Here is a 144,179-nt window from a genome sequence, read left to right as displayed (position 1 = left end):
ACCAAAGGCACCCAATGCTTTTAATTGTAAGGACTGCTAGGAACCACTTACCCTTGGACCCCTGTTGTGAGTGGCTAGGTGGCATAGTTGGAGCCTCCTGTCCTCAGGCCCATGCTGTGGGTAGATGAGGGCCATGTTTAATAGGCAGAGTGGTATCAAATGTCAAAAACCTGCCTCTCTACCACACAGCTGAAACTGTTACAGTCAGACCTCAAACATGTTCTCCCTTGCAATATAACAGCCAGATCCTATCTAGTGTAATGGAGTCACCCATATCCATGCAGGGGAAAAGACAAAGTCTGTGGATTACTTGTGCCTGGACTGGAACTGCTTCTGCTCTGACTTTCGAGATTAGGGAAGTCGGCAGAGTATTTTTCCCCCATTTCTTAATTTGTTCCTTCTCCAAGGCCAGGAGAATGGCTCAGGAAGTGAAGAAGGACCTATCTCATCCCCAGGGAAATCAGCTGTTAATGAAGCAGGCTGGGACAGAGAGAGGAGGGATCAGATAGATAGGAGAGAGTTCTTTCAAAAGGAGGCACTTTTAGATCCACAAGTTAAATTAGACAAAATCACTTATCTTGTGCTGAGAGCACTGTTTCATCTCTGATTCCGGAGGCATATGTAGGTTGTGTGCTGGCTGGGTCCCCACTGGGATCGCCCCAGGGGGTCAGGGCTGCATCCCGGCACTTGCCTTTTTTTGCTGAGGTAGCCACATCCTAAACTCCACCACCAGCCCTGCTGTCGTCACACCAGGGGGTCGGGGTGCAGCACTTCAGTTGCCTTCTTTTGCTGAAGCAGCCACATCCTAAATGCCGTGGCCAGCCCCGCTGCAGTCACACCATAGGGTCAGAGGTGTGCCACTTCACTTGCCTTCTTTTGCTGAAGTAGCCACGTCCCTGAAAACTACCATCAGCCCTGCTGCCAAAGAATCGGGGCTGAGGTGCTACCACAGACTCGGCAACTCTCTGTTGCTTCTGCACTGTATCTCCCTATCCCATCACTCAGTCTAGTTTCTTAACTTTGCCTTTGATGCTCAGGGTTCCTAGCTTGTCATATATATAATTGATTTGGTTGTTTTTTGGGTCTTTGTTGTAAGAGGAACCACCGGAAGTGTCTGACTATTCTGCCATCCTGGCCCCACCTTCTCTTCCTCTCTTTCATTGACCCTCTAACTTTTTCAAATATGATGTCCTTTTCCAGTGACTGATCCTTCCTGACATTTCCAAAGTTTGTGAGACTAGTCTCACCATCCTTGCTTCTAAGGAGCACTCTGGTGGTACTTCTTCCAAGACAGGTTTGTTCGTTCTTTTGGCACTCCAGGGTATATTCAATATTTTTGCCAACACCACAATTCAAAAGAGTTAATTTTTCTTTGGTCTTTCTTATTCATGGTCCAGCTGGGTGCATAACTTGATATCCATCTAAAAAAAAATGAAGCAAGATTCATATCTCACATCATGTACAAAAACTAACTCAAAATGGGTCGAAGACCCAAATAAAATCTAAAATGATAAAGATTGTGGAAGAAAAAGTAGGGACAATGCTAGGAGTCCTAATACATGGCATAAACAGAATACAAACCATAACTAACAATGCACAAACACCAGAAGAGAAATTAGATAACTGGGAGCTCCTAAAAATCAAACACTTATGCTCATCAAAAGACCACCAAAAGAGTAAAAGACAACCTACAGACTGAAAAAAAATTCTGACTATTATGTATCCGATAAGGGTTTAATCTCTAAAATCTACAAGATACTGCAACATGTCAACAACAAAAAGACAACTCAGCTAAAAAGCAGGCAAAGGATTTGAAAAGACTACCAAAGAGGACATTCAGGTGGCTAATAGATGCAAGAGGAAATGCTCCCGATCACCAGCCATTAGAATATGCAAATCAAAACTACAGTGAGATACCATCTCACCCCAACAACACCAGCACTAATCCAAAAACACAAAATAATAAATGCTGGAGAGGTTGTGGAGACACTGGAACACTTGCACACTACTGGTGGAAATGTAAAATAGTACAACCACTTTGGAAATCAATCTGATGCTTCCTTAAAATCTAGAAATAGAAGTACCATATGACCCAGGAATTCTACTCCTTGGAATGCATCCTAGAGAAATAAAAGCCATCACATTAATAGACATATGCACACTCATGTTCATTATAGCACTGTTCACAATAGAAAAAATATGGAAACAGCCTAGGTGCCCATCAACAGATGAATGGATAAACAAATTATGGTACATACACACAATGGAATACTATGCAATGATAAAGAACAATGATGAATCCACAAAACATCTCACAACATGGATGAATCTGGATGTCATTATACTGAGGGAAATTAGTCAGTTGCAAAAGGATGAATATAGTATGAGACCACTATTATAAGAATTCAAGAAAAGGTTTAAATACAGAAGAAAACATCCTTTGATGGTTGTAAGAGTGGGGAGGAAGGGAGAGGGATATTCACTAATTAGATAGTAGACAAGAACTATTTTAGGTCAAGGGAAAGACAACACACAGTACAAGGGAGGTCAGCACAACTGGACTAAACCAAAAGCTAAGAAATTTCCTGAACACAACAAAACACTTCAAGGGCCAGAGTAGCTGGGGCTGGGGTTTGGAAACCATGGTTTCTGGGGACATGTAAGTCTATTGGTATAACAAAGTTTAATAAGAAAATGTTCTGCATCCCACTTTGGTGAGTGGCGTCTAGGGTCTTAAAAGCTTGTGAGGAGCCATCTAAGACGCACCAATTGGTCCCAATGCACTTGAAGCAAACGAGAATGAAGAAAGCCAAAAACACAAAGAAAATATTAGCACAAGAGACAAAAGGGCCACATAAACAAGAGACACAATGGGCCTCAGACCAGAAGTACTAGATGGGGCCTGGCTGACACGAATGACCACACTGACAGGGAACAAGACAGAGAGTCCCTGGTGGAGCAGGAGAAAAGTGTGTAGCACAACTCAAATTCATGTAAGAAAACCAGACTTAACAGTCTAACTGAGACTGGAGGAACCCTTGAACCTTGGCCCCCTTGCTCTGTTAACCAAGAACTGAAGTCCATTCTTCAGACAAAGATTAGACTGGACTATAAAGTATAAAAAAATACTCTTGAAAAGTATGCTTCTTAGTTCAAGCAGATACAGGGGGCCAAATGGGTGGCTTCTGTCTGGAGGCTGGATGAGAAGGCAGGAGGGGATAGGAGCTGGGTGGATGGACAGGGGAAACTTGGGGCGGAAAGAGTGAGTGTGCTGTTACATTATAGGGATTGCAACTAGTGTCACATAACAATATATATAAAAGGTTTTGTGTGAGAAATTAACTTAAGCTGTAATCTTTCACCTAAAGCACAATAAAATAAATAAATAAGAGAGAGAAATTTCTTCAGTTGAAGTGAGAGACATGGGGCAGAACAAAAGTCAGAGATTTGAAGCATGAGAAGCCCTAGATCTGTCATTGCTGCTTTGAGGATAGAGGAGGCAACATGAAAAGGAATGCAAAAGGCGTAAAGATCCAGACTGTAGAATGACAATGTTCAAGGAAACAAAACCTTAGTCCTACTGACACATGGAACTGAATTCTGCAAACAACCTTGATCAACCTGAAAGGAGATTCCATCCCAAATCCTCCAGGTAAAATCCTAGAAAAGCAGAAACCTTGACTATACTTCTGATCTACAGAACTTCGTGATAATAATTTGTTTTGTTTTAAGCTGCTAAGTGTGTGGTAATTTGGTTCAGCAGCAATGAAAAACTAATACAGCTAGTAATTCAAATGTAATGATGAAAATGTCAAAATCTCTCCCAGTCTGGTTCAGTCTCCATTATTACCATGATATCTGCTTCCAGTGGAGCAGACTTTGTGATTATGCATACAAAAGTGTGTGGAGACTGACAGCATTAATGAAGCCAATTTTTCACCCCTTCTTCTATTTAAGCTCTTTGCCTTGTGAGTGTGAATTTTTTGTCACTCAGGAGGTGAAGTCAATTTCCCCATCCATTGAGTTCAAGCTGAGCTATGTGATTTATTTGGCCGTTGGAATGAGGCAGAAGTGAGGATGTGGTGAGCCAGTTTCAAGCATAAGGCCCAAAGAAATGTTTACTATTTCTTTGCTTCTTCCTGTGTGTCTTAGTCATCTAGTGCTGCCATAACAGAAGTACCAAAAGCAGTTGGCTTTAACAAAGAGAAATTTATTTCCTCACAGTAAAGTAGGCTAAAGTCCAAATTCAAGGCTTCAGCTCCAGGGGAAGGCTTTCGCTCTCTGTCCTCTCTGGAAGAAGGTCCTTGTTCTCAGTCTTCTCATGGTCAAGGAGCTTCTAAGGTACAGGGACCCTGGGTCCAATGGAAGCACTCTGCTTTTGGTGCTGCTTTCTGGTGCTGCTGCTGGTATGAGGTCCCACACTCTCTGCTTGCTTCCCTTTCCTTTGATCTCTTGAGAGATAAAAGATGGTGCAGGCTACACCCTAGGGAAACTGCCTTTACCTTGGATCAGGGTGGTGACCTCAGTAAGGGTGGTGTTACAATCCTACCTTAATCTTCTCAACATAAATTACAATCACAAAATGGAGGACAACCACACAATACTGGGAATCACGGCCTAACCAAATTGATACACCTATTTTTTTTTAAAAAATAACTTTTATTGTGCTTTAAGTGAAAGTTTACAAATCAAGTCAGTCTGTCACATATAAGCTTATATACACCTTACTATATACTCCCATTTACTCTCCCCCAATGAGTAAGCTCGCTCTCTCCTTCCAGTCTCTCCTGTCGTGACCGTTTAGTCAGTTTTTTTTTTTTTTAACCCTCCTTACCCTCCCATCTCCCCTTCAGACAGGAGATGCCAACACAGTCTCAATTGTCCACCTGATACAAGCAGCTCACTTTTCGTTGGCATCTCTCTCCAACCTATTGTCCAGTCTCTTCCATGTCTGATGAGTTGTCTTCGGGAATGGTTCCTGTCCTGGGCCAGCAGAAGGTTTGGGGACCATGACCACTGGGATTCTTCTAGTCTCAGTCAGGCCATTAAGTCTGGTCTTTTTATGAGAATTTGGGGTCTGCATCCCACTATTCTCTTGCTCCCTCAGGGGTTCTCTGTTGTGCTCCCTGTCGGGGCAGTCATCAGTTGTGGCCGGGCACCATCTAGTTCTTCTGGTCTCAGAATGATGTTAAGTCTCTGGTTCATGTGGCACTTTCTGTCTTTTGTGCTCATAGTTATCATGTGACCTTGGTGTCCTTCATTCTCCTTTGATGCAGGTGGGTTGAGACCAATTGATGCATCTTAGATGGCTGCTTGTTAGCATTTAAGACCCCAGACACCACACTTCAAAGTGGGATGCAGAATGTTTTCATAATAGAATTTATTTTGCCAATTGACTTAGAAGTCCCCTTAAGCCGTAGTCCCCAAACTCCCACCCTTGCTCCGCTGACCTTCAAAGCATTCAGTTTATCCCGGAAACTTCTTTGCTTTTTGTCCAGTCCAGTTGAGCTGACCTTCCCTGTATTGAGTATTGTCCTTCCCTTCACCTAAAGTAGTTTTTATCTCTAACTAATCAGTAAATAACACTCTCCTACCCTCCCTCCCTCCCTCCTCTTGTAATCACAAAAGAATGTGTTCTTCTCAGTTTATGCTATTTCTCAAGATCTTATAATAATGGTCTTATACAATATTTGTCCTTTTGCCTCTGACTAATTTCACTCAGCATAATGCCTTCCAGGTTCCTCCATGTTATGAAATGTTTCACAGATTTGTCACAGTTCTTTATCGATGCGTAGTATTCCATTGTGTAAATATAGCATAATTTATTTAACCATTCATCCATTGATGGACACCTTCATTGCTTCCAGCTTTTTGCTATTGTAAACAGAGCTGCAATAAACATGGGTGTGCATACATCTGTTCGTGTGAAAGCTCTTATTTCTCTAGGGTATATCCCGAGGAGTGAGATTTCTGGGGTGTATGGTAGTTCTATTTCTAACTCTTTAGGAAAACGCCAAATAGATTTCCAAAGTGGTTGTACCATTTTACATTCCCACCAGCAGTGTGTAAGAGTTCCAATCTCTCCGCAGCCTCTCCAACATTTATTATTTTGTGTTTTTTGGGTTAATGCCAGCCTTGTTGGAGTGAGATGAAATCTCATCGTAGATTTAATTTGCATTTCTCTAATGGCTAATGATCGAGAGCATTTTCTCATGTATCTGTTAGCTGCCTGAATATCTTCTTTAGTGAAGTGCATGTTCATATCCTTTGCCCACTTCTTGATTGGGTTGTTTGTCTTTTTGTGGTTGAGTTTTGACAGAATCCTATAGATTTTAGAGATCAGGCGCTGGTCGGAGATGTCATAGCTGAAAATTCTTTCCCAATCTGTAGGTGGTCTTTTTACTCTTTTGGTGAAGTCTTTAGATGAGCATAGGTGTTTGATTTTTAGGAGCTCCCAGTTATCTGGTTTCTCTTTGTCATTTTTAGTAATGTTTTGTATTCTGTTTATGCCTTGCATTAGGGCTCCTAACGTTGTCCCTATTTTTTCTTCCATGATCTTTATCGTTTTAATCTTTATGTTTAGGTCTTTGATCCACTTGGAGTTGGTTTTAGTGCATGGTGTGAGATATGGGTCCTGTTTCATTTTTTTGCAAATGGATATCCAGTTATGCCAGCACCATTTGTTAAAAAGATTATCTTTTCGCCAATTAACTAACAATGAGCCTTTGTCAAATATCAACTGCTCATATATGGATGGATTTATATCTGGGTTCTCAATTCTGTTCCATTGGTCTATGTGCCTGTAGTACCAGTACCAGGCTGTTTTGACTAGTGTGGCTATATAATAGGTTCTAAAATCAGGTAGAGTGAGGCCTCCCACTTTCTTCTTCTTTTTCAGTAATGCTTTACTTATTCGAGGCTTCTTTCCCTTCCATATGAAGTTGGTGATTTGTTTCTCCATCACATTAAAAAATGTCATTGGAATTTGGATCGGAAGTGCATTGTATGTATAGATGGCTTTTGGTAGAATAGACATTTTCACTATGTTAAGTCTTCCTATCCATGAGCAAGGTATGTTTTTCCACTTGAGAATGTCCTTTTTAGTTTCTTGTAGTAGTACTTTGTAGTTTTCTTTATATAGGTCTTTTACGTCTTTGGTAAGATTTATTCCTAAGTATTTTATCTTCTTGGGGGCTACTGTGAATGGTATTGATTTGGTGATTTCCTCTTCGGTGTTCTTTTTGTTGATGTAGAGGAATCCAAGTGATTTTTGTATGTTTATTGTGTAACCTGAGACTCTGCCAAACTCTCCTATTAGTTTCAGTAGTTTTCTGAAGGATTCCTTAGGGTTTTCTGTGTATAAGTTCATGTCATCTGCAAATAGAGTTAATTTTACTTCCTCTTTGCCAATCCGGATGCCCTTTATTTCTTTGTCTAGCCGAATTGCTCTGGCTAAGACCTCTAGCACAATGTTGAATAAGAGTGGTGATAAAGGGCATCCTTGTCTGGTTTCCGTTCTCAAGGGAAGTGCTTTCAGGCTCTCTCCATTTAGAGTGATGTTGGCTGTTGGCTTTGTATAGATGCCCTTTATTATGTTGAGGAATTTTCCTTCAATTCCTATTTTGCTGAGAGTTTTTATCCTAAATGGGTGTTGCACTTTGTCACATGCCTTTTCTGCATCAATTATCATTTGTTTTATTTATATGGTGGATTACATGAATGGTTTTTCTAATATTAAACCAGCCTTGCATACCTGGTACAAATCCCACTTGGTCATGGTGGATTATTTTTTTGCTATGTTGTTGACTTCTATTGGCTAGAATTTTGTTGAGGGTTTTTGCATCTATGTTCATGAGGGATTAGGTCTGTAATTTTCTTTTTTTGTGTTGTCTTTACCTGGTTTTGGTATCAGGGATATGGTGGCTTCATAGAATGAGTTAGGCTGTATTCCGTCATTCTGTATGCTTTGAAATACCTTTAGTAGTGGTGGTGTTAACTCTTCTCTGAAAGTTTGTTAGAACTCTGCAGTGAAGCCATCCGGGCCAGGGCTTTTTTTTGTTGGGAGTTTTTTGATTACCATTTCAATCTCTTATTTTGTTATGGGTCTATTTAGTTGTTCTAATTCTGACTGTGTTAGTTTATGTAGGTAGTGTTTTTCCAGGAATTCATCCATTTCTTCTGGGTTTGCAAATTTGTTAGAGTACAATTTTCATAATAATCTGATATGATTCTTTTAATTTCAGTTGAGTCTCTTGTGATGTGGCCCATCTCGTTTCTTATTCGGGTTATTTGTTTCCTTTCCTGTATTTCTTCAGTCAGTCTGGCCAATGGTTTATCAATTTTGTTAATTTTGTCAAAGAACCAGCTTTTAGCTTTGTTAATTCTTTCAATTGTTTTTCTGTTCTCTAATTCATTTAGTTCAGCTCTAATTTTTATTATTTGTTTTCTTCTGGTGCCTGATGGATTCTTTTGTTGCTCACTTTCTATTTGTTCAAGTTGTAGGGACAGTTCTCTGCTTTTGGCTCTTTCTTCTTTTTGTATGTGTGCATTTATCGATATAAATTGGCCTCTGAGCACTGCTTTTGCTGTGTCCCAGAGGTTTTGATAGGAAGTTTTTTCATTCTCGTTGCATTCTATGAATTTCTTTATTCCCTTCTTAATGTCTTCTATAACCCAGTCGTTTTTCAGGAGGGTATTGTTCAGTTTCCAAGTATTTGATTTCTTTTCCCTGATTTTTCTGTTATTGATTTCCACTTTTGTGGTCTTGTGGTCTGAGAACATGCTTTGTAATATTTTGATGTTTTGGATTCTGCAAAGGTTTGTTTTATGACCTAATATGTGATCTATTCTAGAGAATGTTCCATGTGCACCAGAAAAAAAAGTATACTTTGCAGCAGTTGGGTGGAGAGTTCTGTATAAGTCAATGAGGTCAAGTTGGTTGATTGTAGTAATTAGGTCTTCCGTGTCTCTATTGAGCTTCTTACTGGATGTCCTGTCCTTCTCCGAAAGTGGTGTGTTGAAGTCTCCTACTATAATTGTGGAGGTGTCTATCTCACTTTTCAGTTCTGTTAAAATTTGTTTTATGTATCTTGCAGCCTTGTCATTGGGTGCATAAATATTTAATACGGTTATATCTTCCTGATCAATTGTCCCTTTTATCATTATGTAGTGTCCTTCTTTATCCTTTGTGGTGGATTTAAGTCTAAAGTCTATTTTGTCAGAAATTAATATTGCTACTCCTGCTCTTTTTTGCTTATTGTTTGCTTGATGTTTTTTTTTTTCCATCCTTTTTTTTTAGTTTGTTTGTGTCTCTAAGTCTAAAGTGTGTCTCTTGTAGGAAGCATATAGACAGATCGTGTTTCTTTATCCTGTCTGAGACTCTCTGTCTCTTTATTGGTGCATTTAGTCCATTTACTTTCACTGTAATTATAGATAAGTATGTGTTTAGTGCTGTCGTTTTGATGCCTTTTTATGTGTGTTGTTGACAATTTCATTTTTCCATTTACTTTCTTGTGCTGAGACATTTTTCTTTGTAAATTGTGTTCCTCATTTTCATAGTATTTGACTTTATGTTTGCTGAGTCATTATGTTTTTCTTGGCTTTTATTTTGAGTTATGGAGTTGTTATACCTCTTTGTGGTTACCTTAATATTTACCCCTATTTTTCTAAGTAAAAACCTAGCTTGTATTGTCCTATATCACCTTGTATCCCTCTCCATATGGCAGTTCTATGCCACCTGTATTTAGTCCCTCTTTTTGATTATTGTGATCTTTTACATATTGACTTCAATGATTCCCTGTTTTGAGTGTTTTTTTTTTTTTAATTAATCTTAATTTGTTTTTGTGATTTCCCTATTTGAGTTGATATCCGGATGTTCTGTTCTGTGACCTTGTGTTGTGCTGGTATCTGATATTATTGGTTTTCTGACCAATTTCCTTTAGTATTTTTTGTAGCTTTGGTTTGGTTTTTGCAAATTCTCTAAGCTTGTGTTTATCTGCAGATGTCTTAATTTCACCTTCATATTTGAGAGAGAGTTTTGCTGGATATATGATCCTTGGCTGGCAGTTTTTCTCCTTCAGTGCTCTGTATATGTCATCCCATTGCCTTCTTGCCTGCATGGTTTCTGCTGAGTAGTCTGAACTTATTCTTATTGATTCTCCTTTGTAGGGGACCTTTCTTTTATCCCTGGCTGCTTTTAAAATTTTCTTTTTATCTTTGATTTTGGCAAGTTTGATGATAATATGTTTTGGTGATTTTCTTTTTGGATCAATCTTAAATGGGGTTCGATGAGCATCTTGGATAGATATCCTTTTCGTCTTTCATGATGTCAGGGAAGTTTTCTGCCAACAGATCTTCAACTATTCTCTCTGTATTTTCTGTTATCCCTCCCTGTTCTGGGACTCCAATCACACGCAAGTTATTCTTCTTGATAGAGTCCCACATGATTCTTAGGGTTTCTTCATTTTTTTTAATTCTTTTATCTGATTTTTTTCCAGCTATATTGGTGTTAATTCTCTGGTCCTCCAGATCTCCCAGTCTGCATTCTAATTGCTCGAGTCTGCTCCTCTGACTTCCTATTGTGTTGTCTAATTCTGTAATTTTATTGTTAATCTTTTGGATTTCTGAATGCTGTCTCTCTATGGATTCTTGCAACTTATTAATTTTTCCACTATGTTCTTGAATAATCTTTTTGAGTACTTCAACTGCTTTATCAGTGTGTTCCTTGGCTTTTTCTGTAGATTGCCTTATTTCATTTCTGAGTTCATCCCTGATGTCTTGAAGCATTCTGTAAATTAGTTTTTTGTATTCTGTATCTGGCAGTTCCAGGGTTGTATCTTCATTTGGGAAAGATTTTGATTCTTTTGTTTGGGGAGTTGTAGAAGCAATCATGGTCTGCTTCTTTATGTGGTTTGATATTGACTGCTGTTTCCAAGCCATTACTAAGATATTGTAGTGATTTATTCTATATTTGCTCCCTGAGTCTTATCTTGTTTTGTTTTCTTTCAATATACGTAGATGGGCTACTAGATTGAGCTGTCTTGATTGTTGTAGCCCTTGAATCACTTATGCCCTATTACCAGCTGGTTTGGGCTGTTACCAGATATATAAGCCTGAGTCCATTCACTATTCTTGAGTATAGTCTGATTTTGGGTCCACCTAGAGAAGTAGTGTTGATAGTTGTGTGCATCAGACCTTAGGCCCCCAACGCAAGTACCTTTACAGATTGGTAGGTGTCACCCTCCTTAGACCCCTAAGGCAGGAGGCTAGGTGGTCTGGGGGAAGCTTCAGCCCTCAGTTCCCTGTTGTAGGTTAGTGAGGGCCCTGTTGAATACGCAGAGATATCAGACCTGGGAAACTTGTCTTTTCAGGAAATCTGCTAAAATAATTGCAGTCAGATCCCTATCAGAAATGCCTTTGCATTATAATAGCCACCTTGTTCCCTGTAGGGATGAAAGCCTGAGACTGTGGATCACATATGCTTGGCTGGAGCTGGTTCTGTGTTTTTAGTTCAATTAGTGAAGGATTTTTGGTCCCTGGTTTTTTTGTGGTTGCTTCTCTCAGGCCAGAAGAATGGGTTAGAAAAAGACCAAAAAAAAAAAAGGAAAAGAAAAACCGCGGAGCAGTTCTCCCTCTGGCTCAGGAAATTCCAATGTTAATGAAGCCGCCTGGGAAGGGGAGGGGAGAGTTCAGATAAACAGGAGAGAGTAGCACCCCGGAATATAGACAAAGTTACTTATCTTGCTTGGGATGACTGTTTTATCTGAGATTCCCGAGAGGGGCGCGTCGACTGTGTGTGCTGGCTGGGTAGAGATTGCCCCTGAGGGTCAGGCCCACGTCCCATGCTTGTGCTGTCTCAGAAGCCGTGGTTAGTTCCTCTGCTCCCAGTCCAAAGCCCAGCGCCAAGGTTCCCTGACTGGGACGCTGCACTCCCGGCTCCAAAACCAGTCGCTGCCTCCCGGTGACTTCTCCTCCTGTCAGCCGCATCGCTGTGCTGCCTGCGTGCACTGGCTGGGCTTCCCCCGAGGTCAGTTCAGGGGGCTAGGGCTGCACCCCATCTTTGCACCGTCTCAGGGTGCCGTGCTCAGATCCCCTGCACCCAGTCCAAAGTCCGGCGCCAGGGTTTCCTGACTGGGACCTTGGCTCCAAGCTCCAAAAACAGTCGCTGCTTCCCCTTGGTTATTAGTTCTCAGTCTCTGTCACTCAGGTCAACTCTTTAGATCTGTGTTTGATGGTCAGGGTTCATATATTGTCATGTATGTGATGGATTCACTTGCTTTTCTGAGTCTTTGTTGCAAGAGGGATCCGAGGTAGCGTCTACCTAGTCAGCCATCTTGGCCCCCCTCATATTGTTGATTTTTAATGTGTATTTGTTGAATTTAAATAAATTTCTTTTGATCTTTACAATTTAGTGAAATAGTCATAGTAAGTTAGCAATTGTTATTATTTTCAAGTTTATAGAGTATAACATAGATGCAGAAAGGCTATCTGATTTGTCCAATATCATTCTCCCCCATGTGTCTGTCAGTTTGTCATGCTGTGGGAGCTTGTGTGTTGCTGTGATGCTGGAACTTATGCCATCAGTATTCAAATACCAGCAGGGTCACTCATGGCAAACAAGTTTCAGCTGAGCTTCCAGACTGAGACAGACTAGGCAGAAGGACCTGGTGGTCTAGTTCTGCAAAGAATTAGCTAGTTAAAACCTTATGAAGAATAGCAGAACATTGTGTGATATAGTGCTGCAAGATAAGTCCCTCAGGTTGGAAGACACTCAAAATACCACTGGGGAAGACCTGCCTCCTAAAAATAGAGTCAACCTTAATGACGTGAATGGAGTCAAGCTTTTCAGACCTTCATTTGATAATGTGGCATGACTTAAAATGAGAAGAAACAGCTGCAAACATCCATTAATAACTGGAACATTGAGTATATAACGTAGGAACCTAGGAAAATTGGAAATCATCAAAAATGAAATGGAATGCATAACATTGACATCCCAGGCAATAATGAGCTGAAATGGACTGGTATTGGCCATTCTGAATCCAAAAATCATATGGCCTACTATGCCAGGAATGACAAATTTGAAGAGGAATGGCATTTCATTCATTGTCAAAAAGAACATTTCAAGATATATCCTGAAGTACGAGGCTATCAGTGATAGGAAAATATCCATATACCTACAAGGAAGACCAATTAATACAGTTATTATGCAAATGTATGAGGCAAATAATAGGACCAAAGATGAAGAAATTGAAGATTTTTACCAACTTCTGCAGTCTGAAATTGATAGAACATGCAACCAGGATGCATTGCTAATGACTGGTGATTGGAATGCTAAAGTCGGAAACAAAGATGAAGGACTGGTAGTTGGAAGATATGGCCTTGGTGATAGAAACAATGTCCGAGATCACAGGATAGCATTTGTGTAAGACCAATGACTTCATTGCAAATGCCTTTTTTCGACAACATAAACCTTGACTACACACATGAAACTCGCCAGATGAAATACACAGGAATCAAATTGACTACGTCTGTGGAAAGAGTCTATGGAAAAACTTATCATCAGTCAGAACAAAGCCAGGGGCCCACTGTGGAAGAAACCATCAATTGCTCATATGCAGGGTCAGGTTGAAGCTGAAGAAAATTAAAACAAGTCCACAAGAGCCAAAGTACGACCGTTCCTGAATTTAGCGACCATCTTAAGAACATATTTGATGTGTTGAACACTAATGACCAAAGGACCAGATAAGCTGTAGAATGACATCAAGGCCATCATACATGAAGAAAGCAAGAGGTCATTAAAAAGACAAGCAAGAAAGAAAAGACCAAAATGGATGTCAGAATAGTCTCTAAATCTTGCTCTTGAGTGATGAGTAGTGAAAGTAAATGGAAGAAATGCTGAAGTGAAAGAGAAGAACAGAAGATTTCAATGGGTAGCTTGAGAAAACAAATAAAGTATTACAATGACATATGCAAGGAGTTGGAATTAGAAAATCAAAAGGATGAACAACTCGCTCATCATTTCTGAAGCTGAAAGAACTCAAGAAATAATTCAAGCCTTGAGTTGAAATATTGAAGGATTTTACAGGGAAAATATTAAATGAAGCAGGAAGCATCAAACAAAGATGGAAGAAATACACAGAGTCACTATACCAAAAAGAATTGGTTGACGTTCAACCTTTTCAGGGGGTGGCAAATGTTCAGGAAGCGATGATACTAATGGAAGAGGTCCAAGTTCACTGAAGGCATTGACGAAAAACTAAGCTCCAGGAATTGACGGAATACCAACTGAGATGTTTCAGTGAAGGAGTGCAGCACTGGAGGTGCTCACTCTTCTTTGTCAAAAAAAATTGGAAACATGGCCAACCGACTGAAGGAGATCCATATTTATGCTTATTCCAAAGAAAGGTGATCCAACTGAATGTGGAAATTATCAAACAATATTGTTAATATCACACATGAGTAAAACTTTGCTGATGATCATTCAAAAGCTGCTGCAGCAGTACATTGACAGTGAACTGGCAGAAATTCAAGCCAAATTCAGAAGAGGACATAGAATGAGGGATATCATTGCTGATGCAGATGGATCCTGGCTGAAATCAGAGAATACCACAAACATGTTTACCTGTGTTTTATTGACTGTGCAAAGACATTTGACTGTGTGGATGACAAATTATGGATAACATTGGGAAGAATGGGAATCCCAGAACACTTAATTATGTTCATGAGAAACCTGTGGATAGATCAAAAGGCAGTCATTCAAACAGAATAGGGGGTTTAAAGTCAGAAAAGTTGTGTGTCGGGGTTGTATTCTTTCACCATATTTATTCAATCTGTATGCTGAACAAATAATCGAAGACACTGGACTATATGAAGAACAATGGGGCTTCAAGATTGGAGAAAGATTCATTAACGACCTACATTATGCAGATGACACAATCTTGCTTGCTGAAAGTGAAGAGAAATTGGAGAAGTTAGTGATAAAGATCAAAGACTACAGCCTTCAGTATGGTTTACCCTTCAACATAAAGAAAACAAAAATCCTCACAACTGGACCAATGAGCAACATCATGATAAATAGAGAAAAGATTGAAGTTGTCAAGGATTTCATTTTACTTGGATTTATAATCAATGCCCATGAAAACAGCAGTCAAAAAATCAAAGGATACATTGCATTGGGCAAATCTGCTGCAAAAGACCTCTTTAAAGTACTAAAAAGCAAAGATGTCACCTTGAAAAGTAAGATACTCCTGACCCAAGCTGTGGTGGTGTTTTCAATTGCCTCATATGCATGAGAAAGCTCGACAATGAATAAGGAAGACCGAAGATGAATTGATGCCTTTGAATTATGATGTTGACAAAGAATATTGAATATACCATGGACTCCAAAAGAACGAACAAATCTGTCTTGGAAGAAATATAGCCGGGATGCTCCTTAGAAGCAAGGATGGTGAGACTACATCTCACACACTTTGGACATATTATCAAGAGAAGTCAGTCACTGGAGAAGGACATCATGCTTGGTAAAGTAGACAGTCAGCAAAAAAGAGGAAGACCCTCAATGAGATGGATGACACAGTGGCTGCAACAATGGACTCGAACATTACAATGAACATGAGGATGGCATAGACAGGGCAGGTTTTGTTCTTTTGTACATAGGGTTGCTATGAGTCGGAACCCATTCAATGTTACCTAACAAAAACAGCAACATCATTCTGCCTGAAAAAGATTCAAAGATATCTATCCCAGAATTTCAGGGATGGGGGATTATTTGCTGCTTCTGATTTATTATTCGAGCATCCTATCCCAATGCTTCTCAGGAATGCATTAGAAAAAGTCCCACTTAGAGATAGGAATGCTACGGCTGCTAACCAAAATGTCGGCAGTTCGAATCCACCAGGCACTCCTTGGAAAATCTATAGAGCAGTTCTACTCTGTCCTGTAGGGTTGCTATGAGTCGGAATCAACTCAGCAGCAATGGATATGGATGGAAGTCTAACTGGTAATTAGCATAGAGCCCAGAAGAGTGGAAGTGAGGAATCGGAGCCATAGCACAGGGACATTCTCAGACTTAGAAAGAACTCTTTCTTTCCTTTGGGTGAAGCTTGAGAGTCTTTATTGCCATTAAAATGTTAAGACACAGAGGACCCTGAAGTTGCCCTTCCAAGCTGTCTAGGCTTCAGGCCAGAAGAACAAGAGTACATCTGACATTTTATTTATAGTCTAACTAACTCTGTTCACCAGAGCAAAATATCAAGTATAAATTTGAGGTCAATGCCTCCATCTCCCCATAAAGTGTAGCTATTAACCAAAACAGATGTTGGCACTTCTCAGTCAAAGGATTGTCTTTTTCCTAATCAGCATACAGATGCTTTATATTTCAGAATTGTTTAATTCATATATATATGTGTATATCTACCTCTATCCACCTATCTATCATCATCTATTTGTCTAATCTATATAACTGTATAGCCATTCTGACAATATTTTTTCTTTGTCCATGTAAATCAATTACACACAAAAAATTGTTTTTAATATTATTTCAAAGATGTCATACATCTAGTTAACTATTGTAGTATGAAACTTTGAGAGGATGCCCTAGGAAATGTATTCTGGCAAATTTTGGACTATTGAGTATAGAAAAACCTTTCATGATGGTTTTGGACCTTATCTCTTTGAATTTTTTTTTTTTTAAATGCAGGGAACTATTTCTGTTGCTACTGCCATTCACGTACTATTTTCACAAAGTCCCAAGATGTTTTATCTAGGCATGCTTTATAAGAAGACACATAAAATCCTTTACTGATTTTTCACTAGTTAAAAGAAGACCTGAGAAGTCAAGTGGCTTGTTTTCCGTCTCTCCTATTCTTATAAATGAGCTGAGCCATGCTGAATTTTTAATAAGTAAATATTTTAATAAAAAGCAGTATAAGTTTTTTTTTTTTTTTTCTCTAAGCAGGTAAAAAGGAATAGCGAGAAAACAAAGAGCCAAGAACGGGTAGCCGATCTAAAATAAAAATCAGCACTTGATAAAATCACAAGACATACATCAAAAGGTGTGACTACCAGACTAGCACAAATGAGCAGGGTTAGAAACTAGAGTAGAATAGAGAAGCAAAGCTCAGACTCCATTGTAGGTGCATACAAGAATTTTACTCCCACTAAGCAGGCACTGGGTACGGGGTTTAAGCAGACACTGGAAAACTGATATCTCAATTTTGTCCTGAAAACAGTGATGTGCATAAAACTACCTAATATTTATCTTTCAGCTTTTAACTCCCACCCCCTTACAACTTATCTTGTCCCCACGCTCCTCCCTCATACAATAATCAGTTCTGACACCCAAATTATAGCCTAGAGAAATTGCCAGAGTAGTGGTACTTACTATTATCTTAAGCTAAAATTTTAAAGAATGAATAGAGAAGAGCACAGACCAAGACAAAGTCAATTATTACTGTAGTAGTGTAAAGAGAAGGATTAGGAATGGGGAGGCCACAAAGACTAATCTATAATCATAACTTTTGACGTAACTTTGGGGGGGGTGATTTTATTTCTCTGGGTATCAGGTTAATCATTTTTAAAATGAGAATTAAACTTTGTGATCTACTTACTAACTGTATTGTCATGAGAATGCTTTAAACAGAAATATTTTGAAAAGTTACACATTTCTAAACCATTTCTCTTTCTGTTTTTCTGTCATTTAAACAGAAAAAGAGGGTGATATGAAGAAGGTATATAATAGCAACATGTTGAGAATGCAAAGTCTATGGGGTGAAGGTGGGATGTGGTGGGCAGTGGTTTCATAAGAAAATTAAACAATGTTATATAAACAATAATGGTAGGTATAATGAATGACCAACTAGTTCTGTTTGGAAACGCCATGAATGAGGTAAATTTAAAGTAGGAATTAGGATAGTAGGAAGAAATTTTTGGTAAAAATACGAGAAAGAAGCAAGTGAATGTCATGAAAATCATGAAGAAGGCCCACTTAGACGAAGTTTGCTATCTGCAATCTGGAAAGATGAAAAAGAGGGTATTTAGGATGTTGGTGTTAACAGGTAGAGAAAAGAGGAAAAATTTGAAGATTTTTGATGACAGATGAAATGCTTATAATTTTATCCATTATTTTCTATAATGTTGTAAATTGTGGTATAACAGTCCAAAAGAATGAAGTTGCAAAAAAATAAACATAATTCTTGCTCTCATTTTTCACTTGTCTTAATCAAGAATTGGTGACACATGGAATTCTCCTGGGTTGCCCTGTCTGAATTGTGACAGATAACCTGTACATGAGTAATGTCTTTTCCCACAGTTTAATAGTCACGTGGCAAGTATTTGAGACATAGGGATGCCTGCAATTTCTTAGCACAATTACAAAAGAATTTGCTGCATCAGATGTTGACAGCTTTGTATGCTACTATGAAACATAAAAGCGTCTTGGTTTTCAGTCTAATCTTAAGACTTTTGATAGTAGATGGATTTTTAAACTTGAGAGCAATAAAGTGCCAATGAAAAATTATTTTGTATCAGTGAGAACGTAGAAGATTATTGGTTCCCATGTTTCTTGTCTTGGCATTGCTTTAACTTTGAATGTTTAGATTTTCATTATATCCTTATGCAAAAATATAGAAGGTACGTGATGGTTTAGGTGAATATAGACTTTGGAATTTATTTGTGAAATATAAGTTAATTATGTTCCAAGTGAATATTTACTTCCATGATCAGATATAAGTATTGACTACTCATACTTACGTAGAAAAATACCTGTGATTTTATAGAAAAAATTTTTTTTTTTTTTTTTTTTTAATTTTGTGGAAGAAAAACTAGTGGGCTGTTTCGATAAAGATTACAGCCAAGAAAGCCCTACGGAGAAGTTCTGTTCTGTAACACACGGGGTTGCCTTGAGTCAGAATTGACTAGATGACACTAGATTTAGTTTGGCTTGTAGCTATTTTATTGTGTTAGTCTCTTGTTTTTTTGATAGTGCAAAGGTACACTTAAGATGTAAATATCAATCTCTCTTCTTAGTGGCTTAGGGGAAAAAGTCTTTTATGTTTAAATATGTTCAAAATTAGGAAATCTGAACTTTCAGGTAAAAAGTATTCAAAATATTTAGTTTTCTACTATGCTTTTTGATAGTTGATTTATATCCTCTATTAGAGTTAACATCTTACTTATTCTGAACATATACTTGTGCTCCTTCAACAGGATGAAACGAGTTTCTGTGCTAATAAGTTCCGAATGTCCCTTTAGGCCACTTGCCTACTTGCGTAACTTCAGATACTGTCATGATACTGTGGTTTATGTGAATCCAGAGTTCATATTAACATTATTTATTAAATTTACCAATTCAAAAATATGAACCCAAATATTATTTTTCCTCCACAGTCACTATCAGTAATACTACTCTATAGAAAGAATTTACTCAATAATTGTCAGTTCCTCCCCAGAATAGTGTGCTACTAAGTTTTCCAAAGTGGTATGTAGAAAATTTAGAGAAGTGTCATTATCAAATCATAAAGACTGACAATCTGAAACAGTAAGTTTTACATATGAAAAAGTTAAAACACCTAATATACTAAAAAAAAAAAAAAAGGACAGGATGAGAGTCATTTTATTAGGCTTAATCAGTGTAAGTCAGGTTATTACAAGTTTTGATATATTTTTAAATTAAAAATATTTCAGGGCAGACTATATAGCTACTACATGCATAAATGGAAGGGTAAAAAAATGATATAATTTGAAGGACAAATATATTTGTTCTGAAATTTCTTAAAAATTTTAGGAAGGAATATTTGTACTTTTAAAGACATGAAGAATGATAGGTTACTTTTTAGAGAAATGGTTGATATTTTAAAAAGGAGCAATACCAACAGAAAATGGCATCATCAGGGGTACAATGAAAAAATGTAAACCCAAACAGAACTACAGAGATTTGACAGTGCTGTGTTTAGTATATAAAGATAGCAGTGGTAATCCACTGTCCACATTTTTTGTGTATTTGTTTCATTGTGTTGATGCATAAATTGGTACCTTAATAATCAACAGCAAAAAAATAAAAGCCAGGGTTATAAATAACCATGATAATTTGTCATGTATGACAAGATTTTTATTGTTTTATATTTGCAGAATAGATGGGTTTATGTTTATCGATCATATACTACTTTGTTTTTTCCATGTACTAGCTATTGTGGAAATTCAAAGCATCAATTTATAATTGTTATCTTCAAGGTGCTCATCATGCAGTTTGAGAGAAATAAAAATAAATTAAGAGTTTGAAAGCAGGCTATATAAATATATATATATATAATTTGTTGTTTTTAAGTGCCAACTCACAGCACCTCTATATATATCAGAATGAAACACCTGTGGTCCTGTGCCATCCTCACAATTGTTATGCTTGATCCCATTGTTGCAGCCACTATGTCAATCCATCTCCTTAATGGTCTGTCTCTTTTTTGCTGACTCTGTTTTATCAAGCATGATGTCCTTTTTCAGGGACTAGTCCCTCCTGGTAAAAAAAAAAAAATCCTGGTAGCACGCCTAAAATTTGTAAGACACCATCTTGCCATCTACCCTTCTAGGAGCATTCTGGCTGTTCTTTTTCCAAGACATATTTGTTAGTTCTTTTGGCGGTCCATGGTATATTCAATATTCTTCACCGACACCATAATTCAAAGGCATCAATTATTCTTCGGGCTTCCTTATTCATTGTCCATCTTTCGCATGCATATGAAACGGTTGAACACACCATGGCCTCGGGTCAGGCTCACCTAAATCTTCAAGGTGACATCTTTGCTTTTTAACATTTTAATGAGGTCTTTTCCAGCAGATTTGCCCAGAGCAACATGTCATTTATTTTCTTGACTGCTGCTTTTATGGGTGTTGATTGTGGATTCAAGAAAAATGAAATCCTTGACAACTTCAATTTTTTCTCTGTTTATCATGACGTTGCTTATAGGTCTAGTTCTGAGAATTTTTGTTTTCTTTGTGTTGAGGTGTAACCCATACTGAAGGCTGTGGTCTTTAATCTTCATCAGTAAGTGCTTCAAGTCCTCTTCATTTTCAGCAAGCAAGGTTGTGTCATCTGCATAACACAGGTTGTTGATGAGTTTTCCTCCAATCCCAATGCCGTATTCTTCTTCATTTAGGACAGCTTCCCAGATTATTTGCTCGGTATACAGATTGAATAAGTATGGTGATAGGACACAATCCTGACACACACCTTTCCTGACTTTAAATCACACAGTATTCCCTTGTTCTGTTCCAATGACTGCCTCTTGATCTATGTACAGGTTCCTCATAAGCACAGTTAAGTGTTCTGGAATTCCCATTCTTTGCAATGTTTTTCACAATTTGTTATGATCCACACAGTCAGATACCCTTGCATAGTCAAAAAAACACAGGTAAACAACTTTCTGGTATTCTCTGTTTTTAGCCAGAATCCATCTTGCATCAGCAATGATATCCCTGGTTTCACTTCCTCTTCTGAATCCTGCTTGAATTTTTGGTCGTTCCCTGTTGATCTTCAGCAAAATTTTACTTACATGTGATATTAATGATATTGTTCAATAATTTCAGCATTCTGTCAGGTCACTTTTCTTTGGAATAAGCAAGAATATGGATCTCTTCCTGTCAGTTGGCCAGGTAGCTGTCTTCCAAATTTCTTGTTATAGGCAACTGAGCACTTGCAGCACTGTATCCCTTTGTTGAAACATCTCAGTGGCACACTGTCAATCCCTGGAGCCTTGCTTTTCATCAGTGCCTTCAGTGCAGCTTGGACCTTTTCCATCAGTCCCATTGGTTCCTGATCATGAGCTACCTCCTGAAATGTTTGAACATCTATCAGTTCTTTTCGGTATAGTGACTCTGTGTATTCCTTCCATCTTCTTTTGATGCTTCCTGCCTCTTTTTGTATTTTCCCCATAGAATCCTTTAGTATTGCAACTCAAGGCTTGAATATTTTCTTCAGCTCTTTCAGCTTGAGAAATTACGAGCATGTTGTTCTTCCCTTTTGGTTTTCTAACTCCAATTCTTTGCACTTGTCATTATAATATTTTACTTTGCACCCTGGAGCTGGCTTTGAAATCTTTTGTTCAGCTCTTTTACTTCATAATTTCTCCTTTAGCTACTTGACATTTAAGAGCAACTTTCAGAGTATCTTCTGATATCTATTTTGGTCTTTTCTTTCTTTACCATCTTTTTAGTGACCTCTTGCTTTCTTTATGTATGATGTCCTTGGTGTCATTCCAAAGCTCGTCTGGTCTTTTGTCATTAGTGTTCAGTGTGTCAAATCTGTTCTTGAGGTGATCTCTAAATTCAGGTGGGATATAGTCAAGTTCATACTTTGGCTTTTGTGGACTTTTCTAATTTTCTACAGCTTCAACTTGAACTTGCATTTGATGGTCTGTTCCACAGACAGCCCCTGGGCTTTTTTTGACTGATGATATTGAGTTTTTTCATTGTCCCTTTCCGCAGATGTTGATTTGATTCCTGCGTATTCCATCCAGTGATGTCCGGGTGTATAGTCGCCGTTTATGTTGCAGAAAAAAGGTATTTGCAGTGAAGAGGTTGTTGGTCTTGCAAAGTCCTATCATATTATCTCCAGCACAGTTTCTATCACCAAGGTCATATTTTCCAACTACTGATCCTTTTTTGTTTCCAACTTTCACATTATAATAATCAGTAATTACCAATGCATTCTGATTGCATGCTCAATCAATTTCAGGCTACAGAATTTGGTAAAAATCTTCAATTTCTTCATCTTTGGCCTTAGTAGTTGGTGCATAAATTTGAATAATAATTGTATTAACTGGTCTTCCTTGTAGGCCTATAAATATTATCCTATCACTGACAACATTTTACTGCAGGGTAGATCTTGAAATGCTCTTTTTGTTGATGAATGCAACACCATTCTTCAAGTTTTCATTCCTGACATAGTAGACCATATGGTTGTTGGATTTAAAATGGCCTATACTAAAAAAAATATATATATATATATATATTTTTTTTATACTAGTCTATTGCAGCTCACTAATGCCTAGGATGTCAATGTTGATGTGCTCTACTTCATTTTTGATGATTTCCCATTTTCCTAGATTCCTACTTTGTATATTTTGTGTTCCAGTTATTAATGGATATTTGCAGCTGTTTGCTCTCATTTTGAGTTATGCCACATCAGCAAATGAGGGTCCCAAAAGCTTTACTCCATCCATGTTATTAAGGTTAAATTTTATTTGAGGAGGCAGTTCTTCTCCAGTCATCTTTCAAGTGTCTTCCAACCTGAAGGGCTCATTTCCAGCCTATATCAGACAGTGTTCTGATGCTATTCATAAGATTTTCACTGGCTAATTCTTTTCAGAAATAGACTGCCAGGTCCTTCTTCCTAGTCTGTCTCAGTCTGGAAGCTCAGCTGAAACCTGTCTGTCATGGGTGACTCTACTCGTATTTGAATACAGATGATATAGTTTCCAGCATCACAACAACACACAAGTCCCCACAGGACAACAAAGTGACAGACAAATGGGAAAGGAGGAATATAGGGTATAAATGTTATTTGGACTTAGATCATGAATAGGTTTGAATTTCAGCTTCAAGAGGCTAAATTTTATTGTCTATATTCATACGCAATGGAGAACATGGATTCTGAGGTGATACCTTTAGGACCACTTCCAAGAGCAAAAGTTGGAGTGCATTCCCATCTCCTTTGCTGAAACCATTTCTGCACTATTTTAATAATTTATAAACTTCTGCATATAAATCTGAAAGGTAAACAAAAAAGTAGAAAATCAATTTTACGGGTAATAGGGAACTTTTCTGAGTGAGGGAGGTTTTATTTTGAAGAATCTTTAGGCTGCAGGTGGCATAAAATGAACACAAAATAGCTAAATGAGAAAGAAAATTGGTTGATTCATATCATCAGGGAGAACAGCGATAGAGTTGGTTTAGGTGATCTATTGCAGATCTCACATGGCAGGCAATCTGCTGAAAGATCTGAACCTTTTTTGACTTTGCTTATGGCACCACTCGGACAATCATTAACAGAGCATGGAGTACACAAATGAAGCTGCGTACAGGTGGGATTGGAATGAGGTGTACTGCCCCACCATAACTGTCCAAAACCGGAATCACATAGACAAGTGTTCACTGATTAAGTGATAGAATGAAAATTGCATGTTTAATACAGAAACCATTAAGAATGCAAATGAATAAATCCAATAAAAAAGATAGTATTGGAGCAGAGCATTAAGTGATCATATGTGGGATGTTTGGGGACTGATGCCGGGGCAGAGGTGGAGACAATGGTTATTACAATAGCTAAGGAATTGTAGGTAAGGAACTGAAGCAATGTAGTAGGCCTCAGCATAGAAAGACATACGTTGCTTAAAAATATCAAAGTCAGTCTTTCCACTTTTCTTGTAAAATGGCAGCCATCTGAATTCACAATTTGAAAAATGCTTCTTGGTGTTTGCCCTTAGGAAATTTCTCAAGAGATTATTTTCTGATTTGGAGGACCCATTTACTCATCTGCACTAAGCACTCCACCGGTTCTTATTATTAAATGTTGTTTTCTCATGTGCTTTCACTTTTGCCTACTCATTTCTAATTTTCTGTTTACCTCAAATGCTCAATTGTATCTTAACTTACTTCCCTCAGCTCTCATTTCCTTCTGATATCTACTAAAGTTTCACTTCTAAGTGAGTCCTTCCCTTGTTACCCACTTTAAATTTTACCTCCAACTACCACTTCCCATCCCTCTTCTCTACTTTGCTTCTTTTTTTTTATTAACTTTTATTGAGCTTCAAGTGAATGTTTACAAATCAAGTCAGTCTGTCACATATAAATTAATATACATCTTACTCCTTACTCCCACTTGCTCTCCCCCTCATGAGTCAGCCCTTCCAGTCTCTCCTTTCGTGAAAACTTTGCCAGCCTCCAACTCTCTCTATCCTCCCATCCCCCCTCCAGACAGGAGATGCCAACACAGTCTCAAGTGTCCACCTGATACAAGTAGCTCACTCTTCATCAGCATCTCTCTCCCACCCACTGTCCAGTCCCTTTCATGTCTGATGAATGGTCTTCGGGGATGGTTTCTGTCCTGTGCCAACAGAAGGTTTGGGGACCATGACCGCTGGGATTCCTCTAGTCACAGCCAGACCATTAAGTATGGTCTTTTTATGAGAATTTGAGGTCTGCATCCCACTGATCTCCTGCTCCCTCAGAGGTTCTCTATTGTGCTCCCTGTGAGGGCAGTCATCGATTATGGCCGGGCACCAACTAGTTCTTCTGGTCTCAGGATAATGTAGGTCTCTGGTTCATGTGGCCCTTTCTGTCTCTTGGGCTCTTAGTTGTCGTGTGACCTTGGTGTTCTTCATTCTTCTTTGCTCCAGGTGGGTTGAGACCAATTGATGCATCTTAGATGGCCACTTGTTAGCATTTAAGACCCCAGATGCCACATTTCAAAGTGGGATGCAGAATGTTTTCATAATAGAATTATTTTGCCAATTGACTTAGAAGTCCCCTTAAACCATGGTTCCCAAACCCCCGCCCTTGCTCCACTGACCTTTGAAGTATTCAGTTTATCCCCGAAACTTCTTTGCTTTTGGTCCAGTCCAGTTGAGCTGACCTTCCATGTATTGAGGGTTGTCCTTCCCTTCACCTAAAGCATTTCTTATCTGTTAATTAATCAGTAAAAAACCCTCTCCCTCCCTCCCTCCTCCCCCCGTAACCACAAAAGTATGTGTTCTTCTCAGTTTATACTATTTCTCAAGATCTTATAATAGTGGTCTTACACAATATTTGTCCTTTTGCATCTGACTAATTTCACTCAGCATAATGCCTTCCAGGTTCCTCCAAGTTATGAAATGTTTCACAGATTCGTCACTGTTCTTTAACGATGCGTAGTATTCCACTGTGTGAATATACCACAATTTATTTACCCATTCATCCGTTGACGGACATCTTGGTTGCTTCCAGCTTTTTGCTAGTGGAAACAGAGCTGCAATAAACATGGGTGTGCATATATCTGTTTGTGTGAAGGCTCTTGTATCTCTAGGGTATATTCCGAGGAGTGGAATTTCTGGGTTGTATGGTAGTTCTATTTCTAACTGTTTAAGATAACGCCAGATAGATTTCCAAAGTGGTTGTACCATTTTACATTCCCACCAGCAGTGTGTAAGAGTTCCAATCTCTCCGCAGCCTCTCTAACATTTATTATTTTGTGTTTTTTGGATTAATGCCAGCCTTGTTGGAGTGAGATGGAATCTCATCGTAGATTTAATTTGCATTTCTCTAGCGGCTAATGATCGAGAGCATTTTCTCATGTATCTGTTAGCTGCCTGAATATCTTCTTTAGTGAAGTGTGTGTTCGTATCCTTTGCCCACTTCTTGATTGGGTTGTTTGTCTTTTTGTGGTTGAGTTTTGACAGAATCATGTAGATTTTAGAGATCAGGCGCTGGTCGGAGATGTCATAGCTGAAAATTCTTTCCCAGTCTGTAGGTGGTCTTTTTACTCTTTTGGTGAAGTCTTTAGATGAGCATAGGTGTTTGCTTTTTAGGAGCTCCCAGTTATCTGGTTTCTCTTCATCACTTTTAGTAATGTTTTGTATTCTGTTTATGCCTTGTATTAGGGCTCCTAGGGTTGTCCTTATTTTTTCTTCCATGATCTTAATCGTTTTAGTCTTTATGTTTAGGTCTTTGATCCACTTGGAGTTAGTTTTTGTGCATGGTGTGAGGTATGGGTCCTGTTTCATTTTTTTTGCAAATGGATATCCAGTTATGCCAACGCCATTTGTTAAAAAGACTATCTTTTCCCCAATTAACTGTCACTGGGCCTTTGTCAAATATCAGCTGCTCATACATGGATGGATTTATATCTGGGTTCTCAATTCTGTACCATTGGTCTATGTGCCTGTTGTTGTACCAGTACCAGGCTGTTTTGACTACTGTGGCTGTATAATAGCTTCTGAAATCAGGTAGAGTGAGACCTCCCACTTTCTTCTTCTTTTTCAGTAATGCTTTGCTTATCCGAGGCTTCTTTCCCTTCCATATGAAATTGGTGATTTGTTTCTCTATCACCTTAAAAAATGACATTGGAATTTGGATCGGAAGTGCATTGTATGTATAGATGGCTTTTGGTAGAATAGACATTTTTACTATGTTAAGGCTTACTATCCATGAGCAAGGTATGTTTTTCCACTGAAGTATGTCCTTTTGAATTTCTTGTAGTAGAGCTTTGTAGTTTTCTTTGTATAGGTCTTTTACATCCTTGGTAAGATTTATTCCTAAGTATTTTATCTTCTTGGGAGCTACTGTGAATGGTATTGATTTGATGATTTTCTCTTCCATGTTCTTTTTGTTGATGTAGAGGAATCCAAGTGATTTTTGTATGTTTATCTTATAACCTGAGACTCTGCCAAACTCTTCTATTAGTTTCAGTAGTTTTCTGGAGGATTCCTTAGGGTTTTCTGTGTATAAGATCATGTCATCTGCAAATAGAGATAATTTGACTTCCTCCTTGCCAATCTGGATGCCCTTTATTTCTTTGTCTAGCCTAATTGCCCTGGCTAGGACTTCTAGCACAATGTTGAATAAGAGCGGTGATAAATGGCATCCTTGTCTGGTTCCCGTTCTCAAGGGAAATGCTTTCAGGCTCTCTCCATTTAGAGTGATGTTGGCTGTTGGCTTTGGATAAAATCGATGCCCTTTATTATGTTGAGGAACTTTCCTTCAATTCCTATTTTGGTGAGAGTTTTTATCATAAATGGATGTTGGACTTTGTCAAATGCCTTTTCTTCATCAATTGATAAGATCATGTGGTTTTTGTCTTTTGTTTTATTTATGTGGTGGATTACATTAATGGTTTTTCTAATGTTGAACCAGCCTTGCATACCTGGTATAAATCCTACTTGATCGTGGTGAATTATTTTTTGGCTATGTTGTTGAATTTTATTGGCTAGAATTTTGTTGAGGATTTTTGCATCTATGTTCATGAGGGATATAGGTCTATAATTTTCTTTTTTTGTGTTGTCTTTACCTGGTTTTGGTATCAGGGAGATGGTGGCTTCACAGAATGAGTTGGGTAGTATTCCGTCATTTTTTATGCTTTGAAATACCTTTAGTAGTAGTGGTGTTAACTCTTTGAGAGTTTGGTAGAACTCTGCAGTGAAGCCATCCGGGCCAGGGCTTTTTTTTGTTGGGAGATTTTTGATTACCGTTTCTATCTCTTTTTTTGTTATGGGTCTATTTAGTTGTTCTACTTCTTATTGTGTTAGTTTAGGTAGGCAGTGTTTTTCCAAGAATTCATCCATTTCTTCTAGGTTTGCAAATTTGTTAGAGTACAATTTTTCATAATAATCTGATATGATTCTTTTAATTTCAGTTGGGTCTGTTGTGATGTGGCCCTTCGCGTTTCTTATTTGGGTTATTTGTTTCCTTTCCTGTATTTCTTCAGTCAGTCTGGCCAGTGGTTTATCAATTTTGTTAATTTTGTCAAAGAACCAGCTTTTGGCTTTGTTAATTCTTTCCATTGTTTTTCTGTTCTCCAATTTATTTAGTTCAGCTCTAATTTTTATTATTTGTTTTCTTCTGGTGCCTGATGGATTCTTTTGTTGCTCGCTTTCTATTTGTTCAAGTTGTAGGGACAGTCCTCTGATTATGGCTCTTTCTTCTTTTTGTATGTGTGCATTTATCGATATAAATTGGCCTCTGAGCACTGCTTTTGCTGTGTCCCAGAGGTTTTGATAGGAAGTCTTTTCATTCTCGTTGCATTCTATGAGTTTCCTTATTCCCTCCTTGATGTCTTCTATAACCCAGTCTTTTTTCAGGAGGGTATTGTTCAGTTTCCAAGTATTTGATTTCTTTTCCCTAGTTTTTCTGTTGTTAATTTCTAGTTTTATTGCCTTGTGGTTTGAGAACATGCTTTGCAATATTTTGATGTTTTGGATTCTGCAAAGATTTGTTTTATGACCTAATATGTGGTCTATTCTAGAGAATGTTCCATGTGCACAAAAAAAATGTGTACTTTGCAGTAGTTGGGTGGAGAGTTCTGTATAAGTCAATGAGGTCAAGTTGGTTGATTGTTGTAATTAGGTCTTCCGTGTCTCTATTGAGCTTCTTACTGGATGTCCTGTCCTTCTCCGAAAGTGGTGTGTTGAAGTCTCCTACTATAATTGTGGAGGTGTCTATCTCACTTTTCAGTGCTGTTAAAATTTGATTTATGTATCTTGCAGCCCTGTCATTGGGTGAATAAATATTTAATATGGTTATGTCTTCCTGATCAATTGTCCCTTTTATCATTATGTAGTGTCCTTCTTTATCCTTTGTGGTGGATTTAAGTCTAAAGTCTATTTTGTCAGAAATTAATATTGCTACTCCTCTTCTTTTTTGCTTATTGTTTGCTTGATATTTTTTTTCCATCCTTTGAGTTTTAGTTTGTTTGTGTCTCTAAGTCTAAGATGTGTCTCTTGTAGGCAGCATATAGACGGATCGTGTTTCTTTATCCAGTCCGAGACTCTCTGTCTCTTTATTGGTGCATTTAGTCCATTTACATTCAGGGTAATTATAGATAAATAAGTTTTTAGTGCTGTCATTTTGATGCCTTTTTATGTGTGTTGTTGACAATTTCATTTTTCCACATACTTTTTTGTGCTGAGACGTTTTTCTTAGTAAATTGTGAGATCCTCATTTTCTTAGTGTTTGACTTTATGTTTGTTGAGTCGTTACGTTTTTCTTGGCTTTTATCTTGAGTTATGGAGTTGTTATACCTCTTTGTGGTTACCTTATTATTTACCCCTATTTTTCTAAGTAAAAACCTAACTTGTATTGTTCTATATCGCCTTGTATCACTCTCCATATGGCAGTTCTATGCCACCTGTATTTAGTCCCTCTTTTTGATTATTGTGATCTTTTACATATTGACTTCAATGATTCCCTGTTATGAGCAATTTTTTTTTTAATTAATCTTAATTTGTTTTTGTGATTTCCCTATTTGAGTTGTTATCAGGATGTTCTGTTTTGTGAACTTGTGTTGTGCTGGTATCTGATATTATTGGTTTTCTGACCAAAGAATATCCTTTCGTATTTCTTGTAGCTTTGGTTTGGTTTTTGCAAATTCTCTAAGCTTGTGTTTATCTGTAAATATCTTAATTTCGCCTTCATATTTCAGAGAGAATTTTGCTGGATATATGATCCTTCAGTGCTCTGTATATGTCGTCCTATTCCCTTCTTGCCTGCATGGTTTCTGCTGAGTAGTCTCAACTTATTCTTATTGGTTCTCCCTTGAAGAAAACCTTTCTTTTATCCCTGGCTGCTTTTAAATTTTTCTCTTTATCTTTGGTTTTGGCAAGTTTGATGATAATATGTCTTGGTGTTTTTCTTTTTGGATCAGTCTTGAATGGTGTTCGATGAGCATCTTAGATAGATATCTTTTCGTCTTTCATGATGTCAGGGAAGTTTTCTGTCAGGAGTTCTTCAACTATTTTCTCTGTGTTTTCTGTCCCCCCTCCCTGTTCTGGGACTCCAATCACACGCAAGTTATCCTTCTTGATAGAGTCCCACATGATTCTTAGGGTTTCTTCATTTTTTTTAAATTCTTTTATCTGATTTTTTTCAGCTATGTTGGTGTTAATTCCCTGGTCCTCCAGATGTCCCAGTCTGCATTCTAATTGCTCGAGTCTGCTCCTCTGACTTCCTATTGCGTTGTCTAATTCTGTAATTTTATTGTTAATCTTTTGGGTTTCTACATGCTGTCTCTCTATGGATTCTTGCAACTTATTAATTTTTCCACTATGTTCTTGAATAATCTTTTTGAGTTCTTCAACAGTTTTATCAGTGTGTTCCTTGGCTTTTTCTGCAGTTTGCCTTATTTCATTTGTGATGTCTTGAAGCATTCTGTAAATTAGTTTTTTATATTCTGTATCTGATAATTCCAGGATTGTATCTTCATTTGGGAAAGATTTTGATTCTTTTGTTTGGGGGGTTGGAGAAGCTGTCATGGTCTGCTTCTTTATGTGGTTTGATATAGTCTGCTGTCTCCGAGCCATCACTGGGAAACTAGTTTTTCCAGAAAATCCGCTCAAAAAAAATGCAGTCAGATCCCTATCAGAACTGCCTCTGGATTATAACCACCACCTTGTTCCCTGTAAGGATGAAAGTCTGAGATTTGGATTATATATGCTTGGCTGTAGCTGGTTCTGTGTTTTTAGTCCAATTAGGGATGGATTTTTGGTCCCTGGGTTTTTTGTGGTTCCTTCTCTCAGGCCGGAAGAGTGGGTTAGGAAAAGACCGAAAGAGAAAAAAAAAGGGGGGGGTGGAGCAAACCGCTGCGGAGCCGGAGCCGTTCTCCCTCTGGCTCAGGAAATTCCAATGTTAATGAAGCCACCTGGGGAGGGTGGGGGAGGGATCAGAGAGATAGGAGAGTGGCACCTCGTAATATAGCCAGAGTTGCTTGTCTTGCTTGAAATGACTATTTTATCAGAGATTCCCGAGTGGCATGTCACCTATGTGTGCTGGCTTTGTGGAGATTGCCCCCGGCGATCTGGCCCGCTGAAGCCACGGTCAGATCATCTGCTGCCAATCCAACGCCCAGCGTCAAGGTTTCCCTGCTGGGACGCTGCACTCCTGACTCCAAAATCAGTCGCTGCCTCCCGGGGACTTCTCGTCCCACCAGCCGTGTGGCCGTGCCGCCCCCGCAGACTGGCTGGGCCCCCTCCCGGAGTTAGTTCAGGGGAGTGGAGCTGCTCCCCGTGCTTGTGCTGTGACAGCGCCCAGTCAAATGCCTGGCGGCAAGATTCCCCGGCTGGGACGCTGCTCTCCCAGGTCCAAGACCAGTTACTGCCTCCCGGGGACTTCTCCCACCGGCTGCGTCGCCACGCTGCCTGCGCGGACTGGCTGGGCCCCCTCCCGGGGTGAGTTCAAGGGGGTAGGGCTGCGCCCCTTGTTTGCGCCGTCAGCTCCCCTGGGCCCTGAACTAATCCGGGTGCCAAGGTTACCTGACTGGGACGCTGGCTCCAGGCTCCAAAAACAGTCGCTGCTTCCCCATGTTTGTTCGTTTTCCAACTCTAAATCTGTGTTTGTTGTTCAGGGTTCGTAGATTGTTATGTATGTGATCGATTCACTTGTTTTTCCAAGTCTTTGTTGCAAGAGGGATCCGAGGTATTGTCTACCTAGTCCCCATCTTGGCCCCGCCTCCTCTACTTTGCTTTTATTCTTAGAATTGATTACTATCTATCATAGTATATAGTGTAATCATATATTTTATACTCTGCTTTTCCCTCTGGAATGTAAACTAGATGAGTTTTCTATTCCACTCAGTTTTCCATTCTGTTCACTTTTGTATTTCCAGTACTTAGAATACTTCTTACCACATAGTAAGTTTACAATAAATATTTGATGTATAAATGACTTTAAACTGTGATTTTTTTAAAATTCTGGAACATATCTTAAAATTCAGTTTTTTTCTCTTGAAAATCATTTATTTAACTAATATTATTGAGCCCCCACTGTGTACCATGAAACTGTAAAAATTTCTGAGCATACAGAAGTGAACAAAAAAGTATATTTCCTGTCTTCATGAATCTGCTTACAGTAAAATATTTTAAACGGTAGGATAAAATAATACAGACTGTAATGAAAACACAAGGAAAGCTTGTGTAAGGAAAAGACTTTTTAGTTAAAATATGAAAGTTGACAAAGAGCTAGCCAAGCAATGGAAGTAGACAGAGGCCATCATTAACTGAGAGAATAAGTTAGGAAGGACCTTGGCTTGTGGAGGATCTAAGAAGTCAATATACTGACAGCTTGTAGTGAGGAAAAATTTGGAGTACAAGGAAGTTAGAGATATAGACATGGGCCAAAACACAAATTTGGAAGTCATGTTAAAGATACTAATGCCCAACTATAGTTGGTCTTCTACAGTAGTTGTCAACCCTACCAGACCCGGTTTCTCACTTACCTAACACATTATTTCTAATGCCCTCTTATTATTCTGAAAATAAATGAAATAAATTTGTTCATTATGTATCCTCCTATAATCATAATCTCAAAAATAATTCGCTATAATACCAATTCCTACTCATAACAAGCCAATAGGACAGAGTAGAACCACCTCATAGGGTTTCCAAGGAGCAGCTGGTGGATTTGAACTGCCAACCTTTTGGTTAACAGCTGTAGCTCTTAACCACTGCACCACCAGGGCTCCATACTACTAATGCTCTTATTTTACTATAAAAGAAAAATAAAAGGAAAGCAGTGTATAAGATAATAATGTTCATTTAGATCTGTGTATATATTTAAATTTATACATGGTGGGGCATGACTTTGTTAGAAGGCATATTAAAGTAAGCAGAAGCTTGTACCCATGGAGACAGTTGCCATGAATTACCAAACTTACAAAGCAAACATACACAGATTATTCTTGGAGTGACTCAGATATTATAAATGGTATTATTTCTTTGAAAATGGAAAAGAAGTTTTGATTAATTTTCATACAAAACAAAGTAGACTTTTCCCTCTTAATTTACACTTTAGTTGCATTTCTGAAAATTTCAGTATAAATTAGCACTATAGAAAAAATAATGTGTGTTCATTTACAATAAAGAGTCAAATAGTAACAAATAGATTTTTTTTTGCATATATGAATCTTATATGGTTCATTCAGAAGTAGCACAGGACGAGGAAATAGTCTTCAGTCTGTGGAGCTGTTCCATGAATTACAGGAAGTCAGCATTCTTGCCTAATGCTTGAAATCCCAATGGAGCCACAATAATGTTAACTATCATCAAAACCCTCTCAATCATTTTTAAAACATTTCCTAAGAGGTATGGCCATCTGTGGAAAGAAGGACTGATTTGCAGGATCCACTTTTATTTTAAGGAAAAGTGCTCAAAATTCCAGCTCATAATAAGATTGAGTAACTTAAACGTCCATTTGGAAAGTCTGTTAAGATTGAGGCATTAGAAACCCATGCAAAAATAATCATCCTTGGGGGCCCTTCCAGCTCTAGTGTTGCTAGAACAAATGCCAATATGCGCCTGTGAACACCCACGCCATTTATGTACCTAGCATATGTCAAGGAAATTTTTTTTTTCATTTTTAGTTTCTTTTATTAAATATAAAATATAAAAAACACATTATCTGGTGAGCAAGATTTGTACCTCTGGAGACTTAAATCAACTGGACATCTCATAGCAGAAAATTAAATGAAAACAAAAAGGCTTCATTGGCTAAAATTTAATTCTGTGAAGAACTCCTGAGAAATTTTAGTTCTTCTTTTTCTTTCATCACACACTACTCCTTTCCCAATACGGAGGTATAGATTAGGTGATGATTTCAGTGTGAAAAGGGCGAGTGGTATTTAAAGATTGAATTCAGACATCATTTCTCACACCTACTGCCTCTCTGTTGCTTGGAACTGGTGAGAGTCTTGCGATCTGCCTTCTACTGCTAAATATTAAGCCAAAAAATGCAAAAGAATGAGAAAACAGCTTATATACTAAGTGAGCTAATTTATTCCTGGCCTGAGGCAAGAAGTTCTAAAGAAGCACTTTTTTTAAAATTGTACTTTAGATAAAGATTTACAGAACAAATTAGCTTCTTATTAAATAATTAGTACACATTTTTTATGTGACATTGGTTACCAACCCCATGCATGACGTGTCAACATTCATGCAACCTGCCAGCTTTCCTGTCTCCTAGTGCCTTCTAGTCCTTGCCCCTAAAGAAGCACTGTTTTTTATCTGGAATTTGATAAAACAGTGCTACGCTTTCTATTGTTGTTAGTTGTCTTAGAGTCAACTCCAACTCACTGTGACCTTATGTTAAACAGACTGAAACATTGTCTGTTCCTGTACCATCTTCATGACCATTGGTATTTTTGAGTCCATTATTGTGGCTTTTGTGTTAACTCAACTCATTGAGGGTTTCCCTTATTTTTGCTGCCCTTCTACTTTACCAAACATGATGTCCTTTTTTAGTGATTAGTAAATCCAGGTGATTTCTATGCACCCTCTCTCTACCCATCCCCACTCCATAGAAATTTAAAAATTTTGAGTGAGTAGATATAGCTTATAAAATTACAAATATTAACTATATAAATATATTACATAACAAGAGAAGACGTGTGTTTCGATTCTAGAATTAAGTTCTCCTTCTGAATCAAAGTTGCTTTCTAAAGGACTCTTGCTTGCCTTATCACCTATATATGCCTTACTCTGCCATAATAAACTATATTCCTGAGAATTAAATGGAACTATTCTGTCTAAAGGCACTCATCATTGTATATATTGATCTGAGGATTAGGGACCCCCTAAAACTTTCCTTAGTTAGGAAAACTAGGTAACGTCCAATTTCCCTTTCCCACAGTTATATGATAGAAAAACTGGCACAACAGTTTCTGTGTTGGTTATTAAACAGGTGTACCTAAGTAAAACAAAGAAAAGAAATGTTCCATAACAAATGTTATCTAATTTAAGTTAAAAGTAGGGGTTCCAGTATTGTCTAAACGACCTGTGACTGTGATTCAGGATCGCATGATCATGAGCCAATCCCAGCCACCATGTAACAAGGTAATTAAAAACCCCAGAACTAATCCTGTAAGTTTTTAAACTGTATTTATGTACATATCCTAGTTATGGTCCTTTCCCCACTTTGGCAGTTCCAGCTACGACAGTGATGAATTGACCTGCTACCAGTCAAGACCTTATAATGATTTTCTTTGTCCTCTGTAGTATATAATAGATACTGTGATCATGACTCAGTGGATTCCTTTGGCCTCTGTACTGGGTATCTGCTGAGGGTCTCCCTCATTTGAATGATTGTTTTTGCCTTTGTCTTGGCTTAATAAAAGTCTCTTTCAGTTAAATTTGAGTCTGGGGTCTTTTTCCCCTATAACATTAGAAAGGTTGACTTTCTCAAATCATTAAAGTACATGTTTCAAGTAAGTCTGTGTGTTTGCACATCCAGCTCTGGTCTTTGCCAGTCACCTCTCTACTCATTGTCGTTGTTTGGAGTAGGCTATGTTTTTGCCACACCAATATGGCACTGGTAGGCTAAAGCAAAATCAGATTATTTTCTTGACTTTCTTGTATTTTTGTGTAATAACTCTTGCCAGCTGCTCTTTGGAAACTCTTGGGGCAATTCTACTCTGTCCTATAGGGTTGCTATGTGTCAGAATTGACTGGATGGGAACAGATTTAGTTTGGTTTGGTTTGGTTTGGTTTTTGAGGATCCTGACCAGAGCGTAAAAAAATAAGAACCTATCCTACGTACGACACAAAGGATTTAAGCTCAATATAAAAACTGACTCCATGACAAGTTGTGGTTAGGTGTTATTGGATTTATTCCTACTCATAGTGATCCTTTATACAACAGAAGGAAACACTGTCTGGTCCTGCACCATCCTCACAATCCTTGTTGTGTTTGAGTGCATTGTTATAGCCACTGCATCAATCCATTCCATTGAGAGTCTTCCTCTTTTTCACCTTACGAAGAATGATGTCCTTCTCCAGGGAGTAGTGTTGTTGTTGTTAGGTGCCATCAAGTCGGTTCCGATTCATAGTGACCCTATGCACAACAGAACAAAACACCTCCTGGTCCTGCGCCATCCTTACAATCATTGTTATGCTTGAGCTCATTGCTGCAGCCACTGTATCAATCCACCTTGTTGAGGGTCTTCCTCTTTTCCGTTGACCCTGTACTCTGCCAAGCATGATGTCCTTCTCCAGAGACTGATCCCTCCTGACAACATGTCCAAAGTATGCAAGATGCAGTCTCGCCATCCTTGCCTCTAAGGATCATTCTGGCCGCACTTCCTCCAAGACACATTTGTTCGTTCTTTTGGCAGTCCATGGTATATTCAATATTCTTCATCAACACCACAATTCAAAGGCATCAACTCTTCTGTGGTCTTCCTTATTCATTGTCCAGCTTTCACATGCATATGATGCAATTGAAAATATCATGGCTTGGGTCAGGTGCACCTTGGTCTTCAGGGTGATGTCTTTACTCTTCAACGCTTTGAAGAGGTCCTTTGCAGATTTGCCCAATGCAATGCATCTTTTGATTTCTTGATTGCCGGTTCCATGGCTGTTGATTGTGGATCCAAGTAAAATGAAATCCTTGACAACTTCAATCTTTTCTGTGTTTATCATGATGTTGCTCATTGGTCCAGTTGTGAGGATTTTTGTTTTATGTTGAGGTGTAATCCATACTGAAGGCTGTGGTCTTTGATCTTCATTAGTAAGTGCTTCAAGTCCTCTTCACTTTCAGCAAGTAAGGTTGTGTCAACTGCATAATGTAGGTTGTTAATGAGTCTTCCTCCAATCCTGATGCCCCGTTCTTCATATAGTCCAGCTTCTAAGATTATTTGTTCAGCATACAGATTAAATAGGTATGGTGAAAGAATACAACCCTGATGCACACTTTTCCTGACTTTAAACCAATCAGTATCCCCTTGTTCTGTCCAAACAACTGCCTCTTGATCTATGTAAAGATTCCTCATGAGCACAATTAAGTGTTCTGGAATTCCCATTCTTTGCAGTGTTATCCATAGCTTGTTATGATCCATACAGTCGAATGCCTTTGCACAGTCAATAAAACACAGGTAAACATCCTTCTGGTATTCTCTGCTTTCAGCCAAGATCTATCTGATATCAGCAATGATACCCCTCCTTCCACATCCTCTTCTGAATCCGGCTTGAATTTCTAGCAGTTCCCTGTGGATGTACTACTGCAACTGCTTTTGAATGATCTTCAGCAAAATTTTACTTGTGTGTGATATTAATGATATTGTTTGATAATTTCTATATCCTGTTGGTCACCTTTCTTTAGAATAGGCACATACATGGATCCCTTCCAGTTGGTTGGTCAGGCAGCTCTCTTCAAAATTTCTTGGCATAGATGAGTGAACACTTCCAGTGCTGTATCCCTTTGTTGAAACATCTCAATCAGTATTCAATCAATTCCTGGGGATTTCTTTCTTGCCAATACCTTCAGTGCAGTTTGGACTTCTTCCTTCGATACCATCGGTTCTTGATCTTACACTAACTCCTGAAATGGTGGAACTTTGATGAATTATTTTTTGTAGAGTGACTCTGTGTATTCCTTCCATCTTCTTTTGGTGCTTCCTGTGTGGTTCAGTATTTTGTCCATACTTGTCACTGTGATCATTGAGTTGAATCCAACTCATAGCTACCCTATAGGACAGATAAAACTGCCTCATAGAGTTTCCAAGGAGCTGCTGGTAGGTTCAAATTGCCGACCTTTCAGTTAGCAGCCAAATGCTTAACCACTGAGAAACCAGTGTCCCATTTTGCTCAGAGAATCCTTCAATATTACAACTCGGGGCTTGAATTTTTTCTTCAGTTCTTTCACCTTGAGAAATCTCGAGCATGTTCTTCCATTTTGGTTTTCTAACTCCAGGTCTTTGCACATTTCACTATAATAGTTTGTCCTCTTGAGCCGCCCCATGACAGTAAGTTATTAAATATTGGAAAGGGTTTTATGATAACTTAAATGATCATTTCAAAAGAAAAAACATGATGATTAAATAACTTTAAAAATCTCTATTTAGATTTTTTTTTTTAATTTTTTCTTTGAGAACTCTTCTAGCTTTAAAACTGATAAATGGGCAAGCTGTTTTAGAAATCTGGACTCTGAGGATTACTTTTCCAGAGGCCAGATGCAAAAGGCATCTCTGCCTAGCTGTACCTAGGGGCACTTCAGCTTCTAGGTTGAACCACAGTCCATAACTGAACGTAATGAAGGGTATTCAGAAAGTAGATATTTTAATGGGAGAAAAACCATCATAGTGGTGCTCATATTCCAAAAGAAGGTTTGTTTACTTTTTCTCTTTAATTTTTGCACATGTAAAAAGAAGCAAGACCAATAATGTACATAACAGAATAAGAAGTGGTGGTAAAAATATTCCTCTAATTTCCTATCCAACATGTGGCAGTCTGCTTCCTTAAATATTACAGTTTTGGAAACCCTGTGGGGCAGTTCTACTCTGTCCTATTAAGGTTGCTATGTGCCAGAATAGATTTGACAGTACACAAAGGCATACTTAACAAGCTAAAAGAAAATATTACTACTTAGGGAAAAACAAGTGTAGAGACAACTGAGTCAAATCTGTTAGAAGGTTTTTTTTGTTATCCAGCCTTCTAAAAATGCTATTTTATTTTCTAATCATTTAATGGACATTTAGGAAAATACAAAAAATATGTGAAGCTAGAAAACAGCAGTATAGTTCAGTCACCTATGGATAATTTAGTCTTAGAAGATATTTTTTCCCTGCCTTATTTTCTTACGTAATAGAGACCATATCAATCATAAAATGTTATATACTGCTTCAAAAACAATAACATAACTTATAATTTTCTTTTTTAAGTAAATGCATGTAAAAACAATCTTAAAAACCAAACCAAACCAGTTGCCTTTGAGTCGATTCCGACTCATAGCAACCCTATAGGTCAGAGTAGAACTGCCCCATAGAGTTTCCAAGGGGAGAACCTGGTAGACTTGAACTACCAACCTTTTGGTTAGCAGCTATAGCACTTAACCACTACACCACCAGGGTTTCCAAAAACAAGCTTAAGAATAACATAATTCCTTACACACCATTGTATGAAGATATTCTAATTTAAATATTTCCTTGATTTTAGATATATAAGCATTAATTCTCATAATTGAAATTATAATATCAAAAGATGTGGATATATATTTGTGTTAAGTAGCATGATGATCACAATTTTTGACACAATAATCCTGAATAAGTGTGTTCATAAGTGCCCATTCTGCATACATTAAGAGGTTTGTGTATTTTTTTCACATATGATTTATTGTTGAGATGTGTGCATTAATACGTTACATATTAAACCATGCATGCTGGATTAGAGTTAGTTATACTGTTGTATTCAATTTCTTTGTATTCTATTTCAGTTCTAGGTTTTTATGTTTATAAAGGTAGCCCTAGTAGTGAAGTAGTTAAGTGCTTAGCTGTTAACCAAAAGACTGGCGGTTCAAACCCTCCAGTCTCTCTCCTAGTAGAAAGGTGTGGCAGTTTGCTTCTGTAAATATTAGCATTAGATACCTATAGGACAGTTCTACTCTGTCCCCTAGGATCACTATGAGTCTGAATTGACTTGAGTTTTACGCTCATAAATGTTCTTTCCTGTGTTTCATTTTGTAAGGCTTTGGATCAAGAGCTAACACTTTCGTGAAATGAACTTGAATACTTTTCCTTATTTTTATGTGCTTTCAATATGTTATGTAACATTGGCATTACTTGTAACACTTGAAAAATAACTCATCAATTATTTTCAGTCTAGAATCCTTTTTGGGGGAGTGGAGATTATAGGCAAGATTTCAAACTCTATGTATTTATCTTTTTTTTTTAATTTTATTGTGTTTAGGTGAAGGTTTAAAGGCATAAATTAATTTCTTATTCAAAAATTTATAAACAAATTGTATTGTGACATTAGTTGCAATTCCTGCAATCCATCAGCAGTCTCCCCTTTACCTTTACACCCTGGGTTTCCCATGCCCGTTACTCTAGATTTCCTGTCCCTTCCCACTGCTCTTCCTTGCTTTTGGGCAGGTGTTGCCCATTTGGTCTCATATACTTGATTAGACTAAGCAGCATGTTCCTTACGTATGTTATTGTTTTATAAGCCCGTCTAATCAAAGTATTTCATTGGCTGAAAGGTAGACTTCAGGAGTGGCTTCAGTTTTGAGTTGCAGGGTGTCTGGGGGGGGGATAGTTTCAGCAGTTCCTCCAGTCTCTGTCAAGCCAGTAAGTCTGGTCATTTTTAGTGAATTATGAATTTTGTTCTACATTTTTCTCCTCCTCTGTCTGGGACCCTCTATTGTGATCCCCATGAGAGAAGCTGATGATGGTAGATGGGCACCATTTAGTTCTTCTGGGCTCAGGCTGGTGGCGGCCGTGGTTTATATGGTCCATTAGTCCTTTGGACTATTTTCCTTGTGTCTTTGGTTTTCTTCATTCTCCTTTGCTCTGGATGGGATGGGATGAATAGATGTATCTCAGATGGCCACTTGAAAGCTTTTAAGACCCCAAATGCTACTCACCAAAGTAAGATGTAGAACGTTTTCTTTGTGAACTATGCTATGCCAATTGACCTAGATGTCTCCCAAGACCATTATCCCCAGCCCTCAGCCCAGTAACTCTGTCCCTCATGGTGTTTGGATGCGTCTAGGAAGCTTCTATGACTTTGCCTTTGTCAAGTTGTTCTGGCTTCCCCTATACCGTCTGTTGTCTTTCCCTTTACCTAAGTTAACACTTGTCTACTGTCTATTGATTTCCCCTCTCCACCTCCCCCCTCCCTTGTAACCATTAAAGATTTTTTTTTTATTATTGTATGTAAACCTTAAAAAAATCCACTGCCATCGAGTCAATTCCAACTCATGGTGATCCTATAGGACAGAGTAGAACTGCCCCATAGAGTTTCCGAGGAGCACCTGGTGGATTCCAATTGTCAACCTCTTGGTTAGCAGCCATAGCACTTAGCCAATATGCCACCTTACCTTTTTTTTTTTTTAATAGTAGTCTTATACAATATTTGTCCTTTTGTAACTGACTTCTTTCACTCAGCATAATGCTCTCTGGTTTTGTCAATGCTGTGAGATGTTTTGCGGATTCATGATTGTTTTTTATTGTTGCAAAGTATTTCATTGTGTTTGTGTACCATAATTTGTTTAGCCATTCACATGTTGGTGGGCACTTAGATTATTTCCATTTTTTGATATTGTGACTAATGCTGCAATGAACATGGGTGTGCATGTGTCTATTCATGTGAAGGCTCTTATTTCTCTAAGATTCCTAGGTGTGGGATTGGTGGACCATACGGTATTTTTATTTCTAGCTTTTTAAGGATATCTAGTTATTTTTTGTTACTAAATGAGAATGCATTTTTATGTCTCCTATAATTTTTTTTGTTCAAAAAAATTTGTTCAAACTTTCTAAAAGTGTTTTTCTTTTTATATATCTTACACTGTTACTCCGCCACACTCTCTTAGTTGTCATATTGTGGTGTCTTACATGTTGTTGTCATGCTGGAAGCTATGTCAGTGGTATTTCAAATACCAATAAGGTCACCCATGGTGGACAGGTTTCAGTGGAGTTTCCAAACTAAGACAGACTAGGAAGAAGGACCTAGAAGTCTATTTCTACAATAACAACAACAAAAAAAGGCCAGTAAAACCTTATGAATAACAGCAGAGCAATTTCTGATATAGTGTCAAAAGATGAGTCCTGCAGTAGGCTTTGTTGCCTTTCAACCTGCCCTATTCACTATTGACTTACTACTGATTTTGAAAACCAGGAAGTTTGAAATCATGATAGCTATGTAAAACAGCTACCTAGCAACAACAGGACACGGTTGAAGGGTCTTGGAGCTGCATAAGAAGACCTATTGGCAGATAACTGTCAGTGTTTGATCTGTCCGGCAGCTCCTTGGACGAACTGCATTCCCAGGGCATGTCTTCATTTGGCCTGACTCAGAATTTACTCATGAGAAAAGCCCTATCACCAGGGTGTTTGTTGAAGACAATCAGCAAGAAAATGTGAAATACTGTAGTTGCCTCAAGGAGTGATACCAGTTGAGGCAGACCAGAATCTGGCCAAAAAACTTAAAAGAAAAAGCTTAGGAAAGAGATGCCCACAGGAGAATTAGGAGTAGCCTGGAATATTTCTGGGGACCTAAAAGACCATGAACATGAGCAGGGTGTGAAAATGCCTGGAAAAGGCCTGAGAAGGTCATAATCTCTCATCTCTGGCTAAGATCAAGGCTCCTAAGAAAGGGAAAATTAAGGCTTATGTAGAATAGTAAACTGACTGCCTGAGAGTTGAAGGCATGCCACAACATACACACAAAGCCCCTCATCAGAGGATAGAATATATACTGATTCAAGGCATTTAAAAAAAAATGTATCTAATCTTTAACTGACCACTAAGCAGAGACTTCATGTCAGAATGAAACATTGCCCAGTCCTGCACCATTCTCACAATCGTTATACTTTAGCCCATTGTTGTAGCCACTGTGCAATCAATCCATCTTGTTGAGGGTCTTCCTCTTTTTCACTGACCACCTACTTAATCAAACATGATGTCCTTCTCCAGGGACTGATCCCTCCTGATAACATGTCCAAAGTATGGGAGAAGAAGTCTCATCATCCTCACTTCAACATATGCATAATGCTAGTAAAGATGGAGAGGAGAAAGAGACAGAAATAGCATTTGAAAAAAAAAAGCTTAAAAAGTCACATATTTGATGAAAAACCATTAAGCTACACATCCAAGAAACTCAATGAACTCCAAATAAAATAAACTAAAAGAGAACTACATGGAGACATACTATATCCTTTGCTTAAAAAAAAAAAAAAAAAAAAAATGGTGGAATCTAGAAAATAGCAAGAAAAAAGAGACACATGTACAAGGGATTTTAACTGACTTCTCATCAGAAACCATGGAGGTTAGAAGGCAGTGAAATGATATATTCAAAATACAGATAGAAAATGACTATCAACCATGAATCCTATGTCCAGCAAAATTTTCCTTCAAGATTGAATGAGTAATTAAAATATTCCAAGTTAAACAAAAAGCAGAGATAATTTGTAGTTAGCAGAACTGTCCTCCAAGGAACACTAAAGGACCAGCCATTTCTTGGAAACCTTGTGGGGCAGTTCTACTCTGTCTTATAGGGTCACTATGAGTCAGAATCAACTCAATGGCAAAGGTTTTGTTTGGTGTTTTTTTGTTTGTTTGTATAGTGACTCAAATCCATATGAACAAATGCATGGCATCAGCAAAGATAAATACATATGCAAATATAATGGACACTATAAATGTATTTTTGTTTGTAATTCTTTACTTTTCCTGTCAGATATAAAAGATAACTGTATAAAGCAATAGCTATAAAACTGTGTTGATGAGGTTGTAATGTATCAAGATGTAATTTGTATGACAACATTACTACAAAAGAATAAGGAACAGGAGCTATTTTAGAGCAATTTATTTATATTATAGTAATAAAGTAGGTGTTCAGATACACTAGATTTTTAAAAATCAAGATGTTAACTGTAATCCTCAGAGTAACCTGGGGAAGAATATAGGAACAAAAAGACACAGTACATATGAGAAACAAATAGGAAGATAGAAAATGTAAATTCTACTTTATTAGTAATTATATTAAATGTAAATGGACTAAACTTTTTAATCAAAAGTCAGAGAATGATAAAATGGATTAAAAAAAGAGCATGATCCAACTGTGACCTGTCTAGAAGAGATGCACATTTGACTCAAAGACACATATTTGTTAGAAATAAAAGGATGAAAAATATACATTACACAAAAAGTAAAGAAAATAGATGTGTTGGCTATACACATGTGAGAGTAAATAGATTTTAAGAAAAAAAATTGGTGCTAGAAACACGAAAGTACACTTAATGATAATAAAAGGCTCAATCTGTCAAAAGACAAAAATTGTAAATTTATATGCACCAAACAAGAGAGTCCCAAAATACATGAACCAAAACCTGACATAATTGAATGGAGAAACAGATAATTCAACAGTAATAGTTGGAGATTTGAATAACAATATGCCTGTTTTGCTGCTTTCATTGTTATTTTTTTACTTAACTTTTTGTTTCTGTTCTTTGTTCTTTGATAAATAAATCACATTCTGTTAGGTTGTATCTTTTGTAGGAATTTTTTAAAACTGTTTATTCAGTCTTAAATTATTTATGAGAAACTGCATTTCTTCAACCATGTTGTTGTTAGGTGCCATCGAGTTGGTTTTGACTCATAGCTGCCCTAAGTACAACAGAATGAAACACTGCCCAGTCCTACACCATCCTCATAATCATTATTATGTTTGAGCTGATTGTTGCAGCCACTTTGTCAATTCATATTGTTGAGAGTCTTCCTCTTTCTTGATGACCCTCTACTTTACCAAGCATGATATCCTTTTCCAGGGACTGACCCCTCCTGATAACATGTCCAAAGTATGTGAGATGTAGTCTCACCATCTTTGTTTCTGTGGAGCATTCTGCTTGTACTTCTTCCAGGACAGATTTTTTCATTCTTTTGGTAGTCCACAGTATATTTGACATTCTTCATTAACACCACAATTTAAAAGTGTCAATTCTTCTTTGGTCTTCCTTATTCATTATCCAACTTTCGTATGCATATGAGGTCATTGCCTTTGCTTTTCAACACTTTGAAGAGGTCTTTTGCAGCCAATATGCCCAATGCAATGCTTCTTTTGATTTCTTGACTGTTGCTTCCATAGGTGTTGATTGTGGATGCCAGTAAAATGAAATCCTTTACAACTTCAGTCTTTTCTCCGTTCATCGTGATGTTGCTTATTGGTCCAGTTGTGAGGATTTTTGTTTTCCTTATTTTGAGGTGTAATCCATACTGAAGGCTGTGGTGTTTGATCTTTATCAGTAAGTGCTTCAAGTCTTCTTCATTTTCACCAAGCAAGGTTGTGTCATCTGCATTATGCAGGTTGTTAATGAGTCTTCCTCCAATCCTGATGCCCTGTTCTTCTTCATATAGCCTAGTTTCTCAGATTATTTGGTCAGCATACAGATTGAACAGGTATGGTGAAAGAATATAACCCTTACACACGCCTTTCCTGGCTTTAAACCACATAGTATCCCCTTGTTCTGTTCAAATGACTGCCTCTTGATCTATGTATAGGTTCCTCAGGAGCACAATTGAGTGTTCTGGAATTCCCATACTTCTCAATGTTGTTTGTAATTTGTTATGAACCACACAGTTGAATGTCTTAGCACAGTCAATAAAATACAAGTAAACATCTTTCTGGTATTCTCTGCTTTTAGCCAGGATCCATCTGACATCAGCAATGGTATCCCTGTTTCCACATTCTCTTCTGAATCTGGCTTGAATTTCTGGCAGTTCCTGTCGATATACTGCTGCAGCTGCTTTTGAATGATCTTCAGCAAAATTTACTTGTTTGTGATATTAATGATTTTTTTTTTATAACTTTCACATTTGGTTAGATCACCTTTCACTAGGGAATAGGCAAAAATATGGGTCTCTTCCAGTCAGTTGGCCAGGTATCTGTCTTCCAAATTTCTTGGCATAGACCCATGGGCATTTCTAGTTTTGCAACCTTTGTTGAAACATCTCCATTGTTATTCCATCAATTCCTGTAGCCTTGTTTTTCACCAATGCCTTCAGTGCAGCTTGGACTTCTTCTTTCAGTACCATTGGTTCCCGATCATATGGTACCTCCTGAAATGTTTAAACGTTGACAAGTTCTTTTTGGTATAGTGACTCTGTGTATTCCTTCTATCTTCTTTTGGTGCTCCCTGCGTCCTTCAATGTTTCCTCCACAGAATCCTTCAATATTGCAACTCAAGTATTTAATTTTTTCTTCAGTTCTTTCAGCTTGAGAAATGCCAACCATGTTCTTCCCTTTTGGTTTTCTAACCCCAGCTCTTTGTGCATGTCATTATAATACTTTGTCTTCTCAAGCTGCCTTTTGAAGTCTTCTGTTTAGCTCACAAGTCTGTCAGCTTGTCATAATGTGGGGGGGCTTGCATGTTTCTGTGATGCTGGAAGCCATACCACCAGTGTTTAAATATCAGCAGGGTCACCCATGTAGGACAGATTTCAGGTGAGCCTCCAGATTAAGACTAGGAAGAAGGTCCAAATGATCTACTTATGAAAAGAATTAGCCAGTTAAAATGTTATGAGTAGCAACAGAACATTGTCTTTAACTATATGAGTTGTAAATTAAACAATAACTCAGTTTACCATATATTAGAACTACTGCACGTGCTTTTCCTTTATCCCATCTCCTACTTCCCAATTTTTGCTTATTTAAGTTGTAATTATAAGCTCAGTTCTTGACAATTAAATGCTCATGTGTTTGTATTTTGTGTTTATATTGGTCTTTTCATAATTACTTTCAGCCTCTTAATTCAATCTTTTGACATTATTCTCAAAAATAATGATTTTTGGTATTATTAATTTAACTTAAAAAGGAAAGAACTAAACAGCTTCATAGACTGTGTCATCATCTGAAGACCACTTTCATACAGGAATTTGATAATAATTAAAATCAATGTGTCCCTAAAACCACATCCACAGAAGATAAGATGTAGAAAGAATGTAAAGGAGGGACAATTAATTTAAAGATGGAAATATCAACATGACTTAAACAAATATAAACTCCTTTGTCCTTTATGGAGAACCTGGTGGCATAGTAGTTAAGAGTTATGGCTGCTAACAAAAAGTTTGCAGTTCGAATCCACCAGGGACTCCTTGGAAAACCTAGGGGACAGTTCCACTCTGCCTTGCACAGTGGCTATGAGTGGGAATCTACTCGATGGCAATTGGTGTTTGTTTTTGTCCTTTATTGTCCACTTTTGAACACTTAAAATTAAATTGCAATGATAGGTTAATAAATGAGCAAGTTAGAATCTAGTACTATTCAGAAACAAATTAGCATAAAATTCTTTAAAATAATATTTTGAGAGGCTATTGTTTACATGTCCAATTTAGGCCTCAGAATTTTAGCATATTTATTATGTATTGTCATACCAAGGCAATAAATTAAAAGAAAAAAAAAGAAGTAGTTTTTATTTTGGAATTTTATGTAGACATAAGGCACCTTTGTTCAGATTAGCTCACCCACATTAAGAAACATGAACTTTATAAAACCTACTATATGATTATCAAACCTATTTTAATACTGTAGTTATGAATACCAGACAATGTTATTTTTCTAGACTATCTTAGACAATGGTTATTACCTCAGCTAATGTAATTGTTATTCAAGTTGGTTTTCTCTGAGAAGCAATATGGCTTATCATTGTGGAAAGGGAAAACATATTTTGGCAAACAGCATTCTCACCAAATTTCTCTACCCATCAATTATCATATCTGTAAAATGAAGATAATTAAATGTACATTACTTAAGCCAACTTGTTTGGAGGATTAAATAACATAATATGTACAAATGTACATTATAATTTGCATTAGCAATTCTCTCTGAGTTGAGCTTCCTTCCTAAAATGCAACTTTTTTTCTCGTAATTCAAATTAAATTAAACTAAAACTAACTTTTGGTAAAAATTAACATTTGAAGTGGTGGTTATTGATTTCTAATATACATAATTACCACAAGAGGGATTTTTTCAATATGTAGAGTTGCAGAGCTATCCTCATAAATTCTCATGTATTCTTGATAAGATACAGAATCTTCACTTTTAACAACATTTCCAGGTGATGGTTATGTGGTGGTCCCTAGACATCATACTGAGCAACTCTGAATTAGAATGCAGTTTTAATTCCATCTCTTAAAAAAAACTTAAAAAATCCAATGAGTCTCTTGTTAAAGTAAGGCTAGTAAAACATCCACATTGGGTTAAACGATTTTGTTTCTAAACCTTAGTATTTTTCATTTGTATTCTGAGTTAGTCAACAGAAAGGGTCTTTTCTTACAGCTTCTTTTGCAATTAAATGCAAATATGAGCAGCTGCACCTATGGTTTTTTCTAAAACTTAGCAAACAAACTTTAATGTCTGATGCACATAGCATAAAATTGCCCAAATGAACTGTCCATAGCAGTGTGAGACATCTCTGTTTGGGAGGTCTGTTCTGGAGGAAATCACCTACTTGTGTCCCCAGAATCTTTAATCCAGTGACATCTAGTTAAAACCATTTTTAAGAGCAGCTGTGGATGGTGAAGATGCTAACACTCATGCAGGCCAAAGAGTGTTTATGAACACAACAAAAAATATAATCTACTTTAATTTGCCTTGCATATTATAAGGTAATTGTCTATAAGCATCAGATCCTTTTGATTTTCTTTCTGGGAGAATGGGATTGCTTCAAGTCTATCTACTTTAACATTTGCCCAATAAATCACAGCCCATCAGTCAAGTAACGGTAGATATAGAATGGCACCCTTAGCACATCACATGTAGACTAGTTGTATTCATGCTAAATATTAACGGCTATGAATCTTTTCTGACCTTTTGAGTTTCTGAATATATATATAAAATACAGAAAAAACAATACACACCTACGATACACACTTACATGAAACACTTTGCATGCAATTTAAGGATAACTATGTTCATTCACTGAAGCTCATGTTCGTTCACTTGATTTGCCCAGGTTAAATGTCCAAGGAAATGCTTTGTCGACTAAAAACTAAGGACAAATTGGCTGACTTCTGAGAGGATGTCATTTTGAAATGCATAATTTGATATTTTAAAATGTGTATTAGGTCATAGTTCCTACTGAACAGCTTTGATGAGAGACTGCACCTTAGCTGATCGTTCAAGCAATAACTAAACTTTACTGGGCATTTAATATTTTTCAGCAATGTGTTAGTTGCTATGTTTATTTTTATTTTGTTTGAAGTGAACCAGTTAGGTATATTTGTTTGTTCAGTGATAGGATTAAATATTGTGGTAACACCCCTCTCTAGATTCCATCACTGTGCCATTCATTTGCATGCAGGTATGATTTCAAGATGGGCACCCATATGATAACAAGAGAGAAGCATGGGCAGATAGATACTTGCTATTGTCAATTGTAAGAGTTTCATGAAATTGCAGTGTTCTTAGTTTGAGGCATCAAGAGCCAAGAGCTGCTGCTATTTTCCTCAGAACCGTATGTGAGTGTTATGGATTGAATTGTTTCCCCCCCAAAATTTCTGCCAACTTGGCTAGGCCATTATTTCTAGTATTGTATGGGTGTTCACCATTTTGTGAGCTGATGTGATCTTCCTATGTGTTGTAAATCCTACTTTTAAGATGTATTGAGACAGAATTAAAAGCAGTTATGTTAATGAGGCAGGACTCAATTTACAGGAATAGGTTGTATCTTAAATCAATCGCTTTTGAGACATAAAAGAGAGAACTGAGGAGAGAGGAGAGGAAACTCATGCCACCAAGAAAGCAGCAATGAGGGTAGAATGCGTCCTTTGGACCCAAGAATCCTGCTCTGAGAAGCGCTTAGACCAGGGGAAGATTGAAGACAAGGACCTTCCCCCCAGGGTCCGTAGAGAGAGTAATGCTTCCCCTGGATCTGGCACCCTGAATTCGGACTTCTAGCCTCCTAGACTGTAAGAGAATAAATTTCTGTTTGTTAAAACCATCTGCTTGTGTATTTCTGTTATAGAAGCCCTAGATAACTAAGACAGTGAGTATGCCCAAGTTAGTTGCTATAGTAAATGAAGATAAAAATATTTTCAATTATATGTTTGATTTTTTCATTTACTTACTTTCAACTGTGGAAATTTTCAACTGTTTTTCTGTGGAATAACATTCTGCTTTATTTATAAAGTGATCTAGATATTATAAAAATTCAAGCCACAAAAAACAAACTAAAGAACAAAGCATGCAAATTAAATCCTATAATGCATAAATAACCGTCCTTAATATATGATAATATGATTCTGGATATCTATGTATATATCTATCTATCTGTATGTATTTACCTACTTATCTATCTATGAAAGGTAGATGGAATTTCCTATTACATAAGTAGAATCAGATTATATATGGCATTTTAACAAAAGTTTTAAATTTAATGACTTAATGAAAGAGAAAGAACATGAGGGAATCACTAAATATCAGGTAAATACTAATTCATTGTGAGAAATATTACTTTCTAAAAGATCCCTCTGGTCACTAAACCACTTAAAAGTTGGAATCATTTTGATTTTTTAGATATGTTTTACAACTTTATTCCATGTTATGTAATATAAGGATATTAGCTACCCACCTTCCACCCTCTCTATTACCATATTTTATTCCCAGGTGTCATTAGACAAATCATTATTTTACAGTGTCAAAATTTATGCTATTTACAGTCTTATCCGTGACCAAAATTTCTCATTGTTTGTTCTTAGTTCTATTAAATGATCATCACCTAGCTTCTTACCCTATTTTCTCCTTTCCTGAGTTCTTTATTTTGGACCATCTTTGGCATTTTGCAATTTTTCTCAACAAGTCATTTGTTTTGTTTATCAAGTTGGGCTCTTGGTTTTGTACTTATGGATTCTGGCTCATTTAAAATATCTGGCTTTCGAAGTTATGAAACATTCTTGGGTCATTATCTCTTTTTTCAGGAGACGATAGACAATATTTCAATGTATTCTGTCAGAGTGGCTATGAAAAAGCCAGAGCCCATCCAGATTTTGATTCTTTGTGAGCAACTTACCCTTTCATATCAACTACCCTGAGGGTTCTTTCTTTGTCTCTCAAATTCTTTAACTGCACCCTAGACATGAAATGATGTGTTGGTGTTAATCATTTTTTATTACTACCTTTCTTGTCATTGATCTGTAGGTTGAAGTTTTATTCAGGAAAATGTTCTACTTGCTGGGTATGTTGAAAGAAGAGAAGAAATTCATCTGGAAAGCTCTGAGGAATAAGACAATGTGGTAGAGTCTGATTCCATTTTTTAAAATATATTAAGCTTTTTTGTTTTAAAATAATTTTAGACTTACAAAAAAGTTGCAAAAGCAGTACAGAGTTGTGTTTCCCTCACCCTGTTTGCCCTAATGTGTGAACATCTTACACACCCATAGTGCAATGAACGAGAACAGGAATTAACATTTGTACAATATTATTAACTAAATTACAAAACACATTTGAATTTTACCAGTTTTTCACCAACATCTTTCTTATACAGATTTTGTTGTTTAGGATAGTTTTAGAGTTACAGAAAAATTTAGAAAACAGTACAGGAAGCTCCCATATATATCTGTACATAGTTTCCCCTATTATTAACATCTTACATTAGTATGGTATGTTTTCTACAATTAATGAAATCATATTGACATGTTTTTATTAACTAAAGCCCATAGTTTTTTTTATTTTTTATTTTTTTGGATTCTCTTAGTTTTTACCTAATGAGTACCACAATTACTTTTTGTTGTCTTCTTAGGCTCTTCTTGACAGGTAATTTCTCAGATTTTTCTGGTTCTTGATGACCTTGACAGTTTTGGGAGCCCTGGTGGTATAGTGGTTAAGAGCTCAGCTGCTAACCAAAATGTCAGCAGTTCAAATCCACTAGCTGGTCCTTGGAAACCCTATGGGGCAGTTCCACTCTGTACTATAGGGTTGCTATGAGTCGGAATCAACTTGACGGCAACAGGTTTGGTTTTGAGAGTTTTGAGGAGTACTGTTTAGGTGGTTTGTAGGATACCACTCTGTTGAAATTTGTCTGATGTTTTCTCATGATTAGACTGAGTTTTATCAGTTTTGGGGGTGATGACCACAGAGGTCAGGTATCATTTTCATAAAATCATTTTAAGGTACAAAAGATCAACATGATTTATGATTATTAATATTGACCTTCATCAACTAGCTAAGGCAATATTTGTCAGGTTTCTCCACTATAAAGTTACTCTTTTTTATCCTCCTTTCCCTACTGTAGGAGTCCCCTGGATGGAGCAAATGATAAAGTGCATGACCGCTAATTGAAAGTTTGGGTGTTTGAACTCACCCAAAGGCACCTTGGAAGAAAGTTCTGGTGATCTGCTTCCAGAAGTTTTCAGCCATTGGAGACCCTGTGGGGAGCCCAGTTTCACTCTGACACACGTAGGGTTGCCATGAGTTGGGATTCACTTGATGACAACTATTTGTCCTTAGTGTAGATATCTACGTAAATTATTTATAATTATTCTGCATAGAAGATTTGTCTTTTCTTTCCCATTTAGTAATTTCTTCAATTATTCATTTATATAAATAAGGATTTATATATATTTATTTTATACTTTGGGTTATAATCTAATAACTCTTTATTTATCTTGTTCCTCAAATGGTTCCAGCTTTGGCCACTGAGAGCTCTTTCAGTTGGCTCCTGTACTCCTTAGACACACTCTGATCATTGTCCTTTAAAAAAAAAATGATTACTTCCTTACTTTCTGGCACTACAAGATGCTTCAGACTCATCTTGTACAAGTCCTAGATTCAGCAGTTTCTCCAAGGAGTCCTGGTTTCTTTCACTGGAGAGGAAATTAAAAAATATAATCTGGGCAATAGATATGCTTGCTGTTATTGGTGTACTATTTTTTAGGCCCTCTCAGCTGACAGAACAAAGAAACATATGTGTGCACACTAACTTGTGTGTATACACCTATCTCAAAATATTTCTATATATAGCCATCTTTGTCAGTATTAAACTAAACGTGAGTTTTTATTAATGTCTCCAACTCTTATCTTTTAATATATGGATTTTTCTTGCCTCTTCCCCTTTCTTGTCTTTGAATTCCCACTGCGACAGTGAAAAACATGGCTTCCCACCATCGGTTATGTATTTACTTAATTGTTCAATTCCTATGAACATGCATAGCTGTATTAGAATTGGTAAGCTATGCACCTGTGGGGGAAGGGAGAATTATCAACTAGAGTACATTACTTATGTGCAATTCCTTTTGCCTTTGGTATTATAGATTCTACTTACTTCCAAATTACTTAGATCACTAATTTTTTTCTCACCCTCATTTTCATCGTTTCAGGCATATGTACTACAATTAGAATTTCTCGTCACAGTCTGCATTTCTGTCTGTGATCCCTTGACCTCCTAAATCAATTTTTAAAAATCCACAAACATTAAAGTTTACTTTTTTGTGTTCTGTAAAGTTTCATGGGTTTTGACAAAAACATAATACAATGTATACACCACTACCTTACTATAAAGACTAGTTTCATTGCCTAAAAATTTCCCTGGGCTTCAATAATACAGCTATCACAGCCTTCACCTAAACTCCCGACAGTGACCGATCTGTTCATGTCTCTATATCAAACTAAATCAAACCCGTTGCCATGGAGTCAATTCCGGTCTCTATAGTTGTGCTTTTTCTAGAATGTCATATAATTAAAATCATACAATATATAGTCTTTTTGGACTGGCTTATTTCACTTAGCAATATGCTCTTAAGTTTCCTCCATGGTCTTTTATTTTTATCCTTAAATAATGTTCCATTGTACGAATGTATGTACCATCCATATCAACCAGCTTTGTTGTATCCAATTTTTGGCAATTATTAATAAAGCTGCTATAAACATTCGTGTACACACTTTATGTGGACACAAGTTTTCAAATTAGTTGGGTTAATACCTAAGGGTGCCATTGCTGAACTGTATGGTAAGATTATATTTAGCTTTATAGGAAACCGCCAAACTGTCTTCCATATGGCTATACCAGTTAACATTTCCAGCAACAATAAAGTGCTCCTGTTGCTCCACATCCTCACCAGAACTGATACTGTCAGTTTAGCCATTCTAATAGGATCCCTGGTTGCACAATGGTTAAGCATTTGGCTGCTAACCAAGAGAATGGTTTTTCAAACCTACCCAGTGACCCCACAAGAGAAAAGTCCTGGCAATCTGCTCCCTTAAAGATCACAACCTAGGAAAACCCATGCGGCAGTTCTACTCTGCCATACAGAATCACTATGAGTTAGAATGGATTCAACCTCACACAACCGTAGGTTTGTAATAGTATCTCACTGTCACTTTAACCTTATCCAATGTTCAAACTAGATAAAAATCAACAGCCCCACACAGTGCATCACTAAAACTTTAAAGCAATGGTATACCCAAATATCCAATATTATTGAAATTACTGACTGCAACCAATCAGCAACTGGAAAATATTTTGCTATTATAGATTTGGCTAATATGTTTTATTACTGCCCATTCCAACAATCTCTCATCTGCAGTTTACCTTCATCTTCATTTTTATCCACGGGATATCTCAACAACCTTATTATAGTGTAGTTTTTGCAGGCAATATCTTAACCAGATAAAACTTTCTCCAGGTATGACATTCTATTGATGATTCGACACAAGTATGTCATTTCTTTGACAGTATTATTCTCTGAGATTCACTTAACACAGTTATTCAGGACATACAGATAGTCACAAAGGAGCTCACAAAAAGGGGATGGGCCATTGTCCCACACATGGCACAGGGTCTTGCCATCTCAGCTAAATTCCTGGGGATCATTCAGCCAACTGAGTTTCTCCATCCATGACACTCCCAAAAAAACAAGTATTGACCCTTCCATCACCCACAGGGTTAAAACAAGTTCAATATTTTGTAGAAATTTTTGAGTTCTGGAGGCAACATACACATATGCCTCATTTACAAATTTTAATTAAGTCCATTTTTTGCTGCTATTTATCAGTGGCCCATTTTGAATGAGATATCTTACAATAAAACACTACAAAAATCTGTCCAATTTGCAATGCTCCCATTTATGCCCCTCCGCCACCAGAGATTTCTTCATTGTAGATGTTTTAGCAACCTCCTTTCATGTCTCTTGGAGTCTCTGGACAGTCCATGATGTCCAAGTTGCTCATGTGTTTCTGGAACAAAAACTCCTCTCTTTGGTCTTGTGCTACACATCATTGTTACAATAACTGCTGGCTACATAATGGGCCCTTCAGGAGATGGAGGTTGCCAGTGGCATTGAACCTGTAACTTTCATTACCCATTTGTCCATAATGCATTAGCTGAGGGTGGCAGCAACTGCAGGCTCAGCATGGCCACAGAGACCTCCATATTGAAACAGAGTGGTACTAACAGAATAGAGGCAAGTCTGGTCCATCTGGTATACCCCATCTAGAGGAGGAAAGAACTTCCTTTCCTTGTTCCTCAATCCCTTGCCAGATATAATGGTGTAGAAGACTATTGGCACTTTCTCAGGTCCATTAACCACCTGGGGAGCTTCTTGAGATCAACTAAGTGATGAGAACAGGGAGTTCATATACTTTATGGCTGGCAACATATCTGCAGTTTGTGTTTACCTTCACGTTTATCTTTATTCATGGAATATCTCAAACAGCCTTGTCATAGCAGGTTTTGGAACCTACCAGAGAGCTATTGCTGTCCATCCTCTAACCAGGACATCTCTGATCAAGGACAGGACCCAAATGTCAGCTCAATTGGCCAAGCTTCAGGCACTCATTTTAGGAAAAGAAGATGTCATTGCTAACAATTGACTCTATCTGCATATTTATATAGGCTCCTGAGCCTTTGCTAAAGTCTGTTCATTTGGTCCAACCAAAAACAACAGCATTAATTCCTTATCCAATGTCACCTCCACTGGGGTAAATAATCCTGTAAATTCCCTGCCTCACAGACACTCAATATATGAACCAAGGTGTGATAGACTGAATAATGCTCTCTGAAGATGTCCATGAGTGAATTCCCAGAAATTGAAACTGTGAGTATATTTTACATGGCAAAGAGAAATAAGGGTGCACATGAAATTAAGGTTACTAATCACCTGAGGTTGAGATGGGAAGATTATTATGAATTTTCTGAATAGTTTCAAGTGTAATTATAAAGGTCCTTAAAAGTGGAAAAGGGAAGAAGAAAAGGAGAATGGGAGGGAGATATGACTATAGAAGAATGGCCAAAGAGATGCAACATTGCAGGCTTTGAAGATAGAGGAGGGGTCCATGAGCCAAGGAATGTGGACTTCTAGAAGCTGAAAAAGGTAAGGCAACTGATTCCCTCCTATAGCCTCCAGAAGGAAGTGCATTCCTGCTGACACGTTGACTTTGGCCCAGTGTGACCTACGTCACATCTAACCTAGAGAATTATAGGAATTTTTTTTAATGTTTTAAGTCAGTAAGTTTGTGGCAAATTTTTACTGCAGCAATAGGAAACTAATATACAATAGGAAACTGATACACACGACTGCTCTTACTAAAGTGGCAATACAAGAGAGGTTTTATCCCCTTTGGACTTTTATATATTACTGATAGTGACCAAGACAGTCATTTTTCATATCTCAAAATACACAATCTTGGGCACAAAATACAGAAGGGATCAAGTAGAACTTCCACCACCCTTACCAGCCTCAGGCTGCAGGCCTCATAAAGTGCCTTATTGTCTACTTAAACAAGTTCAAATTCAACTATACTAGTACCAGCATGTTTCTTTCAACAATCAAATATCAAGTGTGAATTGTAATAAACATGCTGACTCCATTTTTGAAGTTTGACTGTTGACAGCTTTCAAGCTCAACCTCTCTCCCTTCCTCTTATTGCTTCACGTCACATCTGGTAAGCAAAAAAGGAGGCTTCTGTGCTCCCTCCCTTGACACTGGCAGGGATGTTTAAGCTGTACACACTCCAGGCCACTCATGGGGATTCTCAACTAAGCTTCACACCCTAACCAAAATAAAAACCAAAAACACTCCTCTCTTGGTTCAGCCCATTTCAGTCTGGCTTAAGTATCTGCCATGCTCTCCCCCAGAATGTCCCTTTATGTGAGTAATAAAACTTCTTATACCCTCTTGGTGTGTGTGTGTCTGTGTATCTGTGTGTGTGTGTGTGATCATCATTGTCATATCCCATTCTAATTGTTCAGTGGGGGTTTGATCCTACCCTCAGTGGAGTAACCAAAAAGCACTATGACTTCTAGAGTACAATGCTATGAAATAATTGAGAGAAAGTCATAGAATGAGATACTAAGGACTGATAATTGGGAAAATGGATTTAGCTATTGGTACTAGGACAAAGTCAGGGACAGCTAGAAGAACAAAGCAGAACATGCTATCTGGACATTATGACAACAAAGAATAGACATTCTTCTAAGGAAAAAATGAAGCAATTTAACACAAAGTAAGGTGTATATAAGGAGCCTTGATGTTGCAGTGGTTAGATACTTGGTTGCTAACCAAAAGGTTGGCAATTAGACCCCACCAGCTGCTCCATGGGAGAAAGTTGTGACAATCTGCTTCCTTAAAGATTTATAGCCTTGGAAAACCTGTGGAGCAGTTCTACTCTGTCCTATACAGTCACTATGAGTCAAGATCAACTTTGCAGCAATGGGCTTGGTTTGGTTTTTGGCTAAGCTGTATATCTTGACCAGTGACTAGATCCCATGAGATAGGGAAGCATGCACTATTCAAAAACCTATGAGTTGGGTTGATGATATCAGAGGAGGTTTTCTTAATAGGCATAGCCTCATCTATATCCATTGGAATATAGGATAGGTGTCTCCCTCTGTGTGGAGGGGGCATAAAAGAATAATATGTGGGAACTGGGTATCAAGAAAAAGGAAGAATCTTATAGTTAAATCTCTAAAATAACCAAATTGGAAAAGCACAAACAAAAAAATGATGATGGAGATGACACTATTCTGAAGATTCAGAGAAACAAATTCTAATCTTTGGTCCTGATGTCAATGTCCAGGTACTACAAACTCAATGGTTTCAGTCTGTTGGTCAGGGTCATGTGTCATCAAAACTTGGGAATTTAAAGTGTGTAGTCCAGTGGTGAGATATGCAAGAAAAAGGATAATTAAAATACTCTGGGTGCTGGGTACAGGTCACTACTCGAATTTCCTAAACTACTTTGAATCTAATGTTTGTTTTTTTTACTTTTATAGAAAACTTGAAACAAACTGATGATTTAAAAGAATGCCAGTTGGTTTTAAGTAGTTAAATCATTTTCTACATTTTAAGATATCTAGTAATTTTACTCACCACATATCTGTCAGTTTGTCATACTGTAGTGGCTGGCATGTTGCTGCGATCCTGATTTAAAGTCAGGAAAGGTGTGTATTGAGGTTGTGTTCTCTCACCATACTTATACAATCTGTATGCTGAACAAATAATCCCAGAAGGTGGACTACATGAAGAAGAACAAGGCATCAGAATTGGAGGTAGACTCATAACCTACCATGTGCTCATGACACAACCTTGCTTGCTGAAAGTGAAAAGGACTTGAAGCACTTATTGATAAAGATCAAAGACCACAGCCTTGAGTATGGATTACACCTCCACATAAAGAAAACAAAAATCCTCACAACTGGACCAATAAGTAACACCATGATAAATGGAGAAAATAAGTTGTCAAGGATTTCATTTTACTTGGAGCCACAATCAAGGCCCATGGAAGCAGCAGTCAAGAAATCAAAAGACACATTGCCTTGGGCAAATCTGTGCAAAAGACTTCTTTAAAGTGTTAAAAAGCAAAGATGTCACTGTGAGAACTAAGGTGCACCTGACCCAAGTCATAGTATTTTCAGTCACCCCATATGCAGGTAAAAGATGGACAATGAATAAGGAAGACCAAGAATTGACGCCTTTGAATATGGTGTTAGCGAAGAGTGTTGAATACACCATGCACTGCTAGAATAACCAACAAATCTGTCTTGGAGAAGTACAGCCAGAATGTTCCTTAAAAGGGAGGATGGGAAGACTTTGTTTCATGTACTTTGGATATGTTGTTAGGAGGCACTGGTCCCAGGAGAAGGACATTATCCTTGCTGAAGTAGAGGGTCAGTGAAAAAGAGGAACACCCCCAATGAGATGGACTGACACAATGGCTGCAACAATGGGCTCAAGTATAACAACGATTGTGAGAATGGCACAGGGCTGGACAATATTTCATTCTGTTGTACATTGGGTGACCATGAGCTGGAACCAATTCGATGGCACCTAAGAACAACAATAATTTTATGATGATTTGTACCTTTAAAAAATACTTTCAAATATACAATCTTCAGTGTTCTCTACTCTGCTTAGGTCTTGGAACCTCAAAATAAGACGATAACAATAATGATGATGATGATAAATTTAAGCATTATCTTCTGTGGTTCATTTAATTTGTCACAATTTACAGTTTTATTCTTCATTTCTCATACTCTTGCAAGATTGAGGAAAAAATACAGGGTAAAGGCTAATTAACCCTGAAACTGATAATTCAGAATTTGAATAAGTTCTAAAGTATATTTAGTTAACCTATGTTGTTGTTGTCGTTAGGTGCCTGAGGGTCCCTTCTTACTCTTGGTGACCCCATGTACAACAGAAGGAAACACTGCCCGGTCCTGCACCATCTTCGCAATCTTTGCTATGTTTGAGCCCATCCTTGCAGCCACTGTGTCAATCTATCTTGTTGAGGGTCTTCCTCCTTTTGCTGACACTCTACCAAGCATGATGTCTTTTTCCAGGACTGGTCCCTCCTGATGACCTGTCCAAAGTATGTGAGATGAAGTCTCGTCATCCTTGTTGGCTGTACTTCTTCCAAGACAGACCTGTTTGTTCTGGAAGCCCACAGTATATTTGATATTCTTTGCCAACACCATAATTCAAAGGCAGCAATTCTTCCTCAGTCTTCCTTATTCCTTGTCCAGCTTTCACATGCATATTGGCGATTGAAAATACCATGGCTTGGGTCAGGCATACCTTAGTCCTCAAAGTGACATTTTTGCTTTTTAACACTTTAAAGAAGTCCTTTGCAGCTGATTTGCCCAATGCAATATATCGTTTGGTTTCTTGACTGCTGCTTCCATGGGTGTTGTTTGTGGAACCAAGTAAAATGAAATCCTTGACAACTTCAATATTTTCTCCATTTATCATAATGTTGCTTATTGTTCCAGTGTGGGGATTTTTGTTTTCTTTATGTGGAGGTGTAATCCATACTCAAGGCTGTGGTCTTTGGTCTTCATCAGTAAGTGCTTCAAGTCCTCTTCACTTTTAGCAAACAAAGTTGTGTCATCTGCATATCAGAGTTGTTAATGAGTCTTGTTCCAATCCCGCTGCCGCATTTTTCTTCATATAGTCCAGCTTCTAGGATTATTTGCTCAACATACAGATTGAATAAATGTGGTTAACCTATGGAATATTCAAATGTAACAATATAATCAAATTTTTTACAGGTGGATTAAAGTCGGTTAGAAAAGTCAAATTTCCTGGACTTAAGTTTTCTCTTCTGTGGAAAGAATAATTTGGACTAGGTAAAATATATTGTTCTCATCTTGGAAGAGATCTATTCCATAGGGGTACTTGAACGTTGGAAAGGGGATTTTAGTTTGTTATCTCCCTGACTGTGGGGCCACCACATAAAATGGTCAGGATAACTAAACAATTTATAATACTTAGGACAGTCCTCCCCAAGGAATGATTTTATATTTGTTATCATCTTCTTTTAGCTTTATATTGCCTTAGTTTCCTAATCCATAAAATGGGAAACATAATAATGTCCTGGCCAAAATGCCAAGAAAATTGTATTAAGAAACACTGAACTTGAGTGTCTTTGAAGTCTTTTTCAGTTTAATTATTCATGGCTCTGGGAGTACAGTACTTTATAGTTATTTCATTTTTGAAACTATGTGTGTTTCATTTTTAATCCATATTTCCTATTACCCTCTACTGAGCAAAGCTTCTACTAGAATAAATGATCTCTAGTTTAGATATCTCTCCCAGTGTTTTGCCAGATAAGAGGTTTTTGACTTATTGAATGAAAACTGACTAGTGGCCTAATTGTTTACCATATGTTCTTACTAGAATGAAGTATTAGTTCCAAAAATTTAGATTTTTCCCTGATTCTAAGAGGATTCTCAAAACTAGGTATATTTTATTATTTTGTAAAAACTTTGTTAGCTCAAATTTTGATTGTCTTTTATAGATTAGCTTTTTGTCTATCCCTTTTAATTTTTATCATTTCTGAGATCACTAAAAACATTATTCTAAGATACAAAATGATAGTGAACCCTAAATTTAAGGCTGAGAAATGATTTTGAGCTTGAATCTCCAGCAATCATCACCATATAACTTCATCAAAAAATCCTTTGGAGCTGAAATTTTCTACTTTTCTTCTCAGCCTAAAGGTAAATATTTTGGATAAAATCAATTTAGTAGTTTTTTGTTGTTGTTGCTGTATTTTTGTTTAATTCTCTCGTACTTATATGAGAGCGAGGAAAGTTAATTTTGCCAATCTGACAAAAATCCCTCCAGCATTTATTTGTACTCTCATTACTCAAGGGAAGCTGAAGTTATAAGCTTGAAACTTGACAGGGTTGGAGTTCTTAATGTGGAAAAAAATCAAGGTAAATTTGTATAAATATTTTTCAAGTTTTTTGAAAGTTATAATGGTTTATACCTATATGTTTATGGAATGTATTATACATTTTTGTTAAATTTCTCCAGTGAGTAGCACTGCAGATTAGTAAACTGAATACAGAATTAAAGTTAGAAATCCTCAATTCTAATTTTCATCTTGGCTGTCAACTTCTTTTAGCTTTGCTTTCTGGATTTCTTTTCTGTAAAACAGGGGTGATAATAATAGTAAATAGTTTAGTATCCCACACCATTCTGAAATGTGAGCAGCTACTTTACTGATAATTTTCTGAGGATTGATATGCATATGAACTCCAGCGAGCTTCAATTAGACTTGGTGTTTAAGGTGCGTTAAGAAAGTCAACTGGATTTGCACAAGGGGATTACTTTCAATACAACACCCTATCCCATGCACTCTGCATGGTTCCCCGGAAATAAAACCTTTGCTCTGCTAGCCTATAAAATTTGATGACAATGCATTTTGGGTCTGATCCTCTTTGGCATCATTTCCTTGAACATTACTAATATTAGAAGGTGGCCCAGGACAGGGAAGGAGTTTGAGTTTGCCACTCAAAATTTGTTACATTTCCTTAGCAGAAAAAGACAAGAACTTGATATACACACACAAGTATGAGTATAGCAGGAAATGTGAATATCAGTGGGTTGTATCAATGTCAATACCTAGGTCATAATAGTATATTATAGATTTGCAAAATGTTACTATTGGGGGAAACTGGCAAAGTTTACAAAGGATCTTTCTGTGTCTTTTCTTACGACTGCCTGTGAATCTACAACTATCTCAATTAAAAAATTTAATTAAAAAAAAGAAAAAACAAAAAAGCCCTCCCCAAAATACCTACCTAGTAGCCCAACACTAGAATTTAGCCTTTATATGACACTTTGGGACCTTGTGAGTGTGCTTATTTTCAATTATTAGTACAGTAATATAGTAACTGTAGACTAATAATCATGGAATTTTGAATAAATTGTTCTTCACCATCTCACTTATCCAATAAAATTATTTTAATATTATAAGCTTGAGAGTAGTTCCTCCATTTGGCTCTTAACACACACACTAAGGTTTTAGATCAAATGACTGCCCATTGACATCAGTGACATGTCATCTGCACTTCCCCTTCCGTGATAACAGCAATATTCACCACTGAGTTCTTAATATACCTGCTGAATTACATCTAATCTACCGGCAACGTTATTCTCACTGACCCATACGCTAGGCAACCAAAACCAATTACAAGCCTTATTAAAGCTTGATATAATAGAAAAGTTATTTTATTGGCACCTTTTTTTTTTTTTTTTTGCTGCCTACTCTGTGTCCATGCTACTTTAGATTTACGTTTGTTCACTATGGGCCATATGATGCCCTATCATGGGGAAAAATGAAACAAAAAAAAATTCACTGAAATCTACTTGAGAAAAACAGGAGTGCAATTTGCCACACAGCATGCCCTCCAATATGCACAAACAAGAACTTGTCATAACCATCTGTAGTTCTGTTTACACGAAGATACACGCAGGCCAGAAACCAGAGGAAGCCTGCCTGAATTAATAAATGTGTGCAAGAGGATTTTGCAAGAAATGCAATGTTTTTAGCCGATCTAGGCAAGTCTGTTTTCAAGGGTAAGGGAACTTGGAATCAACGACAGTTCACCGTCGGCCCAACTTTGTTTTTATTGTTGATTTTTCAGAAGCATGCTAAGACTTCGAAAAGATTTGACAAAAGAGGCAACTAAAATGTAGTGCATATTATTTGTATATATGTTCCTTTTTTGGTAAATTGTTACTTCTTTAATGATGATAATATGATAATGATAGCATTAATTAGACTTTTACTATGTGAAAGAAATGGGATTGATACCCATATTTTTTCATTTTAACCCTCAAAACTATACATGTACTTTCTTCATTTTACATATACGGAGACTGAAGGATTTACCCAAGTCACACAGGTGGCACACAGTGGGAGAGCTACTGTTTGAATCTAGGTAAACTAGTATATTACATCCTGATAGTTTAACAATGAATCCAGGAGAATGTAGGTCACATTTTAAAGACTTGTTGAGGACAAGTTGTGTCCTATTACTCAGATATTTATTGAATGGACAACTCGTAGTGACCCTATAGGACAGAGTAGAATTGCTCCATAGGGTTTCCAAGGAGCTGTTGGTGGATTCAAACTGTCAGCCTTTTGGTTAGCAGCTAAGTCCTTAACCACTGCACCACCAAGGTGCCTACTGAATAATAGATAGTGAATATTTGTAACTGACTGAATCAATGTTGATTATGCCTGGGGCACAACATATGTCTCTTAGTTAAAAATAATCTTTTGGCTTAGATATCAAATCTAATACTGTTCATATTGAATGGCAAAGTTCATTGACATTTTTCTTTACTTTCTAGAATATCTATATTCCAAAATCTCCAGCATTAACTACAAGGACCTAAATGACTTACCTGTAACTCCAACTACGACTCCTGCTCTTCTACCCTTTGCTCATTCCATTACAGTCGTGGAATGACTGCACGTTTCCACACTAGGACATCTGCACCACCTGTTCCATCTGCTTAAATACTGTAACTCCAATTATTCATATAGTTCTCTCCCTCAACTCCTTCAGAACTTTATTCAAACGCCACCTTCTCTGCCCACTATCTAAAATTGCAGTTTTCCCTAAAAACACTTGTTTTCTACATTCCATGCTTTATTTTTCTCTTTAGCATTCAAAATGATCTAAATATATTTAAATACTCTTTATTGTCTTTCTCTCCCACTAGAGTGTAATCTCCATGAAGGTAGGAATTTTGTTTGTGCCCCTACTACATAATAGTGTCTGATACATAGTAGATGCTCTATAAATACTCGTTGAACGAATGGATAGATGAATGAATCTTAAGTGCTGAGTTCAATGTCTCATCCTAACTCACATATGGTAGCCTCTACCTACCAACTTCCATTACCAGTTCTATACGGAATGTCTCTCTCATTTATATATCTGCTGCTCAATATTCCACACATTGCCCACATGTGTGGAACTTTTCCTTTCACATTAAAGATCCCTGTGATCTTGCCAGGAGTGTCAGGTTCTTATATAAATAAAACTGCGAACACCCTCTTCACTACCACCAAAAAGCTACTACATCATCCAGGATGCATTCATTCTAGAAGATTATTGATCAGATCTCTTTTTCTTCCAGCGATCTGTAGCCTTTCTGTAGCCGTCAGAAACTATCTGCTTATGTGAACTCTCACCGAAACACCGGTAGGTATACGCTGGTATATCACAAGATCTATAAAAAAACCCAGGTCCTATCTCTTCTGGTCAGTTTTTCCCATATATTTCTGACCCAGTTTCCTCGTTGAGTTATTCCTCATTTTAGTCTTCTTAGAAAAGGCTTCAAAGCATGAATTTGCCTCATTAATACATAGATTACGTTTTGATCAATTCAGCACAAAATTCCCACACAGTACATTCACCATAACTTATCTGTATCCTCAAGTTCGTACTTGAATATGTCATATAGTATGTAGCAGGCTTATTTAAAAGACAGGCTAAAAATAGTACAGGTTTTGGTGTAATTTTTCAAAAGGAAAATGTCATTAAGAAAAATATTTCCCTGGTGTTCAGGATTCATAGTTTTATGACTATCTGGTTTGACTATTATCGACACTTATTTATATCTCAAGTGTTTGAAGTATCGTGCCTGTAACAGGAATTTCTTTTAAGTACTTTGCATCAAAATTAAGTCTGAAGCACTTTTGTAACAAACAGTATAATAGGGAGCAGGACATTTTGTTCATGCTTGATTAGTTAGCATAAACAGTGATACACCCCCAATCCCCATTCAGCATTTTCCTGCATTGTGCATCCTTTCAAAAATAACTCTTGGAGAAGTTGAGTATTATTAATTACATAGAAAAATAATCTATTTTTTTCACTGCTGTTATAAATATGACAATGCCATGAATTAGCAAATCCTCTGAACTTTTTAAGGATGTCAAAGTGACACATAAACTGATAAAAGTTTTAACAAATAGAACTCATATCGGAGATGGCAGACATAAAGGAGCTTTTAAAATATTGTCCAGGATGGGACAATGTCACAATTATCTTCACATGGATTCCACCCCCAAAATCTGTTAGACATTTTCTATTAAAAAATGTGACTTTCCCAGTGGAAGACCTTTAACAATAAAGTAGATAAGATGAGCAATAAACAGCTCAATAGCATTTATTGATGTTAGCTATGAAAATTGTTCATGGCTCCTTCTATCCTTTGGCTGAGAACCTAAAATCACTAATGGCTGTAGATTGGGCACTATCTACCATGAGCTATACTGCTTTTATCTGATATAGACCATTCTAATGAGGTCAGCTTTTATTGTGGGATTCTTTAGAAAGGCTTGCCTTGTAGATCCCATGGCTACATTCATTTCTCTCACTCACTATTTCTTCTCACACACTTAGATGTTACCAATAGGCCTCTACTTATCTGGTTCTAGTTAGTTTTTGCTGGTTCTAGTTAGTTTTTGTAGCCCTTAGGGAAGGAAATTCACATCATTGGACTATTTACAAATAAAGAAGAACTTCGTTTGGTTCTGAAAAGATTTTTGAACAAATAACTCAAAGCTCTGATTTTCTCATCACTGTAAGTTTTTAATGAGAAGTGAACAAAGCTAATGTATGATTGTGTGGCACGCAGGAAGTAGTACTGGATAAACGCTGTCTCATTATTTATTAAGATATACATTTGTTATGACTTCTTTACAAGTTTATGCTCATTATCACCTTAGCAATAGTTCAGATACAGATGATCATAATATACTATTTTTCTAAGAATATAACTCTTATCTTTATAATAGAATGTTGCTTAACGTCAACTGATGATAATACTGACATTAATGCCTTGGTTGGAGTAAGCTCCAAAACAGTCCTCTTTCTGAAGTCAATTTACCTTGGAGGCAGAATCTGAGATTTGTGTGCAGGTTGATAATTGGAGAGTTCTCTCTGGGACAATACCTGAAGGTTGCAAAGGAAGCTGGACTGGCAGAAGGGGAAGGTTAAACTGTTATGCGTTTGCAAATATGGTTGCAATGGAGGGCTTGTTCAGTCCTATGAGGAACTCTGGAGCAAGGACATACCTCCAGAACTGTTCTCAATCAAGACAAAGGGGCCATTCTTTTGTACCCCAGTAGGGACCAGTTGGAAACCCTGGTGGCGTAGTGGTTAAGGGCTACGGCTGCTAACCAAAAGGTCGGCAGTTTGAATCCACCAGGCGCTCCTTGGAAACTCTACAGGGCAGTTCTACTCTGTCTTATAGGGTTGCTATGAGTCGGAATCGACTGGATGGCACTGGGTTTGGTTTTTTTTTTTGGTTTATGGACCTGTCATTGGATGCATGCTGCTCTGGAGGTGGGGTATAGCCTTGAACAAGACAGCTCCTTTAAGAAGAACTCAGCTGTGAGCTGGCAGTAGCCAATACTCCCATTAACTAGAGCAATGTGTGCCTGAGTCCCGTACTGGGTATGAGCATTATACCAGTGAATCCACTATGCCTTCCAAATGGATAGATTTCACAGAACAGTAATCTTTTTTGTTGGTTTTTGTTTGTTTGTTTGTTTTAAATGGGACAAAAATTTGTTAACTTTTTATTGGACCAAGGAAAAATATTACACACATACTCACACTCATCATCATGTACTGTCTAAAAATAAAATTTCAAAAAGGAAAAGCATTTTGCCAAAATATACACCAAAGCAATATGTAAAATGAATCTTAAAAGAAAGTATACACCTTTAAATTGAAAACTTACTATCTGTATCTAAATATATAATTATATCAGTATTAACCTCTGTACGTACGTATCTTTCTCATTTTGCCACTGATTTTTTTATAATTAAGAAATATGTATAATTAACTTTAATATTAGTATCTTCCCAATATTCCTTAGGCAATAATGGGAAGGTTTCCTCAAATACATTCACCTTTGTCCGAAATACTTGACCTTGGTCTTGGAGTAAGTATAGGAATTTTGAAAACACAAATTAAAAGCTGAAGGAAAAGCAACAGCAAAGATGCCCTGGCAGGAAATACACGGTATCTTTATGGAATGACAACAGTTTGGAATAGGTAGATCAGAGGCAGAGGTATATTTACCATTAAACAATGATGGTTATGATTCAGGTATCCTCACTGGCATAGGCTCCTACCAAGACTCCAGGAAGGACCACAAGATGTTTATGTGGTTCTGTATTTAAAAAAAGAGAAAAACTGAAATGAGATATCTTGACTTTAACCAGTAAGACCACTCTCTCCCTTAACTCTGAGGTCTCTGTGACACTTCCCTTGCTGAGTGGCATTGGAGGGGTCATTGCCATTTCTGTTATCTGACTAATGGGAAGTGGAGCCAGAATCAAGTCTCAGCTGTGCCTGTTCTTTCTATAATATTCACATTAGTAGGAACATTCTTTCACTTTAGTAGGGCATATTTAGGGGATTTGTCATCACTTCTGCATGTAGTTAAATTATGGCTAGCTATTATAGTGTGTAACAATGGCTTCCAAGGGTCCTTACTGCCTCTATACAGACTTACCTGGGGTTGTGGTATGAAGGTATGATGTATGTGTTAGGTATTTTTTATGGATTTTGTGGTATTATTCCTATGTTGTGAATATGCATTAACACTGCCAATTTCTTGGAGTAGTTTTGTTTTTAAAAATTGAAGTAGGTCATTTACTAAATATTCAAGGTATGTCTATAACAGGCTTAGAAAATATCTTAGATAATTTTGTGCAAATATAGGTATCAAATCCATTATTGAATAAACAAATGGTGGATTTCATTATCATTTGGCAGTATCTTTTTCATTAAAAAAAATTAATGTAGCTTACCTAATTTTAATTGACTGTAGTGTGTGTGTGTGCGTGCACAAAAACCTGTGATTTATCCATCTATTTAAAGAATAAGGAAGCATTTCCTGTGGCACCTCAGGATGCCAGCTTCAAAGGAGTGGTCTGTTTTATACATCACTGACATGCACCTTCGTGTTAAAAGACCATTCTGAAAGTATAACCTACTGTTACTTTTGCTTTCTTTTTGGCAAATTACATTTGCTACTTTGCTTCATTCTTCCTTGAACTCTGACACCTGCCATGTTCTGAAACTCTTGGATTCAATGTCTGATATAGTTCAAGCCCTCACTCTTCTTCTCGACTACAATTTTCATTTGCCTTCTGAATAAATATTCTCTCAGAATCAGCCCAACGTGGTATGGAGTTGGCTAAACCATTTTTATGAGAACTTACCCTGAATGGACCATTTGTGCAGAGTTTCTGCAGGGTTTGTAACTAAAGTTAAAAAAAAAAGATTTTGCATATTAAAGCTATCATAATTATATAATATTTAAAAATATTATATACCCTTATTTATAGGCTTTAATTCAACGACTGGTTGATTTGCTTTATGTGGATTTTACCTAAATGGACTATTATTAAGGAAAAGCTTGGCTTATCAAGATATGTGACTTTAGTTGTCATCCCCTTTCACAAATCCACAGGAAAGTGAAAGCTTCGTCTCCTTTGTTCTTGGCGAACATATAATACAAGCTGAGCAGAGCATTTTCATTGACAGGGAAAAATTTCCCAAAGTTTAATTATCAGCACAGGTTTTGTGCCTTATTTCTAGGTACTTATCAACTGCAGAATACAGACACATAAACACATAATGCAAATAAAATGTGACAAATGTCATAACAGCGAGAGACAGATATGCTAAACGAAAGCTCAGGGAATGGAAAGTCTTTCTGTGCTGGGAGTCTCAGGGAAGTTGGGGTGGGTTTCTAGAGATGAATATTAGATAATTCGGGAAAGAGGTCTCTAAGCTTATGGAAGAACATGTAAAGTGTTGTGATCCAGAAGGGTCTAATTTGGGAACAGTTAGTCATTTGGTGTGCTTAAATATAGATGAAGAACTGGGGACAGAGATTTGAGAGAGATGGGAGAAAGGTTGGAAAGCTGGTTAATTTATAAAGAGCCTCACAAGTCAAGCTAAGGCGTTTATCCTTTTTTACTGAATATTGTGGCAACCTAGCAAATATTTTTTAAACAAAAGAGTTACATAACGACATCTGTGTTCCACAAAGTTCACTCTGGTGACAATGAGAAGTATACGCTGAAGAAAGAAAAGCTGGTGTCAGAGAGACCAGCTCAGAGTCTATTTCTGCAGTCCGTGGAGATAAAGACAAGGTCCTTTCTAAAAGCGGCAGGAAAGGAAAAAGAGATAACCAGTGTCCTAGCTGGTCTTCTAATCTTAAATTTTCACTTTTTTTTAATATCCAAACTGTCAGATGTCAGATTAATCTCTTCCAAACAGAGTTTGAATCTTGTCATAGCCATGCACAAAAAGAATTCAATGATGTTCAATTATTCATGAAGTTAAATCTACCCCTTTACATCAAGACATACACCCTTTTTATTTATTTTTGTTTTTTCCCTTCCACGAATTACAGTCTGGTTAAACCAACTTTCTTCCTGTACCTTTCGCATGTGTTCACATAAACTTCAGCAATTGATTTAGCCTTAGTCACTCATATTTAAATGGGGATAATAACAGTTCTATCTATACGATTATCATGAGGATTAAATTCAAAAATCACTTCGTCAACGTAGAGCCCTGCATTAGGAAGTACACAATAAAGGTCAGCAATTTCCACTATTATGCATACTCCACATATTTGTTACCTCTTTCATGCTATGTTTTGTATGGAAAATTCTGTGTACTCATCTCTATTGTTAAAATGATATCTTTCCTTCAAGACCAGTGTTATGGTTGACATGTGTCCTCCCAAAAGATATGCTGAATTCCTAACCCTGGTACCCATTCTTTTACTTACTTGGAAATAGAGTTTTTGTGGATATAAATAGTTAAATTAACATGAGGCCATACTGGAGAAACATGAGCCCTGTGTGATTTGTGTCCTTATAAGAAAAAGAGAAAAGATACAGAGCTATACAGAAACATAAGGAAGATGGCCTTGTGAAGACAGAGGCAGAGATTAGTGTTATGATGGCACAAACCAAGGAAATCTGGGGCTACCAAAAACTGGTAGGATCTTTCCCTAGAGTCTTCAGAGAAAGCATGGCCTGCTGAGGCCTTAAATTTGAACCTCTAGCCTCCAGAGCTATGATAAATTTTTTGTTGTTGTTTGAAGCCACCCAATTTGTGATAGTTTGTTACAGTAGCCCTAAGAAATGAATACAGCCAGGACCTACTCTCAGCTGTACCTGTTCTTTCCATTTCCATTGGCCCCTTTGCATTGAGATTTACAAGTTCTTAAATTCTTTATTGCATCGTGCTTTGCATTTCATTGTTTGTATTGACCATCTTCCATTCGACTGTCTTTCTTGATGGGGGATGTCATGTTTGCTTATAAAAGAAGGTTGCATGCTCTAGGTCATAAGTATAGTTATTTAATGTGAAGGCCATGAGAGAGATTAGAAAGTCATTCTTTTACACCGTGAGGATACTAAACTAATAGGATCAAGAAGCAGTTATTTTTGAGGTCTTAAAGTAGGCACTATGAAGACCTAAATGATTCCAGTATATTTTCTAGGTGACTATGGTAGGACTAATAAATGTTCTTTTTTTAACTAAATTGAGTTACCTACATGCAAAGGCCGTGTAGCCCTGATCAAGATATCAGGAATGAGTAGAATGTTTACTACTCATCAATTCTGGATGAGTTTATTTGGCTTAAACTCATTTTAATTGAGGTTCAACAGACATCTCAATCTGTTGAAGGAAGAACAGAAAACATTTGAGTCTATAGCTAGAGCCAGTGGGGTGAAGTTGTGAGACTAATTGTCCATGTAGTATAACAGAAAGCAGAAGTGAGGGTTGGGATGTGCCCTGGTTGATGGTGAAAACATTACATGTAGACAGGGAACATTAACTGGCTGAAGATTCAGAAGACAGAGCAGTGAATTATGTTTTACATCCAGTTGGCTCATCGTTAAAGGAAAACTTCTGATGGTGAAGTGGATAAAACATCTGAAGTAAAGCATCCATGGGTGTAAATCCAAGATACTAATTATCCCAACTCCAGACTGCGGCACAGAAATTTCTAAAGTAAAATCTAGTCACAATTCATTCCTCTCAAACCACAAAGAAGTATTTTCTATTTATTAAACATTAGGACTTCTCTCTCCAGGTGTTGCTCCTTAATAAAGCCAGGAGAGTCTTGATCTATTAAGACCCCCCTTTTTTTTTTTTTTTTTTTTGTGATTGAAGCCTATGCCTATTATCTCATCAGGGTCTGTCTTAGGGAAAGTGAATTCCTGTGCTTGATGTAGAAGTTGACATGTCTTATATCTTCATTGTTTTCTCTCTTCAGAACCTTGAAATCCTATAGGAGATAAAAGATTAGGAAGCTTTCTTTTTTCTTAACTAGGTCAACAAAGTATTTAAGTAAATGTTATGAAATGTGTTCACCAGTATTGCAACGTTTCAAATCAATGAAACACCAGAATATCATCCAAGAAGACTTATAACTGAATATATATGTATTTACAGCCATACTTTTTCCTAACAATAAAGTAAAAAAGCCTAACCCACTGCCGTCAAGTCAGTTCTGACTCATAGCATCTCTGTAGAACATTGTAGAACAACCCAATAGAGTTTCCAAGGCTGTAATCTTTAAAAAAGCAAACTGCCACATCTTTCCTCTGCAGAGTGGGCTGGCATGATCGAACTGCTGACCTTTCAGTTAACAAACAAGTGCTTAACCACTGTGCCATCAGGGCTCACTAATAAAGTAGAAATTAGTAATTTCACATATTCTGGTTAGTGGCTAATATAATTTTGCTTAGGTAAATTCATAATTCTTTAAAGCATAACACAACTGTATCATAGTAAAATGGTTAAATGAATTAACCCAACTTATTGCTGTGCAGTCGATTCTGACTCACAGTGACCCTACAGGACAGAGTAGAACTGCCCAATAGAGTTTCCAAGGCTGTAATCTTTACAGAAGCATACTGTCACAACTTTCTACTGTGCAGCAGCTGCTGGGCTCAAACCATGGCCTTTCGGTTAACCGCAGAGCTCTTAGCCACTGTGCCACCAGGGCTCCTTATATGAAGTAATGATTGCTAATTCACTCTTTCATGGGAATTGAATATTTGTTTTTAAAATTGGAGGAGAAGAGATGATTATTGTAATTGATGCAAGTTCAATAATACCCTGTCACTGGAGATACCTCATTGACTAATCTATATCATTGTATGACTTCCGTATTGACAGACACATTTTAGAGAATTGAAGTAAAGCCTATTAGAGAAGCAGCAGCAGTGTGATCGCTTGAGCCATGCTTTTAAGATGTAAGTGCTGTTTTCTAATCTTAATAAATAATCAAAGATTTGTTCATTGCAACCATTATTTATGGCATTTTGTTTTGACATGGCTTCTGAAAGACTATTTATTTTACACCTTTCTAGCCAACATAGCATTCATCTGAACCTATCAAGCTCTTCTCCAGAAAACCCCAACATGAAAGAAAGCTTCTGACCTTGTAGAAACATGACCTGTAGTGTGGCAGAGATGAACAAGAAGCAGTCTAATGTTGTGAAATAGTTTTGAATCTTGTTTTCGAGAAAATGAAATCATTATAAAACGATGGTGTAAAGAACTTAATTTTACCTTGGCATTTGCTTTGAGAAAAACACATTTGCAAGAAAATATAGTCTGTTATCCTTTTACTGCTTTCCTTGTTTCCCTAGCACATAAAACAGTTGACTGTGGGGGCTCAAAAACTATTCATTAATTAGATATATCAGTTACAAGGACAGTTTTAATTCTAAGTGCAAAAGCAACCAGAAATTTGAGATAATATATTTCTTTTTTTAACTAAGTTCATTAGCTAAAATTAGCTTTTGAGGTTTTTGTTGACTGCTTACTTTCATGAAAAAATATTTGATTTATATAAAGAAGAGATGACTACCAAGGCAAAGAGGTGGAGAATTCCTGCTGTTATTAAGTAAAGAAATCAGATGTTACTCTTCCCTACAGAACACTTTTGATAATGATTAGCATCTGATGGTTAAGAAGTACAAATCTGTAAGACATTTTCTCAGGATATGTAACATAAAAAGTTTTAAGAAGGCCTAGTGGGAAATCTACAAGGTACCAGTATATTAAATTTCATTTGAGTAAAACATTAAACTATGATTATTGAAAATAAGTAAACATTTTACTTTAGGGAAAGAAACACAGGTAATAAATATGCTTTCAAATAGTCAAGAAAAAAAATAAACAATTTCAGAAGTTAATATTTAGTCATGGGGGAAGCAAACAATATAGTTCTAAACAAGTGATTATTCTTAATAAAGTTGTAAAATACATACACAGTTTTCTCTGTTACATGTCACTGTTAAATTTAACTTTTATGATACAGACTTCTTTATATCATTAAAGGTGGTTTTCAATGGAAAATTACTTTTATTTCTGTCATTAGATGATCAAATAAAACTATCTTCAACAACCTAATTTCACTTATAAATGAATAATTAAGTGATTTTAATACATTTAAAAAATATTATTTAAGATTGATTTGGTATACCCAAACCAAACCAAACCCATTGCTATAGAGTTGATTCCTACTCATAGCAACCCTATAGGACAGATTAGAACTGCCCATACAGTTTCCAAGGAGTGCCTGGTGGATTCGAACTGCTGACTTTTTGGTTAGCAGCTGTAGTACTTAACCATTATACCAGCAGAGTTTCCTGATCTGGTTAGGAAAGGAAAAAAAACTATAATATTATAGCTTTGGGACTTTAAATCCAACATTCCTTTAATGTTCTATCCTGAATCAACCTTGCCAAAACTTACACGTTACTTGAGGTACTGGGAACAAGTTGCCTTTGGCTAGCAGGAAGGCTTCCAGACCTATTTACAACCAGGAAAGGAAACTATTATACAACAAAAAGAGTGTGTTCATGTGTTATTAATTTTTATGTCCTCATCCCAGCTCCACTTCTGCGTCATCTAGTATAGTGCCTAGAATTGAATTAGTTTCCATTAAAAATGCTGAATACAGCATTGAATGAGGCAAAATGATCTTCATTTTTCACAATTCAACTACACATTTTTTTAATTCCAAAATCTTATTAGATGTTATAAAATAGATGAAGCAATTAGATACAATAAAAGATAATAAAAGGCAATGATTAAATAATCAAACCCATGTAGCCATAGTCAGATCTGGCTTTACAAAGACAGCTTAGAAATTCTACAGTGAATTGTAAGAAGAAGGCACTGAAGTTCCCAAACCACCTTAACAGAGATTACCACCTTCATGACTCCTTGGAGTCTTAGTGGCTCAGTTGTTAAGAATTTGGCTGCTAACTCAAAGGTGGGCAGTTCAAACCCACCAGCCACTCTGCGGGAGAAAAATGTGGTAGTCTGCTTCTGCAGAGATTCACAGCCTTAGAAACCCTGTGGGGCAGTTCTACTCTGTCCTACAGAGTCTCTATGAGTCAGAATTGACTTGACAGCAGTGGGTTTGGTTTTTGAATATTTGTAAAATGCTGCAATTCAAAATATTAAAAAAAAAGAAAAAGAAAACATAGGCCTTACCAGTAAGAACCTTTTGTCTAATACTTTTCACCTAATAATGGTTTTATCTATAGATTAACACAATATTTAAGGATTAAGGAAATCCTCGTGGCATAGTGGTTAAGTGCTACAGCTGCTAACCAAAAGGTTGGCAGTTCGAATCCACCAGGTGCTCCTTGGAAACTCTATGGGCAGTTCTACTCTATCCTGTAGGGTCACTATGAGTTGGAATCGACTCAACGGCAATGGGTTTGTTTTTTTGGTTTTTTGAGGATTAACCATATCTTTCATTGTGGAACATTAAAAAAGTAACATTGCTGTTATGGGAGAAAAGCTAAAAGAGGGAAAACACTGCACTGTTTTAGTAGTAACACTTAGGGGATTTCCATATTTATAGAGGAGAAGCTTAAGCTTTTTCCACTACATTAAACTGCAGACAATACAATAAATTATAACATATAGGTATAATAGAAAAAATAGTAAAGGCAACAGAGTACAATAATATATATCATTGTCAAAGCATTAAAAAAAAAAAAAAAGATTTAAAGCTGACTTGTCAAGGGAAACAATGGAATCCAGAAGAAAATGAATTGATTATTTACCTGAACGTTAGGGTGCAGAAGAAACAAATATGCCAAACAAGAACTCAATTCCATGTGGAAGTACGTTTTAAGAATTAAGTTGATGTAAAGACACGACACTAAAAAAAAAAAAAAAAAAGCAGGTATGTGTAAGAGTAGGTTCACATAAAGAATATGATATTTTAAGGCAAAACAAAAAATAATTAAAAAATTAAAAATTCTACAGGATAAAATATAACTAGAATGTCTCACGTCTCCAAGTAAGAAATACAATTCTAAATAACATACAAATTAAAGAAGAAATTACAATAGAATTTAGAAAGCTTTTTAAACCAAATTATAGTAAAAAGAACACATATGTAAATTTGTGGGATATGTACTTACAAAGATATTTATAGCCTTAAACGTACACAGGCAGTCCCCCAACTTACTACAGGGTTTTGTTCCAACAGCTCCATCTAAGTTAGTTCTGATATAAGTCAAATACCTCATTTTTTTTTTAAGTTTTCATTATTATTGCTTTTTGATATCAGTATCTTTATAAATCTGATCTTTATTTGTCGTTGGGATTGGCGTAAGAATGATAACATTGGTAAAATTCTGCAACATTGTATGTAATACATATTACTAATGATAAGATGTAAAAAAAATTAAAAACCAATAGTTGTTAAGTGTGGCTCGTGGTAACTTAAATATGGGATAAGTTGGGGACAACTTGTATATCACCACCACTAAAAAAAAAAAAAAAAATTATTTTTACCAGTTGCGGTCAATTCAATCCCCAAGTGTTTCAGAGTAGAACTGTGCACCATGGGTTATTCAATGGCTACTTTTCTAGAAGAACATCACCATGCTTTTCTTTCTGGGTGTGTTTGGGTAAACTTGAACCTCCAACGTTTCAGTTAGCAGCCAAGCACATAAACTGCACTGCCCAGAGACTCAAGGAAATAAAATAAAATAAAATAAAATAAAATAAAATAAAATAAAATAAAATAAAATAAAATAAAATAAAATAAAATAAAATAAAATAAAATAAAATAAAATAAAATAAAATAAAATAAAAATAAAATAAAGTAAAGTAAAGTAAAAAGTAAAGTAAAATAAAATAAAGTAAAGTAAAATAAAATAAAACAAACAACAACAAAAAATACAGTAACAATAAAATTAAATATTCACCTTAACGTGTTATATAAAAAACAGCAAATTAAACCAAATAAAGAAGATGAGTAGTGAAGGTAAGGTAGAAAGAATAATTCAATAGAAATTTTTTTATATGCAATAGAGAAAAATATATATCAAGAGGACTTGAAGTTATTTCTTTGAAATAATATAAAATTAAGAGAAATAAAAATTAAAAAAAAAAACACTAGTGAGATTGACCAAGGAAAATGCAAGAATATGTTAGTATTATAAATGAAGAAAAAGAAACAACATAGATTGTAAAAATCAAAAAACCAAGCCTATTGCCGTCGAGTCAATTCTGACTCATAGTGACCCTATAGGACAGAGTAGAACTGTCCTGTAGAGTTTCCAAGGAGTGTCTGGTGGGTTCGAACTGTCAACCTTTTGGTTAGCAGCCTAGCTCTTAACCACTGTGCAATCTGAGCCCCATTAGATTGTACAGACAATAAAATGGTACTTACACAATATCATCATTCATTTGAGAAAGACAAAATCAAACTGTAATCAGATACCTACCAGAATGGTAACATTAGACCAAAAATTGATAATGATGTGGAACAAATGGAACTCATACTCTGATGGTAAGAATATATAATTTTTTTAGAAGTTATTTTGCACTTTCATGTAAGGCTAAAAACACATTTACTCTCTGACCCGGAAATTCCAGTCCTAGGTATTTACTATGATAAATGAATATTTATGCATGATATGATTTGATAAGAATATTCATAGTAGCTTTTTGTTCATAATAACTAAAACTTGGAAACAATCCAAATGTGTATCAACAGGAGAGTTGATTAAAAAAAATGTGGAAAAGCATGCAATGGAATACTAACAAGAAAATGGATGTTCAGCAAAAGAAGCCAGATGCAAGAGTAGTTTGCGTTAGATTCTATTTATCTGTAGTTTAAAAATAAGCAAAAATGATCTAAGACGATAGAAACCAGAAAAATGCTTACCTTGTCTTAGTTATCTAGTGCTGCTATAACAGAAGTACCACAAGTGGGTGGCTTTAACAAGCAAATTTATTTTATCACAGTTTAGGAGGCTGTCGTGTTGTTATTAGGTGCCGTCAAGCCAGTTCCAACTCATAGCTACCCCATGTATAACAGAATGAAACACTGAATGGTCTTCAGCCATCCTTACAATTATTATTATGCTTGAACGCATTGTTGTATCCACTGTGTTAATCCATCTTGTTGAAGGTCTTCCTGTTTTTCATTGACCCTCTATTTTACCAAACATGATGTCCTTCTCCAGGTACTGACCTCTCCTGATAACGTTTCCAAAGTGTGTGTAATGTAGTCTCGTCATTCTTGCTTCTAAAGAGTGTTATGGTTGTATTTCTTCCAAGACAAATTTGTTCATTCTTCTGGTAGTCCATGGTGTATTCAATATTCTTTGCCAACACCATAATTCAAAGGCATAGATTCTTCTTTGGTCTTCCTTATTTTTTGTCCAATTTTCGCATGCATATGAGGTAATTGAAAATACTGTGGCTTGGGTCAGAAGCACCTTAGCTCTCAAAGTGACAGCTTTGCTTTTTAATACTTTAAAGAGGTCTTTTGCAGCCAATTTGCTCAATGCAATACATCCTTCAATTTTTGACTGCTGTTTCCATGGGTGTAGATTGTGGATCCAAGTAAAATGAGATCCTTAATGACTTCAATATTTTCTCTATTTATCATGATATTGCTTATTCGTCCAGTTGTGAGGATTTTTGTTTTCATTATGTTGAGGTGGAGTCCATAATGAAGGTTGTAATCTTTGATTTTCATCAGTAAGTGCTTCAAGTTCTCTCCACTTTCTGCTAGCAAGTTGCGTCACTGTCATATCACAGGTTGTTAATAGTCTTCCTCCAATCCTGCTGCCACATTCTTCTTCATATAGTCCAGCTTCTTGGATTATTTCCTTTGCATACATCCTACACTAATCCTTCCTAAAACAGCCATTCCCAAATAGGATTAACCACAGCCATAGAGGTTTTTTTTTTTTATAGAGGTTAGAATTTAAAACGTGTTTCAGGGGACACAATTCAATCTATAATATTCCACTATTTGACCCACCAAATTCATGTTCTTCCCACATGCAAAACACATTCATCCCATCACATCATCCCAAAAGTCTTAAATCAACTCCAAGTTGATCATCTAAATCAAATATGGGTGAGATTTTAGGCATATTTCATGAAGGCACAATTCCCCTTTGTCTGTGAACCTGTGAAACCTGGAATACAAGCTATCTGCTCACAAAGTACAACGGTGGGACAGGCACATAGTAGACATATCCATTACAAATGGGAGAAATTGGAAAGAAAGAAGGGATAATCAGCACTGTTGTTGTTGTTGTTAGGTGCCATTGAGTTGGTTCTGACTCATAGCGACTGCATGCACAACAGAACGAAACACTGCCCGGTCCTGAGCCATCCTTACAATTGTTATCATGCTTCAGCTCATTGTTGCAACCGCTGTGTCAGTCCACCTATTTGACGGTCTTCCTCTTTTCCGCTGACCCTGTACTCTTCCAAGCATAATGTCCTTCTCCAGAGACTGATCCCTCCTGACAACACGTCCAAAGTATGTAAGATGCAGTTTCGCTATCCTTGCCTTTAAGGAGCATTCTGGCTCTACTTCTTCTAAGACAGATTTGTTCATTCTTTTGGCAGTCCATGGTATATTCAATATTATTCACCAACAACACAATTCAAAGGCGTCAAGTCTTCTTCGGTCTTTCTTATTCATTGTCCAGCTTTCACATGCATGTGAGGCCATTGAAAATACCATGGCTTGAGTCTGGCACACCTTAGTCTTCAAGGTGATATCTTTGCTCTTCAATACTTTAAAGAGGTCCTTTGCAGTAGATTTACCCAATGCAATGGGTTCTTTGATTTCTTAACTGCTGCTACCATGGCTGTTGATTGTGGATCCAAGTAAAATGAAATCCTTGACAACTTCAATCTTTTCACCGTTTATCATGATGTCGCTCATTGGTCCAGTTGTGAGGATTTTTTTTTCCTTTGTGTTGAGGTGCAATCCATACTGAAGGCTGTGGTCTTTGATATTCATTAGTAAGTGCTTCAAGTCTTCTTCACTTTCAGCAAGCAAGGTTGTGTCATCTGCATAACACAGGTTGTTAATGAATCTTCCTCCAATCCTGATGCCCTGTTCTTCTTCATACAGTCCAGCATCTAGGATTATTTGCTCAGCATACAGACTGAATAGGTATGGTGAAAGGATACAACCTGACGCACAACTTTCCTGACTTTAAACCAATCAGTATCCCCTTGTTCTGTCCTAACAACTGCCTCTTGATCTATGTAAAGTTTCCTCATGACCACAACTAAGTGGTCTGGAATTCCCATTCTTCCCAATGTTATCCATAGTTTGTTATGATCCACACAGTTGAATGCCTTTGCATAGTCAATAAAACACAGGTAAACATCCTTCTGGTATGCTCTGCTTTCAGCCAGGATCCATCTGACATCAGCAATGATATCCCTGGTTCCACATCCTCTTCTGAAACTGGCCTGAATTTCTGGCAGTTCCCTGTCGATATACTGCTACAGCCATTTTTGAATAATCTTCAGCAAAATTTTCCTTGCGTGTGATATTAATGATATTGTTCTATAATTTCCACATTTGGTTGGATCATCTTTCTTGGTAATAGGCATAAATATGGATCTCTTCCAGTCAGTTGGCCAGGAAGCTATCTTCCATATTTCTTGGCATAGACAAGTGAGCACCTCCGGCGCAGCATCTGTTTGTTGAAACATCTCAATTGATATTCCATCAATTCCTAGAGCCTTGTTTTTCGCCAATGCCTTCAGAGCAGCTTGGACTTCTTCCTTCAGTACGATCAGTTCCTGATCGTATGCCAATTCTTGAAATGGTTGAACATTGACTAATTCTTTTTGGTATAATGACCCTGTGTATTCCTTCCATTTTCTTTTGATGCTTCCTGTGTCGTTTAATATTTTCCCCATGGAATCCTTCAGTATTGCAACTCGAGGCTTGAACTTTTTACTTCACTTCTTTCAGCTTGAGAAATGCCAAGCATGTGCTTCCCTTTTGATTTTTCATCTCCAGCTCTTTGCACATGTCATTATAATACTTTACTTTGTCTTCTCGAGGTGCCCTTTGAAATCTTCTGTTCAGTTCTTTTACTTCATCAATTCTTCCTTTTGCTTTAGCTGCTTGACATTTGAGAGAAAGTTTCAGAGCCTCCTCTGACATTCATCTTGGTCTTTTCTTTCTTTCCTGTCTTTTCAATGACCTCTTGCTTTCTTCATGTATGATGTCCTTGATGTCATTCTACAACTCGTCTGGTCTTTGGTCACTAGTGTTCAGTAAATCAAATCTATTCTTCAGATGGTCTTGAAATTCCAGTGGGATATACTCAAGGTCATATTTTGGCTCTTGTGGACTTGCTCTGATTTTCTTCAGTTTCAGCCTGAACTTGCATATGAGCAATTGATGGTCTGTTCCACAGTTGGCCCCTGGCCTCACTCTGACTGATGATATTGAGTTTTTCCATTGTGTCTTTCCACAGATGTAGTCAATTTGCTTTCTGTGTGTTCCATCTGGTGAGGTCCATGTGTATAGTCACCATTTATCTTGGTGGAAGAAGGCATTTGCAATGAAGAAGTTTTGGGGCTTGCAAAATTGTATCATTCGATCTCCAGCATTGTTTCTATCACCAAGGCCATATTTTCCAACTACTGATCCTTCTTCTTTTTTTCCAACATTTGCATTCCAATTGCCCGTAATTATCAATGCATCTTGATTGCACGTTCAATCAATTTCAGACTGCAGCAGCCGATAAAAATCTTCTATTTCTTCATCTTTGGCTCTAGTGGTTGGTTCTTCATCTTTGGCTTTAGTGCCCTGCATGTGCCTGTCAGTTTGTTGTACTGTTGAGGTTTGCGTGTTGCTGTGATGCTAGAAGCTATGACACTGGTATTCAGATACCAGCAGGGTCACCCATGGAGGACAGGTTTCAGCTGGGCTTCTAGACTAAGGCAGACTAGGAAGAGGGAAGCAGCAGTCTACTTCTGAAAAGTATTAGCCAGTGAAAACCTTATGAATAGCAGCAGAACATTGTCTGATATAGCGCTGGAAGATGAGCCCCACAGGTTGGAAGGCACTTAAAAAATGACTGGGGAAGCGCTGCCTCCTCAAAGTAGAGTCAGCCTTTATGACATGATTGGAGTAAAGCTTTCTGGACCTTCGTTTGCTGATGTGGCACGACTTAAAATGAGAAGAAACAGCTGCAAACATCCATTAATAATCGGAACCTGGAATGTGCGAAGTATGAATCTAGGAAAATTGGAAATCATCAAAAATGAAATGCAACACATAAACATCGATATCCTAGGCATTAGTGAGCTGAAATGGACTGGTATTGTCCGTTATGAATCGGACAAGCATACAGTCTACTATGCTGGGAATGACAACTCTAAGAGGAATGGTGTTGCATTCATCATCAAAAAGAACTTTTCAAGATGGATCCTGAAGTACAACACTGTCAGTGATAGGATAATATCTATACAACTACAAGGAAGACCAGTAAATAAATTCAAATTGGCACCGAGAAAATCCAAAACCCAGTAAAACAAATTACATTAGCTTTCAAGGCTTGAAAATAATTCTCTTCTCTCCTCGACCATCTGGGAAGTGGACCTGTCCTCCAGAGTCTGGGTATTGGCCACATTCTCTGGAATTTGGGTGAAGACCCTCAGCCCTGGACTTCAGCTCTGCCTTTCAGGTCCAGTGGGACAGCAATTTTTTTCCCTTAGCTTTGGAGGATCCCATTCTCCTAGTCTGAGTGGCAGTCCTGCCCACCCCTGGTCCCAGCAGGCCCTGTTCTTCTGCTCCTTGGGCAAGGCGGCATCATTCCCTCAGCTTTGGATGGTGGCCCCATTCCCTTTGCACACCTTAATGGCAGCCCCATACTCCAGAACTGAGCTGGCAAAGATTCAACTCTTTGAAACCTGGGAGGCTGTGGCCCCACCCTTTGAGATCCAAAAGAACATGTCTTCACCCTTTGAGATCCAAAAGAACATGTCTTCACCCTTTGAAACCAAGAAGGTGCTGATTCCCAGGCTCCTTCAAACAGTTCTGCTGATTTGGGAGCTGCTCCGTGGATTGTCCTTTTACTTTCTTGGAGGACAACAAATGTAGCTACTCTGGCCCGTTTTCTGCCTGTAGAATTCCTAAAGGCAGATAGTTTTCTTTCCTTTCCTCCTGTCTTTGACCCCTTCAGTCTAAGCTGGTTAGATCCATCAGTCACAGGCTTAATCTCTTTAATAAAAAATAGTGTGCCCACATTTTTGGTGAAAATTTTGGTGTCCTTAGTTTGTACAACAAAATTTTCTGAATCTTTAAGTTATGTTTTCATTTTCATTTTGCACAGTTTATTATTAAGTTTGTTTCTTTCCTCTCTCATTTTACTATAAGTAGCAAGATCTTGCTTAGAAACCTCCTCAGGCAAATATCTAAGTTCATTATTTAGAAATTGTACCTTCTACCAAACATTTGAACATAATTCAGACAAAGTCTTTGCCACTGGATAGAAACCATCGCTCTTCTTCCATTTTCCAATCACATATTTATTATTTCCTTCTTAAAGCCTCATCAAAAGCACATTTAATGTCTGCATTTTTTGACATCATTCTGTTGACAATGCCATATATGTTCTCTAAGACTATAGAGATTTTCTCTATAGCTTTCTTCACTTCCTTCTGAGCCCTCACCAGAATCGCTTTTGACATCCATAATTCTGCCAATAGTCTCTTCCAGGCAATCTAGGCTTTTACTATTAATTATGCACCCTAAAACTATTCCATTCCTATCCATTACCCAATTCCAAAAGCACTTCCACATTTTGGTCCATGTTCTTGATACAAAACTCTGTCATAATTATCCAGTGGTGCTGTAACAGAAATAGTGCAAGTGGGTGGCTTTAAGAGACAATTTTGTTTTCTTGCAGTTTCAGGGATTAGAAGTCTGAATTCAGGGTGCTGACTCTAGGGGAAGGTTTTCTCTTTCAGTCATCTCTGGAGAAAAGTCCTTGTCTCTTTTGAGTTTTTGTTCCTAGGCAATCTTCATGTGGCTTGATGTCTCTCTTCCCTCATCTGTCCTGTCCTCTCTATGCTTATTCTGCTGTTTTTATGTCTTGTAAGAAATTGACTCAAAATACACCCTGCACTAAATCTGACTCATTAACATAACAAAGACAACCCACTCCCAAATGGAATTATAACCACAAATATAGATGTTATGAGTCAGAATTGGCTCCATGGCAATAGATTTGGATTTTTGGTTTATGGAAGTTAGGATTTATAACACATGTTTTCGGGGGACACAATTTAATCCACAATGATTAAGCTCCTGTGATAGGAGCTGACTGAAAAGGAGCATAAGAAAACTTTGGAGGCTGACTTGTTCATTACTTTGATTGTAGTGTTTGTTTCCTGGGTGTATACACATGTCAAACTTTTCAAATGGTAGAGTTTATTATGTTTATTGTAGACAATTATACCATAATCAAGCTGTTAAAAATAAATTTAGCTCATTCAAAAAATACTCTTAGCTCTTAAGGAAAAAAAAAAAAAGATAAAAGTGAGTGAATGTAATACTGTTCTAGTGCAGAAGACATAAGTGCAAACAGATGAATTACTGCACAGCTTGGGAAGTATTATGAGAGGAGCCTAAACAGCACAGGATGGATCTCAAAGGAAGGAGCGAATACCTCTGCCTGGTAGGGTTAGTGAAGAAACTACTTGATTACATAGAGGATTAGTTACTTTTCTGTTTTCACTTTCCTATACACTGCTCAAATTCCAAAAAAGTGAAGATGATAAGCCAAAAAAAAAAAAAAAAAAAAAGCCACAGAAAGAATTGAATCCTCTTCCACAAGGAAGTGGTTCTTAGTGTGTTTGATCCTGCTCCAGGCAGTTTCCAGGCAAAGAAGGTCTGGATTTTACTGTAACTGAGGAGGCACTCTTGACATACAGTGACAGGACCAGTGTGGCTGGATATCCTGCAATGCCAGGACAGTAAAAAACCTTACCAAGAGTCTCTATCAATCTATCTATCTGTTATCTGTTAGTTATGTGACTATAGGCAAAGTGCTTTACTTCCTGTCTTCTAGGATCCTAATTTATAAAGTTATTGCATCTCATAGAGTTGTTGTGATAATTAAATGACACAATATAAAGATTTAACAAACTGACAGATGTATGATAAATGCTTCTTAAATTTTTGCCATTATTATTTATCACCCAAGATTAGATTTATTGAAGGGAAAAATAGAGAAGGAAAAATGATATGCAATTCCTCCCATGTAACCACCACTGGAGTATGGGAATACTTATTATTTAAGAACACACTATTAAATAACCAATGGGTCAAAGATGAAATCACAAAGGATATCAGGAAATACTTACAGACCAATGGTAATAAAAGCACAAAATAACAAAATCTATGTGTTGCAACCAAGGCAGTACTCAGAGGGAATACATAGCTGTAAACACCTGCATTAAAAAGTAATTGAATCAATAATTGAAATTTATACATTGAGAAATTCCTAGAAGCATAAAAACTAACTAAATTAACTCAAGTCAAGGAGAAATAGAAAATCTCAACAGACCTATAACAAGGAAGAAGATTGAAACAGTAGTGGAAAACCTCCCAACAAAAATAAAATTCAGGACCAAATGGCTTCATTGATTAATTCCACCAAATATTTAAGGAACAATTAGTACTGTTTCTTCTCGAATTTTTTTTTCAAAAAATAAAGGAGAGAACACTTCCTAACTCATTTTATGAGGCCAACAATACCCTGAAACCAAAGCCAGATGAAGACGCTATAGGAAAAGTATAGACAGATACCCTTTATGAACACAGATGCAAAATCCTCAACAAAATACTAGCAAACAGAATCTAGCTGATTTTAAAAGGTTTATACACTATGACCAAATGGGATTTAACCCAGGAATGCAAAGGTGGTTCATCAGAGGAAACTCAATCAAAAAATCCAATACATCACGTTAATAGAATGAAGAAAAAAAAAATGATCATGTTAATTGCCACAAAAAAATTATTTGCCAAAATCCAACACCCTTTCCTGATAAAAATACACAGAAAACTAGGAATAGAAGGAAAATTCATTGATGTGAAAAAAAGACATTCATAGAAAACCCACAGCAAACATTATTTAGAAAGAGTGAGTTTTCCCCTAAAATCAGGAACAAGACAAGGATGCCAGCTTTCATTACCTTTATTCAACATTGCACCGGAAGCCCTAGACAGAACAAGTAGGCAACAAAGAGAAATAAAAGACATTCAAATTGAGGCAGGGCCAAGATGGTGGAGTATTCAGATGCCTCCGGTGAACCATCTTACAGCAAAGACCTGAAAAAACAAGCAAAATGATTACATTTATGACAAGGGAGAAGCCCTGAATATCAAAGTTAGAAAACGGACTGAGTAGCAGGGGGAGGGAGAGACAGTTCAGAAGCAGAGAGGAGTTGCCGGACCTGAATCACCAGAAACCCTCAGGAAACATTTGTGGGAGTGACTATGGCAGGCTGGTTGTAGATTTCGGCCACAGTTTCCTCAGGGAGAAACAGCCAGCCACACAGCCTACTTATACCTCCAGAACCAGAGAAGAATGGTGCTCTTGGCAAAACCTAAGTACTTGCGTATATTTTACCACACCCACAGCCCCCGAGCCAGCTTAAGTGGCTGTCAATTTCCCTGGGCCTGAGATAGGTTCTGTTGCACATCCTGAGCCATTTTCCTGGCCTTGGAGAAGCAATAAATTCACAACTGAGAAAAAGATAACCTGCCACCTCTACTAACCAGCAAAGCTCAGGACAGAAGCAGCTCCTGTCCAGGCATAAACAGTCCATGGACTTTGAATACATTTCTCCCTGCATGGATCTGTATGGGCCTATTTCAGGAGAATAGGCCTTTGTTGACAGACTGCAACTCTTTCAGCCATGCGGTGGAGAGGTGGGAGTTTGATGTTTGACACAGCTTTGCCTATTAAACAGGGTCCTCATCTACCCACATCAGAGGCCTAAGGACTGGTGGCTCCACTCAGGTCACTCAGCCACCCGTGACAGGGGTCAAAGGATAAGTGGTACCTCCCAGTCCTAACAACGAAAAGCATTGGGTGCCCATGGACCATCTGCAGAACCCACCAACCTGTGTGCTGTAGGGAACAGGGACATGCTTTCCTCACAGACACTCGGGGGACAGTTGTCAGTCCCCTGACTTGTCCACAGAATGACCTTCTGCTGCAACCAGGTACTAGTACCTACACCAATCACCCCTGCCCACTAAGCCTAGAACAGAGCCTGTACCACACACTTGATGACCAACTACCTGGACACACGAGCTGAATCCATACAAGAAAAGTGAATGGACTTCTAGGCTCATATATCTGGTAACAGCTCTAACCATCTGGTGACAGGAACTTAGAGCTTTAAAAGCAAAAATGCTCAAGCTAGCTCACTCAAGCAACCTATCTGAACATATCAAAACAAAACAAGAAAAAAGCTAGGGCATAGTAAGCAAAAATAAAATAAACTAATATGATAACTTATAGATGGCTTGGACATAACAGTCAATATCAAATCACATAAAGAAGCAGACCATGATCGCTTCAACAAGCTTTCAAAACAAAGAATTAAGGGTTCTTCTGGAAGAAGGTGCCTTCCTGGAATTACTGGATTCAGAAATGAAAAGTTAATATACAGAACTCTTCAAGACATCAGGAACAAGATCAGGAAGGAGATCAGGCAATACGCAGAACAAGCCAAAGAACACACAGATAAAGCAGTTGAAGAAATTAAAAAGGTTACTCAAGAACATAATGAAAAATTTAATAAGCTGCAAGAATCCATAGAGAGACAGAAATCAGAAATTCAGAAGATTAACAATAAAATTACAGAATTAAACAACTCAATAGAAAGTCAGAGGAGCAGAATTGAGCAAGAGGAAGGCAGAATCAGTGAGATTGAAGATAAAGCACTTGTCACCAATAGATTTGAAGAAAAATCAGATAAAAGAATTAAAAAAAAATGAAGAATCCCTAAGAATCATGTGGGAATCTATCAAGAGAAATAACCTATGAGTGACTGGAGTACCAGAACAAAGAGGGTTAACAGAAAATACAGGTAGAATTGTTGAAGATTTGTTGGCAGAAAACTTCCCTGATATCTTGAAGTATAAGAAGATATCTATCCATGATGCTCATAGAACTCCACATATGGTAGATCTCAAAAGAACATCACCAAGACATATTATAGTCAAACTTGACAACATCAAAGATAAAAAGAATTTTAAGAGTGGCTAAGTTGGGTAGGGATAAACAAAAAGTCACCTACAAAGGAGAGTCGATAAGAATAAGCTTGAACTACTCAGAAAAAATTTTTTTTTTTTTTTTTTTTTTTTTACTCAGCAGAAACCATGCAGGTAAGAAGGCAGTGGGATGACTTACATAAAGTATTAAAGGAAAAATTTGCCAGCCAAGAATTATATATCCAGCAAAACTGTCTCTCAAATATGAAGGCAAAATTAGGACATTTCCAGATAAACAGAAGTTTAGGGAATTCATAAAAACCAAGCCCAAACTACAAGAAATACTAAAGGGAGTTTCTCTGGTTAGAAAATCAATAATATCAGATATCAATCCAAGATTAGAACAGTGGACAGAGCAATCAGATGTCAACCCAGACAGGGAAATAACAAAAATACAACAAGATAAAAAACACTCAAAACAGAGAAACAGCAATGTAAAAGAAGACAACTTTACAACAATAAAGACGGACTAAGAAATGTAGTCATCGATCTTTCATAGGGAGAGGAAGACAATGTGATACAAAGAAATAAAAGTTAGTTGTAAATTTTTAAAAATAGGGGTAAATATTAAGGTAACCACAAAGGACATTAACAAATTTACTCATTAAAATAAAATACAAGAAAAAAATAGAGACTCAGCAGAAACAAAATCAAAGACAACAAATAAGAGGAAAAGACAATATATAAACTACTCAGCACATAAAATTAAGTGGGAAAAAGAAACTGTCAACAAAACACAAATATTTATCAAAACGACAGCACTAAACTCATACCTATCCACAATTAGGCTGAATATAAATGGACTAAATGCACCAATAAAGAGATAGAGATTGGCAGAATGGATTAAAAAGTATGATCCATCTTTATGCTGCCTACAACAGACACACCTTAGACTTAGAGACACAAACAAACAAAAACTCAAAAGATGGAAAAAAAAATCAAGTAAATAACAATGAAAAAAGAACAGGAGTGGCAGTATTAATTTCTGACAAAATAGACTTTAAAGTTAAATCCAACATAAAGGATAAGGAAGGACACTATATAATGATTAACGGAACCATATACCAAGAAGATATAACCATATTAAATGTTTATGCACCCAATGACAGGGCTGTAAGATACATAAAACAAACTCTAACAGCATTGAAAATTGAGATAGTGCCACAATTATAGTAGAAGACTTCAACACATCACTTTTGGTAAAGGACAGAACATCCAGAAAGATGCTCAAAAAAGGCACGGAAGATCTAAATGCCACAATCAACCAACTTGACGTCATAGACATATACAGGACACACTACCCAACAGTGGCCAACTGTATTTTCTTTTCCAACGCACATGGAACCTTCTCTAGAATAGATCATATATTAGGCCATAAAGCGAGCCTTAGCAGAATCCAAAAAATCAAAATATTACAAAACATCTTCTCTGACCATAAAGCCATAAAAGTGGAAATCAATAATAGAAAAAGCAGGGAAAAGAAATCAAACATTTGGAAATGAACAAAACCCTGCTCAAAAAAGACTGGGTTATAGAAAGCATCAAGGATGGAATAAAGAAATTCATAGAATCAAGTGAAAGTGAAAATACAGCCTATCAGAACCTTTGGGACACAGCTAAAGCAGTGCTCAGAGGTCAGTTTATATCAATAAATGCACACATACAAAGAGAAGAAGGGCCAAAAATCAAAGAATTATCCCTACAGCTTGAACAAACAGAAAGAGAGCAACAAAAGAAACCCTCAGCAACCAAAAGAAAGCAAATAATAAAAATTAGAGCTGCATTAAATGAAATAGAGAACAGGAAAACAATTGAAAGAGTTAACAAGACCAAAACTTGTTCTTTGAAAAAATTAACAAAATTAATAAACCATTGGACAAACCAACAAAAGAAAAACAGGAGAGGAAGCAATAACCCAAATAAGAAATGAGAGGGCGATATCACAACAGACCCAACTGAAATTAGAAGAATCATAGCAGATTACTATGAAAAATTGTACTCTAACAAATTTGAAAACCTAGAAGAAATGGATGAATTTCTAGAAACATATGACTTACCTAAACTAACACAAAGAGAGGTAGAACAACTAAATAAACCCATAACAAAGAAGAGATTGAAAGGTAATTTAAAAACACCCAACAAAAAAAAAAAGCCCTGGCCCAGAGACTTCACTGCAGAGGTCTACCAAACTTTTAGAGAAGAGTTAACACTACTAAAGGTATTTCAGAGCATAGAAAAGGACAGAATACTTCCAAACTCATTCTATGAAGCCAGCATAACCCTGATACCAAAACCAGGTAAGGACACCAAAAAAAAAAAAAAGAAAAGAAAATTACAGACCTATGTCCCTCATGAACTTACATGCAAAAATCTTCAACAAAATTCTAGCCAAGAGAATTCAACAACATATCAAAAAAATAATTCACCATGACCAAGTGGGATTCATACCAGGTATGCAGGGATGGTTCAACATTAGAAAAACAATTAATGTAATCCACCACATAAATAAAACAAAAGACAAGAACCACATGATTTTATCAATTAATGCAGAAAAGATATTTGACAAAGTTCAACACCCATTCATGATAAAAACTCTAAGCAAATAGGAATAGAAGAAAAATTCCTCAACATAATAAAGGGCATTTATACGAAGCCAACATCCAGCATCATCCTAAATGGAAAGAGTCTGAAAGAATTCCCCTTGAGATTGGGAACCAGACAAGGATGCCCTTTATCGCTACTCTTATTCGACATTGTGCTTGAGGTCCTAGCTAGAGCTATTAGGCGAGATAAAGAAATAAAGGGCATTCAAATTGGCAAGAAAGAAACTGTTTGCAGATGACATGATCTTATACACAGAAAACCCTAAAGAATCCTCAAGAAAAGTAGTGAAACTAATGGAAGAGTTCAGCAGAGTATCAGGATACAAGATAAACATACAAAAATCAGTTTGATTCCTCTAAACCAACAAAAAGAACATTGAAGAGGAAATCACCAAATCGATACTATTTACAGTAGCCCCCAAGAAGATAAAATACTTAGGAATAAATCTAACCAGAGGTGTAAAAGATCTACACAAAGAAAACTACAAGATGGCACTGTAAGAAACCAAGAGTGAAAAAAAAAAATTCCTTGCCCATGGATAGGAAGACTCAACATCGTAAAAATGTCTATTCTACGAAAAGTGATCCATAGATGCAATGCAATTCCGATCCAAATTCCAATGACATTTTTTAATGAGATGGAGAAACAAATCACCAACTTCATATGGAAGGGAAAGAGGCCCCAGATAAGTAAAGCATTACTGAAGAAGAAGAACAAAGTGGCGGGACTCACGTTACCTGATTTTAGAACCTATTGTACCACCACAGTAGTCAAAACAGCCTGGTAAGGGTACAACAAGAGAAATTGACCAACGGAACAGAATTGAGAATCCAGACATAAATCCTTCCACATATGAGCAGCTGATATTTGACAAAGGCCCATAGTGAGTTAAATGGGGAAAAGACACTCTGTTTAAGAAATCATGCTGGCATAATTGGATATCCATCTGCAAAAAAATGAAACAAGACCCATACCTCACACCATGCACAAAAACTAATTCAAAATGGATCAAAGACCTAAATGTAAAAACTGAAATGGTAAAAATCATGGAAGAAAAAATAGGAACAATGCTTGAAGCCCTAATACATGGCATAAATAGTATACAAAACATTACTAACAATGCAGAAGAGAAACTAAATAACTGCAAGTTCCTAAAAATCAAACACCTATGCTCATCCAAAGACCACCAAAAGAGCAAAAAATATTACCTACCGAATGGGAGAAAGTTTTTAGCTATGACATTTCTCATCAGCATCTGATCTCTAAAACCTACATAATACCAGAAAAACTCAACTACAAAAACACAAATAGCACAAAAAATGGGCAAAGGATATGAACAGGCACTTCCCTAAAGAAGACATTCAGGTAACGAACAGATACATGAGGAAATGCTCATGATCATGAGCCATTACAGAAAAGTAAATCAAAACTACAATGAGATTCCATCTCACTCCAACAAGGCTGGCATTAATACAAAAAAACAAAATAATAAATGTTGGAGAGGTTGTGGAGAGACTGGAACACTTATACACTGCTGGTGGGAATATAAAATGGTACAACCGTTTTTGGAAATTGCTTGGCACTTCCTTAAAAGGCTAGAAATAGAACTACTGTATGATCCAGCATTCCCACTCCTTGGAATATATCCTAGAGAAATAAGAGCCTCTACATGAACAGATATATGCACACCCATGTTCATTGCAGCATTGTTACAATAACAAAAAGATGGAAGCAACCAAGCTGCACATCAGCAGTTGAATGGATAAATAATGGTATATTCACACAATGGAATACTACTCATCAATAAAGAACAGGGATGAATCTGTGAAACATTTCATTACATGGAGGAATCTGGAAGGCATTATGCTAAGTGAAATTAGTCAGCTGCAAAAGGACAAAAATTGTATGAGACCACTATTATAAGAACTCAAAAAACAGTTTAAACAGAGAAAATATTCTTTGATGATTACAAGAACGGGGAGGGAGTGACAGGTGTTTTCACTGATTAGATAGTAGATATTAACTATTTTAGGTAAAGGGAAAGACAACACACACTACAGGAGAGATCAGCACAGCTGGAGTAAACCAAAAGTAAAGTAGTTTCCTGAGTAAACTGAACACTTCGAAGACCAGAGTAGCAGGGGTGGGGGTTTGGGGACCATGGTTTCGGGGGATATCTAAGTCAATTGGCATAATGAAATCTACTAAGAAAACACCTTGCATCCTACTTTGGGGAGTGGCATCTGGGGTCTTAAACACTAGCAAGTGGCCATCAATTGGTCTCAGCCCCCCTGGAGCAAACGAGAATGAAGAACACCAAAGATACAAGATAATTATGAGCCCAAGAGACAGAAAGGGCCACATAAACCAGAGTCTACATCAGCCTGGGACCAGAAGAACTAGGTGGTACCTGGCTACAACTGATGACTGCCCTGACAGGGAACACAACAAAGAACCCCTGAGGGAGCAGGAGAGCAGTGGGATGCAGACCTCGAACTGTCATAAAATGACCAGGCTTAATGGTCTGACTCAGACTAGAAGGACCCCAGAGGTCATGGTCCCCAGACCTTCTGTTAGCCCAAGACAGGAACCATTCCCAAAGCCATCTCTTCAGACAGGAATTGGACTGGATTATGGGATAGAAAATGATATTGTCGAAGAGTGAGCTTTTTGGATCAAGTAGACACATAAGGCTATGTGGGCTGCTCCTGTCTAGAGAAGAGATGAGAGGGCGGAGGGGGTTAGAAGCTGGCCGAATGGACACAAAAATAAATAGAGGGAAGGATTGTGGTGAACAGTGCTCAGCAACAATAGGAAAAAAAAAAGGATAAACTGAACTTCATCAAAATTAAAAACTTTTGTGCATCATGGGACATTATCAATAAAGTAAAAGGACAACTTACAAAATGGGAGAAAATATCTGGAAACATATATCAGGTAAGTGTTTAATATCTAGAATATATAAAGAACTCAAACCCAATAACAATGAATGACTAAACCCAACAAAAAATAGGCAAAGGACTTGAATAGGTACTTCTACAAAGAAAAAAACACAAATGGCTAGCAAGTGCATGAAAACATTTAGCCTATGTGCCAGCAGAAAAGTTGAAATCCAGTAAAATCTAAATACACCTGAAAGCCTACATCTTCTAGGCATCTCTAGTGTTTAAAGACAGTATACTCTTGAGTTAGACAGTGTATATTACCTTATAGTTTACACAATTTATTAATTAAAATCAGGTCTGTGCCTGAAAGGCACTATATATTCAAGTTAATATGTTTATTTCAAAATTACTAAAGGATTTCACAGAATAAAGAATTGTGTGCACTTTGAAAATAGAGTAAAAGACTTGGCAGAGTGTAGAAACACTTCAAAGAAGAGCCTTCCAACCCAAGGATGAAAGAGATTCATCTGTGTGATGCTAGCTAGGGCATGGAAAATAGGCATTCTTTCCCTTGAGATTTTCATTTCTAATGTGGCAAAATCCATTAATTAATGACATTTCCTTTCATTGGTTTACTTCAACAAACACACAAAGCTTATCTAAAATAAGTAAATAAACAATAAGTTTAATAAGTTCAGTTTATAAACAAATAAAACAAATCCTTCCTGGAGAATGGTCCATTTATTTGAATTTCATTTTTTTTTTACAAGTTTTTATCTTTATCATATTTGAAAGTACATTTTAACTGCAATATAAAAAAAAACCTTGCCTTCGAGTTGATTCTGACTCATAGCAAACCTATAGGACAGGGTAGAACTGCCCCATAGGGTTGCCAAGGAATGCGTGGTGGATTCGAACTGCTGACCTTTTGGATAACGGCCGTAGCTCTTAACCGCTACGCCACCAGGGTTTCCAACTGTAGTACAGAGACGGCAATTTTGTCTTTAAATTGAATTAGTTTAAAAGATATTGTCCACCACTGTGGCATCATTATGACTTAGGTGTTTATTGAAATTCTAAGGGAATACTTGTCCAAATTAAATACAGATTTAAAAAATTAATTTTAATTATTGAAGAAGAATTAGTTTATTTTACTTGATCGCAAAATGAATCAAATATGAATAACTCTGATATAACTATCTTATAATGAATTATGGAAACCCTGGTGGGGTAGTGGTTAAGTCCTACTGCTGATAACCAAAAGGTCGGAAGTTCAAATTCATCAGGTGCTCTTTCTATGGGGTAGTTCTACTCTGTCCTATAGGGTCTCTATGAGTCGGAATCAACTTGATGGCAACAGTTTGGTTTTTTGGGGTTTATAATGAATTACATATAACTTAGTTTAACATATAGGCATAATTGAAGTCACCTTAAATTTAAATTATAAAAATTGTGTATTTAGATTAAAAAAAAAAGAGTACAACAGTAAATAAAAGAATGATTAAATAAAAAAAAGAATAACAAAATATTGATTATTCTAGAATCTGGATGACACTTACTTGAAGGCTCATTAAAATATGCTCACTATTTTTGTATATATTTCAAAAACTCCATAATGACAATTTAAAAAAAAAATTTGACAGACTCAAATATTATGGGCAATATAGTAGAAAAGCCTCTTACATGTAAATGAGCCTACAATTATGTTATTATTATCATACACTATACCAAACCTATTGCAGTCAAGTCAATTCTGACTCAGAGTGACCTTATAGGACAGAGAACAACTGCCCCATACGGTTCTAAGGACCAGCTGGTAGATTCGAACTGTGGACGTTTTGGTTGGCAGCTGATCTCTTAAGCATTGTGCCATCAGGACTCTTGTACTATACCAGAAAGTATAAAATACAGTAATTTTTCTCTGCCATGTAATGTAATGTCCTTGTCTATCATGCTTCAGGTGATAATTGTGTTCTAATTAAATAATTTCTGCTTTAAAAGAAAAAAAAAAAAAGGCATGGAGAAAGCAAGAGGTCATTAAAAAGAAAGGAAAGACCGAAATGAATATCGGAAGGGACTCTGAAACTTCCTTTCAAATGTTGAGAGGCTAAAGCAAAAGAAGGAAACAAATGATGAAATAAAAGAACTGAACAGAAGATTTCAAAGGGTGGCTGGAGAAGACAAAGTGAAGTATTATAAAGATATGTGCAAAGAGCTGAAGATAGAAAACCAAAAGGGAAGTGCACACTCGGCATTTCTCAAGCTGAAAGAACTGAGTTGCAATGTTGAAGGATTCTTTGGTGAAAATACTAAATGACACAGGAGGCATCAAAAGAAGTTAGAAGGAATACACAGAGTCATTATACCAAAAAGAATCGGTCAACATTCAAACATTTCAGGAGGTAGCATATTATCAAGAACTGATGGTACTGAAGGAAGAACTCTAAGCCATACTGAAGGCATTGGTGAAAAACAAGGTTCCAGGAATTGACGGAATATCAATTAAGATGTTTCAACAAACTGATGCAGCACTGGAAGTACTCACTAGTCTATGCCAAGAAATTTGAAAGACAGCTACCTGGCCAACCGACTGGAAGAAATTCATATTCAGGCTTATTCCCAAGAAAGGTGATCCAACTGAATGCAGGAATTATCTAACAATATCATTAATATCACACTCAAGTGAAATTTTGCTGAAGATCACTCAAAAGCAGCTGTAGCAATATATCAAGAGGGAACTGCCAGAAATTCAAGCTGGATTCAGAAGATGCAGAACCAGGGATACCACTGCTGATGTCAGATGGATTCTGGCAAAAAAGCAGAGAGTACCAGAAAGATATTTACCTGTGTTTTATTCATTATGCAAAGGCATTTGACTGCATGGATCATAACAAATTATGGATAACATTGTGAAAAATGGGAATTCCAGAACACTTAATTGTACCGATGAGGAACCTGTACATAGATCGAGGCAGTCTTTTGAACAGAACGAGGGGATACTGCATGGTTTAAAGTTAGGAAAGTTGCGCATTGGAGTTGTATCATTTCACCATACCTATTCAATCTGTATTCTGAGCAAATAATCTGAGAAGCTGGACTGTATGAGGAAGAATGCAGATACAAGATTGGAGGAAGATGTGTTAAAAACCTGTGTTATGCAGATGACACAACCTTGCTTGCTGAAAGTGAAGAGGACTTGAAACACTTACTGACAAAGATCGACGACCACAGTCTTAAGTATGGCTTATGCTCAACACAAAGAAAACAAAAATCTTCACAACTGGGCCAATAAGCAACATCATGATAAACTGAGAAAAGATTGAAGTCAAGGATTTCATTTTACTTGGATCCACAATCAACACCCATGGAAGCAGCAGTCAAGAAATCAAAAGACACATTGCATTGGGCAAATCTGTTGCGAAAGCCCTCTTTAAAGTGTTGAAAAGCAAATATGTCACCTTGAAGACTAAGGTTTGCCTGACACAAGCCATGGTATTTTCAGTTGCCTCCTATGTATGCAAAAGCTGGGCGATAAATAAAGAAGACTGAAGAAGAATTGACTCCTTTGAATCGTGGTGTTGACGAAGAATATTGAATATACCATGCACTGCCAAAAGAAGGAACAAATCTGTCTTGGAAGAAGTGCAACCAGAATGCTCCTTAGAAGCAAGGATGGTGAGACTGTATCTTATATACTTTGGACATGTTGTCAGGAGGGATCAGTCCCTGGAGGAAGACATCATGCTTAGTAAAGTAGAGGGTCAATGAAAAAAAGGAAGACCCTTAATGAGACAGATTGACACAGTGGTTACAACAATGTGGTTGAGCATAACAATGATTGAGCATAACAATGATTGTGAGGATGGTTGCAGGGCCCGGCAGTGTTTCATTCTGTTGTACGTGGGGTTGCTCTGAGTCAGAGCTGACTTGATGGCACCTAACGACAACAACAACAAAGAAAGTGTGCATGCTTTTAAATTACTTTTCTAAAGAATAATTTTTAAAAAGCTATGAATTCTGGATATAGTTTTCTTACACATTTTGGTAAGGTCATTATCAGCAACCATATTAAACTGCTTTAAGTCCACTTTCACTCATTCTCATTTCTGTTATATCTGTACAAAGAAAATATTATTTGCTACTTAAAATTTTGTTCTAAAGTTGAATTATGTAGTAGCCTGCTAATGAGTGATGGTTTTTGTCTTGAGTGTATGCTTTATCAATTTGAACTACTTGATACACTATCCAGAAAAATGTTATTGGTGAGAAAAATGTGGCAGAATTTAGATGAGAGACAGGAAGAGAGGAAGAGAAAGTGATAGAAAGATGGACATATGAAGGCCTACACGCATACGAACATATAATCAAAAAACACTTTAGCTAATTTTAATACCTCTCTTTGGTCATTACTAAATCTTGAAAAGTACTATGAGTGCTTACCATATTTTTATGCAAATAACAAGTAACTTCTATGTTTGTTTGCCAACACCTCCCTCCCCTCACAAGGTATTTTCAGATGTGCCACTATGCCAAATTGTTGTTGTTTTTACATGTTGCTGTAAAAAAAAAAAAATAGCATGGTAAAACACTTAACAAAACTACCTCTCAGGGGGAGGGAGCAGTTGGCAAAAAAATGTAGAAGGTGTGCTTTATTTGTGTAAAATATGGTAAGTCATTTCTTTTATATCCTAACTCTAAATTAGCTATTTCATTTTTTGTTACCTCCCTAACATTAAGACCCCAAACTAAACCCTTTGTGTCAAGTCAATTCCAATGGATAGCAACCCTATAGGACAGAGTAGAACTGTCCTATGGCTTTTCAAGGAGTGGCTTGTGTATTTTAACTGCCAATCTTGTGGTTAGCAGTTGAGCTGCTAACCATTGCGCCATGTTACATAACTACCACAAAAATATCCAAAAATTACAATGGTGTATTTTGAAAAAGAAAAAGCATTGAGATAGCTATAATTTTTTCAGTTTTGATATTTAATTCTAAATTGTCATGTAGTATGATTGCAAAGGAGCCTCAATGGCACAGTGGTTAAAAGCCTGGCTGCTAACCAAAAGGTCAGGAGTTCGAATCCACCAGCTCTTCCTTGGAAACCCTATAAGGCAGTTATACTTTGTCCTATAGGATTGCTATGAGTTTGAATTGACTTGATGGCAACAGGTTTGGTATTTTTTGATTTATGCTTGTAAAGTATCTATTAAAGCAATTGAAATATAAAAGTAGATTAATATGTATGGAAAAGAGCTCTTGAATTATTTCCCAAATTTTTAAAAATAAGAAATACAGCATTCAGGTTTTGGTAAAATATATACTAGTCAGGCATTTAGTTAAGAAAAATAATGTGTCTGTTAAAACCCTACAAAATAACGTTTTTACACATTTGATAATATTTCTCTTCCTGTCAGAAAGGTAATACACTATATTAAAGTATGGGACAACATTGTCAGATAATGATTTTTAAAGGTTTTAATTATTATCATAATCTGAAAACATGTTGTTGTTGTTGTGTGTCCTCCAGTTTACTCTGATTCATAGTGACCCTATAGGATAGAGTACAACTGCTCCATAGAGTTTCCTAGGCTGTAACCTCTCAACTCGATGGGAACAGGGTTTTGCTTTTTTAACCATTCTGGGAGCGTATCGTCAGGTCTTTTATCCCACAGGAGCAGCTGGTAGGTTCAAACAGCCAATCTTTTGGTTGGCAGCTAAGCTCTTGATCATTGCGCCACCAGGGCTTTAATTATTGTTGTAATCTGAAAGCACAAGTGTTGTTAAAATTCTCTTTCATTTTAAGAAGAAAAACAGATCTTATTTTCTGTTGTAGAAATTAAACTGACCAAATAACTTTTCAATCCTGCTATCTAATAAATTTTGACGTCATTGTTAATATCTTTAGAAAGAAACATTTGTGTTTTTGTAAACACAATAAACAAAATTTACAGTATAGTATTACAGTATTTATATCTATTTCCCTGTAATATCATAAATTTTAAAATTTTCCTTTGTAGTGTGATTTATATATCTTGACACTTTCTAAGTGTTCAATCTAGATTTCTCCAATGCAAACTAAACCTTGCTCTAATTTCACTGGACACATAACAACAAACATAATGTACATATTTTTAGAAATACATGAATGTAGAGTGGAGGCAAAACAAGAGAATTTAGGTATAGTTTGTTGACTTCTTCTCCCCAATAAAAAAAGTTTACAAATTGAGAATTATAGCATCTTCAACAACCATGGCAAAATACTCACAGAAGATGCTGTGGTGGAAAATTCTCACACAGCAGTGCTGGATGAACTGAATTTTAGACACTAAGATATTACCACTTGTCAAAGGAGTGGTGGTGATATACCAGAATATCCTAACCTTTGTGGCTGATTTATCCTTAGAGTTAAGGGTGACTTAACAGCAAGGAAATCTTAATAGAATGATATTTTTCTCCATAATCCATGTGCATAAAGTTATCCTCTTTTTATTTTACTTCCTAAGTAACTTTAATCCTTGAAAGGAGAGCCCTGGCCAGTGTAAATAAGTATTTCATCTTCAGAGTAGGCATGTTTTCTACATGATTTATGACACACTATCTATTTTGGTGAACAGTGCTCAGCTGAACAGTTGATTGGATTAAGTTTGAACCAGAACTCACGGTAGCCAATCTCATGTGATATGTCCTAGAGAGATCCAGGCAAAAATGGATGGCCGTTCCCACTCAGATAACTTAGACCTTCTTGAGAAACTTTAGATTTGACCGAAGAAACTAGAGTAAATCACATATTAACATGTATTAAGACAATCATATAATTTTTAGAAAAAATGTTATAAATGTAGTGATGTTCAAGTGAAACAGATCTGGATCAGAGGGCTGCAGTGGTTAAGCATTTGGCCGCTAACCTTGGCAGTTCAAACCTACTAGCTACTCCTTGGAAACCCTATGGGGCAGTTCTACTCTGCTCTATAGGGTTGCTATGAGTCAGAATCGACTTAGCAGCAATGGGTTTGTTTTGTTTTTGTTTCTTTTTTTTGTATAAAATTAAAGTCATTTATCTAAAATTTCCGGAAACAGGAAGTATGATTACTAAACAAAGGTAATCACATTGCGCTCTATGCGCTGGGGCACCAGGCCCAAGTAAATCTGGGCATCATAACTGTCAAATCACCATGACATTACAGAACGTTCTCATTTATAGGAGGAATTATAAACTTTGTTTATTACTCATGATAACCTCAGGCCTTTTCTTTCATGTGATTAATACAGTATAATATTAACAAGGTCATGAATAGGCATTTGTTAGAGTGTGTGTTATCATCTGACTACTTGAAAATTAAACAAAATATACTTAGAATTATCTGGTTTGTATTATCAATATTATTTCTGCCCTCCATTTTAATTTAATTGAAAGTTAGTATAGGTTATTACAAGATAGAAGTATGTCTTTATTTATCTTTGCCTATTTTTTCTCTCCATGCACATAACCCTCTGAAATCTATGAACCCACTCCTAGAAGCCCTTCAACCAAATTGAATTGAATAAATCATCTTTGAAATTTGATGTAAAATGTCACACAACTGCCTTTTTGGGCTAACGTTAAAAAAAAAAATTGGTTTTTCAGCCGAAAGTTATATTGGAAATGGAACAGAAATGAAGAAATGAAAGTTCACCAATACATTTGACAACCTACATTGGCTTATATGCAAATCATTTATCTTTAATACTGTGTTTCAGTGAACTTGTGCCTCAAGTTAGACTTACATGATCAACTTTTATAAAAAAGCAATTTGTGTTAATCACTTTCAGACTGTTATAGTGCTATAAGAGGCACATTGCTATTTCAGTCTTCCACTTTAATATTCTAATAGCAGTATTTTTATCTAAATTATCTGGTACACATTTAACAGATTATGTAGATATGTGAATAGAAAATTCTGTGCATGTTTGAATCATTGCAGTTAAATAGTTGTTTCAATAAACAAGAAATAAATTTTAACTACTCTTTAGAAATCTCAAATGTAAAAAGTAAAAAAGAGAGAAACTGTCAATTTTATATTCTGGAAAGCGTATTGGTTTTGATGCCACACATCTTAGGAAATGAAGTAAATCAAATATTAAGAACCTATTCAGTAAGTATTTTTGAATGGATTTAGATTCATAATTTTCACTGGAAGACATCAAAAGAAATGGTGCTGAATAAATGCATGAAGACACTTTTCCGGTTTTCAGAGAATCTGGTGAAAGTTGTATTGAATGTTGCAATCGTTTTTCAATTTGTTTCCCGTATTATCCATGGACGACATTGCTAAATGGTAAAAAATTCTTTCCCAAAGAGTATATATTTGACCTTAGAATCCTTTTCAACATAACACACAGGGTAGTCACTGTAAAACGATGAGAATTGGCATTCAAGATGAAAACCATCTGTCATGCTTAGCCTAGTGCCAAAGAAGTACAAATGGTCAAGTGAAATGCAACACTCAAGTGATCGATCACCAGAGGTCTTGTAAAGCCTGATTTTGCAATGATGCAACTTCGAGACCAGCATGCTCTCTGTGAGTCCTATTACCTGAGCAGATACAACAGTAAGCTTGTCATCATTGAGCAAAAATACTCCTAGAAAGGAGATTGGCCATTGCCTTGTTTAGGACAAGCCTCACCATCCCATCCCAGTGAACATAGGTATACAACAGTTGCAGTTTACTTAGCAACACACACACACACATACATGCAAACACACAATTTTTCTTTACTGTAATTCATACTTGTGGAAAACTGTGAGTATATTTCTCCTGCCCAATATTATGTCTGATTTTTCAGCCAGAGAAAGAAGCACCATCCATTTTACCCAGAAAATATAGTGTATGCTGCTAAGCTGTTTCTATGGATTTGGAGGCTATTGACATTCTAGTTATTTAGTCATTTTATTAAAAAAAAAAAAAAAAAAACTAGAAAAATAGATTATGTTCTAAAGCAAATGACAAGTGCCTTCCAGGCATTCCCTCAAGTATTTATTTAAAGGTAGCAATACTTCACTTCAACCCCACTTAAGAAAAGTGGTTAAGTGAAGATATTAAAAGGTCAAGAACAGAACTCAGAGCAGAAGTAAAAGAGGCACCAGAAGTGAGAGTGTGTCAAAGGTGTACAAGTGAAAATTGCAGAAAAAAAATCATGTAATTCTAAGGGCATAGAGTGTTTCAAGAAATAAATGAGAATAGATCAAGATAATGATTGAGGTCACATATATATTTCCTCCTGGATTATCAAAACAGATTTTTTTTCATTCATGAATTCATAACATTACTGAGAAAAAAATAAATGTCTACAAATGATCAGCAGCATTAAGAAATTCCTAAAAGACTGAAGGCGTATAGGATTAGAACAAGAGAAGAGGTCCCAACAAAAACATATCTGGGAAAAGATTAATGCACACTGTGGGAGTGATTCCAAGTATGCTGCAAACTCAAAGCAACAAATACAGAGAACCAATATGGGGGCTGAGGTGAGTGTGAGAGGTATAAAAGAAGTTACCATGTCCATCAAATAATAATAGGTTAGTATAGAAAAGAATTTTTTTTTATAGAAAAGAAACTAGAGCTTTAAAATTTGTGAATATAAGATATTTGAAATATACAATTCCTTAAGTAAGCCAAATGGTTGAAAAGACAGAGCTTGGTATTAAATGAGTAAGTTGAGACATCAAGACAAAAAAAAAAAATTCCTTCACAGTATATCATAATATGATAAAAGATGAAAGGTATGAAACGAAAGTTAAGATATACAGAGGTCAGAACCCGATAGTCTAACTCCGTTTTAATAAGAAGCCAGAGGAATAAAAAAGGGGGAAAAGAAAAATTTTCCCCCTTTTTTATTTTTTTAAGAACTAGTGACAAAAAGATAGGCACATACTTTATACAGAAAAACACCCAGTAGCCAACAGTGTGAATGATAAGAATATTTAAAAATAATCCATACACAAGCCTTCACATACTGTTTGATATGGGGAAAAGAAGTTAACATATACGGAGAAAAAGTACACACACTCACAAGCACACACACACAACCAGGAAAAAATAAGAACCATCATATACAGCTTCCAAAATGCTAAGAGAAAAAAAAAAAATTAATCTATCCAGAATAATAATAATAAAACATGTTTTGCCCTTCTGTATATATATACATATATATTTTTTAAATTGTACTTTAGATGAAGTCTTACAGAGCAAACTAGCTTCTCATTAAACAGTACACATTGTTTTATGACATTGGTTAACTTTCTGTAGAAATTTTAGGATCTGCTTCACAGTTTCTACAAAAACTCTGCTGGAATTTTCATAGGGATTTTGTTGAATCTATGGATAAATTTGGAGAGAGTTGCTAACTTTACTGAATTTTCAAACTTATGAACATGAAATGTCTCTCCATTTCCTTAGATCTTATTTAATTTTCCTTATCAAAGTTTCGTAATTTTCTTGCACTTCTTTTGTTAAAACTTGCTCTTGTGCTGTAAACGAGTGTCCTTTTTGGTATCTATTTACTACTACATTTTTCACATTTTGTGTGTGTGTTTGTGTTTCGGTGACTGTACTGTTTAAAACGGCCCTCAAGCATAGTGCCAAAGTGCTATAAGGTATTCCTAAATGCAAGAAGATTGTTACGCACATTATTGACAATATATGTGTGTTAGATAAGCTTTTTTCAGGCATGAGTTATAGTGCTGTTGGCCAGAAGTTCATTACTGATGAATGAACATGTATTAAACAAGACGACTTTAACAGAAATGTACATAAAAGGAAGGTGATGTATTTGATCAGTTGATGAAAATGTTATGATCAGAGACTTGCAAGAAATTAACACAGAATTTCTCCTAGGAGCAATAGTCCAATATTCACTAGTTCAGTGTCTGTGACAACTGTACAGGACATAACTACTGCAAATAATGAGAACTGACTGTACATGACAAAAAATTGAGAAAATTAAATACCATTTCTTCATAGGAGTCTCTTAATAAGCAAAGAATGGGAAAAAAACTTCTTTAACTGTTTAAATGGTATGTACTAGAAACCACAGCTAATAATCTCTGTAATTATTCAGCATTGTGCTAGCGATCATCATCAATAAAACACACACATGAATTAAATATGTAAATATTAAAAATAAAGAAGAAATAACTCTTTATGATTGATATAATCTCTCAACTAGAAAATCAAAAGGAGCAATAATAAAATTATTAGAGCTAGTAAGAAAGTCCAGTAAGAAGACTTCACGAAAAAGTATATATATATCCATAAATTAGTTAACTTCCTATATATTTGTATAGAGAGCAATAACTAATTAGTAATTGGAATTTGAAAAAAAAAATGCACAATGACAAATTATATAACACATAAAAGTAAATTTAAGAGAAGTAAAAATATGAAAAATTTATATGAAAAAGCCACGATACAAAAACAAGAAATACAAAACTTTACCAAAGGATAAAGAAAAAGACCTTAATAAAAGGAAAAAAATTGTCATGTTCTTTTTCTATCAAAAATCATGAATTGTGATAGTTAAAAATGTGCCATATTTTAAGACTAGACCAAAAGATCACTGGAATAGTATGAAATGTAAAGAAACTCTGTGATATGTTTCTTAATATTTATATTTATGTTTGTTGTTGTTTTTGTTGGTTGACGTTGCTAGCAGTAGAGCACTGAAGAGGCTGCCCCATTTGAGAAGCCATACCTACATTTACTTATGTTGTCATTGTTGCTAGCTGCCTTCAAGTTGAATCTGACTTATGGGGACCACATGTGTTACAGAGTAAAACTGCTCCATAGGGTTTTCTTGGCTCTAATCAATGGAAGCAGATTTCCAGGACTTCTCTTCTAAGGTACCACTGGGTGGGTTTCAACCACCAATCTTTAGGTTAGTAGTGGCGCACGAACTGTTTGCCCCGCCTAGGAACCTTCTAGGGTGTGTGTGTGTGAATCTAGTATATAAAAAGAGTAAAATGTAAAAACAGTGGAGGAAATTTGGTCTGTGATAGTATTTATGAAATAAAAAAAAAAAAGAAATAGGATTGTATTAATACAATGATACCATTCATATTTAATAGAAAGTTTTACAATAGCAAATACAGGTGAATATGTGCTGATAATAAGACATTATGGGAAAGGAGGAAGAAGGGAGAAGGCTATAGTGAGTTGCCATTGTTGCCATCATAAGAGGTTTTTGAGCCTGGAGCTGACTTTCAGTCCAAATATGTACAGTAAAAATCTCTGCAAGAAGGAAGTGCTCATCCAACACTCCTCAGTTATGGAATCTTCTCATATTGTTGATACTGAAATGCAATAAACAATGCCTAAAAATAAAGGGAGAGGCATATAAATTAATCAGAGGCAGAATCAAATGTGCAGAAACATCCAAAGTAAGCTCTACTGAGGAGATATGTGAAGGAGAATGGGAGATATTTTGCGATAAAGAAAAAATCATTATGAGTAAGGTCTTGGGCTGTGTATGAAATGGGTTTCTTCTCCAGGAATTTAATACCAGAGATTTGTTGTATTTATCCTGACTTGTTCTTGAATAGTGTAGTTAATATCTGGTTTGCCTCACCTTTCTCATCTGATTCTGTTACTTGCACAGAAGGAAAACATAGAAGGAGGGTATAAGTGAGACAACATCTTTGCAGAGTAGCAGGCACTGAGTGAGTCCCTAGAACAGAACTTTACAGACTGTCAATAAGGGGGGCTGTAGGTGGTGCAAACAGTTTGCTCTCAACTACTAACTGTGGTAGTGGGTTTGAACATACCCAGTAGTGCTACAGAAGAAAGGGCTGTCCATCTGCTTCCATAAAGATTGCAGCCGAGAAAACCTTAAGGAACAATTCTACTCTGTAACACAGGGAGGCCTCTGTGAGTCAGAATTAACTCGATAGAAGCAGGTTTGGTTTGGTTTGGAACTAGAGTGAAAGTAATAGAGGAGTTAGGACTAAAATGAACTGACTCCTTACAATATATCGACCCCAGGCTAGTGCATCAAAAGGCCAGGTTCAGACTTGTTAAATCTGGGGGATACGCTACAGTAAGATGAACAAGAATTATTTCTTAGGTAAGGAAATGGAAACATACATTTGAGACCTAGCACTGTGGGCTCCTTCTGCAAGGTTTGACTATGGCAATGACTAGGATACGGGATGAACTTGGAGAGATTAGATAAGTGCAACAACTATAGAGGCCTAGCAAATTCCTCCCAGCAAGCTGTAAATAAGAAATTGCTCTTTCAGCTGAAGTGGGAAATGTTCTAATAATGTAAGTGACCTGGGAAGACAATATGAGAAAAAGAATTCCACTCCTTTTTCTAAATCTCAGGAACACAGTCTGGCAGTGTGTGGTGTGAAAACTCTGATGTCTGCCATGGTGATAAGTCAGGTATGCCTGGAAAGTAGGTGGCTTTAATCATGCCAGAAAGGTGATTCATAAGCTGGAAGGTCATAAATTCTGACTCAACTTCAGAGGTTTAGGACTAGCATTCTTCTGACTCTGAAAGTTGAAGAGAAGGAAGCCTCAAGAGGAAAACTAAGAAAATGTCCTCGGGCTTTTTAGAAAGGATTGTTTTCAATGGGAAATAGAAGAAACTTCTATGAACTTTCAGCAGAATAGAGACTTCAAAACAATGGAAATATGATAGAGGACAGAGATTTTAGAAATGTGTGTTGGGGCAGGGGTAGTAGATGATAAAATTTGGAGATCGCATTGGTTGATTCTTATCAGCGCAGAAATTTAAAAAGGGAGGTTACAAGAAAAATATAACTTTAAAAGTTGATATAACTCAGTATTAATTGTGCTGGCTATACATTATGATTTTAAGCTGTTCTGAAGTTTATGTGTTATACATATTTGCCAGCAAATAAACTTGGCTTTGAGACGGAGATTTCTCCAAATTATGGGGAACTAGTTGAATTAATCATTAGTGTTCAACAGAAATCTTATTCTGAATTCTGGCATGGGAAAATATTTGTGCTTAAGTTATAAGAAATTAAAATGAATTGTTCTATTATTTGCAAGATAATTCACATTTCTCAAATATACTAATTGCTATTGTCTCAAAAAATGAAGCTACAGTGGTTTTAAAACATCATTTTTTTGTTTGTTTTCAGACTCAAAGTTCATTTTGAGAAAGTCTGGCTAGAATCTTGCCTAGTGAGATAAAAATGAAGTAATATGGAAGCTAGCACCCCCCCCCCCAAAAAAGGTTACTGAAAACATATCCTCTAAGATTTAATATTGGTGTAAAAAAAAAAAACTTCCGTGTTATTTTAGAATATTGGCTTGAGCCCATACTCATGAACTGAAAAAGTGACTTACATAGCTCACATCTTGTATTAATAAAAAGTGATTATTCACATGATTTCACAAAATTCAAATGAGAATTTTCATTTGTGGGGCATTTAATATTAAAATTTATAATTTTAACCCAAACATCAAAAGGTGGTGGGTAGGAATAATAATAATAAAAAAAAATAGAGCAAGGTATTTTATATATGTGTGTATGTTTTTGATTGACAAATGTCTTAACCTAAAACAGACCAAAGCTCCTGTAAGAATATCTGATTCCATGTCTTGGGCTGCAAATGTCCATTTGAAACTAAAGTTTGTTGAAATTGCCAGATACCAACAATAATTTCACAGATAATCAGGGTTAAAAGGTGGAATAGTAAAAAGAAAAAAGGATAATCCACTCTGTAGATTTTGACCATTTGAATTTCATAAAGAAAAAAAAAATGCACTCAATTAGAATAAATTGAAGATATAAAAACAGCCATCAATCAATATGGATGTTAAAAATGGACAGATAACACGAATTGTGATGAGATATTTTAATGTCCACATGAGCTCTTAGTTGTCAATAAGAAATGCTATACATTGATCAACTAAAATTATATGACATCATGTTACTGTTCAATATATAAATTAAATTTATAAATATGGCAGAAAAATAAAAATCTTAATATTATTAGACTGTAGTTAAATATGTATATATATGCATATGGCCTTTTATCAAGTTAACTTGAGAGATAAGGTGTGATACATTTTGGGAATGAAGAATATGGACAACAGAAATTGGGGTTTCTCTAAAAGGTAAATGAGAAATTTAGACTGGCATCTAAAAGTAAGGGAAATACTAGCCTCACTGATCAGGTTATAAGAGAGATGGAAAAGGCATCGATTTATACTAACAGAAATAGAAATTCTTAAGTCTGTGAATTAGGAGAACATGTAAAGAACTCAAGATCTTGTAGTAAAGCAGCCATCAAAACAAAGGGAATAGAGTAGACCGAATTCTTGCAAAATTAAAATGGAACATGTTGAACAAGAAAACAACAGGGATAATACCCTTAATATTAACTCAAGACAGAGAAATGGCACTACATAATCTCTCACATTTCTTCTTATTATTTAATTCAATGGTTATTGAAGTCTAATTTATATTTAAGTTTTGGAGTGTATCAGTCTTAAATATGAATTCCTGATACCTTGGAATTCATTTTTATTCTGTTTTAGATGAGCTAAAGAAAAAAAAAAAAACCTAAAGCACTTCATGATATTTCAAGAGTTACACGTGAATTCTATGTATCAGTTCATAGTATACATTTGCTCCATAGAACTGAAAATAATAAAAAACAGTTGATTAATAAGAGGTGGGTATTTTTCTTTCTTCTTCAAGTGCAGAGATAAGCTGTGGAGAACTACACAGATTTTTTGTTTTGTTTTGTTTTTAATTTCTATGGCCAGTATCCTAATTTTTTGCTCTACTGTCCTTATACATGGTTTCCATCCTAAAGTGCTTTCCATAATCAAAGCTGCTAAAGCTCTAATTATCTTCTCCGTGTTTCAGGTGAAGAAAGCTTAGTTATGTGACACAATAGGCTGCAAAAAGGGACTGAAAAAAATGTAGTATGTTTATTGCAATTGGATTCTAGCTTTAACAAAATTGAAATCACGCTACTAAGGCTAAAGGGGAGAAGAAGGGGCATCAAGCAGCTTCTGCAACTGATCTGACTGCATTAGAATCAATGATCTGAATTCCTTTCTAAGCAATAAAATATCTTAACATTCTCAGGGTTCTTTGTATAACCTGCTTTACAAATTAACTTTGAGCATTTTATTTGTGGTGAAATTAGATTATTTTAAAGTCCTTCTTGTGTAATAAACAAATATTTAAGAGACCGATCATTCTGATTTTAATAATTCTAGCACAATTTAAGGAGAAAAGTCTAGACTGTTAAAAGCAAATTAGTAAAAATGCCAAGATTAAAACTGTGACATAATGTTTTTCATAGTGTGTGGGTGTTCCAGCAATCAGATTCAAATTTTTTAATAGAAAGTAAGTTCTTTTTATAAAAATCCACACAATAATTCAATGAAGTTCTTGATTTAAACATGTAGTTTTGAATAAAAATGTCTTGCATGTCAAAAAAATGTAATTAAAAAAATTAACAACTCATATTACAATCAAAACAATGGTGCCACCAGGACTCCAATAACCAAATATGAACAGACTTTTAAAAGTTTAGAAGAAAATTTTCCTAAAAATAGGGTAAAGTAATGGAGACAGATTTTATAGAAATATAAAGGTAACCAGCATATGTGTAAATGCTTGAACACACATATGATAAGAGACATGAACATTAAAGCTACATTGAGAACTCATTTCTAAACTGTCAGATGGCCAAAAATCTAAGTTTGACAATACATTCTTCTGGAGAAGCTGTGGAGAAATAGGTACTTTCATACATTGCTGATGTGAATTCCAGAAACTGTTTTGGAAAGGGAATCAGCAATACCTTAACATCACTATATTTTCATTTACCCATTTCTGTGAATATATTCTGAAAATCCACCCCTACAAATGTATATATGTATATATATACATATATACACACACAAGTTTATTTGTTCAAATATTATTTGGATTAGCAAAAGATTAAAGACAGTCCAAATGCCCATCAATAGGGCATTTATTGAGTAAATTATGGTATATTCCCAATGTATAATCTAATATCTGTGAAAATTAAATCAATTATTGCACCAGAAGAATTATAATATTGCTAGCTTCATTACAAGATCTCAAGAATTATTGAAGATTTGTATTTGAGTATTGAACTTCAGATTGACATGCATTCAGTAATAAACCATATATCATTTAATTTTGTGATAATGATTTGAGATAAACTATTGTTACTTTTCCGAAAATAAAATGGAACCTAATAGGAATTTTTTTAAAGGCATAGAAAAATCATAACACTGAATTTTAGCCTCTGACTTCTAACTTCCCATCTAGATTTTTGTCCTTTTTCTTCACAACTGCCACTCTAAATTTATCTGAGCTCTGCTCACTAAGCTCCAATTCCACAGCTGTCACCTGAGCATCTCACCAGCACCATAAAATCAACCTCAAAATAAGCAACTTCTAAGCTAAATCCCTTAACCTGTTTCTTTTCCTATCTCTGCATGACAAGGGCTTTTCCCAGTCAAAAAATTTCAAAATATTTGTATCATCTCCCATTCCTCTCTACATTATCCCCACAGACATCTTATCTTCTAGAGAGTCTTCATGTATCGTATTCTTTCAATTCCTGCTTGTCAATCCCATTTTATTTTTTAAAAATAAAATCTTTATTTTTAACTATAGTAATATTCCATTATTGATTTTTCCCTGTGTGAAGTTTCTCCAGGGACTGATTGATTCTTCATCGTGCTTGTTGTTAGACTAACTACTATTTATTGAAATCTATTATCTGCCCATCATTGCACATAGATTCTTCACATATATTATTTAAATTAATTTTCATGACTCGTTAATATATAATTCAAAAGTTTTACAGATGAAGAATGCTCTTTAGAAGCAAGGATGGTGAGGCTTCTTCTTGCTTATTATGGACAAGGAATAGAATAGAATAGAATAGAATAGAATAGAATAGAATAGAATAGAATAGAATAGAATAGAATAGAATAGAATAGAGTATCAAGTTTGGTAAAGTAGAGCGCCAGCAAAAATGACAGAAAATCCTCAATGAGATGGACAACACAATAACTGCAACAATGTGCTGAAACATCAAAGATCATGAAGATAGTGCTTGACCGAGCAATGTTTCATAATGTTGTACATAAGATTGCCATGACTCAGAGATGACTAGGTGGCAGACAACTAACAACAACAGATGAGGAAACTGAGACTCAGTTTCTTCAATTTACAGTAAGAATTGAAACACAAGTATGCCCAGTTTAAGTGTGTGTCCTATATCTCCGTTATGTCTGTTTTTCCTTTGAACATTTCGCTTCCTGCTCAAAATATCACACAGGTTCCTGTTGCCTCACGAATTACCCACAAATTTGTTAGATTGTTATTCTAATGTTTCTTGATCTGCTCTCCATTTATCATTCCCACCTCAATTCCTGTTTCTCATTTGCATGTACCATCTGTATAGGCAAACATTAGTCACTCCCACTCAATATCCCACAATTTCTCCTTCCATCCTGGTACACAAATTAATCCCTCTACTTAAATCCTTTCCCTTTCTATCTCTAGCTGTCCAGTTGACCAGTTTGCTTGTCTAAAGGCTTCTTCCATCATGTAACCTTCCCTGAGCTCTTTGGGCAGAATAGTTAAGCCTTCCTCTGAAGTTCATGCCATTTATAACTTCATAATTTCCATTTGAGCTTTTTTTTTTCCTATGTATTTAGCTCCCCAAACAAGTATACATCTATATCTTAACCATCTTTGTATCTCCTCAGCGCATGGATAGTAATGAAGTACATGAGAGAGGCAGTCACCAAGAAACTTCTCTTCTTTTCTTTTTCATTAAAATAAGATAAGATACATGACCAGTGGTGGGAAAAAAAGAAGCAAATATATCTGACTATGCATATCGTGGAGCCCTGGCAGTGTAGTGATTAAAAGCTCAGCTGCTAACCAGGAGGTCAGCAGTTCAAATCCACCAATCACTCCTTGGAAACTCTATGTGGCAGTTCTACTCTGGCCCGTAAGGTCACTATGAGTCAGAATGAATTTGACTGTAATGGATAATGGGTTTATGCATATAGTGACAAGCACCAAAGTTAAGCTAATAAATGTGATAAATTAAGCTAGAATTTTAACATCCCTGTCTGAACAATTTCTTCTAAGTGTCTTAGAAAATTGAGCTAAAAATAGTTAATGCATCTGAATGCTTTTAATGGCTCTTTAAAAATTCTACATTTTGTTGTGTTTTATTAGAAATTAGTTATGGACTTTTAGTTTCAAAATGCAATTTCACAAATTACTTTCTCTGTTAGTGGGTTTTATACTGTTTGGAGAAAAAAATCTATAAAACAACAGTATTGATATTTAAATCGTAATTGCTTAGAATGATGTTTCTGAATAAAGAATAATAAATTTAGAAAAGTCTCTTAAATATTGAATATAAATAATTTTCTCTTGTTAGCACTTAAGAATTTAGCCATGTTGTTGTTGTTACATGCCTTAGAGGTCGCCACAATCCATAGCTACCTTAAGTTTCACAGAACAAAAGATTGTCCAGTCCAATGCCTTCATCATAACATCAAGTGTGTTTGAGCCCTTTGTTGCAAACACTGTGTCAATCCATCTCATCGAGGGCCTTCCTTTTTTCCACTGACTGACTACCAAGTATGATGTCCTTCTCTAGAGATCGATTCCTCCTAATAGCATGTCCAAGGTAAGGAAGAGGAAGTTTCGCTATCCTCATTTCAAAGAAGCATAGTGGCTGAACTCTTTCCAAAACAGATTTGTTCATTCCTCTGGCAGTCCACGGTATATTCAATATTCTTTGACAACACTGTAATTCAAATGTGTCAATTCTTCTTCAGTCTTCCCTTTTCACTGTCCAGCTTTCACACCCTTACGAGGCCATTGACAATATCATGGTTTGGGACAGGTGCAGTTTCTCACTTAAGTGATATTTTTGCTTCTTAACACTTTAAAGAGGACTTTTAAACAGATTTGCCCAATGCAGTGCATCATTTGATTTCTTGACTGCCGTTTCCTGGGGCATTGATTGTAGATCCAAGCAAAATGAAATCTTTGACAACCTTAATATTTTCTCCATTTATCATGATTTTGCTTAGTTTATAAAATTATCAGTATTTTTGTTTACTTTATGTTGAGGTATAATCCATATGGAAGGATGTAGTCTTCATCAGTAAGTGCTTTGAGTTATCTTCACTGTAGGCAAACAAGGTTGTGTCTTTTGCATGTTGAAGGTTATTAATATCCCCACGCATCTGTCAGTTTGCCATACTTTGAGGGCTTGCTTGTTGCTGTGATGCTGGAAGCTACACCACTGGTATTCAAATACCAATAAGGTCACCCAAGGATGACAAGTTTCAGCTAAGCTTCCAGATTAAGGCAGACTAGGAAGAAAGGCCTACTTGTGAAAAAAATAGCCAATGAAAACTTTATGAATAACAATGGAACATTGTCTGATATAATACTGGAAGATGAGACCCTCAGGTTGGAAGACACTCAAAAGATGACTGGGGAAGAGCTGCCTCCTCAAGGTAGAGTTGACCTTAATGACATGGATGGAGTCAAGTTTTGGGACCTGCATTTGCTGATGTGGCATGACTCTAAATAAGAAGAAATAGCTGCAAACATCGTCAAAAAGAACATTTCAAGATCTATCCTGAAGTACAACACTGTCAGCAATAGAATAATATCCATACCCCTACAAGGAAGATCAGTTAATATGACTATTATTCAAATTTACAAATGAACTGTTAAGGTCAAAGATGAAGAAACTGCAGATTTTTACCAACTTCTGAAGCCTGAAATTGATCAAACATGCAGTCAAGATTCATCGATAATTACTGGGGATTGGAATTCAAAAGTTGGAAACAAAGAAGAAGGATTGGTAGTTAGAAAATATGGCCTCGGTGATAGAAATGATTCTGGAGATCGAATGATAGAATTTTGCAAGACGAATGACTTCTTCATTGCACATATGTTTTTTCAACAACATAAGTGGTGATGATATGCATGGACCTCACTGGAAGGAATATACAGGAATCAAATCTGCTACGCCTGTGGAAAGAGACAATGGAAAAGCTCAATATTATTAGTCAGAACAATGCAAGGGGCCAACTGTGGAACAGACCATCAATTGCTCACATACAAGTTCAAATTGAAGTTGAAGAAAGTTAGAACAAGTCCACAAGAACCAAAGTTTGACATTAAATACATCCCACCTTAATTTAGATACCATCTCAAGAACAGATTTAACACACTGAATACTAATGACCATAGACCAGACGAGTTGTGGAATGATATCAGGGACTTAATAAATGAAGAAAGCAAGAGGCTGTTAAAAAGAGAGGAAAGAAAGAAAAGACCAAAATAGATGTTGGAAGAGACTCTGAAAGTTGCTCTTGAATGTAGAGTAGCTAAAGCAGATGGAAGAAATGATGAAGTAAAAGAGCTGAACAGAAGATTTCAAAAGGAGTCTTGAGAAGACAAAGTAAGAATTATAATGAAATGTGCAAATACCTGAAGATAGAGAAGCAAAAGAGAAGATCACTCTCGGCATTCCTTAAGCTGAAAGAGCTGAAGAAAAACTCAAGTGTTGAGGCTCAATATTGAAGGATTCTAGGGGAAAATACAAAACAACACAGAAAGCATCAAAAGAAGATGGAAAGAACACACAGAGTCACTGTACCAAAAAGAACTGGTCAACATTCAACCATTTCAGGAGATCAAGAACTGACGGTACTGAAGGAAGAAGTGCAAGCTGCACTGAAGGCATTGGTGAAAAACAATTCAAGGAATTGGCGGAGTACCAAATGAGATGTTTCAGCAAATGGATGCAGTGCTAGAAGTGCTCACTCATCTATGCCAAGGAATTTGAAAGGCAGCTATCTGGTCAACCGACCGGAAGAGATCCATATTTTTTCCATTCCAAGGAAAGGTGATGCAACAGAATGTAGCAATTAATAAACAATATCATTAATAATATCACACACAGGTAAAATTTTGCTGAAGATCATTGAAAAGCAGTTGTAGTATATATCACCAGAGAACTGTCAGATATTCAAGCTGGATTCAGAAGAGGATATGGGACAAGGGATAACATTGCTAATGTCAGATGGATTATGGCTGAAAGCAGAGAATACCAGAAAGATGTTTACCTGTGTTTTATTGGCTATGTAAAGGCATTTGGCTGTGTGGCTTATAACAAATTATAGATAACACTGGAAGAATGGAAATCCCATAAGACTTAATTATGCTCTTGAGGAACCTGTGCTTAGACCAAAGACAGCCATTCAAATAGAACAAGGGAATACTGCATGGTTTAAAGTCAGGAAAGTTGTGTGTCAAAGTTGTATCCTTTCACCATAGCTATTCAATCTGGATGCTGAGCAAATAATCTGAGAAGCTAGACTATATGAAGAAAAACTTGGCATCAAGATTGGAGAAAGACTCATTAACCACCTCTGATATGCAGAGTGCATAACCTTGCTTGCTGAAAGCACTTATCGATGAAGATCCAAGACCACAGCCTTCAGTATGGATTACATCTCAACATAAAGAAAGCAAAAATTCTCACAATTGGACAAATAAGGAACATCATGATAAACAAAGAAAATATTGAAGTTGTAAAGGATTTCATTTTACTTGGATTCATAATCAATGCCCATGGAAGCAGCAGTCAAGAAATCAAATGATGCATTGCATTAGGCAAACCTTCTGCAAAATGATCTCTTTAAACTGTTAAAAAGCAAAGATGTCACTTTAAGGACTAAGGTGAACCTGATCCAAGCCATGGTGTTTTCCATTGCCTCATATACATGTGAAAGCTGGATAATAAGTAAGGAAGACCGAAGAAGAATTGAAGCCTTTTAACTATGGTGTTGGTGAAGAATATTGAATGTACTATGGATTGCAGAAGAGCAAACAAATATGTCTTGGAAGAAGTACAGCCAGAATACTCATTAGAAGCGAGGATGGTGAGACTTCTACTCACATAATTTGGATTTGTTATCAGGAGGGACGAGTCCCTGGGGAAGGACATCATGCTCAGTGGAGGGTCAGCGAAAAAGAGGAAGTCCCTGAACAAGATGTATTGACACAATGTCTCTAAAAATGGGATTAAGCATAACAATGGTTGTGAGGATGGTGCAGGATTGGGCAGTGTTTCATTCTATTGTACATACTGCCACTATGAGTTGGAACTGACTAGAAGGCACTTAACAAAAACAACAGGTTGTTCATAAGTCTTCCTCCAATTCTGATGTCACATTCTTCTTCATATAATCGATATTTTTGGATATTTGGACAGTATACAGATTGAATAAGTATGGTGATAATATACAACCCTGATGTATAACTTTTCCCATTATAAACCATGCAGTATTCCCTTGTTCTAAGTGAACAACTGCCTCTTGACCTATGTAAAGGTACCACGTGAGCACAATCAAGTGTTCTGGTATTCCCATTGTTTGCAATGTTGTCCATAATTTGTTATGATCCACGCAGTCAAATGCCTTTGTGTAGTCAATAAAACACAATTAAACATCTTTATGATATTCTCTGCTTTCAGCTGAGATTCATCTGACATTAGAAATGATATCCTTCATTTCTGTCCTCTTCTGAATCTGGATTGAAATTCTAGCAGTTTCTGCTGATATGCAGCTGCAACTGTTTTTGAATTATCTTCTGCAAAACTTTACCTGCATGTGATATTATTGATATTTGACATTTCCGCATTCCATTGGATCACTTTTCTTTCAAATGAGTGCATGTATGGATCTCTTCCAATTGGTGCATCAGGTGGCTGTCTTTCAAATATTTTGGCATAGATGAGTGAGAGGTTCCAGGGTTGCGTCTGTTTGTGGAAGGATCTCAATTGGTATTCCATCAATATCTAGAGCTTTGATATTCACCAATGCATTCAGAGTAGCTTGGGCTTCTTCCTTCAGTACCACTAGCTCTTGATCAAATGCTACCTCCTCTAATGGTTGAATGTCAACCAGTTAATTTTGGTTCAGTGACTGTGTATTCTTTTCATCTTCTTTTGATGCTTCCTGAGTCTTTCTATATGTTGCCCACAGAATTCTCCAGTACTGCAACTCGAGGTTTGAATCTTTTCTTCAATTTTTTCATTTTGAGAAATGTGGATTTACCAGTAAGTAGAGTTTACTCAGAATGACACATTTCAATCAATGAAAAAGTCTAAATTTGCCTATTATTGCATTAATGCATATCTAAAATTAAAATTACTAGCAGTAATCCAATTTTAGATACAGTATCTGACTTTAGATCTTAATATCCAAAAATACAAGCATCAGATAATTTTTTAAAATGAATCTCTATTTTATATATATATACATATATATATATATGTTTGGAGCAAAAGAATAGAAAAATAAGCAGAAACCATTAATTAGAAGGCTCCTTTTAATATTTTTAAGATATATAAAAATATTTTTACAATCCTTTCTTGTCCAGACTAAAATAATTTAATTTTTATGATTCAAATATTATTCACTCTATATTGCTATAATACATTACCTTGGGTTATTAAGAGTATTCTCTTTATTCACTTGATTTGGTTCAAAATATTTTTACAAAAACCTTTAGCAGTTATAATAATATTATAAGCAATTTTTATAAGCTTTATAGTTTATAATGTATAAACCAGGTGCTTACTGGGAAAGTGCTACTAATACAGTATGAATATTTGAGATTTCAGGTCCGTTGTTACCCTAGTATAAAATATGCAATTTTCACACTAATAACATATCAAGAACATAAGTTCTATAGTACCTGGCATGGTCCATTATCCAAAACAAACAGTAAAACAAAACAAATTAAAAACAAAACAAAATGTGGCTGATAAATGAAGAGTATTTATTGAATGCTTAACATGTGCCAGGTTCTCTTCTAAGATCTTACCATGTTAATTAATTTAGTCATCTTTTGAAGAAGATACTTGTTGTTGTTGTTAGGTGCTGTTGAGTCAGTTCCAACTCTTAGCGACCCTATGCACAACAGAATGAAACAACGCCTGGTCCTGGGCCATCCTCACAATCGTTACGCTTGAGCTCATTGTTTCAGCCACATAGTTACCTTAAGTCTAACAGAACAAAACATACAGTCTGGTGCCTTCATAATAACAGCAAGTGTGTTCAAGCCCTTTGTCGCAAACACTGTGTCAATCTACCTCATTGAGGGTCTTCCTTTTTTCTGCTGACCCTGTACTTTGCCAAGCATGATGTCCTTCTCCAGAGACCGATCTCTCCTGTCCACATGTTCAAGGTATGTAAGATGCAGTCTCGCCATCCTTGCTTCTAAGGAGCATTCTGGTTGTACTTCTTCTAAGGCAGATTTGTTCATTCTTTTGGCAGTCCATGGCATATTCAATTTTCTTTGCCAACACCACAATTCAAAGGCATCAATTCTTCTTTGGTCTTCCTTCTTCATTGTCCAGCTTTCACATGCATATGAGGCTATTGAAAATACCATGGCTTGGGTCAGGCGCACCCTAGTTTTCAGGGTGACATCTTTGCTCTTCAACACTTTAAAGAGGTCCTTTGCAGCAGATTTGCCTGGTGCAATGCGTCTTTTGATTTCTTGACTGCTGCTTCCATGGCTGTTGATTGTGGATCCAAGTAAAATGAAATCCTTGACATCTTCAGTCTTTTCTCGTTTTATCGTGATGTTGCTCATTGGTCCAGTTGTGAGGATTTTTGTTTTCTTTTTGTTGAAGTGCAATCCATAGTGAAGGCTGTGGTCTTTGATCTTCATTAGTAAGTGCTTCAAGTCCTTTTCTCTTTCAGAAAGCAAAGTTGTGTTATCTGCATAATGCAGGCTGTTAATGAGTCTTCCTCTAATCCTGATGCCCTGTTCTTCTTCATATAGTCCAGCTTCTAGGATTATTTGCTCAGCATACAGTTTGAATAAGTATGGTGAAAGAATACAACCCTGACACACACCTTTCCTGACTTTAAACCAATCAGTATCCCCTTGTTCTGTCTGAACAAGTGCCTCTTGATCTATGTAAAGGTTCCTCATGAGCACAATTAAGTGTTCTGGAATTCCCCTTCTTTGCAATATTATCCGTAATTTCTTATGATCCACACAGCTGAATGCCTTTGCAAGAAGATATTATTAATAAATAAATTTACAGTTGTGCACAAGAGAGGTTGAGTAACAACTCAGGATCCCACAGTTAGTGGTTTGTAAAGTTTCGAATGAACCAGATTCTCTAACTCTAAAACTTGTGTCCTTATAATGTGTCCCCTTTTCCCTCTCTTTCAATGGATCAATGGATGTTTTCTCAGGATAAGTTATGAGTTGCAATAGAACTTGAATTAAAAACTCCTCATCACATATTGTACTGTGAGCTTATGTTACGACCAAACAGAAAAACAAAAACCAAACAGAAAAAAGCCCATTAAAGCATCATTACGTCTACATACTTTAATTACCCTCCCTGGATAAAATTTTTTTATAACAAGTTTGAATCCAACTGGCCGAGGTATATCTCTTTAATATTTCCTGTATAATTTTAGATACTTCATTTCTGTAAAAAGTCATATTTCTATATTATAGTCTTTGGTTGGTGGGTTTTAGTCTTCTTCAATTTTAGTTATATATTTTGTTAATTGCCGTTGAGTCAATTCCAACTCATAGTGACCACGGTCTCCATGGGGTTTTCTTGTCTGGGATCTTAATAGAATCAGATCGCTAGGATTTTTCTTCCATGGCAACCTGGGTGGGTTTGAACTGCCAACTTTTAGGCTAGCTGTCAAGCACAAATAATTTCACCACCTAGGGACATTTAGTTATTTTAGTTATAAGTATTGGTTATTTTTAACTATAGTAGTGATATGGTCTTCAAAATATAAGCAATTGTTGTCCAGAAGTTCCTTATTCTCCGTTGATAAGTCAGTCAATTGTGCAGATTCGGAGTAAGAAAACACTTCCAGAATTATCAAACTTTGTGTAAGTCCTTAATTCTTTTTTTTTTCCCCCCCTCTGGCTACTTCCTGTATCTTTCAACAATGTCTTCTTTGGAGTAGCTTAGGTTTTACTATTAGAGTGTTTTTTGCTTGCTTTATTTTATTATTTTAGTTAATGTTCATATCAAGTCTGTGAGGTAGAACTGTTTTTCCTATTTTTCAAAGGAGAAAATCATGTAATACAGTGAAATTTGAAAAATAATGTAGTATAGGTACTGTGAGAATACACTGCCTAGAATGTAATAAAGGTTCAGAGAAGGGAGCATCACATACTAATCTGGGAGAATTGTATTAGGGAAACTATTTTATTAAACTCCAAATTTTGTATTTGAGTCCACAAATATGAACATTTTCCAGATGGACATTGGTGGAATATTGATTCAATGGGAACAGTAGCAGGAGTAATGACAGGTGAAAATCACAGGGATATTTTGAGAGGTTCTTGAGAGTGGCATGTGGGTGTGGATAGCATTATGAAATAAACTGATTAATTAGAAAGGGATAAAAATAGAGTATCTTTTAGACTGCATTTCACAATAGAAGTTTTCTTTTCTTGATGAAGTATCTGTTAGCAGAATATTAGCCTAGTGCAGAAGGCACAGATACATGTATGTGTGTGGTGCTGGCGTTCATAGAAGCCTATGTTGGGTAGTTCAGTTTTCAGCACACATTTTCCATGCACTCTCTTCAGGTGGAATAGTTTGATAAATATAAAGAGCATATGGAAAAGGATAAGGCTAGATAAGTGATCTGACATATGTCCTAGCTGGGTTGGGTGACGGATATGACACATAACATAATTGCCAAACAAAAATAACTTGACATTATTTCCAGCACTGACTTAAGCACTGTGCATGTATTATCTCAATTAATATTTAGTACTACCACCTGAGGTAAATACTATAATATCTGAGTTTTAGAGATGAGAAAGTTGAAGCACAGAGATTTTAAGTACAGTCTCAAGGTTCAATACTGGAGGTAAAGGAGTCAAGATAGTCTTAACTCTAGAGCTCAGCCTCTTAATTCCTTCTCTGCTACCTAAGCAGTGGTTAATGTCTTGCTGAGATGAGATTTACAGAGACTCTAAAGGTGTAATTATATTTTTTCACAGAACTATATCATTTCTCCTAGAAATTCTCAGCAACACAGATATGAGAAAGAAGTTGTCTTAGTTACTTAGTGCTGCTATAACAAAAATATTACAAGAGGATGGCTTTAACAAATAGAAATATGTTCTCTCATGGATTTTGGAGGCTAGAAGTCTGAATTCAGGGCATGAGATCTAGGGGGAAGCTTTCTCTCTTGGCTCTGGGGAAAGGCCTTTGTCTCCTTTGAACATCTCTGGGCCTGGCTTTCCTTGGAATTTTTCATGTGTCTTGGCATTAATCTTTTCCTGGGTCTAGGAGGTTCTCAGTGAAGAGACCCCAGTTTTAAAGTACATGCCCTGCTCCTAGCACTTCCTTTTTGGTGATACTAGGTCCCTCTCTTTGTGCTCACTTCTCTCTGCTTTTATCTCTTATAGAGTGGTGAAGGGTGGTGATTCAAGATACATTCCACCCTAATCCTATTTCATTAATATAACAAACATAACTTAATCCTCATTGACATGACCTAATCCTGCCTTATTAACAACAGGCAAACGTTAGGATTTATAACACATCACAAAACGGGGGATAATCACACAATACTGAGAATCATGGCCTACCCAAGTTGACAAGTATTTTTGGAGGATGCAGTTTGATCCATGACAGAAGGATTTGGGGTTTATAGGGCAAATCAATGGAAGGACAAAAGGATGTGAATATTTTGCATTAGGGGTTAAAGAATCCAAATAAATAACGCTTTCTTACTCAAGAGTAATAAAAATTGAGGGAAAGGTAGTGGAATGTGAATAATAAAAATAAAATATCACATCTATTACCCTGAAAACTGATTGTAAAATACAACTTTCTTTCTGCAACCAGTCGAATTGCTAGCTCCTCACCCCTAAATTAGATGTACTTACCCATCATTAGTACAGCTGATTAACTACTTGCAAATCTTACCGTTTAGGGACAGGCCTCTTTCCTTAAGGCGGAGAGCAGATACGGTAAAACCTGAGAAAGCTGGAAACTGTGTAAGGAGAAAACTCATCAGAAAAGAAAAACTCAAGTATTTTCCACTGAAATGAGTGATAGAAACATGATAAGACTGCAACCTTTCAAAGGCAGAAAACTTGCAAGACTGCGAAAAACAAGGCAGTCCCATTGAGTTCCAGCTACCACAGGTTTCACTGTAATTGTGCAAGATTTATGTAAATAGTCTGATTCCTCAAAGGGAAAAAGCTGAATCAAGCATGCCAGTTCCTTCTCTTAAACTCAGAGATGATTTGCTCTCTTTCTATAAGTAAATATATGTGACAAGTAGAGAGAGGACCAGGGATGTTAGTTTAGCAGATGACCCAACGTGGAAACAGAAAGAGTGGAAATCAATTGCCAGCCTCTCTCCCCTTTAAATTTGGAGCCCTGGCAAAGTAATTGATCAAGGAGTTCAGCTTATTGGAGAAGGGTGTGAGGTCAAAAGTGGCATGCAGATTGGGAGAAAAGGATGAATTTGAGGGACTAAAGGTCCTTCAAGGAGAATGGGGATATGTTTAGAGTAATACTGTGAAGGAGGAGGGGTTGCTGGTGACAGATACTAGGACGCTTTTAATTTCAGGGAAACAAAGGGGTAGTTTTTTTTTTTTTTTAATTATTGATAATAAAGATATGAATAAGAAAGCAAATAGGCTTCTTCCTAAATGTTAATCCCAGTTGCTTGGTATGCCCACTTAAAATACTACCTTCAGAGAAATGAAAAAGTCACTTTCTAGATTCTATTTAAAAGAATGCTAACATTCGTTATTGAGGTCATGCATGAGTATAGACAAGGGAATAGATGCTTGTATTTGCTTGTATGTGTAATGTGCTTGCTATCCCGGGTGAAAGCATGGGATTAGATTTGAAGTGAAACATAGATGAACATTTTTGGCAAAAGAAGACTAAAAAAAACATGTTCTTCATTTTTTTTTAATGTGTTATCAATATGAATGAAATACCTCAGAATAATCGCAAGAACAAGGATGGAATGGATAATTATAAACCAAAGATAAAGTCCTCAATAAATGCATAGAATTACTTCTTAACTGATTAAAATAGTAATTCTTTCTACCAGAAGGAGAACTTTGACCAAAAGCCATTAAAGGGAGCTGGGACAACTCAGACATTCTCTGCTCTGTGTCCCAGAGATGAAATATACTATTTTCAAAATAAAAAAATTACCACTAATTTCTACTGTCCCCTACTTATTGTGGAATTAAACCTCTCACCCCATTGTAATGTGACTATAGTTAACCAATTAAATATGAGTGGAAGAACCATCATTCTTGCGTGTCTGTCAGAAGACAACTTGACTCAGATAGGGGCAGCTTCTTAAGCCCATCAACTCATTGCCATTAAGTTGAGTCTGACTCATAGCTTCTTACGTAGAGTCTCAAAATGTAGAGGAGGGAGACTACAGCCAGGATTGGACCACAACAAACATTCTTGCTTACAACAAATAAGCTTTTGTTGTTTTAAGTCATTAAGATTTTGCAATTGTTTGTCACTGCAGCATTACTTAGACTAAGCTGACATATACCGTACCTATAACTGATTTTGATAACTTAAATGCTGTAATTTTCTTCACACAGAGAAGAAGAATATAATTAACTTGACTATAACACGCCTTGCTTTAAGTATTGTAAAGGTAACTGATGTTAATGAGGATCACACTAGTCATTCCTCAGTGACCATCAGGAGTCTAATTTTAGTCATTCCATTGCTAATAGTAAGAATGCAGAAAGTTAACCAGATGAACCCATTAAGCATATTGAACACTCAGCAATACTCTTGATGAATAATGTAATGTGCTAATTCATCAAGCCTCTCGTTCTGATAAGTTTAATTAAACATTTTTTTTCACTTAAAATACACACAATCCAGTATACTGTTATATTTCCTGAAGCACAAAATGCAAATGACTTGTTAGGAAGCAATATCATAAAAATTAGTTCACTAAGTGTTGCTTTGCTTTTCACACCTAATAGACCCTTCAACTCAGAAATGTCTATAAATTCAAAGGAAGAGATGCCACTCATAATTAAAGTAATAGTTAAAATTTACAAAATTCTCAGTTGATCCCCAAATCACACATGTCTGCCTCTTAAAAATACAAACAAAATGGATAAAAGCTGTGAAGTACATACAAAAACAAACAAAAAAGCCCTTTGCCATTGAGTCAATTCTGACTCACAGTGACCTTACATATAAGAGTGGAAATAATGACAGAGACAGAGAAGGTGAGGAAACAGAAAATAATAATAACAATACAAAAGTACTAGAAGTGTGGGAATTGAGTGAATATATTTTGTTTTTCATTGCATAATGCCTGGTTTAATGCTTTCTTTGTCAAATACATGTTGATGGTCTACTGGAATTCCCTTTTCAAGTTTTTTTTTTTTTTTTTCCTTCTATGTTTAAGTCAAGCAAAAATATTAGGATATGTAGAGCTTCTTCTGGAAAACAAGGAATTTTCTAAAAGTATGATGTTTTCATAAAAGAAGGCTTTTACATACATTCTCTAGTGCATTTCATGTTAGATTTCACTTTTACTGGTGTATTGAGCTATTTACCCACAGTGCTATCACAGCAGGGGATGTTTCAGACACCTGTTCTTACAGTGTTTAGCACAGTGCCTGGAAAGGGTAGTTTATTAAATAGTTCTAAGAACTTTCTAAGATTTCTCTGCTTTTCTGAAAATTATAGATTATAGGATTTGTCTTTGTTTTGCTCCCCAGTTTTGAGTGGGGTTGAGGTGGTAAATAAACCAGCAAACGGAGAGTTTACACTCTATCAATTATATATATATAAAAGCACTTAAAACCCTTTAATATTAAAAAAAAAAGACTCAAACATTTTTTTCATGGATCATGTTGATCCTTGTTGATATATTTGATTTATCCAGTCATTGGTCTATACTATTTTTCAATTAATTATTCCACAAATTAGTTTCAAATCTTTGAAGATAGACTTCATCAGGAGTTTTTAACAATTAAGTACATTGAGGTTGTATACATCTTGTTTGCTAGTTTGAAACCCTGGTGGCTTAGTGGTTAAGTGCTACAGCTGCTAGCCAAAAGGTCAGCAGTTTAAATCCACCAGGCGCTCCTTGGAAACTCTGTGGGGCAGTTCTACCCTGTCCTGTAGGGTCTCAATGAGATGGAATCAACTTGATGGCAGTGAGTTTGGTTTTTTTTTTAGAGAGATAAAAATCAACCTTTCTTTTTATACTAAAAGTAATTTTGTATGGAAAGAGATGAAGCTCACTTCTTTGTCTTCCTAGCACTAATGTATGGCTCTATTAAATCTTAAATTGGCAATTACAATAGGAGATTGAAATATTTATTTAAGTTTCACCATCTACTGACAGGCAAGATAATGGGAATATCGTCAGAGTGTGCCACAAAAACACATCACATAAGAATTTTGTATCAAGCATACTTTTTAAGCACAGTTAAATACAAAACTGATGATTTCTGATAGCGTGAGACCAAAATGACTGGCTTTAAGATTAGCAGAACAGGACATGGTGAAGTTTAAAGAAATGTCATGACGAGCTTCTTAACAAACATTTGTAAATAGTATTCCAAATAAAACTTTGAGTTAAGAAAGAAGAAAAATATTCTTGATATAATCACCATATGAGCCTGACTTGAATAAGAAAAGCATATCAATAAAACCTTCACATAGTATGACAGGTTTGGAAGATTTGGGAAAACATACCCTGAAAAAAGCTTGGGACATGTACAAAGACTCAAAAGTCTCTCTTGGACCTAAGAGTTCTGACTCTTTGACTATATTGTAGATCATATCAAGACAACAAGATAGAGGTGTAAAGATTTCCTATTTTTGAAGACATTTTACATTTTGTATATACAGTCTCAGGCTTCTCTAAAGAGACAGAACCATATATATATATAATAATAGCAATATTAATATGTATTAGACAGGTTAATATATTAGATGTTGTTGTTATTGTTAGGTGCCATCCAGTCAGTTCTGCCTCATAGTGACCCTTATGTACAACAGACCGAAATATTGCCCATTCCTGCACCATCCTCACATTCCTTGTTATTATGCTTGAGCCTATTGTTACAACCACTGTGTTAACCCATCTTGTTGAGGGTCTTCCTCTTTTTTGTTGACCCTCTATTTTACCAAGCATGATGTCCATCTCCAGGAACTGGGCCCTCTGGATAACAAGCCCAAAATACATGAAACGAAGTGTAGCCATCCCTGCTTCTAAGGTACATCCTGGCTGTAATTTTTCCAAGACAGATTTGTTCCTTCTTCTTCCAGTCCATTTTATACTTAACATTCTGAGCCAACATCATAACTCAAAGGTGTCAATTATTCTTTGGCCTTCCTTATTCACTGTGCAGCTTTCATATGCATATGAGGCAACTGAAGATATCATGGCTCGAATCAGGCACACCTTAGTACTCAAAGTGTCATCTTTGTGTTTTAACACGTTAAAAAAGTCTTTTGCAACAGATTTGCCCAATGCAACACGTCATTTGATTTCTTGACTGCTGTTTCCATGGGCGTTGATTGTGGATCCAAAAAACATGAAATCCTTGACAACTTCAATCTTTTCTCCATTTATTATGATGTTGCTTTTCGGTTCAGTTCTGAGGATTTTTTTTTTTTTTTTTTTTGCTGTGGTCTTCATCAGTAAGTGCTTCAAGTCTTCTTCACTTTCAGCAAGCATGGTTGTATCATCTGCATGTCGCTAGTTGTTAGGGAGTCTTCCTCTAATCCCTATGCCAAGTTCTTCTTCATATAGTCTAGCTTCTCAGATTATTTGCTTAGCATACACATTGAATAATTGTCGCGAAAGAATACAACTCTGATGCACACCCTTACTAACTCTAAATCATGCAGGTATCAGATAGATTTTATTTTTCTAAGGAATTAGCTCATGCGATCGTAGTGAGCTGACAAGTTCAAAATATGTGGGTCAGGTGACAGGTTGGCGATATCTGCAGTCGACCAAAATCCATAGGTCGGACAATAGGAAGAGTGAAGAGTGAAGGAGTTTTGGCAAGATGTCTATATATGCTCTGGAGGCAGCATATCAGTAATACTAGTTACCATCTAGTTGATTCAGATTCATGGAGACCCCATGTATGTCAGAGTAGAAATGTGCTCCACAAGTTTTTTAACGTCTGGTTTTTCAGAAGTAGATCATCAGGTCTTTCTTCTCAGGTGTCTCTTGGTTCACCAAAACCTCTAAACTTTCCATTAGCAGCTGAATAAATCAGCTATTTGCATCACTCTAGGGAAAACTCATTTTTTGCTCTTAAGGCTTTCAGCTGATTGGATGAGGCCCACCCACGTTATAGAGAATAATTAGCTTTACCTTAGGCCAACTGATTTAATTTAAGTAACTACTTCACCACAACTTCTAGGCTAGTGTTTGACCAACAACTGGACACCAAAACCTAGCCAAGTTAACACATAAAATTAACCTATATTTTAGATGGCTAGATAGATGATAGGGAGATGATAGCTAGATGATAGACAGACAGATAGATAGATAGATAGATGATAGATAGATAGATAGATAATAGATAGATAGATAGATAGATAGATAGATAGATAGATAGATAGATAGATAGATGATAGATAGATAGATAGATAGATAGATAGATAGATAGATAGATAGATAGATAGATAGATGATAGATAGATAGATAGATGATAGATGGATGATGCACGGATGGACGGATGGACGGATGGATGGATGGATGGACAGATGGAAAGACAGATGGATGGACAGATGGATAGACAGATGGAAAGACAGATGGATAGACAGGTGGATAGATAGATAGATGGAAAGATAGATGATAGAGAGAGAGAGAGATGATAGGTAGATAGATGATAGATTAGACAGATAGATAGATGATAGGTAGGTAGGTAGGTAGATAGATAGATGATAGATTGATAGATGATAGATAGATGATAGATAGATAGGTAGACAGACAGACAGACAGACAGACAGATAGATAGATAGGTAGATAGATAGATAGATAGATAGATGTACCAGTACACATACATATGTGCTTATGTGAAGTCCAAGTCGTCATATATACCTATGCATGTATATGGGAATGTACAAGTACAATAGTTACATGAATGATTTGCATGATCTCTAAGATGCACAGATATACTGAAAAATAAATTGCAAAACCAGCATATGGATCCTGCGACATGTCACTATTTTGATCCCCTTTTCCAATTCCAAAATCCTTTTTCAAGGAACATTTTTAATTATTTTCAAATAAACACCTCCATTAAAAGACCCTTCCCCAAAATTGAGATATTTCAAAATGAAGATACAAAATATCCAAAGTAAATCTGATACACTGTCTAAATGCTCACCTCTAATTTGTTCTCTGTTGTTTTGGTAGAGATACATTCCAACGGCTTCCTGTGCAAGCTTTGTTTTCAATAATCACAGTTTGCTAAAAGCTTAAAAAAGCTGACATTTTTAGTGCTCTGGGGAATAATTTGATTACGTATTTCAAACTGATAATAAACATTATGAAACTACAATTTAGAGGACTTATTTCCAAAAAGTTCAATACCATTGTAGAACAGTTTGACTTAAACATATCTTTTGAAAGGCTCAGACATTTCTAAATTTTAATTGATGATGAACAGCAAAGAGAGAAAGTATGTACTTCTATGCTGAATTAATTTTTTATGTTCAACCTCAGCTTTGTAACAAAATGTGTTATACTTTGTATTCTGTAACTGTCAGTATATAAATAAAACTATAGCTTCTATATTGATTTTAGAATATCACAGCGTTTTTGTATATAATTAGGGATTATGTACTACAACATATTACAAAATATTTCTTCTCCTCAAGCTTCTTAATTACAACTTTTATTTCTAAATCTCAAAGCTTTGCTCCACCAAATTTTAGAATTTTTTTAGTAATAAATAATTTCATCTTCGATATTTAACTTTTTAACTGAAATTATAATAGATTTCACAGTAATCTCAGATGCTTCGTCTTTGACAGAAAGCATTTCCAAAAGCTTTACTCCAGTTTCATGAACTCAATAAGAAAAATTCAAACCACTCTTGTAATTACCAGAACATTTTCTCTTTGGAGAGTCTGCTGTCACAAATATAAACACTGGTATTTATGTTTACAAATTTCTTCTGTTGTAAATGGAGCCAACACATTAACAGTCATTGTTCACTTTGTATATGTATAGAGGAAAACTTACAACTGAAAATGAGAGAAAAGAATTTAGAGGAAGGATGACTTTATTTAAATAAAAAATTTAGTTCAACATAGTGATATTGTAAGTGCACCTTCTGCAGCTACATACGTGATAACCTCACCGTTAGGGGCGTCCAATCTTCTGTAAAATATATTACTCTTAACTTCTGAAGCAAATGCTGACGCTTCTTCAAGAGATAGGTTTTTCTGATTTTTGTGCAGTCAGTGTTATCACCAAGCCCACTCTGTGGATGAAATCAACTTTCTTAAAAAACAAACTTTCATATGCATTTTTTAAGGAGACATAAACTTCTGTTTTTTTTAGCAAGAGTATTCAGACTGTTCTCTGTTTGGTCCCTCGCACTGGTTCTCAGCCTCCATTTCACATCTAAATCTCTTGTACACCTAAATTATTATCTTGTGCTTTCCACCACTGCACAACCAACTGATAGCCTGGGGCACTGGCATTAAAAAGGAGAATGGGGCAAAGGATGTGGTTGGCCTTGGCAGGAGGGAGGATTTTATCACTAACGTTGTTTAGAGTTGCTGGAGTGCGGTGATAATACAAAAGGAAAACAATATTTAGACAGTTTTATTATTGTTTAAAAAAATCTCTACAGACAATCCACCCCTTATTGCCTGCACCAATGACAGTCTGCTCCCCCTCCCATTTTGTATTGTTCTGTGATGTTGCATCTCTCAGGTTGTGGCAATGACCACGGCACAGGTGGATGGTACACTTAGTGGCCTGCAGTGATGGATCTGTTGAATGCTTCTCCCACCATTCCTTGAAGCAGGAAGAAGTTAGTCGTCCACAGATGCTGCTGTTGAAGAACGCTGCATGCTGTATTTAGGTCAGAGGTGCTTACTTGGGTATGTTTGGAAAGAGTTATGTAAAGACAGCTGCGTTATTGCCGGTCTGGCCCTCTTGCAGATTTAACCAAGTGAGAACTCACTCTATTCACTACACATACATCTCATGGCTCCTAGATGGGGCCTTGGCAGACGATGGAACTACGAAGTGGTCTCAGGCACAAAACACCTCTAAGCTTTCAATGCGACTGTTAAGATTAAACCAAAAAAACCAAATCCACTGCAGTTGAGTCGATTCCGACTCATAGTGACCCTATAGGACAGAGTAGAACTGCCCGGCAGATTTTCCAAGGATCGCCTGGCAGATTTTCCAAGGATCGCCTGGCAGATTAAAAATGCCGACATTTTGGTTAGCAGCCGTAGCACTTAACCACTATGCTACCAGGGTTTCCACTATTAAGATTACTTTGTTAAAAAAGAAAGAAAGAAAAATCCATGAAAAAGATAAGACAGGACCCCTGTGACCACGGGTTGATAAAGAAAATATTTGGGGATCCTTGAGAATGTTCACAAGGATATGCCCTCAGTGTTACCCCGAGTCTGGAGAGCACAAGGCAATGAGCAGTCTGGGACCCCAGAAGGAACAAAAGCAACCGTTTATCAGACCACTGCTCAAACAGAAAAGCAATGCAATGGTGGACTTGTGATTCTACTCAGCAAATGAGTAAGAGACAAGAATTTGTCTGCTCTGAGCTCCACTAAACCAAAAAATGCAAAGCCTCTAAGTCCGTTCTGATTCATAGAAACCCTATAGGATAGAGTAGAATTGCTCCTCAGGGTTTCCAAGGAGCAGCTGCGAATTCGAACTACTGACCATTTGGTTAGCAGTCCAGCTCTTAACCACTGCAGTACCAGGGCTCCTGAGCTCCACTACAGCCAACAAATTCATTTAAAGATGTGTTTGAACCCACCAATCACTTTTTCTTGTAAGACTTTGCAGCTTCTGCCATTGTACACCTTACCCTTGCCTTTGATCTCAAAGAGTCTTCCTGAAAGCTACTATCACGTCTATATCCACCTATCTCTTTATTTGTCTGTCTGTCTGACTGCCTGTCTGCCTGCCTCTCTCGCTCTATCTATCATCTATTTTCCAGAAAACTTAATTGTGCTCATGGGGAACCTGTACATAGATCAAGAGGCAGCCATTCGAACAGAACAAGGGGATACTGCATAGTTTAAAGTCAGGAAAGGTGTGTGTCAGAGTTGTATCCTTTCACCATACTTATTCAATCTGTATGCTGAGCAAATAATCCAAGAAGCTACACTAATGAAAAAGAATGCCATATCAGGTTTGGAGGAAGACTAATTAACAACCTCCGATATGCAGAGGACAAAACCTTGCTTGCTGAAAGCAAAGATGACTTGAGCCACTTACTGATAAAGATCAAAAACCCCAGCCTTCAGTATGGATTACACTTCGACCTAACAAAAACAAAGATCCTCACAATTGGACCAATAAATAACACCGTGATAAAAGGAGATAATATTGAAGTTGTAAAGGACTTCATTTTACTTGGATCCACAATCAACACCCATAGAAGCAGCAGTCAAGAAATAAAATGACACATTGCATTGTGCAAATCTGCTGCAAAAGGCCTCTTTAAAGTGTTAAAAAGCAAAGATTTCACCTTGAAGACTAAGGTGTTCCTTACCCAAGCCATGGTGTTTTTAATCACATAATATGCATGTGAAAGCTGGACAATGAATAAGGAAAACCAAAGAAGAAATGACACCTTTGAATTATGCTGTGGATGAAGAATATTGCATATACCATGGACTGCCAAAAGAACAAACAAATTTGTCTTGGAAGAAATACAGCCAGAATGCTCCTTAGAAGCAAAGATGGCAAGACTTCATCTCATATACTTTGGACATGTTACCAGTCTGATGAGGATGACATCATGCTTGGTACAGTAGACGGTCAGCAAAAAAGAGGAAGACCTTCAAGGAGATGGGCTGACACAGTGGCTGCAAAAATGGGCTCAAGAATAGCAATGATTGCGAGGTTGTTGCAGGATGGGGCAGTGTTTTGCTCTGTCGTACAGTGTCTCTATGAGTCAGAACCAACTTCATGGCACCTAATGACAACATCTGTCTATCATCTATCTATCTATCTATCTATCATCTATCTATCTATCTATCTATCTATCTATCTATCTATCTATCTATCTATCTATCTATCTATCTATCTATCTATCTATCTATCTATCATCTATCAGTCATCTATCTATCTATCTATCATCTGTCTATCTATCTATCTATCTATCATCTATCAGTCATCTGTCTATCATCTATCTATCTATATCTATCTATCTGTCTGTCTATCATCTATCTATCATCAATCATCTATCTATCTCTCTATCTATCTATCATCTATCTATCTATTGATCATCTACCAATCATCTATCTACCATCAGTCATCTATCATGTATCTATCTACCTATCATGTATCTATCTATCATCTATCTATCTATCTATCTATCTATCTATCTATCTGTCTGTCTGTCTGTCTGTCTGTCTGTCTGTCTATCTATCTATCTATCTATCATCTATCTATCATCAATCATCTATCTACCCATCATCTATCCATCTATCTATCGAATCTATCTATCATCAATCATCTATCTACCTATCATCTATCTATCTATCGATCATCTATCATCTGTCTATCTATCATCTATCTATCTATCTATCTATCTATCTATCTATCATTTATCTATCTGTCATCTCTATCTATCTGTCTGTCTATCTATCTATCTTCTATCTATCTACCTATCGTCTATCTATCAATCATCTATCATCTATCTATCATCTATCTATCCATCATCTATCTATCTACCTATCTATCTATCATCTATCTATCTGTCTATCTACCATCAATCATCTATCTATCATCTATCTGTCTCTCTACCTATCATGTATCTAGCTATCTATCATCTATCTATCATCAATCATCTATTTATCTATCATCTATCTATCTATCATCTATCTATCTGTCTTTCTATCTATCTCTCTGCCTATCTACCTACCATCTATCTGTCTATCTATCATCTATCTCTCTATCTCTCTTTCTATCATCTATCCATCCATCCATCCATCCATCCATCCATCCATCCATCCATCCATCCATCCATCCATCCATCCATCCATCTCTCTCTCTATCTCTCTCTATCATCTCTCTAACTATCATCTCTCTATCTCTCTGTCTATCTATCTATCATCTATCTATCTATCTGTCTGTCTATCTATCTATCTATCTATCATCTATCATCATCATCTATCTATCATCTATCTATCTATCATCTATCATCATCATCTATCTATCATCTATCTATCTATCTATCTATCTATCTATCTATCTATCTATCATCTATCTATCATCTATCAATCATCTATCTATCATCTATGTATCTATCTACCACTTATCTCTTATATATCATGTTTTAAACTTATTCCCTCTGAGTTATTTTGTGACAAGTAATTTGAAAATACCATTTCACACAGCCTAACCTTTCTCTGTTCTCTCAGGTTTTCCTGCCTTAAATGGTCATGAACTCAGCTTTCATTATGTCTTTGAGTTTTTCTTTTCGTTTTTCCAAGCATAAATCAGAACTGTCCTAGGAAAACCTGGATCCATGGTCACTTTAGACTTCACAACATGAATTTTTCAATTCCGTTCATTTTCCATTTTAATTATATCGTTTTGACAATGTTAGAACATTTTCATTTGATGAAGACTTTGGAAGACAATCGATACCCTAAAAATCACATATCAAGGAATAAGAAAGCCCAGGAATATTCAAGGTATTTGAAATCTTTTATTTCTTGACTTTTCTTTAGCAAGACTAACCACAAAAAAAATATGTTTATTTTGAGCTAAAATCAGAGGAAAGAGAGATTTGTAACAAATAATGACGGAAACAAATTGGCTTATTTTTCCTCCCAAGGTTGTTTTTCTTCCCAATTTCTGTGAATCAGTTATTTAAATCTTAAATTCCACTTCATTCTTAATTTACTGATCTGCCCTGACTTTCATTTTAGCCTTGTAGCACCTAACCAGTGTATTAGCACAGGGAATAAAAATTAGGCCTTATTCAACTGCTCAAGGAATTCTCTATGCTTCTTAACAACAAGTGCATCTTCATTAGTATTTATTTCTAGAATGGGAAGATGAAACCTATGTAAACCCAGGTAAGCAATTTACAGTCAGGATTAAGTGAATAATATGCTATTCTTGAAAGGTGTCAACAGCAAGTACAAAATGACATTATTTAAGGAATTAAAACCCTGAGTAACACAATGCATAAAATTACTTAGACCAATATCAGCAAAAAAAAAAAAATTAATGATGACCACTTCTTAATGGTGATAAGTGTGTAACCCTCTCTTCAGGGAAGAGATGGAAGCTATCATTTACAAACCCTGTAGCTTGACTGGATAAACTACTGCACATCTTTTTGGGAATAATATGCACTGACAAGATGTGGTAGTAGCATGTTAGGAATAGAAACTAAATTTATGAAACTTTTTTTCTCTGCTATCATTTTATATGAAAAATGAGATTATCATAGTTTTTTTTTAATGATAGGAAAATCCATCTATCTAAAATTACTTATTCAATCACATTTCAGTGAAAACCTCAGCCAAACTATACTTCCTTGAGGTTACTTACCTAATAGCTATAAACTCAAAACCAAACCCTTGCCATCAGGATAGGGTAGAGCTATAGGAAAGGGTAGAACTGCCCCATAGAGTTTCCAAGGAGCCCCTAGTGGATTCAAACTGCTGACTTTTGGTAAGCAGCTGCAGTGATTAACCACTATGCCACAACGGTTTCCAAAAATAGCTATATAAAAAAAAAATAGTGACCCCAAATATTTAAATTTATTTAAACTAACCACAATTAGTTTCTATATTTTCAGCTAAGGAAATATCAAAGGCTGGAAGACCACCATGTTTGCTGGAAGTGGACCTGAAATCCTAATACAGGTCAATAAAAAATGAAACAAAATTCAATCTTTAACAAATTCAGTCACATGAAAAGTGGTACCATCTACCAATTGTATTTCAATACAGAGAACAATGAATAAATGATGCTAAGATTCCCAGCAGTTTGTTGAACTCAGCAAAAGCCTTTTAATTGTATTTTTTGACTGTGAACAACAAGAAATTTTCTGGGTTGTGATATATAAAATGAAGTAGTTTTCTTTCCAGAGGAATACCTATTTGAGAATAAAGGCTAAAGTTAGGCAGGAACCGAGCAACATACAATTTTACAGAATTCTATTATTCCTTTGACACTTAAGGGAAAATATACTAGAAATGGTTTCCTGCAAAATAGAGAACATGTGCATTGCAAGGTTTTGCTTTGAAAAATATCTTTGTTCAGCTTGAGACCAGCGTTACCAAGACACGCACACAGAGTGTGCTGCTGAAACCTTCCCTTCACACAGATGTCTGCTAGGGATGTGAAAAAGGAAAAAAGAAAAAGAACCAGAAAAGGTGTGGGCCCCATCCTTTATTTTAACCAACATGATAAATTTTACCCAACAGTTTGTGGGATAATTATTCACAGAAGAGTTTATATTATTTGCAGTAGAAAAAAATAAGTGAGAAGCCCACTCAAAAATTTTTAGTTAGTGGCCAATACGATGCTACAGACAGAAGCACCACGCTGTCCCTCTGCCGCAAATACTGTAAAAGCTAAGGAAAAGAGATGTGAACACCAATTCTGGAATCCAAAGTATCAAATGAAGGAATAAAGAGCTAGGTCAAGCATGGAATGGAATAAGAAACTGACAGAGAACAAAGAAAGGAGAGCTATGGAATAGAGGTCCTCTGCCATCTAACATGGCACAGCTTTGCCATCTTAGAGCATAGCCAGCAATGACCCCAGACAGAGTATGTGAAGGCAACTTCATGCAGCTCCCAACAGGAGACAGAGCACTCAGTAACCAGAGATACATGCTTTTCCACCCCTTACATTTCTTCCCTGTATGCTGTCCATGCCTCTTTCCAAAGGGCCATGGTCGCTTGCCAGGAAGACACTGGCTCACTGCTGCCCCAGTGCTGCCTCACCCCTACCAGCCAACTCCCTCAGTACTATATATATATCTGTATCTATATTTTTTCTCTCTTTCCATTTCCCCCTTTCCCTTCTCCCTCCCTAGCCCTCTGTGCTGCCTCTGCCCCTTCCTGATGGGCCATGCTATGCTGCCCAGAGAGGGAGACAGGAGCTAGCTGCCAACCTGGTTCTGTGCCTCCCCTGATGACTAGTTCCTTCAGTGCCATATTTTTTGTTTGTTTCTTCTCTCTTTTCCCCTTCCTTCCTTTCCTTTCTCCCACCCACCTAGCCCCATGCACCACCTCTACCTCCTCTCAATGGGCCTTGCCATACCACTCAGTCAGAGAGCCATCAGCATACAGCTTCCCCAGCTCTGCTCTCTCCCCACACACTGGCTCCTGCTATACCACCATTTTTTTTTTTTTTTTTGCTTCTGTTTCTCTCTCATCTCTATTTTTTTCTCCCTCCCACCTGGCTCTACACATCACATCCTCTCCATTCCCTCCTTCATCTCAGAGCTGCCAGCAGAGCGCTACAACCCCAAGTGGTACTGGCATGGACCTCCTGCCCCCAAAATCCTACCCCATGGCTGCCCTGTGGCCCCACCCCACTGAGATCTCTGACCCCATGCAGGACTGGTGCAGACACCCAGACCATCAGACCCTGCTCTGTACAGCCCCCCAGCCCTGCTCCGCTGAGAGCTGTGCATCTGTGAAAGACCAACGTGAACCTCTGGACACCTGGCCCCACCCTACTGCACAAGCCCTAGACCCACTCGCCAGCACAGATTCATGCCACAGGCAAACAACCCATCCCTGCTCATCCCTTCCTGCTGGACCTGCTCTGCTGTACCATAGCTGAGCAACCGGCCCCATCCACCTGGCAAGAATTATCATGCTCATAGACAAACAAGCAACAAAGCACTCCCAGCCTGCCTGCCAGGACATAACCAAATAAAACAAAAAATCTAGACAAAAAAACCCTACAATCAGCAAATGAAAATGATTTCTGAATGTCTCAGAGATAGCAGGCAATATCAAAACATTAAAAAAAAAAAAAAAAAGGGTCAGACAGCTCCAGTAAGCTACCAAAAGAAAACATCAGATAACCTTCTGGTAGAAGAAAAGACTTTGTAACTACCTGATTGTTGTTGTTTTTATTAGGTGCCATCGAGTCTATTCCAACTCACAGAAACCCTATATGACAGAGTACAACTGTCCCATAGGGTTTCCAAGGAGTGGTTGGTGGATATGAATTGCTGACCTTTTGGTTAGCAGTTGAGCTCTTAACCACTGTGCTACCAGGGAATTCAAAAGTCTAATATTCAGGACTTCCAAGAGATGAGGAAAGACATCAAGGAAAACACAGACAAAAATAAGGAAAAAAAAAAATGGAATCAGGGAAAATACAGACAAAATCAGGGAAAACACAAAGCAATGGAAGAATTCAAGAAAATAACGCAAAAAAGTCAAAATAAATAAAAAATTAAAAATCGTACAAAAACAGCAATTAGAAATTCAAAAGGTAAACAACAAAATTTCAGAAAGTTACAATGCAATAGAAGGGTTTAGGAGGAAATTTGAAACAATGGAAGAAGACAGGATAAGCAAAATTGAACACAAACCCATAGATACCACTTTGTTTGAAGAAAAATCAGAGAAAAAAAATGAGGAAAAATGAAGAAAGCCTAAGAAATATGTGGGATACAATCAAGAGCAAAAATTCGCTTGTGGTTGGATTTCCAGAACAGGGGGAGAAAAGGGAAAACACAGACAGGATCTTTGAAGATTTGCTAACAGAAAAGTTCCCTAATATCATGAAAGATGAAGAGCTTATCATCCAAGAAGCTCAATGAACCCCATAAAGGATAGACCCCAAAAGAAAATCACCAAGACATATTATAATCACATTTGCCAAAGACTAAGAGAATGAAAGGATCCTGAGAACAGCTTAAGAAAAATGAGAAGTCACATACAAAGGGGAAGCAATAAGACTAAGCTCTGATTACTCAACAGAAATCATAAGGCAAGAAGGCAGAGATGACATACATAAAATCTTGAAAGAAAAAATTGCCAACCAAGAATAATATATCTTGCAAAACTCACTTGAATATGGTGGTGAAATTAGGACATTTTCAGATAAACAAAAACTAAGTGAATATTTAAAACCCAAACAAAAATTACAAGAATGATTTGAGGGATTCCTTCAGTTAGAGAACCAAAAACATCAGACAACTACGTTAATCTAAGACACAAGACAGCATCAGCCAGATACCATGCTAGGTAATGAACTCTCAAGGATAAAACAAAACTAAAAAATTTATGACAGGGAACCAGAGAGGTCAATCAGTAAATGACAACAATGTCAGGACAATAAAAGGGGTAATAAATGGTATAGGTATAAAACTTTCAAATAGAGAAGAAGTCAAGCCAATATAAGTAACAGAAGACTGGTTCAAACTTAGGAAGATAGGGATAAATTTCAAGGTAACCGAAAAAAAGTTAACAAACCTACTCATCAAAATAAAGAAGAAAAAAAAAGTCTCAGTAAACACAAATCTAAAAAAGAAAAAGAAAGAAATTTCACAAACAAAAGGAACTCAGCACAGGCGATTAAGAAAATGTCAGCACAACAAAAAAAGCACTATAAAATGACAGCAATAAACTCACACCTATAAATAATCACACTGATCTTAAATGCCTTAATTGCTTCTGCAAAGACACAGAAAGTGACAGAATGGATTAAAAAATGACCCATCAATATGCTGTCTACAAAACACACCTCTTTGAAACAAACACATAAATATATTGAAAATTAAAGAATGGAAAAAAAATATATCAAGCAAACCAAAAAAGAGCAGGAGTGGCAAAATTAATCTCAGATAAAATAGACTTCAAGGTAAAATCAACAATAAAAGGAAGGACATTATATAATGATTAAGGGACAATCGCCATAAGGACATAACCATAATAAATATCTACGCACCCAACGACAGGGCTCCAAAATACATAAAAAATTCTAACAGCACTGAAAAGAGAAATTGACAGTTCCACAGTAATAGTAGGAGACTTCAATACACCATTCTTGGTAAAGGATTGAACATCTGGAAAGGAACTTAACAAAGATATAGAAGATATAAGGGCTACAATTAACCAATTTGACCTCATAAACATATATAGAACACTCCACCCAAAAGCAGCAAAGTATAGATTCTTTTCCAATGCACATGGAATGTTCTCCAGAATAGACCACATCTTTGGCCACAAAGCAACCCTCAACAAAGTCCAAAACATTGAGATAACACAAAACACCTTCTCTAATCACACACATCATAAAAAGTAGAACAAGGAAAAAAAATCAAAAACATGGAAAATGAATAACACCTTCCTTAAAAGCCACTGGGTAATAGAAGGAATCAAATATAAAATAAAAAAATTCCTAGAATCAGGGAGAAGGGAGTAAGATGTATGTAAATCTACATGTGACAGACTGATTGGAATGGTAAATGTTCACTTGAAGCTTAATAAAAAAAAAAAATTCCTAGAATCAAATGAGGATGAAAACACATCCTATCAAAACCTTTGGAACACAGCAGAGGCAGGGCTTAGACGTCAATTTAAAAAAAAGTAGATACAGACATCAAAAAGGGAGAAAGGGGTAAAATAAAAATATTAGCTTTATTACTCGATCAAATAGAAAGAGAACAGCAAAAGAAGCCCACAGCCATCAGAAGAAAGGAAGATCAAAGCAGAAATAAATGAAACAGAGAATAGAAAACAACAGAAAGAATCAACAAAACCAAAAGTTGGTTCTTTTGAAAGGATCAACAAAATCAAAAAACCACCAGTCAAACTGACAAAACGAAAACAGGAAAGGAAGCAAATAACCCAAATAAGAAATGAAACAGGGGACATTATAACAGACTCAACTGAAATAAAAAGAATCATAACAAAATACTATGAAAAACTGTACTCCAACAAACGTGAAATCTTAGAGGAATTGGAAAAATTTCTAGGAACATACTACGTACCTAAACTAAGACAAACTGATGTAGAAAGTCTGAACAGACCCATAACAAGAGAAGAGATTGAAAAGGTAAAAACAAACAAAAAACTACCAGCAAAAAAAAAATTCCTGCCCCAGATGGTGTCACTGAAGAATTCTACCAAACATTCAAAGAAAAGACTACACCAGTACTACTCAAACTATTTCAGAACGCAGAATAGGAAGGGATATTTCTGAATTCATTCTATGAAGCCAGTATAACCCTGATACCAAAAGCAGGCAAAGACACCACAAAAAGAGAAAATTTCAGACTAATATCTCTCATGAACATAAATCCAAAATTCTCAAGAAAATCCTAGCCAATAGAATTCAGCATCATATCAAAAAAAAAAAAAAAAAAATATGCCACAGCACAACCAAGTGGGATTCATACGAGGTAGGCAAAGATGGGCCAACGTTAAATCAATTGGCATAATCCACCACATAAATAACACAAAAGAAAAGAATCACATGATCATCTTAATCAATGCAGAAAGGCATTTGATAAAGTCCAACACCCATTCCTGATGAAAATCTCAATAAAATAAAAATAGAAAAGAAGTTCCTCAACATAATAAAGGACATCTATACAAAACCCTGGAATTCCTGGTGGCGAGTTATGGTTACTAACTAAAAGGTCAGCAGTTCGAATCCACCAGGTGCTCCTTGGAAACTCTATGGAGCATTTCTACTCTGTCCTATAGGTCGCTATGAGTCAACAGCAACAGTTTTTTTTTTTTTTTTAATACATAACCCTGGTGGCCTAGTGGTTAAGAGTTCATCTGGTAACTGAAAGTTTGGCGGTTCCAATCTACCACGCGCTCCTTTAGAAACCCTATGGGACAGTTCTACTCTGTCCTATAGGGTCACTATGAGTCAGAATCGACTCGACAACAATACGTTTTTTTTTTTTTTTTTAATACAAAACCAACAGCCAACATGATTCTTAATGGAAAGAGGCTGAAAACATTCTCACGGAGAGCAGGAACAAGACAAGGATACCCCTTATCACCGCTCCTATTTAACATTGTACTGGAATCCCTATCTAGACCAATAAGGCAAGAAAAAGAAATAAAAGGAATCCAAATTGGTAAGGAAGAAGTAAAATTATGACTATTCCCAGATGATATGATTCTATATGTAGAGAACCCTAAAGAATCCACAAGAAAACTACTGGAATGAATAGAAAGATTCAGTAGAGGAGCAGGATACAAGATAAACATACAAAAATCAGTTGGGCTTTTATGCACCAATAAAGACAACAACGAAAAGGAAATCAGGAAAGGAATACCATTTATAATACCCCCTAAAATAAAATACTTAGTAATAAACCTAACCAGGGATGTAAAAGACCTATACAAAGAAATCTATAAAACCTTACTGCAAGAAACCAAAGGGGACCTACATAAATAGAAAAACATAATATGCTCATAGATGGATAGACTCAGCATTGTGAAAATATCAATTCTACCCAAAGCAGTCTACAAATACAATGCAATTCCAATCCAAATACCAACAGCATTCTTTATGTTTTATATGTTTTTTCATTTCGTTAAAGAATGCTGTTGGTATTTGGATTGGAATTGCATTGTATTTGTAGATTGCTTTGGGTAGAATTGATATTTTCACAATGTTGAGTCTATCCATCTATGAGCATATTATGTAGAAAGGAAATAGGCCCCAGATAAGTAAAGTACTACTGAAGAAGAAGAATAAAGTAGGAGGCCTGGCACTACCTGACCTCAGAACCGACTATACAGCTATGGTAGGCAAAACAGCCTGGTAGTACTATAAGACAGACGCATTGACCAATGGAACAGAATCGAGAACCCAGATGTAATTCTATCCACCTATGGTCATCTGACATTTGACAAAGGCCCAAAGTTCATTAAATGGGGAAAAGACAGGTTTTTGTGTGTGTTTGTGTGTTTTTTAACAAATGCTGTTGTTGTTGTTGTTGTTAGGTGCCGTCCAGTTGGTTCTGACTCATAGCAACCCTATGTGCTACAGAATGAAACACTATCCACTCCTGCACCATCTTCATGATTGTTGTTATGCTTGAGTCCATTGTTGGAGCAACTGTGTCAATCCATCTCATTGAGGGTCTTCCTCTTTTTCACTGACCCTGTACTTTACATGATGTTCTTCTCCAGGGACTGAACAATCCTGATAAAGTGTGCAAAGTATGTGAGATGTAGTCTTGCTATCTTTGCTTCTAAGGAGTATTCTGGTTGTAGCTCTTCCAAGATGGATTTTTTCATTCTTTTGGCAGTCCATGGTATACACAATATTGTTCACCAACACCACAATTCAAAGGCGTCAATTCTTCTGTCTTCCTTATTCATTATCCATCTTTCACATGCATATGAGGTGATTGAAAACACCATGGTTTGAGTCAGGAGCATCTTAGTCCTCAAGGTGACATCTTTGGTTTTTAATGTTATAAAGAGGCCTTTTGCAGCAGATTTGTCCAATGAAATGTGTCATTTGATTTCTTGACTACTGCTTCCATGGGTATCGATTGTAGATCCAAGGAAAATGAAATCCTTGATAACTTCAATCTTTTCTCCATTCTCATTGGTCCAGTTGTAAGGATTTTTATTTTCTTTATGTTAATGTGTAATCCATACTGAAAGTTGTTGTCTTTGGTCTCCATCAGTAAGTGCTTCAAATCTACTTAACTTTCAGCAAGA

This window comes from Loxodonta africana, chromosome 4, assembly GCF_030014295.1.
Source record: "Loxodonta africana isolate mLoxAfr1 chromosome 4, mLoxAfr1.hap2, whole genome shotgun sequence".
Classification (NCBI taxonomy): domain Eukaryota; kingdom Metazoa; phylum Chordata; class Mammalia; order Proboscidea; family Elephantidae; genus Loxodonta; species Loxodonta africana.
The sequence above is the reverse complement of the archived record's forward strand: the minus strand, read 5'-3'. Positions refer to the sequence as shown.